General features: G+C 38.7%; 1 protein-coding gene across 2 annotated transcripts; it reads left to right on the top strand.

The window, feature by feature from the left end:
• The first annotated feature begins 421 nt into the window (after nucleotides 1–421).
• PTPRB (protein tyrosine phosphatase receptor type B) lies at nucleotides 422–96505 on the top strand. 2 transcript variants are annotated; one of them, XM_060777462.2, is made up of 34 exons: nucleotides 422–529; nucleotides 1951–2349; nucleotides 8678–8898; nucleotides 21743–22019; nucleotides 28527–28802; nucleotides 30213–30470; nucleotides 32861–33124; nucleotides 34672–34941; nucleotides 42439–42699; nucleotides 44523–44789; nucleotides 46816–47079; nucleotides 48148–48411; nucleotides 50272–50535; nucleotides 50819–51082; nucleotides 54807–55076; nucleotides 55945–56208; nucleotides 57528–57791; nucleotides 60288–60569; nucleotides 61818–62096; nucleotides 63447–63596; nucleotides 65683–65926; nucleotides 69136–69242; nucleotides 72894–72993; nucleotides 73501–73584; nucleotides 73682–73699; nucleotides 73811–73892; nucleotides 76149–76239; nucleotides 77910–77986; nucleotides 80250–80384; nucleotides 84343–84465; nucleotides 85762–85925; nucleotides 86690–86825; nucleotides 91928–92048; nucleotides 96175–96505. In XM_060777462.2, exons 1-34 carry the CDS (start codon nucleotides 475–477, stop codon nucleotides 96195–96197), a joined length of 6618 nt encoding a protein of 2205 aa, XP_060633445.2. In that variant the 5' UTR covers nucleotides 422–474; the 3' UTR covers nucleotides 96198–96505. The 2 variants fall into 2 exon arrangements, with proteins under 2 accessions (XP_060633445.2, XP_060633446.2); XM_060777463.2 differs by lacking the exons at nucleotides 422–529; nucleotides 1951–2349; nucleotides 8678–8898 and adding an exon at nucleotides 18454–18940.
• Nucleotides 96506–121896: the final 25391 nt, after the last annotated feature.

Raw genomic sequence — 121896 nt, 5'->3', positions numbered from 1 at the left:
TATCATGTGCGGCTCCTGGATTGATACATAACATAGTATTACAAAATGCTGGTGGTATTTACAGAACAGTGTGATCTGTATTTTCACTGGCCAATCAAGAGTACCTGCAGACATGTAATGGCTCACAAACAGACAATTAAACAAAATTACAGTTCCTTATTCTCAGATGAGTTTTCAAAGAAGTGCAAGCACTGTATTCCTTTTATAAAATGTGGTCTTTTTTTGCTTAGATTTTCCTAAACAGACCAGATAGCTAGCACTAACTGAAGAATCATATGCAAGAGCAGAGTGGTATAAAATTCCCCAAAAAGCAATTGAATAGGAGGAAGTGTTCGTCACTAACTTTTTCCTCCTGTGAAGGCACATTTCCTTCCTAGCCTTCGCTTCACTTATCTGGGGTATACTTTTTTTAAAAAAAAAAGGGAGAGAGAGAGAAATAGAGAGAAAGAGGCAATAGGAATTGTTAGCAAGAAAATGGAGACTTTACTTCACATTCTAATTTTTATCTGCTTGGCCTTTGGGATATCTGGTAAGTACAACTCTACATCGTTTTCATGCCTCTTCCTCTTTCTGGGAGTTTCCACTATGTTGTTGAAAGAGAATGATTTCCGAGGTTTGGTTTATACAAAAGAAATAGAGGGATGGGTCAAGGAAATCTAAGATTGTTTGGGTTTCCTTCAAAAAGAAAATAAACGTTGATTTTAATTGTTCTTTCATTAGATTTTCCATTTGGGCCAAATGAATTTGAGATGGCTTCATGTTTATTCTTGCCTTGTGAAGATTGTGAAAGCAGATGTACAATCCTAACTCCTGTAATAACTTGTTCCACAACCCATTCGAAATGGAAGTGTAGCAAGGGAAGGCTTACAGGGTGGTATTTTAATACTATTTAGCTATTCTTCTAAGAGGGAACTTTTTTTTTTACAGAAATTGATGCTGCAAATGTATTTCAACCATAGTAGATCATATTTGGGATTGGCTACGTCTTTAGAATTTAACCATTGAGAAGATGGAATTTTTAAAGTATTTATTAGAAATTTAATTAAGATTTAATTGATTTAATTTGAAGTATTTTGTACTTCAGATTTTTTCAAATTTTGGAATAAATGTATTTGTGTGTATGTACATAATGAGATAGCTTGAAGAGGGGACCCAAGTCTAAACATGAAATTAATTTTTTTCACATGCACCATATTATCCACACAGTTTGAAAGTAATTTTAAGCACAATACTATTAATAATTACACATAAGAAAGAAAGTTGGTATGCACTGAACTATCAGAAAGCAAAGGTATCACTATCTCAACCACCCGTGTGGACAATTTTGGATTTTGGAATATCTGGGTTTTCAGAATTCCAAATAAGGGATGCTAAATCTGTATTTGTAAAAGATGTCCCATGTTTATTTTAAGATGATCCCGACATACATACAGAGAGATGCAGAACTATTTTCAGGAAATATATCTCATAAAACCTTTTCAAAGAATGTATTAAGAATCTGCCTTATTGCTACGTTGTGAAATGAAAGTAAAGGTAAAACTAATATTTCAAGCCCTCTTCAGAGTAGGCCCACTTTAAGTCACTTCAATAATGAATGTCCATTATATTGTTTACAGTGAGTCTACTCTAAGAATTACTTTATTCAGAATCAGCTGTGAATCTGTAGTGTCTGTATGCTGTTTTATGCTTGTTTTGCATTGCTCTGGCAACAACTTTTTTTGTATAGAGAAAGTCAGAAAGTACTTCAGAAAGAATAATTGAAACATGCAGAATGTTAATACCTTATTCTCACAAGCGTCCATTTTAGTCCTTTATTTTAATGTGAATAAGCCTTGAGGACAATGAAATTAATAACTCAGGAGACTTTGATTTGTGAACTTACTCTTGCTGATCTATGAAATTTAATCTGTGTTCTTTTCCATTTATATGTGTTCTTCATTATTTTTCTAGATGGTTTTCTGATCATCCATGAGCAAAGACAGCAATGCATTTATGAGAGCAAGAAAACAGCATACGTGGGGACATGCAGTTTTACTAATATGAACCAGCAATGGAGATGGGTGAATGAGGAAAAACTCCTCCATGTCATATCTGGCCAATGTCTGTCCATCACCAGGTCCTATGCTGCTCATTCCCGCAAAGCTATCCTTGCTAACTGCTCCGAGGCACCCAACTGGACCTGTCACAGCAAGGAAGGGCTCCTTGAGGTGAAGAACAGCTCTCTCTTCCTCAAGAAACAAGGTTCAAAGGTCGTTGTAAAGATGGGTAGGAAATACCCTCACAGTTGGAAAAAAATGGAAGTCAACAAGATGGGAGAACCTGTTTATGAAAACCTTTGTTCAAGCAATGGTAAGATGCTCCTAAAAACATTAGCTGTCAATCATGTCTTGTACTACAGGATAATATTAGGGGATTCACTGGAGAATAATGTCATTTGCAAAAATTACAAGATATTCTGGTTAGGTTTTTTTAAAAGGCCTAAATCACGTTGTTAGTCTTGACTAGACTAAACCAATGGAATCAATGGTATTAACCTACATGGTGACACTCAGTTTCAACAATTGAGTGAATATGCCTGCTCTAGTAGGGGCCAACCAACAAGATACCAACTTAAAATGTTAAGTAGAGCACTATCTTTGAATTATATATTTCAGCCAATCATATGCTTCCAGAGTTGATATTTTCCCAGTATAACTCAAATATTTCGCCCCCCCCCCCCTCCAGCCTTTCTTGATACATTGAAAATGAGATGGGATATGAATGACTATATAAATGACTGTGTGTGTGTGTGTGTGTAAGTCCAGAAATGTTACTCAAATATTAACCCCAAATACCTGGGTTGACTTGTCCATGGATCATTGTAAATACTGTACCTTAACTCATGTGTGTGTGTATATAGATATCCATCCCCTTCTCTGAGTAGAGCAAGGGAAAGGCAAGAGTTTATTACATCACAGGAAATCCTCAAAGCTATACCAGTCTCCTTTATTCTCTCCACTAAGGTGACACTTCTGCCCTTTTTAATTGCCTGAATGGGAAAATGGCAGTGATGGCTCTTTGGCACATCCCCTCAAAGAAGTGTTGAGAGAGTAGAGAGTAGGCTTGTGCATTTTGGGTAAAGTGCTACCTGTTTCTACAGATGGAAGCCCCCCATATCTGTGACCCCTTGATTGTTTCGAACACCCAAACAAAACAGATAAACCAATGGGCAAAGCTAAAAATGGATCCATGCACATGTCTAATAGAGAAGATCAGCATTTTTAAGGTTCTTCTGAAAGAAGAAGATGGTTCCTTTTTATCAGAGTTAATATCTACTTAACTTTTATCAAAAAGTGTGTGGGGGGGGGAGCAATCTCTTCTCTAAGCAGAGTAATAAATGGCTTTTTGAAAGCCTGGGCAGGAAAATGGTATCAGTAGTGACCAAAGGCTGCTGGCCGTCTTGGGTGATGATGGAATGGCCCTTGACTTATCCACGGGTCATATCAACATCCATCATATTGGCTCCAGAACTTCTCCTTGATTTATAGATGAGGTCAACTTATGTCAGAGTATATATGGTAAGTACCTTTTCATCATAGGTTTCATCTCACAAACAAATAGACTAAAAGCAACAAATCTTTTAAACAGAGATCCGTAACTATAGGTAGTAATAGATATTAGATAAGTATTTCTTCAACATAACAAATGTAAAATTCTTCAGATCCACATATTTGTTTGTGATTTCACTAGATTATACTTAGCACTCTCTGTAAAATAACTCTCTGCATTTTTAAGTGAAAAAGTACACTATTAATATAGTTAATTAAAATTAAAATTAAAATCAGTCCATAAAAATCTCCATTCAGTTTTCTTGTGAATAAATGGTTAGACACAAAGTTTGATATGAGTCATATTACTCATAGGTTATATCCTCTTTTTGTTTTGTCTGCAGTCTTAAGTAGACAAAGCAGAGGATAAGCAAAAAGGATATCATATATGAGCTAGATGAGTGATGTGAGTTGGAAAGGCATGTTGATAAGAGGGCACACTAAATCTATCTGAAATATGCTCAGGCCAATGAGCTAAAACCTATTCTCCAAATCAACACAATGAGCATCATTGCATACATGCATAACAGGGAATCTGATATCTTTTATAATATTTATTGATGTTAGTATTAGCTGCTATTCCATCAACTATTGGCCATTCAAGCAGCTTGCTCTCAACAGTCAATAAAATAAAAAGTATATACAAAATATTTATCTAATATCCTTCTTTTAAATTAACTACTTAGCAGGTTGGCCCCACCAGTGTACATAGTGTCATATAGAACAGAACAGTAAACGTACAGCCTTTTCAGTGGCATTAAAACTTGTTTTAAAATGAGTATATGAGATGAGGGATACATGCTATAGCTATGCCACATTATAAAATAAAACCTAACTAAATTTACAAAAGCTTTCAAGATGAAAAGACATTTTAAGTGATATTTTAAAATAGTAATAAAAAAAGCAGTGTGCAAATATTGAGGAGTAGAATTTTAACATGATAGAGCAGCAAGTGGGAAAGCGTATCAGTGAGCTAAATAGCAGGAATCAGTTTGAACCTTATCACATTGGGATATAATATGTTTATATCAGTATGCATCCCATATTTTTTAGAACTGGATGCTGTATTGAAATGGGAGGCATACTCTCCCCATCACACCTGATTATTACGATTCTTATGATTTAAAAATACTGAGCTTTGACATATAACACCATGGAAGGCTGTTCAAAACACCCCCAATATCACTCTGTGACCTTTTAAAAAGTATCATTGCTAATGAGATGCATACAGATTTTCCTATCACACACAAAAACAATGCTTCAGCAATAGAAGAATCTGTAGCATTTCAAAAAACATGATGGGAATCCTTTCTGCAAATACTCTGTTTCTGGGACGCTTTGCAGTTGGATGTCAGAATACTGACAGGATTGGGCAAACATCATGTGATAGAACCCATTTGAAATCATTCTCAAACAGTCTCAGAAACAGAGTATTTTCTAATGTGATAAGGTCCTTAATCAGGTAAGAAACGTGGAATTCAAATAATGCAAACGCCAAGAGGGCCTATAATAGGAGATAAAGATTGAAAAATAGGAACTAGCACACTAACATTGTCTGTGCCATGACATGTACTTCTTTTCCTATGTATACAGCATACCTCCATGTCACCCAGAAGTCTGGGACATATCTAGGAGAGGCAGGATACATAATACTCAATAAGAAACTGCATAGAGTAGGTCCCCTATATCTGGAGAACTGGTACCTGATTTCACTTTCCCATGTCCAAAAAATATATTCTCTCTGCATTTTCTAGGTTCTTCAGCTTGTTACTATTGTATGTTTCCACTGAAAGTTGGCCATAGTTGCCTTAAAAAATGTAGAAATTTAGTGCAGTATTCTCTCTAGGCATTTTCTGGATTCTCCAGCATGACTCTATAGTCAGCCTCCACTAGAAGATATTCATTTCAGTTGGATTCACTAACATTTGCAGTGTCACGTTTCCAAGCTAGATCCAAGAACATATCCCCCATGGATACAGGGATAGTAAATGTATATGGCTCTTGGTTTTTTACAGCATGAGAATTTTATACAGAATTTAGACATTGGTCATGCAGAATTTGATTTAATGGGGCATTAGTTATTTTTATCACATCATTTACGCAATTTAGTTTCAAAAATTACCTGAAGACAGTTTTTGAAAGAATTGTATCACATAAATTACACCGCTTTATTTTTTAAGAAACAACAAGAATTCTTTCTGAATGACTGGCATCTACAAATGCACATAGCTTGGGAAAAGTTGTTAGGATTCTGGGAGCTGTAATAAAAAAGTAATTTCTTCATGTTCTGTACATGAATTATTTAACTTACAAATGAAGTGTCACTGCTGTCATAAAGCTAAATGCTGGCCTTCTCATCATGTAACATACATTCGCTTCAAGAGATTCATAACATCCAATATGTGTTCATTTCAACATATTCCTATAGTTTCCTAGTCAAAGAAAAGCAAAGGTTGTATATTATTTAAAAATGAAATAATTTATGTTTGTGGGGAAGTAATCTATCTTGATGTTGTAAAATACATATTTTGTTGACTCTAAGACACAATAGATTCTAAGGCACACACTAATTTCAGTACCACGTGGGAACTATATATATATATATAGTGGGTATTATATATATAATGATTACATACCATATATAGAGAGGGGGGCATAATCATTACATATATTAAGTTAGGCCTCGTTTTTTGAGATATTTATATGGATAAAAATATGTGTCTTAGAATTGCTGAAAGGCGGTATACTTTAGGGTATCATAACAGACATGAGGTTTAGAACAAGGAAAGTTTTTACTGAATAGAACCTTGCAGAGCCATGTGTCTTTTGCAAGTAAATAGACAATATAAATTTTGTTGTACTGGTAGCTTTACACATGCATGTCAATGTTTTTAAAAGACATTCATTTCAGGATAGCAGTTCCCAAACTACTCTTTTTGGAACAAGAAAAAATCATAGGTTGACATTCTGAGCCTTCATAATTACACACTGGGTGATCATATTTGGAAACATCTGCTGCTTCTAACCTAGTAATTACAACTTTTTAGAGGGTTTGTGAGTTAAAATGGTTATACGTGGCAACCAGCCCAGTGTTGCGGCAGCAAAACAAGATTTTGCCATGGATGAAACACTACTTCTTGAAGTGCCTCAAACAAAACACCTTCTGAATGGTACATAGTGGCAACATATTTCATGGGGAAAAGTCAGCTAAGATGCAAAACTAGACCCATAATATTCAGACTATAAACATGACACCAATGACTACAGAATGCCACAGGGCAAACATTGCCTTCCTCACCACATATACATGAGACTAAATTCTCTTAATCCAGGAAGAAAAACCAGGGAAGAAAATGTGGAGGGAATGTTACTTCCTGGACTCTTAATTGCTACATTGGCCTCCCCCAAAACATAGGTGATGAAAAAAGCTCATGTAATCATAGTGCATTATCAGGAGCTTATGGGCTGTGTCCACCATAAGGTTTATTTACTGAACAGAACCAGCATGAAAGTTTATAAGAGAACCTCTGAACAATCTGTTATTATAAAGCAGCCTTGGACAATCAGGCCAACCGTAGCCAATGAGCTGCACACAGCAGCCCACAAGAAGCTGGGCATGCTTGTTGTTTTTCCTGCCCAATTTAGACTTTAAAAAAAACACAAGGACATGTAACTCCTGTCATTGTGACGTAATTGGTGACAATTTGTACAGATCTGTAGTATTCTATATTGTGATCATAGAAGGCTGAATAGCCGCCAATATTTTACAGATGCAAACCAGGAAACTTGTAACCAAACAGCATAAGAATGGGAGACTACAGGCAGTTCCAGGCAGGACTTTAATGCAGGCCTAATCAGGTTTAAGAAACCCAATTGGGTCCACATTAGAACCCACATATCTTCCCCTAACATCCACGCTTTCCTGGGGGGGGGGGGGCAGGGTCTTCAGATGCCCTGCCAGGCCTTCCGTCAGGCCACCCAAACACAAAACGACCCTCCCTCCAGAAAAGCCTTTTAGAAAGAAACTAATTTACCCAGTTGCAATTTTCCCTTCTCTGGAGCAATTTTCCTCCTCCCCTCTCCTCTTCTCCTGGAACACCAGGAGAGCTCCAGAGAAGGGGGAATGGTGGCCAGGAAAGTTATTTTCTTTTTAAGGCTTTTCTGGGTGGCTTTGGGAGGGGGTGGGGAGCCCAAAAACCCCGAGACATCTATATAGATCAGGACCAGAAGTCATGCAACCTAATCCCTGGGCCCAATCCACACAGCCCCCACAGCTGGAAAGTCTTTCCAGGTGACAAATTACTTCAGGAAGATTTTCCTGCTTTGTCCCGAAGGAATATGTTTTTACCTAAGGTGTGATAACCTCTCTCAGAGCAGAAGAACAGGCTGTTGTTCTTGTGCTCCCTCAAAGGGGGTCCTTGTTTTAGAGTTATCCTAGCATGATTTTTTCCTTTTATCTACTAATTCTCTTCAATGTTATTTGACACTAGTAGCAGACTTTTTGTTGGTAGACCTGAATCACCAAGGAGTTTGATGCTGAAAATAAATTCCACAGAGTTAACACATACGGCAGCACATCAGCAACTGGATGTAAAACTTGCCTTGTATTGCCTTTCCTGTCTATGATGATGATGATGATGATGATGATGATGATGATGATGATGATGATGGCATGATCTGGTTATTCATTCCCAATTTCAATAGATCCTTGAATTACTGGGATCTTCCTATGTACTGAATCATCATTCAACAATGGATTGAATGTATCAATATGATACAGCTCTACAATATGATGGTTGTGTGTATATGGTATATGGTGTACATTCATGTGTGAGGGCTTAATTTGTGGCTTAATATGTCACAAATTATGTTTTTGTCCAGTTGTTTGCACAAAAAGAAGGCATGGGTTGTGTGCACTCACAATTGGGTTTTCCATTTAGTTTCTCTTAGAAATCAATCAAGGAGGAAAGATCTCATCAGAAATTGATAACCTAAAATTACTCAAAATGTAAAGTTTATACAAATATTTGAATGATTGCTTCTAAGCACATTTGACACTCATTTTATTTATTGTCATTTATTCATCTTAGATTTCCAAGATACTGAAACATTGCTTCGAAGCACTAGAAATACATCCCCTCCATTTAACCCGGTTACACATAATCCACATAATTTCCGTGGTGGTAGCAGTACTGTGGCTTTCATCAGAAATGTTACCAAAAGCAACAATAAAACCATGGATATATTGGAAGTGACAGAAAAACCCTGGATTCCCACAACTACTCATAATTTCTTCAGGACCACAGAACAGGTAAGATCATAATTAATTGGAACATATTGCTACTTATTTGCTGCTATTGAAATGATGACATCTTTCAATATAAAACTATACCAAATTGCAGCATAACAAATTGAAGAATGCTTCTGAAAGGCTTCTCATGCCAGCTATTACAAAGCACTGTATGATTTTCCTTTTTCTCCATAATGTATTTTCCACAGTAAGAAAGGCAGAGGAAATGGCAGGAATAACAAGAAAGAGCTAGAGATAAAGATTCCTCTATCTGTCCCAACATTTTCACAGGTACATTTGGTAATGAAATAGGCATGGTTGTCCAGACAGTTCATAATTCCTTATTATTTGTCAGCTAACTGGTATTTGTTTGGTGGTATTTCTTGTCATCTTCTGATAAGAGGCATGTTTAGCCCAAATATTCAACACAAGCACTCTTAAGTACTGGACTTTCAAGAGTTAATATGGTAGAATGTCCATGCAGCTTAGCCATCTGTAAGGCTATTTTATGGAAACACACACCCATACACTATGCCCCTGGGGGAAGAATATAGATTTCTCATTATCAGGTTACATAGCTTATCAATGACTTCACATCACACATCTTGAATTGTGTTATCATCTTAGCAAATATCGCTATCCGTCAGCCACATAGTCTAACAGTTGTAAGAAATTTCCTTCTATATGTTATCTGTATTATTGATAGGCATTGCTATCCATTGCAGAGACCATTTTGTGTTTTTATGACAGAACTTTATCTGTTCAGATAAGAAGTTTATGGATATATTCTAATTCTGCTGTATCTCTTTCTAATGATCTCTTGTAGGTTTTTTTTCGTTTTGCTTTGTTTTCTTTTGTTCAAAGACTTCTCTTCTGAGGTCTGAGGTGGAATATGGCAGTTTGAGGTGTTTTGAAACTGGTTTTTGTTTTTTTCCCATTCCTAATGGCTGATTTATTACTTTTTAACGCAAAAACTGGCCCAATGTAGAATGCTGAAAGTGATTGTTGACAGAGGGTGACTATTTTTTTACTACAGAATGAGCAAGTGAAAGTACCTCCAATATTGTGGTCAACGTGATTAGGTCCTGTGATAACATTTTCTAAGTGGACAAAGCTGCCATCTTGGCTTGTGGCAAGGTCATAAAAAGTAACACATTACCTTTCAGCCTCATAACAAGTACAGTAGAGTCTCACTTAGCCATCATAAACGGGCCAGCAGAATGTTGGAGAAGTGAAAATGTTGGATAATAAGAAGGGATTAAGGAAAATCCTATTAACCGTCAAATTACGTTATGATTACGTTATGATTCTACAAATTAAGCACCAAAACATCATGTTTTACAACAAATAAAAATAAAAAACAGTTCAATACACGGTAAAGTTATGTAATGATTACTGTATTTACGAATCTAGCACCAAAACAGACAAAGGTTCTTTCTTTCTCCCACCCTGGACTGCATTGGATAATACAGAACGTTGGATAAGCAAAGGTTGGATAAGCGAGACTCTACTGTAATGTCAGTTGGTTGCTTTGTAACTACTGTAGCAGCAAGTAAAATGAATGAACGAATTTTTAAAAGTTACCTCCAAGCACTATGCATGCAACTTTGCAAGTATTAAGGCATGGGAAATGAATTCATTTTCATATATCCTTTACATTTTTTAATCCCTTAGTTTTTGTTCATGTTGAATATTTCATTATAATTGCTGGAAGGAATATTTGCTGAATTTCAATACAGACAATGTGGCTTGCCATTCCAACTCTTAACTCAGAAAATGTGTGCACTCAAAAGATGCCAGAGTATCCTCTTGTCCAACCAACAATGAGAAAGAACTTCTGTTAGAAGGCTGGGCCATGTAAGACTAGGGAATTTAGATCACCTGGTTGGAAATCATATTGTCGTGGTGTAGCACATTTCTATTTTTCAGTTTCTACTGAGGCAGGTATAAGTTTTCTTTTTATGTGCCATATTGTGTGGTTGGAATAAAATAGGAAATATGAGACAAATTTCTGGCTTGGTTCATAAATGTGATACATATTAATGAATGTCACAACCTACCAGAGCATTTTTCTTACTAGAATTCAATTTTTATGTGGATTTATAGTGGATCAAGATGATAACTGCACTTTTTCTATCCGTGCTTTTGACCATCCTTCAAAGTTAGTCATTTGCCCATCTTCATAGACCAACAAAGGTAGAGAATTTAATCATTTTAAGGGATAGACAATATTGAGAGCTATATTTTGTGGACTATAATCCATTTATTTCAAATCTGTGATGAAAATGTGGATGCCATTGTGGCATTTTATGGGGCCCACAAGGTTACAGCACTCACATGTAGAAATATTATGCTCTTACCAAAACAAGCAGGTATCCATGACTGGTACTTACTATGTTAGTGGGGTAGTTAATGTTTTCTGGATTTCAGTCTGAACATTTAAAGAGTTGTCCAAAGTAATAAATAAAACTATTTGGAATATAATGGTCAGCATTCTGAATAGCTCATTCAAAGGCTCGAAACAAAGGGCCCTTCCAGGCAGGCCCTATATCCCAGGAATCTGATCCCAGGTTTTCTGCTTTAAACTGAATTATATAAGTCCTCACTGCCAGATAATCTGGGATAAACAGAAAACCTGGGATAAGATCCTGGGGTATAGGGCCTGTCTGAAAGTGTTCAAAGTCATCAGCCCAGGGGTATAAAAGTTCCATATATCACAAGTTTTGAAATATATTTATTTATTTATGGGATGGTTCAATTTAATATGCCACTAAAATTTAAGAAACTTGCAGCAGACAGTAGCAACATAACTGTAACATCACTTTCACAACAATACATTACATATATGAAAAAATTAAAATCAGATTGTCAACAAAACCAGTATATACAGGTGTGATAAAATTCAGTCTGAATAACAGGATGTCTCTTAAAGGTACCTAAAACTAAAAATGGTTGATGTATATTATGGGCCTTCAAGTTGTTTCTGGCTCATAGCAACCATAAGGGAAGCCTATCTAGAGATTTCTTTGCAAGATTTGTTCTTTCCCTTCTTCTGAGACAGAGAGAGTATGATTTGTCCAAGATCACCAAGAAGTTTCCATAGCTGAGCAGAGATTTGAACTGTGGTCTCTAGAGTCAGATTTCAAGGCTCAAACCATTACACACCTATCAATACCTGTTGAATAGTACACAGAGACAGTTTCATAAGCAAGGATTGCAACAGTGAAATACTGTTCTTAGCAGCCATGAGGCAGTGCCAAGAGTGGTCTACACTTCTTTTGACCAGGGACCACTTGATCAGGGACCACTCTCCAACATTAGTACCAAAAGGGTTACGAATCAGTTTTTTGTCAGTCAACTTAAGATTTGGGTTGGTTACTTGGGATGCTGATTCAGAAAATTGCATTTGTTAAACCACATCAGCTCTAATTTTTGATACAGAACATTTGTCATCCAGTAGTTGTCATCTGCTCACCCGCATAAAACCATATTTAATAATCTAGAGCTGAGGTGAAATTTTCTGAATCAGTACCTCAAATAACCCCAGCAACAGGCGTAAAAACAAAGACACCAGGCACACCTGCTTCCAGGTACCACATGGAACGGCTCCACTCAAAGAGAGGGAGGGAGGAGGAGAAGTAGCAGTCAGGAGGCTTATTGTCACACCTTTCATGGGTAGTCAGCCCCTCCCCTCCCAACAACCCTATTGCCTCGGGACTATAAGAAAGTTTTGCAAGACCAGATGCTCTCATTGCAATGGTGTAGTAACGGTGAGGTCGCAGACCATATTTTAGTTCTTGCAGACCACTAGTGGTCCACAGACCACAGGTTGGTAACCACTGGCCTAACTGAACCTGAGAGGAGGAGGCCAGATAGTCTTTTAGATAACTTAGACTAAATCTAATTTTTAATCCCAATGACAACAGGCCCCATTAAATAAATGGGATTTACACACCTTTAAACTTTACATTTAGCAAAATGGATTGACTAGCTCTACCCTATTTGACACCAGCAGTTGGATTTAGGCCCTGCTGCAAGTAATTTTAGCTCTTTACAGACCAATGACAAAACCCTAAACTTTGTATTGGCAGCCAATGCAGTTTTCCCAGCAACGGTATTAAACAGTATTGAAAAGAAATTCAATTGTGAACAGTTGAGCAGCCCCATATATGCAGCAAATGCAGCTTCCATTCCATTTCCAGAGAACTAAGCATTATGAAAAGTCATGGTCTATCAGAAGTCTATTATGTTGGTTATATGAAATCCTAATGCCGGCTGTTCCAGGAGGAGCAGCAGGAAAGGACAATCTGGCATAGGTCCTGTTGAGGGTTCCCATAGGCAAGGTGGTTAGTAACTGAAGAAGTCAAATGTTCAGTTAAATAGTGCTTTAAAATCCATTCTTATTTTCTCAGCATTTTTATAATAATCAGTGTTCTGTGCATGCTATTTGGATGGATGCTCACCATATGTTGACTACAACTAGGGGTTAGCTGCATTGGCAGGATAACATGTCACAACCAGTCATAAAAATGGGGCTTAAAGAACATGATTATAGAAACTGATGGAAGGAGGAAATGATATTGCAATTATTTTTTTCGAAAAAGATTTCATAGAATCATAGAATCATAGAATCAAAGAGTTGGAAGAGACCTCATGGGCCATCCAGTCCAACCCCCTGCCAAGAAGCAGGAATATTGCATTCAAATCACCCCTGACAGATGGCCATCCAGCCTCTGTTTAAAAGATTCCAAAGAAGGAGCCTCCACCACACTCCGGGGCAGAGAGTTCCACTGCTGAACGGCTCTCACAGTCAGGAAGTTCTTCCTCATGTTCAGATGGAATCTCCTCTCCTGTAGTTTGAAGCCATTGTTCCGCGTCCTAGTCTCCAAGGAAGCAGAAAACAAGCTTGCTTTGTCTAACTACTGATGTGAAAGTCTATTCCAATGTGGTCCACTCTAATGTTTCAGACTATATGGCCAAGCATAAACCTGTACTGCCTTAGACTGATAGATATTTTGAGATCAAAAACATTAGACGTCAACATATTCATCATCCTCAACCAGCATGATGTTGCTCCTTCCTCAACACTGTCAAAATTATTTTGCCAATTTTCCAATCTGTTTCCACCTTGTTTCAATATTGATAAATAATTCTAGGTAGAAGCATGTCATTTCTCTTTGTTTGGTTTTAATTTGTTTGTATTTTCTTCTCCCTGAATTCATTTTGCTTTTGCTCTTGAATTACTTGTATTTCTTAATGGTAATTTCTTTGATGAGTGAGTGGAGATAGTTTCAAATGTTGATGCTCATGTAGGAATAGTGGGGGAAAGGCATCAGATTGCCTATTTTTCATGTTACTGTTCCTTCTCCATCTATTAAATTGAAATCTCATCAAACATTAAGTTCTTCTTGGCATAATGCTCTGTATTTTCAGAATAGAGAGATTATGTTGGCTGAAATGTGTGAGATTAAAATAATAGCGCTTGAGTCTGCTGATTGCTGATTTACTCTTGCTAAGATAGCAAAGAGGAAATTTGCAGTTCCTGTAAGTGACTTAAAGGTTTGCCTAAGGAAAAAAAAGATTATATCTTTGCTCAGGAGGGGCACTTGAGGTCTTGTTTGTCAAGAGTTTGGGACAGTTGCTGAAGTTGCTGTTTTGGCGTTATCCAACTTTCCTGTCCCATGGAAGCAAATTGTAGAAACATGTGGCTTCTCTGTTAGCAGCTACTAACTAAAGCACTAGAAATTTTGGGGCTTATTATTGGGACAATAAGTCTTCACCTTCCCCTGAACTGCCTAGCTCCTCATTGAGTCAAAACGGTTGTTGTCCATCCCCGTCTCCTTGCCAGTTCCCCCGATGAAATAATTTTGGAGAAATTATGCCGAAACCTTGTGGGAAATGGAAATCTCCATAACCTTTTGGGGAAATGGCATTCATTACCATTTGGGAAAATCAGGAATCTCCCTCAGAAGAGTTAAACACTCGCTTGAATCAACCTTCTCCTTAGTGGTAAATATCCAATTTGGTCCAGTGAATGAAAATACATTCTGCATATCAGATGTTTATATGATGATTCATAACAGTAGCAAAATTACAGTATGAAGGAGGAATGAAAACAATTTTATGGTTGGGGGTCCCCACAACCTGAGGAATTGTATTAAGGAGTTACGGCACTAGGAAGATTGAGAAATACTGGATTAAAGGGTGAAAGGGGAAGGAAGGAGGGAGGGGGGGGGAGGAGAAGGATAGGATAGGATAGGACAGGACAGGACAGGACAGGATGATGTGAGAGAGGAGGGCTTGAGAAAAAAGGTAAAGGGGCCACATCTGGCCCCTGGGCCTGGATTTACCCGTACCTGATCTATACTGTAGAATTAATGCAATTTGATACTATGGTCAGTGCTGTCCTGGAATTGGTTTGTGCAATTCTTCCATGGTATGAGGAATAAAGGGGCTCACAGTTGTGCAGCTATTGGTCACCTTTTGTATATGACCCTCCCCCAGTTAGAATCATAGAATCAAAGAGTTGGAAGAGACCTCATGGGCCATCCAGTCCAACCCCCTGCCAAGAAGCAGGAATATTGCATTCAAATCACCCCCGACAGATGGCCATCCAGCCTCTGCTTAAAAGCTTCCAAAGAAGGAGCCTCCACTACACTCCGGGGCAGAGAGTTCCACTGCTGAATGGCTCTCACAGTCAGGAAGCTCTTCCTAATGTTCAGATGGAATCTCCTCTCTTGTAGTTTGAAGCCATTGTTCCGCGTCCTAGTCTCCAAGGAAGCAGAAAACAAGCTTGCTCCCTCCTCCCTCTCACATATTTATACATGGCTATCATATCTCCTCTCAGCCTTCTCTTCTTCAGGCTAAACATGCCCAGTTCCCTAAGCCGCTCCTCATAGGGCTTGTTCTCCAGACCCTTGATCATTTTAGTCGCCCTCCTCTGGACACATTCCAGCTTGTCAATATCTCTCTTGAATTGCGGTGCCCAGAATTGGACACAATATTCCAGATGTGGTCTAACCAAAGCAGAATAGAGGGGTAGCATTACTTCCTTAGATCTAGACACTGTTCTCCTATTGATGCAGGCCAAAATCCCATTGGCTTTTTTTGCCGCCACATCACATTGTTGGCTCATGTTTAACTTGTTGTCCACGAGGACTCCAAGATCTTTTTCACACGTACTGCTCTCGAGCCAGGCGTCCCCCATTCTGTATCTTTGCATTTCATTTTTTCTTCTTGAATGCAATTCAAGTTATCTTAAGCTTTTATAATTCTGCTCATTTCAAAGGTTTATATGACAAAAGGTCCTCAGGTGTCCTCAAACTGCAGTCCTCCAGCTGCCTCCAACTCCCAGAATTCCTCACGCTGAAGACGCTGGCTAGGGCTTCTGGGAGTTGGATGCCTGGTCTATACTGTAGAACAGCATTTCTCAACCTGGGGGTCAGGAACCTTACGGGGGGTTGTGAGGAGGTTTCATAGGGGTCGCCAAAGACCATCAGATACATATATTTCTGATGACCTTAGGAAGTTTGGCCCAATTCTATCTTTGGTGAGGATCAGAATGCTTTTTGATTGTAGATGAACTATAAATCCCACCAACTACAACTCCCAAATGTCAAGGTCTATTTTCTCCAAACTCCACCAAGTGTTCACATTTGGGCATATTGAGTATTCATGCCAAGTTTGGTCCAGATCTATCATTGTTTGTGTCCACGGTGCTCTCTTGATATAGGTGAACTACAACCCCAAAACTCAAAGTCAACCCTTCCAGTATTTTCTGTTGGTTGTGGGTGTTCTGTGTGCCAAGTTTGGTTCAATTCCATCATTGGTGGAGCTCAGAATGCTCTTTGGTTGTAGGTAAACTGTAACTCCCAAATGACAAAATCAATACCCCCCTGTAAAGAAGCGTTAATCCCACCGCTTGTCAACCCAAAAATGTAAAGAAGCAGCGCTAATCTCACTAGATGCCACCAAAATTATGTGAGGAAGCTTCTTTTAAATATCAATTAAGCTGCCACCAATATGTTTAGAGACGCTGGATTATGTCTCTGTTTATCCTTAGTTGTGTTGTGAGGTGATTTTGGTAGTGTGGAATGCACCAAGCATAAAAGCAATGGAGGAGGCAGGTTTGAAATACAAAGAGAACAAGTTTTATTGTTAACAGAACGTAATTGTTGCAGTTTTGAGAGTTTGAACTTGGCACAAGGCTTGATGTTACAAAATGGCTGGTTTGAGATACTTTCAGGCTTCTGAATGTTACAAATCTACAAACTCCTTCTTTAGTGAAGTGCTTATACTATGTCAGAGTTCCCTATTGTGAATGTCCACACTGTTTGCCCTATACTCGGAACAAACCACTGATCACCAGTCTTTCCTTACTGGCGATCCTTAAAACCCCCTCTGTTAGATTCTTTAACCTAAGTAATCTAACAAGGTAACACCTTCAGCTCTCTTGCTGAAGAAATATTCACAAATTCTAAGAACTGCTGAATTCTCACAGCTTCACAACCACAGAGCCCTAACTGACTCTCCTCTTCCCCGGGTCTCCTCCACCGGACTAAACTACTTTCCCCAGAGTCCTTTCTTGACTCTGCTATTTCCCAGAGCCCTTAACTGGCTCTGCTCTTCTCCGGGTCTCCTCCACCGGACTGGAGCTTAACTGCCACTTTCAAACCTTTTCCTCCTTAAGCTCCGCCCACCTCCTCTGAGGCTTTGTCTTGTCACCATGGCAACCTATCCCTCACAGCTAGGCCATGGCAATAAATGTAATACATAAATGCAGTTTAAACACAGTACATTAAACACTCTATAATAAACATTATAAATACAGTTTAAACACATTATAAATAACACTTTATAATGAACACATCTCTACACCCCCCCCAACTCCTCCAATATTCAAATTTGGGCTTATCGGGTATTTGTGCCAAACTGGGTCCAGGGAATGAAAACACATCCTGCATATCAGATATTTACATTACAATTCATAACAGTAGCAAAATTAGGAAGTAGCAACAAAAATAATGTTGTGGTTGGGGGTCACCACAACATGAGGAACTATATCAAGGGGTCATGGCATTAGGAAGGTTGTGAAGCACTGCTATAGAATGAATGCAGTTTGATACCACCTTAACTGTAATTGCTGGATGCTGTGGAATAACTGGAATTGTAGTTTGACAAGGTCTTGAACAGTGGTTCTCATCCTGTGGGTCCCAGAAATCCCAGCTGTTAGGATTTCTGGGAGTTGAAGGCCAAAACATCTGGGGACCCACATGTTGAGAACCACTGGTCTTGAGCCTTCTCTGCCAAGGAATGTTGGTTCCTCCATAGAGGGCAACCTCCAGGACTCCACAGCTCTGAGCCCCAAGTGGCGAAGCTGCATTCGGGTAATTCCACGCGTGGATGGAAAGAGTGGAGGGAGGAGAAAGACCTGAAGGAGGAAATCATCTCCTGGTCCTTCTCCTGTCGCAAAATAGCCCTGGGAACGAAATCCCAGACGAAGAGGGAGGGAGGGAAGGAAGGAAGGAGGAAGGAAGGAAGCGGGCTGGGTTGCGGGGACGGAGGGAAAGCCCCAAGGCCATTGTGCGAGAAAGGGAAAGCCTTGGTTCTGAGAAAGCTTCTCCTCCTCCTTCTCAGGCGCCGAGAGGAGGAGAAGCACTCCTGGAGAGTTGGCCCTTCCAGGGCGCCCAGGGAAAGGATCGGAAAGGGCAAGCCCTGTCCTGGGAGAGAGAGCTTCTCCCTCCTCGCTCGGATACAGCAGCAGCAACCCTCCCGGGGTTGGCAACCGCGGGCCGCTTGGCCAGAATGGCCCCTTGGGGAGAGCGGAGGGCACCTTGCGCCTCCCGCCGCCCCTCGCCGCGGCCTCCCTTGCCCCTAGCCCGACACGGGAGTCGCCCTGCGCGGAGAAAAGCTCTCCAAAGAGCCTCTTAAGCAGGAGGGGGGAGGGCATCAAGGGGGCCCTCGAGGCGCTTCCTCCTCGCCCCTGAGAAGCCCGCGGATGGCGAGGCGGAGAGGCGGAGCGGGGCTCTCCTCCTGGTGGATCCTGGCCCTGGCCCTGCTCAAGGTGGGTGAGAAGAAGAAGGCAAGACAGGGCTATGGGAGGGGGGGGGGTCTGCCAGGGCACTCTGCCTTCTGCTCCGCGCTTCTCTTTCGCCTTCCTCTGCGCTGCTTCTCCGCGCCCCCGGCTCCCACTTGACTCCTTTCTCGCCTGCCTTAGCTTTGCTCTCAGCATCACAGAATGTGGTCCAAGCAGGGAAGGGGAATACTAGGGACCAGGCGCGGTGGAGCCTAATTGGTTCTAACATAGACACATGGAAAAAGTGTACTGGACCAAACTTGGTGGGATTGATTTTGTCATTTGGGAGTTGTATTTGCTGGGATTTATAGTTCACCTACAATCAAAGAGCATCCTGAACTCCACCAACGATGGAATTGAACAAAACTTGGCTCACAGAGCTCCCACAACCAACAGAAAATACTGGAAGGGTTTGGTGCGCATTGACCTTGAGTTTTGGAGTTGTAGTTCACCTACATCCAGAGAGCACTGTGGATTCAAACAATGATGGATCTGGACTAAACTTGGCACAAATACTCAACATGCCCAAATGTGAACACTGGAGGAGTTTGGGGAAAATCGACCTTGACATTTGGGAGTTGTAGTTGCTGGGATTTATAGTTTAACTACAATCAAAGAGCATCCTGAACTCCGCCAAAGATGGAATTGAACCAAACTTGGCACGCAGAACTCTCACAACCAACAGAACATACTGGAAGGGTTTGGTGCGCATTGACCTTGAGTTCTGGATTGTAGTTCACCTGCATCCATAGAGCACTGTGGATTCAAACAATGATGGATCTGGACCAAACTTGGCACAAATACTCAATATGTCCAAATGTGAACACTGGGGGAGTTTGGGGAAAATAGACCTTGACATTTGAGAGTTGTAGTTGCTGGGATTTATAGTTCACCTACAATCAAAGAGCATCCTGAACTCCATCAACGATAGAATTGAACCAAACTTGGCACACTGAGCTCCCATGACTGACAGAAAATACTGGAAGGGTTTGGTGCGCATTGACCTTGAGTTTTGGATTTGTAGTTCACCTGTATCCATAGAGCACTGTGGATTCAAACAATGATGGATCTGGACCGAACTTGGCACAAATACTCAATATACACAAATGTGAACACTGGTAGAGTTTGGGGAAAGTAGACCTTGACCTTTGGGACTTTTAGTTGCTAGGATTTATAGTTCACATAAAATCAAAGAGCATTGTGAACTTCACCAATGATGGCATTGAACCAAACTTGGCATACAGAGCTCCCACAACCAACAGAAACTACTGGAAGGATTTGGTGGGCATTGACCTTGAGTTTTGGAGTTGTAGATCACCTACATCCAGAGAGCACTATAGACTCAAACAATTATTAATCCAGACCAAACTTGGTTCCTAAGACCATCAGAAATATGTGATCTGGCACCCTCCTTGTGATCTCCCAGGGGTCCCAATTTCCAGGTTGAAAAACGCTGCTGTGGAATGAATGCAGCTTGACACTACACTCACTGCCATGGTTCAATGCTATGAAATCCTCAGAGTTCTAGCTTAGTGAGGCACCAGCATTCTTTGTGGAACAATGATAACAACAATATTCATTTGCTATCTGCATTTCCTAATAGCTCAAAGTGGGGAACAAGCCAGAACACAATTCATCTACAGTGTAAATGCACCCTAGTGGGGAGGAATAGTTTTCCATCCTTGGAATCCTGGGAGTTGGAGTTGAGAGAGGCACCAGCACTCTTGGCAAAGGTCAGAGGAGGCTTGGCAAGACCTTGAAGAACCACAGCTCCCATGACTCCACAGCACTGAGCCATCACAAAGTTGTGTCAGACTAGAGTATTTCTGCATCGAAGATACACTCAGAGTCTAGTCCAAGGATGGAAGGTGAATAATCAGGATGCATGATTAATGCAGCTGAGCATCACTTTCACTATCGTGGTTCAATACTGTGAGATCCTGGGAGTCCTCTCAGCCTGGTCATAGCTAATTTCTACATGGAACACTTTGAAAAACAAGCCCTGGAAACAGCAACAACAAAGCTCACTACATGGTTCAGATATGTGGATGACACCTTCACAATTTGGAGCCATGGAAAAGAAGAACTAAATAAGTTCCTGGACCACCTCAACAGCATCCACCCAAACATCCAGTTCATTGTGGAAAAAGAAAAAGAAGGAAAACTGCAATTTCTAGACCAGCATACAATCCTGGGAGTTATCGTTCGACCAGGTCTTTAGCCTTCTCTACCAAAGAGTACTGGTATCTCACCAAGTTACAGATCAAAGAATTTCATAGCACCAAGCCATGGCAATTAAGTGAAGTCGAGCTGAATTAGTGCTACAATGTAAATGCAGTGAAGGTCACTTTATACACATGACTATCCCTTCATCTCTTGGTCTTCGAGAATATTAAAATCATGGTTCATATCTCCTCACCATTACTACTAAGTGGAAGCTGTTCTGTGGTTAGGATTGTATCTACAATTGTTGCAGTTTATTTAATGCAGAGTACAATACAGGTGGGTTTTAGAATACAGGTATATATTTTAATATGACATGGCTATAAGCAGGTGATTTCCACCCAGCCTCAGGGAACTATTCCATGTTATTGTGTTTTATGATCTAAATACAAATGTTGAAAGTAGACATGGGCAAACTTCAGTCCTCCTGGTGTTTGGACTTCAACTCCCATAATTCTTAACAGCTTACTGGCAGATGCCTGGTTTAAAGTATGTCATAATGTGATCTTAGTTTATGTGAAGATTGAAATCCTCAAACTTCATCTTCTGTTTCTGGTCCTTCCCCAGAGTGGTCTAGCAGTTCCTGTGAGATGCTCCATCAACCAGACAGAGTGGAAAGTCTCCAGCCGGTCTGTCAATCTCAGATGGAACAGTCTTGGAAGTCACTGTAACTTCAGTGTAACCTGCAGCTCCAAAAATGCCTTATACCGGATTTGCCAGCCCACCCAAAGAGCCAATAGTTCTTATGAGTGTGACTACAAAGGTTTGGAAGCTGGGACTTTGTACCATCTCAGGATTGTCTCTCTGTCTGATGGAGAAACCAGCAACATCACCTTGCAAACAGGTACAGTGGACAGGGACAGGTATGATGACCACCTAGAGACAAGTTTAAGTGTACAGGAAGGGCATGTTGTCATATTGTCCCTATGATGCTCACTCTGAATTTTTGATAATATAGAATGAAAAGAAATTCAGATTGATAAGGGCTTGAATTACCCTAAGTCAATTTTCTCACGGGATTTCTTTGGCAAGATTTATTCACAGGGGGGTTGCTTTTCCCTTCCTCTGAGGCTGAGACAATGAGACTTCACTAAGATCTCGCACTGGTTTTCTATGGCCAAGACTGAATTTAAATCCTGGTCTTCAGAGTAAATCCCACCAAACACGGTGGGACTTACTTCTGAATAAATATTCATAGGATTGTACAGTTAGTAATCCTTTTTTTGTGCGTATTTAGAGTACTCAAAGCAATTATTTTGTAAGATTAAAATATTTGTGTCATACTCTATTATAGATGACTTGTATCAACTCTTGTCTGTGCTGAAAATACATACATTTTTTAAATATAGGAACTTTAGTTTTCAGCAAAATTTGATCACTGGATAATCCTTCTGGTTCTGGACTATTATGTCAAAAGAGATTTTCTTATCTATACATAAAACAGAGACAACACAAACATATATTCAATGGAAATCACAATCACACTGGTTTGTAATATTTATTTAAAATGTATTTATTTAAAACGTTTATATCCCGATCTTCTCACCTCCATAGAGGGACTCAGAGTCTAATTGTTTCAAATGAAGATTTTAGATAGTGATATGTTGTTATTTTTATTTGCAATATCTTGGGGTTTGTTTTTTTAAAAAATAATAATAATAATAACACAACAATGGCCTGAATTCAATTCCTAGTCTCAGAGCAGACCTATTGGGGGAAAGGATTTAGAAAAATGTTGACTTACCATTCAATAATTGAACCAATGGGTCTAATCTAACAGACAGCAGCAGCTGGATAATTATTATTATTGTTGTTGTTGTTATTTATGTATAGACAGGGGTGGCTCAACCCATTACACAAAGTAAGCATTTGCAGTATAGTTGATTTTGCCCAGGGGCACTCTTGGGGAAAAATAGACCTTGACGTATACGAGTTGCTGTTACTGGGATGTATAGTTCACCTACAATCAAAGAGCATTCTAAACTCCACCAATGGTGGAATTGAACCAAATATGGCACACAGAACTCCCACGATGAACAGAAAATATATATCAGTGATTGGTTGGGGGGGGGGGGGGTGCCAAAATACTGTTTGCTTACAGTTGAAAATTATCTAGAGTCGTCTCTGTGTATAGACTGCCCTCTCACCCTGAGGGGACTTGGGATGGTTTACAACACAAAAAGGTGATTTACAACACAAAATGCAAACATTCAATGCCCAGACAAATGAAAAAAAAACAACCCCAATTACAATAATGCAATATAATAATAATGACAATAAACTTCTAGTATAAAAAATGATGTCAAAATTAAAAATAAGATACCAATAATCACATAGAAACAGGTTACACTAATCACATACTCACTAAACATCTCAAATGATCAAAACAATTAAAATAAATGGAAATTGGCTGATTATAGTTGGACAAATAGCCTGGACCCAAACCGTTTAGGGATTTGGACTAGTATTGCTTACCATAAATGGAATTTTATTTCAGAAATAGTTTGTTGAATGCAACACAACTCAAAATGTGCAAAAGAATTATATTTTAATTGGTCAACTGAAATACACAAAATACATCATGCAAGCTTTCAAAGATCCATTGGCTTCTTCATTAGATAAAAGATGTTGAAAAATCATATAGGAGCAGACAAATGATGATGGTAACAGACACAATCCTACCTTTAATGTCAGATGCCATCTCTGTTATAGTTCAGTTGGTTTGTAGCAGTGGTTCCCAACCTTTTTTGACCAGGAGCCACTTTGACAAGGGATCACTTTGATCAGAGACCACTTGACCAGGGACCACTTTGACCAGGAACTTCTTATACCAGGGACCACTCTCCAATATTAGTATCAAAAGGGTTACGAATCAGTTTTTGGTCAACTTTAGATTTGGTTTGGTTATTTGGGGTGCTGATTCAGAAACTTTCATTGGCTAGACCACATCAGCTCTAGTTTCTGATACAGAACATATGCCATCCCGTAGTCGCCATATTTAATAATCTAAAGCTGATATGGTCTATCCAATGCACTTTTCTGAATCAGCCCCTAAAATAACCCCAGGAACAGGTCTAAAATGAAGATACCAAGAAAAAGTTTTTGGTTGGGCTGTGTTTTTATATGTGGATTTTGTAATGCTCGGCACGATAAGATGGTTTTGCGAGACCAGTTGCTCTCATTGCAATGATGTAGTAATGGTGAAGCCATGGACCATATTTTAGTTCTTATGGACCACAGGTGGTTCATGGATCACAGGTTTGGCAGAATTTCAATGGAATACTAGTTCAATGAAAACACTGAGTTTTGTTAGTTTGTGTCATTTGCAACATCACTTCATGCATCTCGGGAACTATACTGTACAGTTAGACAGTTCCTTTCTTGCAGCCAGGTACATTAATACTCTCCATATAATCTGTCGGAAGGACTTGTATAAACACATGGCTTTAAATTGAAATATGCAAATCTTTAAAAGTTGTTAGATTTTAATATTTTAAAAAATTCCAAGTGAAACCCAGTCCCAAAACTGTTATATGTGGATGCCAAGTGTTTGCAACTATTAATTCATTTGACTAAAAGAAATTACAGATGGTGTAAAACATCCATACGTCTTTAACAGAATATGCTCCTCATAAGGATATTTCTTCCAACCTTCTCCAATCTGTTCCATCCAAATGTGTTTGACTATAGCAGTGGTTCTCAGCCTGTGGGTCCCCAGGTGTTTTGGTGTACAACTCCCAGAAATCCCTGCCAGTTTAGCTGTTGAGATTTCTGGGAGTTGAAGGTCAAAACATCTGGGAACCCACAGATTGAGAACCACTGGACTATAGCATCACCCCTAATGGCTGGGCTATTTGAGAATGATGCTGAGGTCCAAGACATTTGAAGGAAACCAGGTTATTTCTAAACCCACAAAAGACATCCGTATTTCTTGTCAGTAAGTCTTTCCCCTTTTGTCAACACATATAGAACAAACTGAAGTTAGAGCCATGAATTTATATGAGTGGTTCTTATTCTTTTTTTTTGGTCATTAGTTCCTTTGAGAATCGGGGGGGGGGGGGCCTCAAAACATGATTTTTAAAATAATGAGAATAATAATGGGAAAATTAAATTTGCATATAGTTCAAGGGATCATTTGATCTTCCATGAACTGAAAGATTATACATGTGTGATACATTTATGTATACATGTACAGGGTTTTCTTCCTCTTAGACTATATTTAGACATGACTACAGCCAAAATGAATGGATACTAGATGGGGTTTTAACTTATTGAAAGTTTAATTGTGTTTCTTTTGTTAGTTATTACTTATGTCTCAAACCCTGTGGGGCTGAGAAGGGTGGGGTACAAATGTTTGAAATAAATAAAAAAACCCTCTTATTTATTGTAGGAACGTTGTGTATCCAATACAGACTGAGTCCTGTACATCAACACTATTCAAATCTGTGTTTCATGGACCAATGCCAGATCACAAACTATCCACTGATGGCTCTTAAAGAGTTTCTAACCAATGGGCACAAATACAATATTTATTTATTTACTTTATTTTTATCCCACCTTTCTCTTCATTTAGGGACTCAAAATGACCTGATACAAATTTCTGGCACTTATGTCATAGGATTTACCAGTCCTCCATGTCAGATAGTTTGAAACTGCATTATATTATATAATGCAGTTTAACTGAATTGAACTTCATTATATGACTTTACGCTAACCATATAATGTAATTTGAAACTGCATTATGAGACAGTGTAGTTGGGAGACATAGTTTATAAAGCTTCAGAATGTTTCCTGGGAATGAAGCTTCAGTTTCAAATAGTCACATTGAAGTAAATCTGAACAGAGAGAATAGGACTTTTTAAAAAAGTAAATCTACATAGGATATATTCTGTGGCTCATTGAATTCAATGTCACTTTGTCTGAGTTACCGTATATACTCGAGTATAAGCCGACCCGAATATAAGCCGAGACACCTAATTTTACTACAAAAAACTGGGAAAGCGTATTGACTCGAGTATAAGCCGAGGGTAGGAAATGCAATAGCTACTGGTAAATTTCAAAATAAAAATAGATTCCAATAAAATTACATTAATTGAGGTATTAGTAGGCTGAATGTTTTTGAATATTTACATAAAACTGTAATTTAAGATAAGACTATCCATCAATCATTATTCGAACCTTCAATGTAAATGTGATTACGTATCCTTCCAATAATCACCATAGTTTATTTTAACATACATTTTGGGGGAAATGTTGTGTGTAAATGAATAAAGAAAAGTGGGAAAGACTGGCACCAAGAGAGGAGGAGAGGAAGGTGTGTGCTGTACTGAGAGAGTAGGAGAAGAAGGAGAGCTGGGTTGCTTTGCAGAGAGGTGAGGGTCCTGGCAGGAAGGTGTGGGGCTCAAAGAAGCCCTTCTTTCAGCCCCACGCCTTACCGCCAGGACCCTCACCCGAGTATAAGCCAAGGGGGGCTTTTTCAGCCTAGAAAAAGGGCTGAAAAACTAGGGTAAACTCAAGTAAATACAGTAATTGTGATAAAAGTTTTTTCTTTGAATATATGTAACTCTAGCAGTGTAGCTAACTATAGAAAGACATGGTAACAGACATCCCAACCCTAAAAAAAGCAATAGCTTTTGGCTACAGTCAGTTAATTATTTGGAAATTTGAAGATGAAAGAAAAACTTCTTATACAGAATCTACTTCAAATATGTTGCCAGGAGGCAGCATCAAGATTAAACAATAATTGATAATGAAAGTTTGCCTTTTTATTTGAAATCTTTGCAGAAGGTACACATTTCTGACCATAACATTACCCACCCAGTGTATACAATAAAAATACTTATGAAAATATCTTCATAGAAATATTGTATTTTTACGATATGTCAGTAGTTGGACAGTCGCCAGTAAGAACTTGGTAACAATGTAAATGGTTTTTTAAGTGTTTGTTTCCAGCCTGGGCTTTTCAGGCCAGGCACTTCCCAAACGCATTGTTCCTTTGTTCTAACGGATGTACAGAGGACTGGGTGTTTTGTATTCTGGGCTAGATAGATTAGATAAAGTCTGAATTTCTGAACTTCACCTTCTAGGCACGCAACTTTTTAATTTTCTCTAGAAGCAGTGCCTCCCTCTCTAGTTCTTTCTTCATTTGTTATAGGACTCTTTGCCATCTCCTCCTCCCCCCTCCCCCCAACATTGTTGAACTGCAGCTCCCATCAGGTTTAGTGAACATAGCCAATGTAGAGTGCTAAGAGCCAGTGGTGAAAATGTGTAGTCCAATAACATCTAGACAGACACATATTTCCCATCCTTGGTCCATTTGCTTATTTTAGAGTAGTGGTTCTTAATGTGTGGGCCATGGACCACCAGCGGGCCACGAGATGCAAATGTGGTCCGCGAGCCTCCTTCCTCTTTATTTATTTTTACTTTATTTTATTTATTTCCACTCCTTTTGTGCTGCCTGCCACTCCTTCCCTGTTGCTAACCAGCCCCAACCCCTTGGATAGACCATATGAGTTCTAAATGATTAAATATGGTTTTCTGTGGGTGAGCAGATGGTGACTACAGGATGGCATATGCTCTGTATCAGAAACTAAAGCTGATGTGGTTTTTCCAATGCAATTTTCTGAATCAGTACCCCAAATAACCAAATCAATTCTACAGTTGACCAAAAACTGATTTGTAACCTTTTGGTACTAAAGTTGGAGAGTGGTCCCTGGTCAAAGTGGTCCCTGGTCAAGTGGTCCCCGGTCAAAGTGGTCCCCGGTCAAAGTGGTCCCTGGTCAAGTGGTCCCTGATCAAAGTTGTCCCTGGTCAAGTGGTCCCTGGTCAAAAAAAGGTTGGCAATCATTTTTTAAAGGGTGACTGAGATAGTCTTAAGCAGAAAACAGTTGCATGTATCAATGAGAAGAGGGTTAATTCTACTTTCCAATGTGTAGTGGCTTCATTTTCAGAATATGCCAGAATTTGAAAAGAATCATGCAAGGTGCTGAACCCTTATCATCCAAATAGTTTTGTATTGATCTATTAAAATTCAAATTACATCCTGAAATTGATTCACCATTCAATTGACAACCCAACACCCCAAAGAGGAGAAGTATTCTCAATTGACTGGTTTACAGCCTTCTCTATCTAAAATGTTCAGGGCAAATGTCCCGTAGTAATCCAGCTCACTTATGTTCTTTACATAATATATGGTTGGCATCACCTTTACAGGATATACAGTAGACATCTTCCCAGTGGCTGCTGTTGAGAAAGCTTAAGCTCTTTATTGTCTTTTAGAAGAATATTATCTATTGAGACAAATGATTTTTTTCATTTCTCTCCTTCCTCCACCCAACCCTATGGAACACAGATCCCTTGCCACCTGCAAGAATTGAAATTAGGAGGGAACAAATTACACCCACAACCTTGAAAGTCTGGTGGAGCCCGTCCTTGGGGAAAGTAGACCGATATGAGTTACAGTTGCTTGAAAATGATAAGATGGAAGAGGAGATCCATGCTCCTGGAGTCAGCTCAAGACATGAACAGATATTTGCTAACCTCATCCCTGGCAGCAAATATACCGTGTTTATCAGGGCAGTTGCTGGAAATAAAAAAAGCCCTGCAGTTAATATCAGTGTTTCTACTGGTAAGTTTTCTTGGTTTTACTATTTCTACAAAGTATAAGATTTCACTTGTGTTCCTAAGTCTCCCTTAAAAAAAGGAATGATAAAACAAAACTAGAATTGTCTAATTATAAAAGAAATGTAATTCGTCTGATAAACCAATGATCCAAGATTTTGCATAAGAGTTGGTTTTATAAGAGGGCTACATAGCAGAATTTACCAGTGTGCGTCATCCAAGAAGTACATCATGGAAGGGATAAGGAATCAGCTAGAGAGGGCTTTCTCAGGCTGGATCTACACTATCACATAATCCAATTTCAGAATGCAGATAAACGACATTAAATTGGAGTATATGAGTCTACACTGCCACATAATCTATTCTGAATGCAGTTAATCTGCATTCTGAAACGAAATTATATGGCAGTGTAGATCCAGCCTCAGTAGTCTGTCCCATACTCTGGAACTCTCAACTGAGAAGAGTCTAGGCATGCATCTACACCAGCCATGAGCAAACTTTGGCCCGCCACGTGTTTTCAACTTCAGTAGCCAGTAGGCTGTTAGGAATTGTGGGAGTTGAAGTCCAAAACACCTGGGGGGGGGGGGGGGGCAAAGCTTGATCAACACTGTAAAATTAATGCAGATTGGCATCATTTTAACTGCCATGGCTCAATGCTCTGGAAACTTTGGAGTTGTAGTTTGGTGAGGCTGTAATTCCCATGATTCCACAGCTTTGAGCCATGACAGTTAAAATGATGTCAAATTGCATTAATTTTATAGTGTACATGAACCCTAGGTTGACTACCACTTTATTTTTGCAACATCTCTACTCAGACAGCCTCACTTGCTAAAATGGGGGCTTTTAACCGAACGGGTTCTTTGTTTTTCTTTTTCTTTTTTTAATTGTGCTGTACATTTTTTTAAAAAAACCTTCACGTTTTGTGCGTTAATGATATGAGTGAATGGCTTTTGGTCCCATTTATGGGAGAAAGATAGAATGCAAATAGCATTTTTAAAAAGTTAGAGGAATCCTGTTGCTTGGTCTTTATCTGCAATCACAAACTTGCCCAAATGTATATTGATAGCAAAGACAATAATGACACAAAATGAAAGCGACCTGAGTAGATCCTGCCGGATTGTCCAGAACGATCTGCATATTGTGTGTGTAATTTTAATTTCCCAAGTATAAAAATGCATGAAGGAGAGCTGAAGCCCTCTAACAAAGGTGGGGAAAGAAGGATCTTGGGAACCAACCATACAGTGTGTGTTGTCTGATAGGATTAGAAAGAGGTAATATGTGTGCAAAAATCATTTTATGCAGTTTTGAGAGAACCAGGTATGGGTTTTGCTTTCTTGTTGTTGTAATTTTTTATTTCCTTTTAACAACGTTGCAGTGGTCATACATAAGCCTTCTTCTCCCCTGTTTTCTTTAACAGCGCCTTCTCCAGTGGACAATATTGAGATCTTAGCCAAGATGGACTCAATCAATGTTTCTTGGTCACCTGGTCCTGGGAATGTAGATCAATACAGACTGGTTTTACTGGATAAAGGTGTTTCAGTTCAGGAAACAGATCTAGCAAAGCACTTTTTATCATACAGTTTTTCAGGACTCACACCGGGTTGTCTCTATAATCTCACTATCATTGCCAAGGCTGAAGGACTGGAAAACTACAATTTTAGAGTGATTAGGACTGGTAAGATTTACTAATCTTTCCTTAAATATAAAAAAAGTTGTAAGAAGCAAAAGTCTTGTGGCATTTAATGGGTTTTCATGAGCTACAGCAGATTTCATCTCAATCATAAAGTATTATCCAGGTAAGGAATGTGAGGTCAGAGTGAAATTAAATGTTATTGTTAATACTGCAGTCACAAAAATATTGCCAATAACACAAAGGCCATGATGATATTGAGCAGTTAAATTGGCTTACCTAATGTCATTGTGGTTGTGTTAATTTGTGAATGATCCTCCTATGAGAGGAAGAATTGACATTTCAACTTCAACTTTTAGATTTCGCCACATCACAGCCACATCTAGCCAAAGCTTAAACCATAGGTATTATTCTGATATTACATGCAAGTTTATATAACTTGGAGATTTTTTTGTCGTGTCAGGAGTGACTTGAGAAACTGCAAGTCGCTTCTTGTGTGAGAGAATTGGCCATCTGCAAGGACGTTGCCCAGGGGACGCCCGGATAATTTGATGTTTTTATCATCCTTGTGGGAGGCTTCTCTCATGTCCCCGCATGTGGAGCTGGAGTTGATAGAGGGGAGCTCATCCGCCTCTCCCCGGATTCAAACCTGCGACCTGTCGGTCTTCAGTCCTGCCGGCACAGGGGTTTAACTCACTGTGCCACCGAGAGCTCCCGGAGATAATATTTACAGAATTTACTTTGTGGAAGAGATCCAGTAGTGCATAATAATAATCATCAGCATCATCAGCATCATCAGCATCATCATCATTTCTAAACTGCCTTCTCTCTCTAGAAGGACTCAGGATGGTTTACATACATATAAAAAGGCAAACATTCAATGCCATAATTACATCACACAATATCCAAAAATGAAGAAGAATAATTAACAAACTTATTAAAATACAAAATTTCAGATTAAAATGATAAAAATAAATTTAAATTATAACAGTTAAACCAGTAATATATGATTGCACAAAGCATATGATCAACAGAAAGAAGTGTTCAAGGTAACAACAGGTAGAACATAAAAAAAAACCCATAAATCAGCATCCCCATAGATCAGCATCCCCCAGTGCTGGCTGCCAATAGATTCTTGGTAACACCTAGGCACTTCCACTCCTTCTCTTCATTGTACTTGCCATGGGCTCCCACAAACTTCTCCAACTGGACCTTGGGGCCATTGAGGGCCGGATCATTCACCTGACCATCCTCTTCGCCGTCCAAAGTTGACCCGTTGGTCAATGCCTCTTCATAGATGTTGTCACATGTTTCCATGGCACCTTCCTCTGCCTTCCTGGTTCTCTTGCCACAATTACTTTAACTAAAGGTGTCTCTCCAAAAGTGTGGGGGACTCGCGTCGCTTTTCTGGCTCCTCTGAGGATGGGCAGGGAAAAAGCTTCTGACATAGTAATAGAGATGGCAAAAATATTCAAAACATGGTGGAAAACCTGTTTTTCTTCACTTGTGGGAAACTCTGGTGAGCCAAGTCCTAGACTGATGAGAATATTAGGATTAGGATTTACTGCACATGGTATTTTCATGCTGAAACCAACAATGTACGCAGGGAACAGCACTTTCTGTATGGAAAATAATATTTCTACACAACACCCACAGGTTCATTGTGTTCAGCATAAGTCTCCTTCTCTGTACAGGAAACAGAACATTTCTATATAGAAAATGCTGTTTTCTGTTTTTAAAAACCACATTGAAATTTTGCACACAATCAGTCCCAAACTCTGAGTAGTTTTTGATAAACTTTCTCACAGTGGGGAGGCAATTTCTAAAATTATTTGTTGTTTTTTATGAATAAAATTTATGAATAACTGCATCCTGGTATAGCAATATGATGTAACTAGTCCTTACTGTTACAAAGAAAATTTGTTTTATTGCTTCAGTCTAGTAATGCAATGGAGTAAGTTAATACAGGCCAGTAGGTTTTATGCAACTTGTCCTTGGCACTTTTCCAGGTCATAACAACCTTTTTGCTTTTCAGCTTTGCTTCAGTAGCAGTTTTCCATCTCCCCCCCCCCCCCCCAAATGATCCTAGCCAGTGAAAAGAAAACACAGCAGATGTCCTGGTATTCCTTGGCCATCAGGTTTCATTATTTGCTAAAGGATAAATGGAACCCATATAAAGCAGTACTTTCTATACAGGCTACATTAGCCATCTTAGCCAGTCAGGGATTACAAAATGAACATTTTCTACAGGAATTTTAGGATTGTCTCTAACTGTTCAAAATGGGAGCGCTTTCAAATACTTTTATATTCTGCCCAACATTTATTATGGTTTTAAGTGCTGATAGAAAAAAAATGGCCACAGTTTAAAGAATATTAAATATGATTCTGATATATAACTGTTTAACTGAGATATTTCTGGCTCTCTCTTTCAATAGCCCCAGCCAAAGTCTTGGATTTGAAGGTAACTAATGATGGCAGCTTGGATACGTTGAAAGTGTCATGGAAGAGACCTCTGGGTAACCTTGATTTCTACAATGTCACCTTGTTTCATCTTGGGTCCATTAAGGAAAGAAAAACTGTTCAGCCACAAGTCACAGAGATATATTTTGACAAGCTCATTTCAGGATGCCTTTATCAGGTTGATGTCAGCACAGTCAGTGGTGACTTGTCAAATGAAATGACAGCATATGGAAGGACAGGTATGTTTCTAACTTTTATAGGCACTTTGCTCAAAACTACTTTGACTGTTTGGATTATTGGCTTTCTAAGCACAAAACACCATAAAAACAGTAGGTTCCATGTTTGGTTGTATCTAGTAAGATCAATAGTATTAGCAGATCTACCGAGTAGTGGTCCAAGGCTATGAGAAAAGGCAGCCTTTGATTGCAGCACCATATGTAAGAGTTGACAACTTCTATAACCTTTAGTGACCATGTAGATCAGTGCCTCTCAACCTTCCTAATACAGTTCCTCATGTTGTTGTGACCCCAAATCATAATATTATTTTTGTTGCTACTTCATAACTGTAATTTTGCTACTGTTATGAATTGTAATATAAATATCTGATATGCAGGATGTATTTTCATTCACTGGATGAAATTTGACAGAAATGCCCAATATGCCCAAATTTGAATGCTGGTGGGCTGGGAGGGTTAATTTTGTCATTTGGGAGTTGTAGTTGCTGGGATTTATAGTTCACCTACAATTAAAGGGCATTCTGAACTCCACCAATGATGGAATTGAACCAAACTTGACACACAGAACTCCCATGACTAACAGAAAATACTGGAAAGGTTTGGTGGGCATTGACCTTGAGTTTTGGAGTTGTAGTTTTCCTACATCCAGAGAGCACTGTGGATTCAAACAATGATAGTTCTGGAACAAACTTGGCACAAAAACTCAATATGCCCAAATGTGAACACTGGTGGAGTTTGGGGGAAGTTCATATTGCTGACTTCTATTTGCTACATAATTGAAATATGGTTGGGACATTCAGAGGAAAGCATTGTTTGTGGGTGGGACTTTAAGATTTTCTAAAACCATTGTTACAAATGTTCCTACCTACGGACATTCTTCTTCAAGCCAAGATCACTTGCAGTTTTAGTTCCAGTGAGAGGGAAAAAATTAAAAACTCTCGAAGAACATTTACACCTAACTAGCTATAGAGGAAATATTAACTAGTACAGTCTACCTGGTATCACTTCCCTAGAAGTGTCCTTCATCTTTTGCATTAGAAGGAAACAGTACAGCATGGCTCCCATATCTGTGAGCAATATGTTCCTGGAAGCAGGAAACTGTAGATAATCGCAAACCCTATTGGAAGTTACCACAAAGTCAACCAGAGGACCTAGAAAATTCTTAGCCAGGTATCATCTCTAGGAAATTGCTATATTCTCCAACACGACTCTGTGGTAATATCCAGGAGAAGTGTGCCATAGAATCTCCTGGAGGATCTAGAAAATTCCTAGCAAGGGCAGATGCTGATAGTTGAAACCATGGATACCTGCCCTATAGGTATGGGGGTTATGTTGTATCCAAATCCCCACATTGATCCCTCCTGAAGCATTTGAATGTTTTAATTACATCATGCGTGACACTGAGAGCAAAAATGTGGAAGTTGCTGCACAAATATTTATTCAAAACATTAGGTATTAATTAAACTTCTAATTTGCAAACCAATTGTTTCTTGCATAAATGTTTTGAAGTATTTCATTTGATCATAGAATGTCGCAATTCTGTGTTTCAGTCCCTCAGAAAGTTTCAGAGTTGAAAGTGGACAGTATGGGAGGATTGAAATCCCTGAAAGTAAGCTGGCTGCCCCCTACTGGAGACTGGGACAAATACTATCTTGTGCTGCTGGACCTTTCTACAGTACTGCTGAATACTACAGTGCAGAAGGACAAGAGGGAGTATGTTATTGAGGATCTGGGGCTGATTCCAGGAAGGCAATATGAGGTTACTGTTACTGTAGAAAGTGGAGGGTTACAGAATACAGCACACAGTAAAGGCAGAACAGGTAAGCAAATGTTTTTCTTATTCCTGATCAACAAGAAACTTGGGAAATCTACAAAGATAATATGAAAGACTTAATCAGATGGGTTGCTATGAGTTTTTTGGGCTGCATGGCCATGTTCCAGATGCATTATCTCCAGACATTTCACCTGCATCTGTGGCTAGCATCTTCAGACCTCTGAAAATGCCAGACACAGATGCAGGTGAAATGTCAGAAAAGAATGCAGCTGGAACATGGCCATGTAGCCCCAAAACTCACAACAACCTAGTGATTCCAGCCATGAAAGCCTTCAGCTTAATCAGATGTTTGTGTGTGAGATAGAAGCATCCTAACTGTGTTCATATGAACATGATACATTAGACCAGTGGTTCTCAACCGGGGGTCCCCAGATGTTTTTGGCCTACAACTCCCAGAAATCCCATCCAGTTTACCAGCTGTTAGGATTCCTGGGAGTTGAAGACCAAAAACATCTGGGAACCCCAGGTTGAGAACCACTGCATTAGGCATTTCTACAAGATCAGTCAGGAGTAAGAAGCTGCATTCTTTGCTGTCTGTAGGGTTCTTACTAAATTAAAGCAATATCTTTATCTATTAAGGGGCTACTGTGTTAGACCTAGTCATATTATTTGTTCATAGCACCCATTATTAGTTACTGAGATTGACAGTAGCTCTGCAGCATCAAAGGTGTCAACTTCCTTTCACTGAATATGCCTGCTATTGAACCTAAAATCTTTGCATGCAATACATACACTCTACAAAAGAATTGTGATTTCTGGCAATCTAGTTTGCTCCAGTAATTCGATATATTTAATTATGCATTGTGGCCAAAATCCCATGGTGGGTTTACTCTGACATTAAAGCCGTAGTGTAAGCCTTATACAGTGATCCCTTGTTATTGGCTGGGGTTTGACTTCCATTATATACAATAGCATTGGAAAATGGTATCCCATATAACAAATGGCAAAATCAATGTTAGTTTTTGCATCTATTTATTGACTTTGGCATACTTTCAAACTATGGTTATAGAGAACTGGCTGCATACATACGGTTAGGGCCTGTGTATCACACATGAATTCTTTGCAAACATTATATGAATTCTCTCACCCACAACTTAATACTGGAGAATCTGGGTTATCACAGATTTGCTTCAGGACTTATTATATTTATTTCAGCCTTTCTGCATTTACCCTGTACCAATGCACTATCAGAACAATAAATAATGTTAATGGATAGTCAAAAAACTGATTACCTTTTGTCACTTCATTATTTTATTCTCTGGGTCTGTTTGAACATTTCACAATGGAATCACTGGAAATTATGATTTTGTAATTCTACATAGATTGAAGCCGACAAAAATGGGAAACAATTTACTATGGCTGGATCTACACTGCCATATTATCCAGTTCTGGAATACAAACTATGGCACTGAACTGGATTATATGGCAGTGTAGATTCATATAATCTAGTTCAATATGGCAGTGTAGATTCAATATGGCAGTGTAGATTCATATAATCCGCATTCTGAAAGTGGGTTATATGGTAGTATAGATCAAGCACAAGATCAACATGAGGGAAGAGTACGGCAACAGATTCAAAATGAAACTAAGTGCTGTTGTTGTTATTGCTGTTGTTATATTTATTTATGTCCTGCTTTCCCCTCTTAAAAGAAACTCAAAGTAGCGATTTTTAAAAAAAAAATCTTAGTGGGTAGACAACATCTGCAAAATTACTGGTGACATCAACGATCCTTTGAGCTCTTAAAAATAATTCTTCCCGAGGCTTCTTTGTTCCTCAGCGTGTCTTTGAATTTTCCTTCCTAAACACATCTTAAAAAGAGAAGCATGTTGGACTTGGGACCTGATCACATGACACAGGGCTACTTCAGCATACCTGCTGTGTCCTGGAAGCCTCCTAGGACAGCACCCTGAAAACATGGGTGGTTACCCGTGTTCTTATTAGGAAAGCCAGGGAAAGCCGGGCAGCAACGTTTACCCCCATGGGATGGGAAAGGGGGCAATGAGGGCAATGCGGGGCATGAGATGATGGTTTCCCCAGCTGCTCACTGGATTTGCCCTGCTGCCCCACAGATTCTCCCACTGTCCCCGGGCTTGAGGTTCTCAATGTGATGACGTACTTGGTTGAGTTGTTTTGCACATTGTTACTATATGAATACCAAAATGAATAAATCATTGATTTCTTGTTGTTAATTGATGTCAAGTTTACTTCAATTCATGGTGAGCCAATGACTGAGAGATTTCCAAATACTTTATCACATTGTGGTATCTAACAAGGGGGACAATGAAGGAATGTCCCAGGCAGTGTGGCGAATCCAGAAGGCAGTGGAGGAAACTGTTTTCTCATGCCCCACATCGCCACCTTCCCCATTAACTGGGGGAAAGTGTTGCCACCTGGCTTCCCCTGTGCTTGCCCCATTATAGGCGATAAGAACATGGGTGGCCGCTCATGTTCTCAGGCTCCATCCTGGAAGTGTCCTAGGATGGAGCCAGAAGTCACAATGTGATGAGGTCCCAAGTTACCCTGTCATCAACAGCCTTGTTCAGCTGTTCCAGACTAAAGACCATGGCTTTCCTGATTGAGTCTATCAATCTGTAATGTGGTCTTCCTCTTTTCCTATTAAATTCTACCTTACCAAACATTACTGTCTTTTCTACAGAATCATGTCTTCCAATGGTAGACCCAAAAAAAAAAGTTTCTTTTTAGTAAATTGGCTTCTAGGGACAAGTCAGTCTCAATTTACTTTAGAACCCTTTATTTGTCTTTTCAGCAATCAATAGTATCCACAGAAGCAGTCACCAACACGTTTCAAATTAGTTGATTTTCTTCCTTTGAGTTTTCTTCAGTGTCCAGCATGCACAGCCATACATAGAAATTAGAAATACAATGGCATGGACAATCCCAGCTTTAGTAAAATGGGCCCTTGGTGTCCACTGGGATTTGGATTCAGGACCTCATGGGAATACCAGAAGCCATGAATACTCAAATCCCATTACATACAATGACATAGTAAAAGGGTACCCTATATATATAATGGCAAAACTTTTGGGATTTAAACATGGTTGAACCTAAAGATATTAAATCCGTTGACATGGAGGGCCAATTGTGTTCAATGATATATCTTGACACTTCCAGATCTTGTCTAGCTTCTTCATATTTGTCTTTCCAATTATCTTCTGATTTCTTGTCTTTGGTCTCCATTCTGATTAATGACTAAGCCAAAGTATGGAAAATCTTGAAGTATTTCCTTGTCTTGACTGTCTGCTTTAAAATTATGTATATATCTGTGTCATTACTTTTTTATTTCTTGATGTTCAACTGTACACCTACTATTACACTTTTTTCTTCGGCAGTATTCATTCTAACTCATTGCTATTTTCAGCATTTGGCATGCATATCTTAAATTGATGATTTTTCCTTCCTCCAGTTTTCACATCCCCTTTCTCAGAGTCTAAGCTAGCTTTGCATATGATACATTTAGCATACAAGTTAAACAGGGTAATAAAAAGCAGCCATGCATGACATCCTTGCCAAATAGAAATAATTTCTTCTCTGTATTTGCCCTATTGGTAGCCTAGTGTCAAAGTACAGGTTATGTACCAAGACAAATAAATATTGTGGCTCATTTTCTCAGAGTAATATATAGTTTTTCATGATCTACACATTCAAAGACTTTCTATAAAGCACAGACTATCTGCAATATGTGTAATCTCTAGTGCTTCTTCCCTCCATGAACCCAGCTTGGACATATGCCATTTCTCACTCCAAAGTTTACCTGTATGGGTGATTAATGCAATCCTCGGTGTCTCCTGTTTTGGAGACCATAATATACATTGAGCATTTCCATTCAATGAACTATTGTTTTATTTTCCATATTTGTTGACAGATTTTAACAAAAACTGTCAAATTCTTTCTCTGTAGCTTAAAGCAGCTGAATTGATTATTTCTCCCAGTACTTTAAGTACAGATTCCATTTTACATTCCAAAATTGTTGGTTCACCTATAGTAGAGTTCTCCCTTAAATCAATCTGTCACCCTTTCATTTCTTTTATATAGTTCTTAAGTGTATTGTTTCCATCAGATTTTTGCTGTAAGGATGGAGCTTTTCAATCTTCTGTTTCTGATAATTGTATTGCCATCAAGTGATGTCCATATATGTAGTTGCCTCTTTTGTTTTAGTGGGCACTCAGTTTCTAGCTTTAAATGCTTTTTCCCCTTCTGCCTCTGTAATTAGCACATAAATGGGTTATGTTTAATTGAGGGGTTTACCTTGAGGTCTTTTTAATATTATACAATATTAGACTTTGTTTTTGGTCATGTCAGGAGCGACTTGAAAAACTGCAAGTTGCTTCTGGTGTGAGAGAATTGGCCGTCTGTGAGGACGTTGCTCAGGGGACACCCGGATGTTTTGATGTTTTTACCATCCTTGTGGGAGGCTTCTATCATGTCCCCGCATGAGGAGCTGGAGCTGATAGAGGGAGCTCATCCGTGCTCTCCCTGGATTTGAACCTGTGACCTATCGGTCTTCAGTCCTGCCAGCACAGGGGTTTAACCTACTGCGCCACCAGGGGCTCCCATTAGACTTTGTAGTATATGCTTTTACTGGCTTTGTTACATCTCTCCTCACAATTACTGCCACAAGAACTAGAAATAAAGCTTTTGAAGATAGTTAACTGAAAACAGGATTTCTTGCCCTTTTGAGAAGAGAGTGTGAACTGTATAAAGTAACTCTGGAGGCCAGCTATATATGGTCCATAAATAGAAGTCTCCCTCCCCTGCCATAAGCTATTGCAGTGCGCGGCAAGCTGAGTATTTCAGATTTACAAAAAAAAGGAAGGGAGTGTCCTGAAAAACAATGGTCTGAAGGGTGTATTAGAAGATCAGGATAGGAAACCATATGTTATCTTACACCTCGTTTTGATTATTTTTCCTGCTACACCCTCTCTTTGATTCTTCAGACATTACACATGCTTTGACTCTTTGACACCATGTTTCTCATAACACAGAAATGTCAGGTTGCAGCAGTTACAGAAATGTGCTATTCATAGTAATTTTGTGACCTACCAAATTGCTGCCAGGCCAAAATGCTTTTCCTGTTTAGAGGCAATACTAATGTGCCTGTTTTATCTTTGCCACCTGAAAGAGAAATAAAATGTTTAGGCTATGAGGTCACTCTCTTGAGTTTCATGTCTCCACTGAAAAACTGTTCAGTGACTTTTTGAGAATAAGTATCTGATTTGATTCACGTACAAAATCCTAAATGTCTCACACATTTTGTGGAAAGCCATGGATATTTCTGTGATCACTTTGTCATATCTCTTTTTGAATGTTTGTAAACAAATAATCTCCTAAAAATATTGAATCTCATCTCAAGAGAAAGGAAGGATATAAATTCAATCTATCAATCAATACCTGTTATCGTTCTTCTGAGAAGTATGGTATATTAAATTCGAACTGAGAAACTTTACTTCAGACATGTTCAGTTTATATCCACAGATTCCACCTTCCACAGATTATACTTTAAAAAAACAAATTCCAAAAAGCCTCTGATTTTGCCATTTTTAAAAATGGGCACTCCATACACCATGATATATAATTGCATTTGAGCAAACACAGAATTTGGTATCCAACAGCATAGGAGTGTGTCTTGGAATCAAACCATGTGTAAAAAAAATTACTACATTAATTTAATACCGCCATCCGAGCAAAGGCTCTTCCCCATCTATTTTGCTTTACATTTGAGTCTCTCATTAATTGAGAGCCTATGGCAAAATCTTTGGTAGCCTCATTCAATCAATGCCAGATAGAGTATGATTGTCATCTTTGACACCTAAAATACACCACAAGTAGCAACTAAATTGCTTGATGTGCATTCATCAACAGAAAAAACACAACAGTTTATAGTTTAGGTAAAGTATGAGCCCAGTTAATAAACAGCTAATTAGTGTTATGGAAGGAAGCCCTGAAGGTGAGACAGAGCACACGTTTTACATCTATAAGGGTTTGTTTCTGGCTTCTGTGCATTCCAGTTAAGCCAATCCAGTAGATCTGATACAACGAAAATGTTTGAAATTATGGGGAACTGATGCTAATCCAGGGCAACCCTTCCATGAAGACTGGTGAGTTCTTTGGGTGAGACAGCAGAGAAGCATCACAAACTGCATATTACTCCTGCCTTTGGGAGATTCTCCTTCCTCTCACTCTGCAAAGCACCACTAGAACCCATGTTCTGTAGAACTCTATAGACTTGTGCACTCTTTTTGTCAAAAGTCATAAGAAGACACTTGCTAGGAAGATGCAGAGAGAGGGGATTTTTTAAGTATAAGTGTAGTAAATTACTTACCATACCCTGGTAATGTAATGTGATAAATGTATGATGCCTTATGTGCAATAATGTAATGTAATAAAATGAAAGTAATGTGCTCAGAACTAAACTAGCCTATGTTTCACCTGAAAGAATGTGTTTATCTATGATTACTTGTCATAAATAAATAACAGTTTGACAGAGTCTACTTGTTCCCCATATAAATATCCTGAGATTGCTGTACTTAAGAATGCATAAGTAGAGCATTGATATAAACACTGTCAATCTGAATTCTATTGCCATTACAATTTGAATAACTAGGCAGCTAAAATTGATAATGGGACACCAGATAAATACAGATCAGTTGAAAAATAGCAAAGGACCCTCAGTCCTTCAGCCTTGAATAAGGGTTGCTTGAATTTGCTTCTTCAAGTAAACTATTAAGTACAGTGAACTCCTTGGATGTATACTAAATGTCATGTGGAGGAAGCCCATTAATGCAGCTTTCCTTCAACTTTTACTAAATGTTTCCCATGGTGATTTGCTCTAGCACACATATAAAGTGGAACCTGAGCCCCATGGCAAGACTATATATATAAGCAATATACATCATCATCATCATCATCATTTAATAACTTATTAATCGCCCTCCATCCAAGAAAGCTCCAGGCGATTTACAGCTAAATTACAAAAGATAAATACATACATACAAAAATTAAAAAATCAACCCTGTACAGCTCCTGTTATATTGATTGTGTACATTGAGGTTATTAGAAAACCCGAGAACCCACAGAAAAAACACAGCAAACTGAATAGAATATAAATAGCATCAGATCTTCATTACTTCTGCACACTTAGTGCCAGGCAACCAGCATCACTTTGTTTGAACATTTATCAGTTTAATCCATTATATCTGTCTTCCAGTGTAATAAATTATGCCAGGGTAAAAAATAATAAGTCTTACCACCTGTGATTCAGGCCATTGTTTACAAACAGTTTCAGCCATCAAGATTAGAATGGCATCTTAAGTGTTAGCTGAAATTAATATTTCATCACATGCAGCCCTCCAATTTGGCAGAGGTGTCTTACTGATTTTTTAATTTCAAAATAGCCTTTTGATAGAATTCTTCATAATTTTTTAATAATGTTGAGGTGCTTTTCCCACCTTCTCTTTCACATAGCTCCACAGCCTGTCCTTCAACTCCGTATAAAGCATGCTAATGAATCATCTCTCACTATCATGTGGATGACTCCCTTGACTGAATGGGATGGTTATGTGGTTTCATTGGGAGACAGAGCACTCACAATCATAAACAAGGCACTTGCCAAAGAAGCCAAAGAATTCACTTACACTGGTCTCTTGCCTGGGCGGAAGTATACAGCTACTGTGACCACCATTAGTGGGGATTTGAGCAACTGGACTTCAGTCGTGGGACGCACAGGTATTTTATTTCCAATATATTATGAATCCCCAATTTTTCCAAATACCAACAGCTAATGTATTGCTTTATTGTAACTAAAAAGAGCTTTTAAATTTGTTCATATCTTTTACAAATACAAATTGTACTTGCTCAGAAGAGAGCAATTTAAGAAGAAACTTGATGAATCAAAACTAGCGCCTGCCTACCTACACCAATATTTTGTTCCACAATGCCCCAAATTTGCCAAACAAATGCTCTGAAACTATAGCTCTCTCCAGCCTGTGTTTCTTATCAACTGGCATACTGCAGCTAATACAGCAATACTGACTAGGAATCCCAGATAGTCTTATCCTCTGTGGGTTTGTTCAGTTACTTCTTAGGGTGCTTCCAGACATGACCTAAATGCACACCGAAGTGGGTTTAAAAAAACCCGCTTTGGCACAGATTTAAGTCCCTATACTCCCCAAAAAACCCAGGCGTTCCCAGGGAGTATCTACATGCCATCCTGATAGATGGCATGTAGCTATCCCAAAGCCCCCCAAAGAACTCCTAAAAGGTTTTTAAACTTATCCAGCTGCCATTATGGTCCTTTTCTACCCCTCCTTCCCCCAGTTTTCTGGCACTGTATTTCCTGGTGTGTGGAGAACGATAATGGCATCCAGGTAATTTTTAAACCTTTTAAGGGCTTCTTTTGGGGTTTGGTGGGGAAAGATGGGTCTCATCTCAGCTTTTTTGGGCTCATGGAGCCTTAAAAACCAAGATGGCTGTGTGGATTGGGCCCAGGGATGGCTCCTTGTTTTCTAGCAATGCTACCCTGTGTTTTCTGTTCTTTAATCAGTCATCCATATAAAAAAAAAAGACCTCCCATCTTACCTCATGGTTGTCAAATTCTCTTAAGATGAAGAGACTCAGCAAAACCTTTTGAAAGAACAAGTAGACAGTGTCCACTGAATTGCCCCATCCACATCCTTATCAAAAATTATTATAGATTGCTGTTTTAATTATCTTACAAATGTACTCCGGCCCCATCTACCCTGCCACATAGTGCAGTTTGAACTACATTATAATGGTCAGTGTAGACTCATATAATGCAGAATCAACCACATTGAACTACATTATATGTGTAGACACTGCCATATAATCCAGTTCAATGCAGTTAATCTGCATTCTGAAACTGCATTGTATGGCAATGTAGATGGGGCCTTCCCTGTATCGGTAATATGGAGGGGGTGTGAGAGAGAGTAATGCAATGAAAACAGCTGCAAACAGTGTTTTTGGCAATTTCAAACTCAATGTTATAAACTTTCAAAATTACTGGAATGTGAATAAAGCAGAATGTTGGACAAAGGCCACCTCTCCTCCGTCCTAAAAATATTGGCAAATTTTATAGGGAACTTCGGGTCTTCTATAACCAGATATGACTTATTCAGCAATCGGAAATGGACTCAGTTCTCCAATAGTAAGACTCTTTGAATTTTAGGAGCGACAGTTTTAGTATAGCAGCCTGTTGTTACTATCAATAAATATATCTCTACTTTTGTGTAGTCTTTTTTTTTTCTACAATAAATAGTTTTCCATCAGACAGGAAGCAAAGCTGGCCCAAGACACTCTGCTGCCTAAGGTGAAGCAGCAAATGGTGCCCTCCACTATTTAGTGAGCCCTGGCAGGAAGTAAACAGTTTTGACATATGAGTAGCTATTTTTAGTCCTCCGACACTCGTTTTTGTTTTAGTTCTTTGGTAGCAGTTTCTTATTTCTTACCCATGAATTTTGTAGTTGTTGCTGTAAGCTTTCTTCAAACATCTGTATCTGTTCCATCATTCTAATCTTGATCTGGAATTGCAGTTCCAGCACAAGTGACAGACTTGTATGTGACAAACCAAGGAACAACCAACAGCCTATTCACCAGCTGGACCAGAGCAAATGGAAATGTGGATACTTACCAAGTGTTGCTCATTCATGAAAATGTTGTCATAAAAAACGAGACTGTTTCCAGTGACATCAGTCAATATCATTTCTACTCCCTAAAACCCGGAGGACTCTATTCAGTGGTTGTCACCACTGTTAGTGGAGGGATATCTTCCAGGCAAGCAATTGCTGAAGGAAGAACAGGTATGTACTTATTCATTTATATTAATAGTTGATAAACCACATCAGCAAAGAACTCACATCCACCAACAAAATCATTGACTTCCAACTTTGGCAACTATCTTAAATTGAAACCACAGTAACAATTCATAAGAACAGCCATAAAGGCTTTAAACAAAACAGTATTATTTGTTGTTGTTTAAAATAAATGCTTACTTAAAGAATCAAATGTTCAATTACTGTCTAAAATAGTACAGACAAATCTTCGCTGACAAGCATTCTACAAAGTGATGAACCATGAAGAAGGCTCTCAGCCAGAGGCAGGGAACTTGAAAATGAAGAGGATTATCTCCTTCCTTCCACATTAGCATATGCTGGATAACATATATGCTGGATAACATAAGAGTGTGGCCCTGCTGCTTGGTATTGTTGGATTCCCATCCAATGTACCATATGGAACTTAGTGCTTGTCTCAAGAGCAGTCTTGGCTCCTCCTTCCTTTTCCCTATGCAAGGAAGAGGGATGAGAAGCAAAACAAATTGGCAATTGCTGCATACAAATGAGAGTGCAATCAACTTCAGTTCGCCTCCTCTTCCTCAATCACAGAAGGCAAGAATAGTAATAACAATAATAACAATAATGAATGTATTACCCACCTCTCCCTGTGGCTCAAGGTGGGATACAACATCATTAAAATGAGATAAAACACTATTAAATTACATACAAGAAGATGCACCAAGTTAAAATACAAGTGACACTGATAAAATGCAGTTTAAAAATCACAAGTTCAAATGGACCGGGTAGGCCTGCCAAAAGAGATGGGTCTAATAATAATAATGAAGAAGAAGAACAAATAATAAAAAGAAATAATGGTTATTCTATATGATTTTGTGTTGGTAATTGAATGCTTTACCTATGCTGGAAACCACCCTGAGTCCCCCCAGGGAGATAGAGCAATATACAAATAAAGTTTTTATTTATTTATTTATTTTTATAACACTGCATTAATTCTAACATTTCCCAGTTAGTGGAGAAGAAAGTGCCAAGAGTATTTTTGTATACACCTGGCCACCTAAGACCCAAAAAATAATTGGGTGAAATTGTCCCAAATGCACCCCAACCTTTTTGATGGGCACAATATTATCGCATTTTGGGGGGCTGTGTGTCTTTTTGGAGGCAGGAGTACCAGAGGCTGTGTCACATTAGTTTGTGACACAGTATGTGTGTGTGTTTCTCTGTGTGTATGTAGAACCAGACATACACACACTCTGAGAATGCGTTGAAGTGGAGTGGTCAATTGTAAGCATTAATTGTAAAACTGTAGATTTATTTATTTATTTATTTATTTATTTATTTATTTGCTGTGCTTCTATACTGCTGTTCTCAGCCCGGGGGCGACTCACTAGATAAACTTAGTGTTGTCTGAAAAGAAAGTAGTAATCAATTTTTCCACTAGAGGGCGGGAAACTCTCAGTATTTATATAAAATTCTTCCAATTCATTCTACTTTGATGATGTATGTGTACCAATTTTTAAATATACAACAGCATTTTGTGAAGATAGTGAGTCACCAGCTATTTCCAGATAGTACTTTTTTTTTTGGTTGGGCTTCTTTACTCATAGGGAGCCAAAGAGCTTCCAAATTGTGGATCAGATTTCTGGAACTGAGTTGCCTAATGCAGTATTCAGTGGAAAAAAATTCCATATAGATCTTCTGTCTTAACTTTAATTTGCTCTTTCAGTATGCTGCTCTTACTTTAACAATGCAAACATGAATGCAAACTAAGGAATTTATCACACGAAAATGGAAACTGGCACAATAGCAGGCAACAGTCAATATCACATGACATTGTGTAATATCTGTTGCCAGTATGCCACCTCCAGGTGATGAAACTGCAGGATAATGACTTGTAAGTGGTCTTGTCCAACATTTTGATCCCCCAGCCATCTATAGACAATATCTTTGACTTTTTATGAGGGAGCCCATTGTAAATATATTCTAATAAGATGAATCTCTTTATCAAAACACTTTGTTTGACTTTGTTGCACAGTCCCTTCTAGCGTACGTGGAATAACAGTGAACAACTCAGGGCGGAGTGATTACCTGAGTGTTTCCTGGCTGCCAGCTGTTGGAGATGTAGACAGTTATGCCATAACACTCTCTCATGAAGGACAAATGGTCCATACTCTCACCGTTGCAAAATCCGCCAGTGAATGTTCCTTCAACACCCTCATTCCTGGCCGACTCTATGACGTGACGGTGACCACGAAGAGTGGAAAGTATGAAAACCAATCTTTCAGTCAAGAAAGAACAGGTAATACAGTGGAGGGGAAAGCACAAATTTGGTCACAAAAATAGTGCAGTAATGGACTATTGTATGAATAAATGTATTGGGATACAATGCTATTGTCTCACCATAGATGTCAGGATTGTACACAACATAACTAGTTTGATCCTTAAATAGAGTATGACTGCTACCTGAGGATGCAGATGTGGATGACATGGAAAAGTGGCAACATGTTGATTATTTGTTTTGTATATCTATTTCTTGCGGGTGGAAGCACCTTCAGGACTTTGTGTCTGCAGTCCAAGAATTAACTTGGTTGATTTGGTTGACTCTAGTTATAGGCATTTTTACGAATGCTATTTGGAGGAGGAGGAGCATTTCCAGCTTTTTCTCAGGCTGCAAAATGCTTGTGCCAACTCTGGCACAAAAGGTTTTACAATTCTTATATAATTTATTATTGATACATGCATGATACAAGTTGTTCATATCTCCTTGATATAGATAGAATTCCTGAGGCTAAGAGTGAAATCTGCAACAGAGATGGTAAAATACATCCATCCTAATTTTATAAAATCCACTTGTAAAGCAGTTAACTGTCAGCATAAAATCACACATAAATTCAAATGCAAATACTGGACACTGTGCTATCAACAATGCAAAATGGACTTAGATGTGTTTGAATATTGATCCACATTTGGGCCTATCCAGCTTTGATCCAAAATATTTTTCAAATGAATGATGTTCCCTACTTTGTATAAATAACCAACTTATTTAGCACTTCAAAAAGAGTATTTTACATATTTTTCCAGGCCATATTGTATAATTATTCAAGTAACCTTAAATATGTGGTTTTCTGCTCCATTGTGATATCTTGAGGTAGCTGCCTCACTTTCTAAGGGTAGCGTGAGTACTGGGCCCAAGTTGTCAAATTTAGCAACTATAGCTAGCTAAATTAGAGCAACTCTATATTAAATTTCACTTTTTTGCCCTCCCCTTCCTGAAATTTCAATTTATTTTTCAAATTGAACTCAGCCTGTATTATACTTTTATTACTTCTGAAATCAGGACAAACTGCAGAATGTTCTATCTTTTCAGTGCCTTCAAATGTCCAGGGACTCACAGCGAGTAACTCTGCAAGAAGTGACTATTTAAAGGTGTCCTGGCTACATGCAGCAGGAGACTATGATAATTATGAAGTGACCATCAAGCACAACAATGACTTCATCCAAACAAAAACGGTTTCCAAAGATAAAAATGAATGCGTTTTCACTAACCTGGTTCCTGGGAGGTGTTATAGTGTCACTGTTAACACAAGGAGTGGAAAATATGAAACTAGTGAAAGGACCGATGGAAGAACGGGTAAGTAAACAGTCCATAACATTTTTAAAAAGAAATAATTGGGTTTTTTAAAAAAATCCAGGGGTTTAAAAAAGTCTGGACTTGATATGTAGGCACATGTAATCAGTGTGATTTATCAAGCTCCCATTCATTCAGAGACTGAATGTAGTCCATAATGTCCTAAAACCTTCTAATGAAATCCTGTGTTCCTTTTAATAAAGAGCTATGCAGAAAATGTCATTAGGGTTTTTTTTTTCCGCATCAGGAGCAACTTGAGAAACTGCAAGTCGCTTGTGGTGTGAGAAAATTGACTGTCTGCAAGGACGTTACCAAAGGGACACCCGGATGTTTTACCATCCTGTGGGAGGCTTCTCTCTTGTCCCTACATGAGAAGCTGGAGCTGACAGATGGGAGCTCAACTCTCTCCCCAGATTCGAACTGCCATCCTTTCGGTCACCAGTTCTGCCGGCACAAGGGTTTAACCCATTGTCCCACTGGGGGTTCCATGTCATTAGTCATTGCATTAGTACACTGGTTCAAGTACTGTACTTGTGCAGTGGTTTTTTCTGATGTGGAATTGGAGGCTGTGTGGTAGTGGTGGTGGGAGTGTGGAGGGATGGGTGTGTTGTTTTGTTGTGTGTGCAGGGGAAGGCATGCAATTTAATTGTGCAATAGCTAATAAAGCTATTCTAGTGCTGATGCTTCAACCAAGAGTTAGTAAATCAAATGGCAAGACTCTGGAATCCATGTGATGTCATCCTAGATATTAGCATTGTTCAATGAAATGATGTGAATAATCTGATCTTGTTTTATGCCCACCTATCTCACTGCTACAATGCGTTGTTGCAAAATAATACATAATTATGGTACTACCAATCAAATAGCAAGATTTTTCACATTCTACTTCATGGTTACATGCACAACATAATTTATTGCTCTTAGAAAGCATAGACTACGAGTGGTGGCATGCCAAAAGTGCTACCTGGGCCCCCTAGCAACCCAAAAATGTTCTGACAGAATTGTCCCAAGTGCACCTCAACATTTTAGAGACCCAGAAGCATTTAATTTTTTAAACGGAAGCAATCAGATTGACCAGCAGGAGAAAACTTTCATTGTTGGCAGCCAAAAAGCAAAGAAATTGGATGGTCAAGGGGAGAAAAGTGTATGGTTTTCTTTGTGGCTGGTAAGGACAGCCCACAATGGAAGTCACATCTCCTAAAATGAGTGGCTAAAGCAGATTTCTCTTACCACATTGTAAAATGTGTTTAATAAAGCTTATTAAAAGCACGGCAAGGAGCCAAAAAACAGGAAAATCCTGTTTTCAGTAAATACAATTTTGAAATGACTTGAGGCTTTGTTTGGGATAATATTAGGATGTCATGATGCAGCAGAAGGTGTTTTTATTTATGTTTAAGGAGCCTCCAATCTATTGCTTAGAGATTTGTGTGGTAATCTCCCCAATGATTACTAAGGGTGTTCTCAGTGTATGCTTAAATTATGATCAGTCTTATTATGTGTATACTACTGTAATGGCATTCCATGAAGTCATGCTGGCCACATGACCTTGGAGGTGTCTAAGGACAATGCCGGCTCTTTGGCTTAGAAATGGAGATGAGCACCCACCCAGAGTCGGACACGACTGGACTTAATGTCAGGGGAAAACCTTTATCTTTTTACTGTTATTATGTACTGTTAATATTATTATATTTTTATATTAACATGTTGATCACAGTTTACTTTCAAATTGTTAGGAAAGCATTGGGGAAGCATAAAATATATTCATAAAAACAGTTTATAGCAAGCTGGGTTTGTTTTTCTTAAGAAACTTTTCAGTAATGCATGTTATTGTTATCTGTCACTGTCCTGTCCTTCATTCCTCAGTCCCAGAATCTGTAAAGCAATTGACCCTTACTGGTAGAGGCACGGAAGAGCTGTATATTACTTGGTCTAAAGCTGATGGGGATGTTGATCAGTATGAGATTCAGCTTCTCTTCAATGACATGAAGGTTTTTCCACCAAACCATCTTGAAAACACTATTGAAAATTTTCGGTTCACATCTCTAACTCCAGGACGCCTTTATAAAATTCTTGTTGTGACAATAAGTGGAAAAGCACAACGTGCTACTTTCATAGAAGGACTCACAGGTTAGTAAAGTGTATATAACTCAGACATTTGGGCTTGGTTGAATTGGTAGACAGGCACCTTATGAATGTGCACTGTAATTTTTCACAGGTTTCAGAGATGGCTGCATAGTCCAGCAGGGAAGTTGGATTACATAATGTGGGTTATTTTTCTAGTCTTCTGCAGATATTGAAAAATTATTTTGTAGATCAAATCATTTCTGCTTTTTACAATTTTTTTACTGTAGCTTAAAATTATGTGTTGATTTCCTTGGCCATTCTTGTTTTGGCATTTTGTCTTCCTTAGTTCCAAGTGCTGTTAAAAACATTCATATTTCACCAAACGGAATGACCAATAGTTTGAAAGTTAATTGGACCCCTGGAGGAGGAGATGTTGATTCATACACTGTCACAATATTCCATCAGAACCATCCACTTGATACCCAGACAGTTTCCAAACATGTATATGAGCACACTTTTAGCAAACTGGAAGCCGGAGAGCAATACAAAGTTCTGGTACAGACAAACAGTGGCACCTTGCATAACAACTCAACTGCTGTTGGACGAACAAGTAAGTTTAATCTTGGAACAAAGGGGAAAAGGTGATTCAGAGGTCCTTGACAGTCTTCTATTAATGGACATTTAGAAATGAGGGAAGTTAACTGTATTGCAGTTTCTTAGAATCATTATCATTTATTTCTGTAAGTTCATGATCTCAGTAGACTGGTGGATGACCTCTTCCTGGACTGATTTACAGTAAGCTCAGAAGTGGGTTTTCTCAATGAGTACTTAGGTAAAAATTGGTTTGTTTTCTAAAAATTGTCTCAGCTTGCATTGTGGTGCCACAACTGGATGTGCCCTTTCTGTTGCCTTTTGAGAACATTAAAACTAGGAAAGAAAGGTCTTTAAAATGAACATACACCAAGAGCAGGGTGGTGGTTGTGATTATGTATCATCTTCTCAACTAAGTAACCACTCTATTTATTTAGATAGGTAGTGTCTCTCAGCTCAAACTCCCCCCATTCCCACTTAGCAGGCACAAGCTGCTATGAGTGGAGAGTCTGCTCTCCTATCGATCAGGAAGCAGCAGCTTATTTTATCACGGCCTCCTACCAGGCATTGCAACACACCCAAATACCTGGGAGTCAGTCTGGACCGTGCTCTGACATACAAGTAGCACTGCCTGAATATCAAGCAAAAAGTGGGTGCTAGAAACAATATCATACGAAAGCTGACTGGCACAACCTGGGGATCACAACCAGACACAGTGAAGACATCTGCCCTTGTGCTTTGCTACTCTGCTGCTGAGTACGCATGCCCAGTGTGGAACACATCTCTCCACGCTAAAACAGTAGATGTGGCTCTTAATGAGACATGCCGCATTATCACGGAGTGTCTGCGCCCTGCACCACTGGAGAAATTACACTGTTTAGCCGGTATTGCACCACCTGGCATCCGCCGGGAAGTAGCAACCAATAGTGAAAGGACCAAGGCAGTGACATCTCCAGCTCATCCCCTGTTTGAATATCAGCCAGCACGTCAACAACTTAAATCAAGAAATAGTTTTGTAAGATCTACAGAGACACTCGCTGGAACACCTCAGCAAACGAGAGTCCAAAAGTGGCAGGCTCAAACCCCAAACCTCAGTCAATACCAAATTAGAGACTCCCCCCTGGGCACACAGAAAATTGGGCGATGAACAGGCTGCACTGAACAGACTGCGCTCTGGTACCATGAGGTGCAGAGCCAACCTTAAGAAATGGAGCTACAAAGTGGAATCCACGTCATGCGAGTGTGGAGAAGAGCAAACTACAGAGCATCTGCTGTGATGCAACCTGAGCCCTGCTACATGCACAATGAAGGACCTTTCTATAGTAACACCAGAAGCACTCCAAGTGGCCAGCTACTGGTCAAAGGACATGTAATCAACTACCAAGCTTGCAAACTTTGTGTTTTGTTTGTTTGTTAAAAAATGCAGTACAACTGTTTGGTTTGCTCCTGACACAATAAATAAATAAATAACCAGGCATATCTGGTGCAGTAATCAGGAGTCACAATTCCCCCTCATACTAAAGATCATTCCTGGAAGCTGCCTGGAAACATCAGTCAGCTGCTACCTGAACAAACAGGAGAACAAACCCCTGTTCCACACAGCAGCTGCTGCCTAGTAAGTGAAGATCAGTAAACTTGTGCACCATCCCTACATTAGTGAATACATAGGGATCATGAATATAAGTAGTCACAAATACGTAACTCTGGATTATGCATTTAAAACTACGATTTGAATTCCAACCAATTACTTTTAAACTTGGACAGAATATGCCAACAACCACAATTCAACACATATTTCAGAAATAGATCCAAGCAGAAAGGTTAATAGTAACTACTTATTTGGGGGACTCTATTGCGAATTACATAACAAATTAATTATGTATTGAAGTTGTGCCCTTAACCATCAATTACTTTCAGTTTCATTAAATCAGTTTCAAAAAGGCAAAGAGATTTTAGGTACAACAACTTCTGTATATGCACCAAGAAGTAAGCAAGCATTGGGCATCCAGTCAGACAAATATTGGCACTCTGAGTGCAGAATCTCTCAACATCTCATTTTACAGTATGAGTCAGAACAGCATTGCTTTTCAGATAATGAGAAACATTTTCAAAATTAATGTTTTCTCAAACTAATAAAAAAGGAATCTCTGCTGTTTATCATAATGTACACTTATTTATACTGAATTACTTAAATGAATACAATCAGTACACTAAAGCCTGTAATTCTTCAGTAATTTACTTGTCAAAGAAAATATTGAATGATTTTAGCATTCTCTTCCCACTGTGAGACAATCTTCAAAAAAAATACAGAATTTTGAAGCCTTCTTGAATGTAGTTGTTTTGCATAGAACATCACTTTTTGTACACAAAATGGCATTTTCTGCACACACAAAAATATTTCTGTGCAGAAATATTATGTGTTCTCTGCGCAAATAATATTGTTTTCTGTATAAAACAACCAGATGTGAATTTTACATAGAATATGTCTTAAACTGTGAAGATTATCATTAAGTTATTCTCAACACTGTTTTTTAACATTCAAAAATATGTGTCTAATTCATGTGTGGAAAAGTTTTGAATATTATTTCCATTGCTAACTTCAGCTTCAATACTATTTCACCCATGGTTCTCCTGCCTATGGCTGGAGAGAATTGCAATGCAACAATATCTGAAGGACTACAGTGCTAGTTAAATAAAAATAAATGAGTTCCTGTAATGACAAAAACAGGAGTGTCACCAGAAGTGAGAGTAGAAAAATAGGTGAAAAGAAGGAAAGAGGTAAAGACATAATGTGAACTGGTCTGGGCAAGCAATCCTGAATTTGTATTGTCGAAGGCTTTCATGGCTGGAATCACTGGGTTGTTGTAGGTTTTTTCGGGCTATATGGCCATGTTCTAGAGGCATTCTTTCCTGACGTTTCGCCTGCATCTATGGCAAGCATCCTCAGAGGTAGTGAGGTCTGTTGGAAGTAGGAAAATGGGTTTATATATCTGTGGAATGACCAGGGTGGGACAAAAAACCCTTGTCTGCTGGAGCTAGGTATGAATGTTTCAGCTGACCATTTTGATTAGCATTTGATGGCCTGGCAGCTTTTTGGTGTGGCTTGTTAGTGCCTGGGGGAATCTTTTGTTGAGAGGTGATTAACTGTCTCTGATAGTTTCCTCTCTGTTGTTTTGCTGTTGTAATTGTAGAGTTTTTTAATACTGGTAGCCGGATTTTGTTCATTTCCATGGTTTCCTCCTTTCTGTTGAAATTGTCCACATGCTTATGGATTTCAATGGCTTCTCTGTGTAATCTGACATGGTGGTTGTTAGAGTGGTCCAGCATTTCTGTGTTCTCAAATAATATGCTGTGTCCAGGTTGGTTTATCAGGTGCTCTGCTATGGCTGACTTCTCTGGCTGAAGTAGTCTGCAGTGCCTTTCATGTTCCTTGATTCGTGTTTGGGCAATGCTGCGTTTGGTGGTCCCTATGTAGACTTGTCCACAGCTGCATGGTATACGGTAGACTCCTGCAGAAGTAAGAGGAACCCTCTTGGCCTTTGCTGAACATAGCATTTGTTGGATTTTCTTGGTGGTTATGTAGATAGTTTGTATGTTGTGTTTCCTCATCAGCTTCCTAATGCGGTCAAATCTTGAATATATTTATTATTTCCATACAGATATGCCTCTGTTTACATGTTCATGATAAATTAGCAATTCTCAGGGTACTTAAAGAGCATCTCTTGTTTAATGGTTTCTCCCAGTTCCTGCCCCTGTCCAGGGACTGCATGTAGACCATGCATACAGCAGCCATTCATTGATTGTATCCTGGCAAAGTGCTGCCGGTGTGGCTGAACGGTATGACATCCTACTCTGGACTGAGCAAGGCAACCTTCTGAGCAACAAATCAGAGCCAGCTACTGCTAAGCAGCACAAGTTTGAAGATTTAACACCAGGCAAGAAATATAAAGTACAAATGTTGACAGTCAGCGGTGGACTCTTCAGCAGCCAAGCAGAAACTGAAGGCCGAACAGGTAATTCTGGCAAGTTTATTAGGAGAGGACAAATAGTGGTGGCAGTAAATATAAAATATACCAGGAGACTTACTCAGTTTTTGCCCCTTTAGAAAATGTCCCCTGAATGTTTACATTCCGATTTTATGGAAGAATATTGTTTTTAACTGATTTTCAAGCTAAGATAACTGAATATATTTTAACATATCAGCCAGTAATTCTAAAAGGTTCTTTCTATGAGCATTTGTTAAACTTGGGAAACTGCCTTAGGGTACCACAGATATTTGTAAAATACGTCCTTAGTACAATTTTTGAGTGAAATTCATGATGACTTTGCTTAAGTGGAAGATGGAGGGATGTGATTGTGAGGATACTCCATAATAATTCATTGCCATAGGTGGTGTGTCAATCAGCATTTACTTTTCTACATATGCAAAATAAGATATATTCCTTTTTTTAAAAAAAAGGAAAAAAGTTGCTACACTAACCAGAATATTGTTAGTGCTTGTACATAAACATTTCTGATCTTTCATTGTGTAAGCAAATGTTAAAATTTCAGGAGCAAAGTGTAATATGGAAGTGACTGGAGAATGTATTGTAACCTTGATTCAAAAAATTGAATTTAAAAATCTATTCATATGGCTATACCCTTACAATAGAAAGGTGAGTCTTCATGTGTAATGATAGTAAAAATGAAACAATAATGGCAATTAATGAGTATGAAAGGGAAAGTGGGCATGTCATATATATATATATATATATATATATATATATGAATAAGCATACTTTCTGAATAAGTTCAAAAGGACAGCTCTGTTCTCATATCTTACTTCATTCCAGAAACTTGCTTTGCTTAATACAAAGTATTCAATCACTTCTTTGATTTCAGTTCCAGCAGCTGTCACAAATCTGAAAGTCACAGAACGTACCACTGGACGCCTATCATTTAGCTGGACTGCTTCTCAAGGAGAGCTGGACAAGTATGATATCTTCCTGTATAATCCAGACAGTTCTCTTCAGGACAGAATTTCAGGGAACCAGAATCTCCTACAATATTCCTTCCAGAATTTGGTGCAAGGGAGGTTGTACAAAATGGTGATTGTTACTCAGAGTGGCAAGCTTACTAATGAATCATCTATCTTTGGGAGAACAGGTAAGAGCACCTAATAGCCTAATCCATCAGTAATGAGATGTACTTTTAAAAAACCCAATGAGCTACTCTATATGTTGTGAGCAATTACTCATGGAATTCCTGCTAAATTGCAACTTAAATCTGGTTTTCCCTGACTGATCTGAGAGCTCTCAGATAGTCTGTAATGTTATGCCACCACAGTAAACTATGTCAATGAACAAGCTCCTTCCCTTCTCTTTCTCCTCTATGGCTGGGAAGAGGCGCTTGAAAACCAAGTTCATAACAGCTTGCTGTCCTATATAAAGCAAAAAATTGTAGTAATTCTTAACTATGATTAATTCAAATGAGTCAGCATCATAAACCATTTTTAAGTTGGTTGGTTTGGAACTAGCCATAATTTGAGATCAGTCAGTTTTCTCCATGACACATTGAGCTGTGGTTAGTGAAAATTCAACATGAAAACTTCCAAAAGTTCAGAAGTTACCTAATAGCTATATTTAAATATTTGAAATGCTGGTATCTTGAAGAATGGAGCAAGCTTATTTTCTGTTGCTCCAGAGACTATGACTTGGAGCAATGGATTGAAACTATAGAAAAAAAGTATTCCACCTAAGAATTTGGGGGGGGGGGCTCCCTGACAGTAAGAGCATACGTTGCCCTGCATTGTTGTGGATTCTCCTTCTTTGGGGTTTTTTAATAGAGGTTGGATAGCCATATCTTGGGAGAGCTTTGATTGTGTGTTCCTACATAGCAGAAGGTTGGAATGGATGGTTCTTCTAATCTCTTCCAACTCTTATGATTCTATGATTCATTATGGTCATGTCCAAGAAAAAGTAGTTAAGGAAAATCTTTGAGACTAGACTTATTCATATCTCCCTAAGCCATAGTTTAATAATAAAAGCAAACAAGTCACAAGAAATTCTTAATTTTTATTTTGAAAATGTAGGACTTGCTTATAGCAACCCTTCACCTACCTTTGTGAGGATTATGTAGACTAGACGTATGAAGTGCATGTTTAACATCTATGTATTGAATCTACTATCTAGTGCAAAATTTGGCATGCTGACAAGTCTAGAGAGAGATTGAAAAATATGGGTATTTCACATGAAATTACCAAATATAATCAGAAATACTGCAAATGTATGCTTCAGTGCACTGTGCGAGCAAATGTATGCTACAAAGTACCATATGGGCTTTGACCAATCTTCCATGGCCACTGTTATTTGATTATTTCATCCAATGGCATTTTAATAGCTGAAGTACTACCCTCTATAGAGCTGTTATTTACTCTTTACATCCTTTAGACAAGCTTGGGTAATTCTCCATTATGTCCTTTCTAGTTCCAGCTCCAGTTAGCAATCTCAAGGCATCCAACAGAAACATGACAGAGAGTCTGTGGTTCACCTGGACGCCAGCATTAGGAGATGCTGACTATTATGAACTGAATCTTTATAATCCAAATGGTACACAGAAAGAAGCACAACATGGACAGCATTTGACAGAATGGCATTTCAAGGGCTTAGTCCCAGGGAGAAAATACACTCTTGTTGTGATAACCTATAGTGGTGACATGAGCAATACAGCAAATACTGAAGGGAGAACAGGTAAATAATCCCCATTTCCTTTATCTATACTGTTCTTTCTTTATATTGTAATTACTTGCTTATATTGATGGTTTCTGTGTTAAACCATGATTAAATTTTCTAATGAGTGATTGAAATCATAAATCTAACCATGATTACATGTGATGTTAAATTAAATATGATCCCATTATATATGGGATTACATTACTGATCATAATGGTATGGATGAAGATGGTATGGGTGAGGTGATAATATTGTTATTGTTTGTCACTTCATTTATATCCCATCTTTTCCCCAAAAATGAAATTTTAAAACAGCTTGAATCTTGTTGTTTTGGAAATAAAGATGTGATGCTATTAAAAAGGCTAAGAAATGTAGACATCAAATACATAATTTATAAAGAAGATTTTGAATGTTAATATTAATTGAAAGCAACATTTTTACTCAGATTGATAGATGAATGGGAGGATATTACTATATTACATAGCTGTGACAACAAGATTAGTGTATGCACAGAAATGTAATAACATCAGAACTGACTGAGTGAGTTGAAATGGACAGAGTATCAATGTTGCTTAGAGAAATCAGATTGGCCATATTTTCAGAACACTTGGAACATTGTAACTGTAGATTTTAATCATTAATAGGTTTGGTTATGATGACAAAGTGTATGAATAGTATTTATAATTGGAAAAGCTAGTAAGATGCATAACTATTGTTAGGAAAGTCAGAAATCAAATATAATTCCTGTTCTTTCTTTTCCCTGCTGTTTTTCTTTCTTTTATTATTTTCTTCATATATACTTCCCACCACTTTATTGTATGGGAAACCATCTAATAAAATACATAAAAATAAAACATGCAGTACAACCCCTTATCTATGGAACTAGTTTCATTTACCTGCACCTAACATAGTGTATTGTCTCTAGCTATTGCTTAGGTCTGTCAGCATGACTGTTTTTTATGCCTCCTCCAGAGGTTAACTTTAAACTGTGGTGTGATTCCTCAGAAAGCCATTTGATAGTTTTAACCCAAAAAAACCCCACCAAAATGAAATTAAATTTCAGTCTCATTAGTTTGTTTCTGTTTCTTGTGTCTCCTCTAAAGAAATGGGAAGACCATTACAGGTGATGCAACAAATGCAAATCACCAGTTGTTGTAGCCTGGTCAGATTCTGAGTGTTTGGATGAGGAGGAAGGGGATGCTGGGAAAGATTCAGAAGGTCCAGAGGAGAATGGAAACTGGCCAGAAAGAGTTGTTTTGGAATCTCCTTCTGGCAGTTTCCAAGAGAATGGAAAAAGCAAGATCTGTTCCCATGGGAACCTGCCAGAAGTGCAAGCTGATAGAAATGTGGGAGACAAATGTTTGCCTAAGTCAAAGCGATTGGAGTTGCAGAAACAGGGCATGCAACAAAGACAGACTCACTTTTCCCAGAGAATTAAATACAACAAGCATGTGCATGAGAAATGATGCCATGGGAGGATTTGGGGCTTTTTGAAATAGTTCCTGCTGGTACAATCTTTATGAGAGCTTTATGAGAAGGCTGAGAGGAGATATGATAGCCATGTATAAATATGTGAGAGGAAGCCACAGGGAGGAGGGAGCAAGCTTGTTTTCTGCTTCCTTGGAGACTAGGACGCGGAACAATGGCTTCAAACTACAAGAGGGGAGATTCCATCTGAACATTAGGAACAACTTCCTGACTGTGAGAGCCGTTCAGCAGTGGAACTCTCTGCCCCGGAGTGTGGTGGAGGCTCCTTCTTTGGAAGCTTTTAAGCAGAGGCTGGATGGCCATTTGTCAGGGGTGATTTGAATGCAATATTCCTGCAGGGGGTTGGACTGGATGGCCCATGAAGTCTCTTCCAACTCTTTGATTCTATGATTCTATACTCTGCATTTAGGTAAAGAGCTCTCGTTTTTGGGGGGCTGTGTTATCGGAAGTTTCTAAGCTGTTCTTACTTCCCGTTCCAGTGTGGCATAGTTTGCCTGCCTTGGATTCATATTACCTTATCTTTGGATAGCTCTGTGGATTGACTTTGGAGACTCTCTTTGAATGGATTTTTGGACTATTGGCTTTTATGGAAATAACCTTTTGAACTTTGATTCTTTCTTTTGAATTTTCTAGCTTTTTATATACTCTGATTTTAATAAAGTTTTACTTATTGGATTACCTGGACAGTGTGTGGTTTGTGGTGAAAAGAGGCTTCAGGGCACTAGTGTAACACCAGCTATTTTTGATGTAATATTTGTTTTTGCTTTATGGTGTTAGTGGGGGTGGCAAAGGTAGCACAGATACATGCAGACTTCTTTTTCTTCCCATCTCAGAAGCTAGAAAACAGAATGAGTCTGTTAACAGTAGATAAATTTGAAAATGTGAAAGAAGTCTCCAATCAGAGGACAGAGTAGACAAAAATATGAGACCTGAACAAATTATCTTAGTGGGATTCCTTCATACATAGCTGTAGCATTATTACCTTAAATGTATTCACATGTTGTGTGCTTCTTTCCTTCTCTCCAGTGCCAATCCCACCAAATACTGTGTCGTTTGCTGATATCACAAACACCTCGTTGTCCATCACATGGTTGGGTCCTCCTGATTGGACAGATTATGATGACTTTGAACTGCAGTGGACCCCTCATGATACCCTCACTGTCTTCAATCCTTACAGTAGTAGCAAATCAAAAGGACGTATTGTCTATGGGCTCCACCCAGGGAGGCTGTATCAATTCAGTATAAGAAGTGTCAGTGGCATCATTCAACGGACTTACAGCAAACCACTTTCTGGAACTGTGAGGACAAGTAAGACCCCATAAAATCAGAAGGGCCTCAAACCAAGACAATAGCTATACAAATTTGATAGATATATTAATCCATTATATTTCAGCAAATGCTTCATTTATCTCTTTTAATAAGTAGTTTTGTAATCAGAACTGTTTTTAGTCAGAAGAGTGATAGTGCTGTACATTCATAGGCAGCTGTATTTGTTCATTTATTTGTCCATTTGTTCCCAATGTTATTAGGGTGACAATAGTTAAGGCATGTACATACTTAGCTGAAGCTTATTTCTGAGAAACAATGCATACAATTGTGCTACAAAGTTGTCTGACATTTTTAAAGATCATGTAGCAATTTATCACCTCTATAGCACATCATTTTTCTATGGAATTTGTATGATGTTTTCAGTATATCTTTCCTCCAGGCAGGCCCGTAGCCAGGATTTCGTTTCGGGGGGGGGGGGGGGCTGAATTTTTTCAGGGGTGTTTCGGGGGGGCTGAGTTTCGGGGGGTGCTGAGTCTGAGTGAAAGAGGGTCTAGCCTAGCAAACCTTTTGTATCATTACCCCAATACCCCCATGTATATGGGATATATTGAGTATGGTGATCAGATCATGATATGAATAAACATAACAGTTTAAATAATGCACCAGTAAGGCCTTTTCGCGAACCATCATGAGAATTTTGGGGGGGGGGGGGGCTGAAGCCCCTTAAGCCCCCCCCCCCCCCCGGCTACATGCCTGCCTCCAGGCATTGATAAGCTCCATGACTACTTAGTTTCAGCAAGTTTGCTGCATCCAACAACCATACCATGCCCTAACTTCGTAAAGTGATTTTGAAGATATAATGGAATAGGTCCATGTATCCCCTTGAAAGATGTGATCCAAATATTGCAAATGTATATCCTGAGGCAATTGCCTGTCTATTAACTTCATCATACTTTAAATTAATGTCCTACTTTCCTTAAGTGACTGTTTGGAAAGTGAATAAAACAAAAAATGTATAGCATTTTGTGAATGCTCAATGTTCTGTAGGTACTACAAGCAACATCAGATATAGGGTATGCAAAGTAATAGACATAATTAAAAAGAATTTAAATGATAGAGCCATCATGACTGACTATACAAAAACAAACCCAGTGGTAATGCATTTCCGTACTACATTGTAATTCCTTTCGGAATTTATTTGTGGTTTTAACACTGAGATCTATCTTTGTGCTATCTGAAGTAAACACCAAATATATAATGTATATTCCTTATTCTTTTTCTTCAAAGGGCCAGACAAGATACAGAGCTTGCACTGCCGGCCCCAAAATTCGACTGCCATTGCATGTTCCTGGATCCCTCCTGATTCTGACTTTGACAGATACAGCATTGAGTGCAAGAAAATGGACACGGAGGAGATTGAGTTCTCAAAAATAATAGAGAAAGAAAGATCCGTCTTTACCATCATGAAACTTGTGCCCCATACACGATACCTGGTGTCCATCAAAGTCCAGTCTGCAGATATGACCAGTGATGTGGTAAAAGAGAGCATCATCACAATGATAGATCGTAAGCCTCTTTTCTATGTACTGATACAACACAATGGAGAATAAAATATATAGACAGGCTGGATGCAGAAAACTTCCAGTGCATGATAATGGAGAATGATTGCCTGCTTTTCTGCACTGACTGCATGTTTTGATTGTTCATGCTAGATTCTGAAGTGTCAAGTGCATTTTTAATTGCTAAGCCTGCTTGCATGACCCATTTGATAGTTACCAATAGGTTTTACACCTTCATATACCAGTTAAACCTAGTTACCAAGCTGTTCTATATTTCCTTTAAAGCTACCCAAATTGACAGTCTGCAGTAGACTTTAGTGGGCTCATTAGCATCAGGGCCAAACACTTTCAGTTTCCCAATGGCATACAAAGAATTAATTACTTTTTGAGAGCCTTCTTCTGCAGGTTCCATTTAAAAGTGCATGTCAATTCAGAAAGTGTATGTTGTTATGTGCCTTCAAGACATTGTTGATTTATGGCAACCTTAATCTGTCATGGGATTATCTTGATAATATTTGTTCAATAAGGGTTTGCCCTTGCCTTCCTCTGAGGCTGGGAGAGAATGACTTACTCGAGGTCATACAGTGGTTTTCCATGGCCGAGGGAGGATTTAAACACATGTCCTCAAAGCTTTAGTTTGGCATCCAAACCACTACAACATCCTGGTTCATTGCGACTTGCTCCGAACTGAATACATACAGGATTACAGCTTAAATCTGAAGTTTAAAAATACCATTGTAATGCATATGTTTCCTTCTGAAAATCATTTTTTCAACTATATCTTTCTTAATTCCATCCCATTTATTTCCTTGAGCTAAAAATATTTTACATTTGCCCATTGTCATCCATCCTTACACACACACACACACATATATAACAACCACCTAATGAATTAGGTTATGCTGAGAAAGTATGATTGGCTTGCATGACTGTTATGGTGAAGCTCGGACTTAACCTGAAACATTTGACAGTGAATATAGAGCTCTGCGTCTGAAAGAAATCTGTAATTCTGAGCAAGCATCAACAAGATTTTATAGCAATGAAATATGTGATATATTTTTATTAATATTGCTGTATGCATATAAAAATGGTATTTTAGTTTTGTTTTAATATTAAAATTCTGAAATTTCTTTGCTAGTAGCAGCAGGTTTTTGTGCTCACTCCCATCAGTGTCTTTTGTCTTCTTGCTGCTAGTCACACACTTTTGTCCACACTCTGTTGTTGTTCAGCCATGTATGTCCCTATTTTTATTTGCAAAATATTGGAGAATATGAGATAAATTCATGGAATTTCGCTTTTCATTATGTTTTGATAAAATATACTTGATGATTCCTATTTTTCTTTTCTTTTCATGTAGGCCCTCCACCACCACCTGCGTACATTCGAGTAAACAAAAAGGACGCTGTCGTGACCAAGTCTTCCATCCACTTCACTTTCAATTGCAGTTGGTTTAGTGACACAAATGGAGCTGTGAAGTACTTTACTGTAGTTATCACAGAAGTTGATGGTAAGTTTTCTTAGCTATACAACAGTACCTGCTTGAACTTTCACCACTGTATAAAATTCCATTATGTGGCAATTGCAATATGATCTTGAATAAAGTACATCAAATCCAACATCAAATATTACATAGTAATAATAATAGTAATAATAATAGTCATAATAGTCATAATAATAGTCATAATAATAATAATAATAATAATAATACACTTTTATTTATATTCCATTTTATCTCCCCAGAGGGGCTCAGAACAGATTACAGTTTTACATTCAATGCTTTTTTACACAGTGAACAACAACAAACAATACAGACAGAGCTAAAGGGTATCTGGAGGTGATGCTCAACTCTCACCATGGGGAAGTGCTCTTGTTCCATTGTCCCATGCCAAGAAGCCTGTAGTCCATAGATTTTCTCCAATAGTTGCTGGCATGTCTGCATGGGGCCCCTTTTACCTCACAAGATGATACATGCATTTGAACTGCAAGGTAGGCAGAAGCTAGGGCTGACAGCTGGTAGCTCACCCCTAACTGCTGATCCTATGGTCAGTAGATTTCCTGCAGCTAGTCATTTCAACCACTACACTTTGTGTGTGTGCATGTGTAGGTCAAGAGTGACTTGAGAAACTGCAAGTCATTTCTGGTGTGAGAGAACTGGCCATCTGCAAGGATGTTGCCCAGGAGATGCTCGGTTGTTTGATGTTTTACCACCACCCTTGTGGGAGGCTTCTCTCATGTCCCCGCATGGGGAGCTGGAGCTGACAGAGGGAGCTCAACCCCGGATTCAAACCACTAACCTATCAGTCAACAATCCTGCCGGCACAAGGGTTTAACCCATTACACCACAGGGGGCTCCAACTGCTCAGTTACTGTGGCCCCATAGCTAATCCTAATGTGGAATGTATTCTTATTCTTATTACAAACAAGTTGCTTTGTCTAATAATGAAGATACAACATTTAGCACTATGATGCACAAGATTATAATATAATGAGGGATGGCTTCACGACTTTTGTAATGTAAACATAAACCTTTTGTTACTTTTATCAAATAACTCCAGTGACTTCAGTTGGACTAACACATCTGCTTAAATCTGTAAAGGATTGCAGCGGTAGGGTAAGAAAATGTTCTCTTTTGCTGTTGACTTTATTTTCAAAATGATCAAAGCTAACTAGAAACAAAAACGAAGAAACAAATAACAGTTTAAAAGCCTTTAGGATTTTCTTATAAAAAGAAAATTCTTGCTCTTTGAGCAGCTGTTTGCTCTGACGTAAAACAAAACTGTTTTAAAAGCTTCAAGATTTTTTAAAAGAAATCTGTGCAGTTGTAAGCATTTTTTTGGAAGTGATTGGGATCACATTGTTATGCCATTTTCTTTTATTTAGTTTAAAAGCTATCCTTTGTATGAACCTATTTCTAATGTTGTTTCAAACTATTTAAGTTTGCTGTAGATCAAGGATCAGCCATTCGTAGCATTTAGGTGTTTTAAAGACGTAAATGAACATGGGTATTTACTGATTAGAAGTAGGAAGTTCAATGACTTTAAAAAATATAACAGTAATAACAATTGTGTTTGGTTTGTTAGAACTGGAACTAGAACTGTTTACTTTTTAAAAATCATTTTCCAAACAGTTATTCTCATAATAGAATAACAACAATAATTTTATTGATTAGCTCTTAGGCCATATCACAATACCAAACCAAACAAGGTTTGATAAGATTTGATTGCACTCTATGTAGTAAGTTAAAATAAGACACTTATAACAATGCAATAAATAAGTTTAATAAAACTGAGTATATACATCATATTTCATTATCACCCCTACAATTTACCCCAATCAGCTCCACATATGTGGTTCTCAAACATATTGTTTTGCTTAAACAGAGAGCTATTTTATATGTTATTTTTGGCTCTTGGCCACATATAAAATATGTTGTTCTGATGTGAGATTCCTAATACTTTGTCTGTTTGATATATGAACCAAGGTAGAAGTCTCTCACCTCCTGATAGAATTTATAATAAAAAATATGTGCGCAATATTCTCATAATATAGTAATTTCACTTTTTAAAAACACCCTTTCTCTTCACCATTTTTAGGTAATGAAGGACTGAAGCCAGAACAACATCATCCTTTACCTTCTTACATGGAATATAAGCACAACAACTCTATCCACATCTATCAAACGGATTATTTTGCAAGTAAATGCACTGAAAGCCCTGACAGCATTTCAAAGAGCTTTGATATTAAGCTTGGAACAGAGATGGAAAATCTGGGAGGAAAGTGCAATCCAAAGCTTCAGAAATATTGTGATGGCCCACTAAAACCCAGAACAGATTATAGGTGAGATTTACTGTAATAATAATACCACAAAAATGTCATGTTACTTGAATCTACGTATGTTTTCTAGAAGCACTTGATTTATCAAATGTTACATCTGTGTTATCTGTGTTTTACTGTACCATGTATAATATGTTGTCTTTCTCTGCCTTGCTCTGTCAACAATTCCTTCACACATGTCTATGAATGCTGCAACTTCTAATGTGCAGAACTCTTGGAGTTAGAGGACCTCTGACACTTTCGCTCTGAAAAGTGAATTTTCAACTCCAAGAGTGGAAAATATTTGATCCATAATTCTTGTGAACAGTATAAGAAGGTCTGAGTAGTTAAAAACCAGATGCATCTGATATTAGGGACAATATACATTAAACTAATGATAGCAGCAATGAAATTACTTCACTGTCACCCACATAATTAATCTGCTGAAAGAAAGTGTAGGAAGAAGTAGAATTGAATTTGTATGGAAAAACACTGAGATTATATTCTCCACCTGAAAATATACACCTCCACTTAACACCACAGTGGTGCAGCAGGTTAAATTGCTAAGCTGCAAAACTTGCTGATCGGAAGGTTGGTGGTTTGAATCCGCAGATGGGGTGAGCTCCCGTTGTTAGCCCCAGCTTCTGCCAACCTAGTAGTTCAAAAACATGCAAATGTGAGTAGATCAATAGGCATTGCTTCGGTGGGAAGGTAACAGAGCTTCATGCAGTCATATCAGCCACATAACCTAGGAGTCGTTTATGGACAATGCCAGCTCTTTGGCTTAGAAATGGAGATGAGCACCACCCCCCAAAAGTCGGACATGACTAGACTTAATGTGAAGGGGAAACCTGTACCTTTACCTTAACACCTGCTGAAAAACACCTAGTTCCTTTAATGTAAATATATAGAAGGTATTTATGCCACTATTTTGCATTTGGCTCTTACTGGTATAACTTAAAGTTCTGGTGTGAACACAATTGTCAAACCCAAACAATCCAAAAATTCTGATGTGATTTTTCTCTCAACTTTATTTCATTATTTTCAGTCTCCAAATTATATCCTGATAAAGGGAAAAGGTAATGACCATACAGAGCTATGTTATATTTATGTAATCATCCTATTCCCATTCAGAGAATCACTTCTTATGCAAAGAAGTGCTGCATCTCAGTTTGCATGACTCAGTGCTGTCTCAGTTTGGTGACACTTGAAAATCAATCATAAATTACTGGAAAACAAGTGAAAACACTACTTTGTAAAGATTTATTTCAAGAGCTATTTCCGTGTTTAAAACTGTTGGATTAATTTTTCCTTACTTAAATCCTCAGGTTAGAAACCTAAAGACATCGCAAACTATATAGCTCTAGCCATATTGTAAGATATTCTGAAGTGTGTAACATTTTCCTTCCTTGACTTTCTGGTTGAATGTAAATATCAAACATGGGATGTACTAACCAGGGGCTACTGATCTGTTACTACCCTGCTGTGCTGATAAACCAGTACTTCAAATCAGTATACCAAAACCTTTGCTTGTACCTTTTTGATTATAACATCAGTAAGGTAAAACAAACCTATGTCACAACCATCTAGTCCTAGTTCACATTAGTGGGTGAGCAATGCTTGGTGATTTCTGCTTCTTAATGTTAGGAAGAGACAACACTGAAGGATCAAAAAGGTGGTGCTCACCCACCATAAAGCCAGTTATCCCTGTGGTAACTTTTGAATGCATCTCCATCCCTAATTTAAACCATATAAACACAGACCCTCAAGCCACTATTCATTATATACGAGGGTTGAATTAAAAGTAATGCCTCCACCTTCATAAGTCCTCAGCAGATGGCAGTACTGGTATGCAGCAGGTACTGGCTTGTTCAGTAGACTCTCCACTACAGTTCCATTTTGGCAAGAAGCATTAGCATTGAACAGTTGTGTTGTTAAAGTGCGAAGTATGGAACTCTGTGCAGATGGTCGGTCAATGCGACTTAAGCAACATGCAGTCATTGAACTCTTGACAGCAGAAGGTGTCACCCCAAAGGAGATTCATCAGAGAATGCAAGCTGTTTATGGTGATTGTGTTGATGTAAGTACTGTGCATCATTGGGCGAGTAAGTGTAAAGATGTTGAAGTGAGAACATCTGACTTGCATGATAAACAAAGAGTTGGACATCCTGTGACAGCAACCACCGAGTTTCACAAGCAAAAGGTTGACAGATTGATTCAGGATGATCATCGTATCACTCAGAGAGAAATTTCAAGCATAATCAGCATTTCATTGCTTGGTTGTCAGAAGATCTGTGTACGATCGGTACCCAGGATGCTGACGTCTGAAATGAAAGCGCACAGACTTGAAACTTCAGAGACTGGATCTCACCACCATATAACATCCGCCATACAGTCCAGATCTAGCTCCATCTGACTTCCATCTGTTCCCGATAATGGAAGAAGATCTGCAGGGACATCATTATACTTCTGATGAAGATGTTGAGAAAACTGTGAGACGCTGGTTGCAGAAACAGAGTGTCAACCTCTTCTGTGACGGCTTCAGAAAACTTGTTCATCATTGGCAGAAATGTATTCCATTGTCTGGTGATTATGTGGAAAAGCGAACAGTGGTAGTTAAAGAGCACATTCTAAGGATTATTTCTGTGTTTGATTTATTAAAATATTCCCATCCAAACACAAGTAATGAAGGGGGAGACATTACTTTTCATTCAACCCTCGTAGAATGAGCAACCATGCAGGTACAACAGAGATCCTTTATTCCACCTTTTCAACCTTATCTTCACAGTACAGCTAATTAAAATGTATAGCAGTATCAACTGGGTGGGGAATTGAAATCAAAATCTCTTATCCCAGTGAATCCAATTTGAACTTCCTACATCTGCTCTTAGGTAAAGAGAAAAGGCATGGGAATATTGACTCATGGATCTTCTATATCATATGTAGTTTGGTCCAAAGTAAAACATGAAATATTTATACAGTACCTTGGCTTTTAAATCACTCTTGACTCTGAAAGTGGGAGATGCAAATCACAATGTGAAAGGTTATAGAAAGAACAGAGTAGTGACAAGCCAGCAGCCAGAATTTACATACTTCATTATACTTTGCAGCCTTTTGTACTCCCCAAAGCAGTTGCTTCCATAATAACTTTGGCACTTCCATCCATTTAGAGCTATTATGATAAATTATGCCTCCCTGGGAGATCTAACAAAAAACCTTTATTTTTCTACCAGGATCAGCATCCGGGCATTCACACAACTCTTCAGAGAAGATCTGAAAGAGTTTCCTGAGCCCCTATTCTCTGACACCTACTTCTCTTTGCCAATCACTACAGAATCAGGTTGGTTACCCATTCTAGTTATAAGACATTTGGAATTATCTTAAACATGAGCCTTGGCTACAGACAAAGTGATGCAAAACAGGGCTTTGTACAGGAACTGTAATACCTTGGACAGAGGACAAAGTCATTTTCATTGAATTCATGTGGATGAAGTTTGCCAGGTCAGCACCATCCCTTTCCCTACAATTTCAGAGCCAAAAAACAAAGGTGGCCTCTTGGGGATGTCACAGAGACAAAAGCATGCAAGGGGTCAGAATTTCTAAACTAGCATTATGAAAATAGATGCAAAGAGAAACTTGGGCAAAGGAGCCCAGAATTTGGTAAAATCCACACAACCACATAATATAGCAACTAATTACTGGAAGAAGATGGGAGATATTTTTATTGATTGGATGAGTGGATTTCAAATGTATATAGCAGCTCATAGAATCATAAAGTTGGAAAAGACTACAAAGGTGATCCAGTCCAGCCCCCTGCTATGCAGGAACACATAGTCAAAACACTACGGACAGATGGCCATCCAGACTCTCCTTTAAAATCTTCAAAAAAAGAGACTCCACCACCTTCTGAGGCCCCTTCCACACAGCTGTATACATTTGCACATTATCTGCTTTGAACTGGGTTATATGGCAGTGTGGATTCAGATAATCCAGTTCAAAGCTAATATTGTGGATTATCTGCCTTGATATTCTGGGTTATATGGCTGTGTGTAGAAGGGCCCTGAGGCAGCATATTCCACTGCCAAACAGCTCTTACCACCAGGAAGTTTTTCCTAATGTTGAGGTGGAATCTCTTTTCCTGCAATTTTAATCCATTGCTCTGTGTCCTAGTCTCCAGAGCAGCAATGTGTCCTCAATGTGTCATCCTTTCAAATGTGTAAACATGGCTATAATGTCCCTTCTCAACATGGCTATCATGTCCCTTCTCACATCCCACACAACCTTACCTATAGCACAGGTATACATGGAAAAGTTTGATATCTCCCATATAGCTGCTGGGCCTTTTGGAAAGCTCAGCATCAGCTCATAGAGGATATTTTCCCAAACTTGAACCATTGCTTTGAAAGCTTGTGGAGCACAATGGCTCACAAGTACTGATGGTAGCCTTGAACTTTTTATGATGGCCTCTTCTTATTCCAGATGGAAGATTAGGTCCAAACACATGCACACTCTAGTTCTCTCCCAAGTTCCCTTCCTTCTCACAGATTATTTGGTACATCTATGTGTGCATAACACACCCTAATGAATGTACCAGCCTTTAAGATAATAGTACTCTATATACTCAAGTATAAGCCTACAGAATTATAAGTCAAAGCACCCAATTTTATCACAAAAACATGGAAAATGTATTGACTCAAGTATAAGCCAAGGATGGGAAATGCAGCAGCTACTGATAAAATTCAAAATAAAAATAGATACTGATAAAAGTACAGTAACTGGGGCACCAGTAGGTTAAATGTTTTTGAATATTTACATAAAACTGTAATTTAAGATAAGGCTGTCCAACTCTGATTAAACCATTATTCTAACCTTCCTCAATGTAAATGTGTTTATGTATCCTTCTGATAATAAAGAGAGTAAAATAATAAATGTAAAAATAATATTAATAATAGAGTAAAATAATGGAAATGTAATAATAACAGTAATAATAGAGTAAAATAATAAATGTAATAATAATAATAATAAATAGAGTAAAATAATAAGTGTAATAAAAGTAATAATAGAGTAAATACTAAATGTAATAAAAATATGTAATAAATATATGTAATAAAATATGTAATAAAATAAAGTAAAATATTAAATAATCTTGATTCAAGTATAAGCCAAGGGGGGCCTTTTCAGCCTTAAAAAATGTCTGAAAAACCTGGCTTATACTCGAGTATATACGGTAATTAACAACCAACATATTAACATTTTCTTCCAGTATCATTTTTCTGAGACCCAGAGGAACACTTCTAGCAAATACTTGATATCCAGGAAACTCCAGCAAGCACACAATATCCCATTGATTTCAATACGTTTACTAAACCTTGGATTTAGCCTGTGTGGCTGAGGTCCTGTTCAAACATACATGCATTTTGGAGGTAAATCTTACTTCCCATCTACATTACCATGTAATGCAGTTAAACAGCATTATGAAACTGCACAATATGGCAGTGTAGATGACAGCCTAGATAAAATCCAAAAAAATGTTGGATATGGTATTTTTTCAGATACAGAAATGCTTCTCTTGGTGTATATAAAAGAAATGATAGAATCAGTACATTTGGAATTATTTAATTTCCTTGCTGTATGAACCTGCCTTCATTAAAGCCCATTCTAAAACATCACACTTTTTGGCAGTTTAGAAGAATTTGAATGGGCATTGCTTAATGGGAAATTAAATTATTTTTAGAAGCTATTCAAGAAACCAAGTGAATACATTTATTCAAAGATGGTATTTTTATATAACAACAATTTTGTAGAAAAAGTATAATCATGGATGGGGTATTTGTTCTCAGTATGTTGATTTGCTTTTTTATTTTTTATTTTTTTGGGAATCATTCAAAATCAGTGGTCTTTTTAGATTACATATTCTTAATTTTGCCATAGCAGTGTTTCATCCTTTTATTGTTGTTAACATAAATTCAATCTATGCTCCATTTACCTGTCATGCACTTAATTTATTTTGCAGCTTTTTATGTTAAATTTATACATCTAATAAAAATACCTTTAAAATGCTACAAAATATACATAACAGTTCAAGTTACAATGAACATTTCACATTAATCAATTTAATTCCATACATTAAATCCAAAAGCAGAAAGATGTAGAAAGAATTTTAACTCAAGCTACAAATTCAGTGAAATCAAATGGCCTTAGCAGCTCTTATGAAGCTTAAAAGAGAGGGACTTAATGAGGGGACAGAACTGAACCACTTAGAAAATGTGCATAATGGTATTAACTTTTCCCGTTCATATGAAGATGTAAGAATATGCCCAAGTGAGCAATTTGCACATTGTCTAGGTAATTGCTGATTCCAGCTAGTAGCCTCATTGATTGAATGAAATTTATACAGAGGTTCACTTCCAGACTTTCAGGAGAAGACAGCCCCCTGGTAGTGCAGCAGGTTAAACTGCTGAACTTGCTGATCGAAAGGTCAGCAGTTCAAATCTGGAGATTGGGGTGAGCTCCCACTGTTAGGCCCAGCTTCTGCCAACCCAGCAGTTCGAAAACATGCAAGTGTGAGTAGATCAATAGGTACTGACCCTGCAGGAAGGTAACGGCGCTCCATGCAGTCAAGCTGGCCACATGACCTTGGCGGTGTCTACAGACAATGCTGGCTCTTCAGTGTAGAAATGGAGATGAGCATCACCCCCAGAGTTGGACACAACTAGGCTTGATGTCAAACCTTTACCTTTTTTCATTTACTTCCAGACTTTCAGGAGAAGACAGCAGGTTAAAGCTTTCTCTTTAGTGAGGCTCTGCAGAAGTGAAGGCAGCATTTTTACTGGCCTACATACAAAATATCTTTGATCAATTTGAAGTGTAGATTCTAATGTATGTCTATACCTATTTAGACCCTCACTATTAATTACATCAGAGAACATCAGGAAGTAGGAGTAGCCTTAAAACTCTGCATCTAAATCTGATGTAACTATAATTATTTCAGAACCTTCATTTGGAGTTATAGAAGGAGTGAGCGCTAGTTTATTCCTGATACTTATGCTGGTGGCTGTGACTGCATTTCTCGTCTGCAGACGAAAAGTAAAGTGAGTAGAAATTCTGATTTATCTGTTTCCAAAATCAAAGGGGAGTGTTTTTTTTTCATGTCAGGAGCAACTTGAGAAACTGCAAGTCGCTTCTGGTATGAGAGAATTGGCCATCTGCAAGGATGTTGCCCAGGGGATGCCCTGGTGTTTTTTTGATGGTTTACCATCCTTGTGGGAGGCTTCCCTCATGTTCCCGCATGGGGAGCTGAGTATATGTATATATAATGTTCCCGCAAAAGGGAACATTATGTGTGTGTGTGTGTGTGGTCATGTTATAGAGGAAGGATTGTAGGATGAAAGTCATTACTGTTTTTCCAAGATGAGATGCTTCATGCACTAAGCAGGAGTGCACGGCAACAAAATCAAAGAATATGTTGTGGCAGCATTCTAGAATTGTTCTTGCAATAAGCTTAATTTGTTTTTGATGGCAAAAGAGTATTCTGACAAAACAAAAAATCACTTTACTACTGCACAAGTTGTAATGCTCACCAATGTCTTGTATTGCAGCAGTGGGTTGGAAAGACCCACAGCAAGAGTGAGCATTCGCAGAGATAGACCTTTATCCGTTCATTTGAACATGGGACAGAAAGGGTAAGATCACAATATTTTCCTGACCTCAATTACAACCCATTCAGCTTCATCACCGACTGACCTGCTTTTTTCCTCTTTTCTCTCCAACAACTTAAAGGAGCAGGAAAACTTCCAGGTAAGCAAAAGTTAGCTAAGTCATTGCTGACAACATCTTTTTTGCTGACTCCTTGTTTCTTGCTGTGTTAACAGATGGTGTGTTGCTTTTTTTCTCCTCTGAATGTTTTAGCCCAATAAAAGTCAATCAGTTTGAAATGCACTTCACCAAACTTCAAGCAGACTCAAACTACCTCCTGTCCAAGGAATATGAGGTAAGGGCATATAAAGTGAAAAGCATTCCCCAATACCTGAATGAACTGGTTGACCTCTTCTTTTTACTATTCCCAATACATTTACTTAAGTCCAGTTCAATTCACCACCTCATCACATGGGCCAGTTTGCCTGTCATATGCTACTTCACCCCCATTTTAAGCACAGAACCCTTCACATGACTCACAGGCATTTCCAGCCAGGCTCTGTGCCAAAAAGGGAGTGCTGCTTTGTTCTATACTATTTCATGTATCATCTTGTCAGTGTCTTGCTACTTTTTATCATTTCCGTACACAATCATACTGTAAAGGGATGACAATGGGGAGAGATGGAAGGCTGGTTAAGTAAGAAATACACTTTGTTGAAAGTAACAGTACTATTTTTCTCCTCCCATCCTGTTTCAAAACCTTACTGCAGATTTGAAGGTTTTGAAAAATCTATATACATGTCTTTAAATAATGCCACTGGTGGCACAATGTGTTTGTGCCATCAGTGTCCCTTTCTCTCAGAACTACCAACAACTAAGCTAACAATCATGTGAGAAGAGATAAAAAGGATTTCGCCACTGTATTTTTTTTTCTTTTGAACTCAGGTGGAACTAAGCTTACAAAAATCTCCACCCTTTCCTTCCTTTCCCAATTTTGGATTCTCCTGTTTCCCAGGGGAACCATCATTGCAAATTCAACTAAAAGTGATTGTGATGGAGGCTGAACGTTCTGAGCAAAGCAATAGTATTTTTGGACCATGAGACAATAACATAAAGGACACAATTGTTTTAGTGTTAAAGTCTCACAGAGAGTTTAAAAAATAAAAAGAAGGGAGGAGAAGAAGGAAACTGGGTATTTTTTACTTTGCTTTTAGAAAACATTAAGATAGTAGCTGTACTCTCCTAACCTTGCTCCTTCACTAATGATGCATACTCCATAATATCCAGTACTGTGTATTTGGTGCTATTCCATCTCAATTGACCTTTAGTGGATAGCTGAGCAGCATGCAGCCTGTGCAGAACCCATTTTTAGCAGATCTGTCCTCTTTTACAGAAGACATAAGAGAAATTGACTACTCATTATTTCTTTGGCTTGTTGTAGTTTTAAAAATGGTGTAACTCCAATTTGCTAGTCCCAATTAGCAGACTCATTGAATCAGTGGAACTCTGGAAAATCACCACATATCAATGGAACCATGAATCAATGGAACCTTAGAAAAGCAACACATACATCCCATTGATTCGGTGGGACTGCTCTATCTAGGACTATTAGTTCGATTTAGGCCCACCGGTGCAAGGCCCATAGTATGATGTTCTATTTTTGTTTTAAGCAGGAGCAATCAGCCAGAATGGAACATTACATTGTCTTATCCCAACTAAGAATTCCATCATTCCATGCATTTCCAAAACTTTTACTAATCACAAGTGTTAAACAAATGCTCCTGTTTTTAAGCAAAAGTTTCATTTGACTTCTCAAGTGGTGGCTATCAGCTTTGTAGCTTTTATAGAGGTACTTTTTAATATGTATATTTGTGATGTTTTTGCACTGTTCATGTGTTTTAATTGTTCTGTAACCCTCCTCAAGCCATGAGGAGATGCGGGTAAGAAATCAAATTATTATCATTATTATTATCATTATTATTATTATTATTATTATTATATTAATATGTTTTAATGCCATGTTTTAATTGTCTAAATGATGTTATGGTTTTATGATTAATTCATAGTTATATATTATGGTTGCTCTATGTTAAGTTTTACATATATGTGAGGCATTAAATTTTACCATAAATATGTTGGAAACTACTTTGAGTCCCCCCCCCCCCCCGGGAGGGTGAAAAAATGGTATACAAGTGAAGTAAATACATTATTATTATTATTATTATTATTACTGGCATAGAAATTGTCATAAGAGAAGTAAGGGTTAAAGTCTGAATCTCTTAGCAGAATCTAGAACTGCTTAGTTTCAGATGTTTACTGAAACTTCACATGGAGTCAGCCTCTTCTTTTGGTCATTAACATATTATGTGTGCTTCAGTAGGAACACATTCCTACTGGGAATGCTGCGAGAGAGGAGCAGCGTCATGATAAGTTCCATCCAAAGACACTGCTGTTCTGCTGTAGTTGCGCTTTGCTTGCCTCATGTGATAAACTTATCAGTCACATCAGTTCCCATTCCCTAGTCCTAGGTCACTAATATTATATAGAGGTCATATATTAATATAATTTAACTGTCTTCGCCTCTTCTATTCTTTCTGATGGCCTTTCACAGGATCTGAAAGATGTGGGTCGAAACCAGTCATGTGACATTGCACTTCTTCCAGAGAACCGAGGGAAAAATCGATACAATAATATATTGCCCTGTAAGTAGCCGAGCCTGGAGTCTTTTTTGTCTCACTCACCCCATTCCATATTCTTTATATCTTCCTAGGGAGAAAAAAATAGGGGCATGAGATGTGATATTTTGTTCATTTTAATGCATCTCCTTGGTGACAAAGCACCATTCCCATCGAAGGGTCATACTTTTTAATTAATAGTCATAATATAAAACTTCTAATAAGAGAACCTTCTCATTTCATTCCATACGCCAAAAGTGCAGGGTTTGATAGTGTTCATCCTGGTTATGAAAGGCTTCAGCTGTTAAAGCAATTTTGCTGAAATGTCACTATTGATGGTAGGCAAATGTAACAATAAATAGCAACCTTCACACGCATGGTTGATTTTTATATGATCAGCCCTAGAAGATGAACAGCAGAGTTCCTTATTTAGCAGTTGCTCTAGAAATCAACAGCTCAGCTGATTCTAATATGTTCATATATCATTTGTCCAACATTACTGATTTGGAAGGCGATATTTTCTTCATCTGTCAGAATAAATTTAAAATATATTGCAAGACTAATTCTTTCATGAGTTTAGGACATGAGACAAGTGAAATATGATTTTATTTTCAATGAGTGTATAGATTTTTCATCTGCAGACCAGCCATGGAAATAACAGAACTAGACATAGAAAGTTGGGTTAACTAAGGACCACTTTATTTTATCTATATTCCATTTAAGTTAGGCTGAAACTGGAAAAGAACAAGAGATGGGAGCAACCTGATGTGGGTTTAGCTGAGCCAGGTGTCAAACTTTGACTACCTTCTTGCCCTTTCCTTTGGAAAAATACCTGTGTCCTGAGAGAAACTTTAATAATTGGATTTCTCCCTGGCTGGCCATTTACTTGAAAGGTAAACCCAAAATGCTTCTACCCCAGGCATGGGCAAACTTCAACCCTCCATAGGTTTGGGACTTAGGTTCCCACAATTCCTAACATATTCAGCCGTTTTCCTTTTCCCTTTCCCTTTCCACTTTTAAGCAACTGAGGCGCGGGGGGGGGGGGGAGAGAAAGGGCCTGAGGCTGTTAGGAATTGTGGGGGTTGAAGTCCAAAACACATGGAGGGGTGAAGTTGCTCAGTTCTGTTCTAACCTCAGTTCTAGGACCTTATAAATGAGAACAAAGCTTCAGAACAACGTCAAGCATATGCTACTTCCCCAACCCACCCCCAGGACTCAAGACTTAAAGAAGTCATTCCATTGCTAGAAATATAGCCGGTAAGATGCAATTGGACTAGTATACCATTGCTATCTTGTTTGGGTGTTACAAGAATAGGTGGAATATTGGGCTTTGGTCTGATCTAGCATCAGTCTTCCTGTGCTCTTAGCTCACTCCCAGCTTCATTCAGGAATCTGATAAGGGAGTCAACGTTGTTCAACTTTCAAGCAAAAGACTTTTCAAACATTATATTATACAAAATTCTGTCCACATTCTTTGTTAATTATTTTTGTTATAAAAAGTAATTGTATATGTGTTTCTCAACATTTTGAGTTATCAGTATGATTTTATCATGTCTACATGAAATGCACTACATAAATATATGCATAACAAAAATAATAAATTCCTATTCATATCTAGATAGATCATGCATTCAAATAAATGAAACCCAAGGTTGGGATGCATTGCTCATATTTTTCTAATAAATCTCTCTTGTCAGATGATACAACAAGAGTAAAACTTTCGAATGTAGATGATGACCCATGTTCTGACTATATTAATGCAAGCTATGTCCCGGTAAGTGAGACCATATTTCCTATTTAGGACCCTTTGAAAAAAGAAACATTTCATAATAATGTAAAGACATATTAGTTCAGCTCTGCCCTAAATTTCCACGACAATGAATGTGTACTTTTAAACCAAGTTCTGAAATTTTTCCCTGAGTGGTTTGAATAGAATTCAAATTCAATTACCATTTAAGGTCACTTACTGGACTTGCTTTAGTTTTATCCAAGCAGTACTAATACTATTCAAGGTCAGGACATCACTATCTTTGTGGAACGTGTACCAATATTTACTACAATTGGCACTCAATGTCTGAAAACATATTCAGCCTGAAAGCATAAAAGTGCCTTGCACTGGAGCCAAACTGCCAAAAATTCCATTGGGCTATTTCTCATAAAGAACAGTTGAATCACTCCAAATCTATGCATCATCATAAAAAATGTCATCCAAAATGTACTCCCTACTTAACCCCACAGCTCATCTGGGGTCCAAGATCGATACGAGAATTGTGGAACTTGTTTCCAAAAGGTACCAAATACATCTGAACAAATTTTACAAGGTTGCTGTGAGTTTTCTGGGCTGTTTGAACATGATCCAGAAGCATTCTCTCCTGACGCTTCTGCATCATGGCCATATAGCCCAGAAAACTCAAAGCAACCCAGTGATTCTGGCCATGAAAGCCTTCGACCACACAAATGTTACATGAATTGAAAAAAAAAGCATGCTGGGGATATGCATTCTTTTCCTATACAATGAAATTTTGCAATCCCTGTACCAGAGTGATTTGATATAATGTATTGTTGAAGGATTTCACGGCCGGAATCACTGGGGTGTTGTGTGCTTTTTGGGCTACATATCCATGTTCTAGCAGCATTTTCACAGCCATGCAGCTAAGAAACTACACAACACTCCAGAGATTTGATACATCTTGATAGTTTTGACCTGTACATTATATTCTACTTCCAACTAATCATATGCTGCCGCTTAAACTCTTTTTTCTTTTTTCTTTTGTTCTTTCTTTCTTTCTTCCTCCTCCTCCTCTTCTTCTTGAATTTGGTACCTTTGGGGGGAAGGGTCCACACTTGTACTCACCAACATTGTCTTTTATTTCTGCATCAGTGGACTGCTATGAACATTTAATTTTGAGAGGTGCGTAATGTTTGTGGCAATTTCAAAAGCATTTCAACTCAGGCTATATTGTATCCTATTCTTCATTCTACTCTTCCTATATTGTTGTGATTCGTAGAATCATAGAATCATAGAGTTGGAAGAGACCTCATGGGCCATCCAGTCCAAACCTCTGCCAAATAGCAGGAAAATCGCATGTTGTTCTTGTTGTTGATGATGATGTTGTTATGGTGCCATGCATGATTTTTTTTAATCCCCCATTCTGTGATAAAAGTGATGTGGTCCATGGTCACTCCATGAGTCTCATGATTTAGGAGAATTTGGACCTAGCATCTAGATAAGTGTTCTTCACTCTTAACTCCAGTCCACTTGAATGCCTTGCTTAGGCTAGGGATGATGTGTCCTCTTTCTCCCATCTTCTATTATTGGGTGTCCTGTGCACTGGATTTGGCAGGAAGACCTTTTGAGCCTCTTTTGCCTTAATGAGAGCTATTGTGAAAAGAAAGGAATTGAACAAATGTGTTAGAGCAATGGTTCTCAACCTGTGGTTCCCCAAGTGTTTTGGCCTACAACTCCCAGAAATCCCTGTCAGTTTACCAACTGTTAGGATTTCTGGGAGTTGAAGGTCAAAATATCTGGGGACCCACAGGTTGAGAACCACTGTGTTAGAGAGACACTCTTGGGTCCTACGAAACACAAGATAATTCACTTGCATGGAGAACTAATGAATGCATGTAAAAATGTATGTGAGCAATGTCCTGATAATAAAATATTCCTTGGGAAATTCAGTAAAGAAGCTTTGCTCATCTGGGCCACTAGCTTTTTCAATCCCAAAATCATGAGTCATTCCTTTGTCAGGCTGCCTTTGAAGACCCATTAGTCTTTGAGTCTTAAGGGTTGACTTCAAGGGTCAAGAAGACTGACTAATAAAAAGGCGAGCCTACTATGGGTCAAGTGATAGGAGCAAATCACCTTGTTGCCCTGTAATGGACTCCTCTAATATGACACACACCTTCTCCAGACACCATTCTACTCCTAAGCATTGCAGCCATCTTTGGTGTTGTATTTCATTAGATAGGTACCTAGGAAAAATGTCTCTGGTTACTATGGCACTCTCTAAACTAATCATAGTCTTCTGCATTTGCAGGGCAATAATTTTCGTAGGGAATATATCGCAACTCAGGGACCTCTGCCTGGCACAAAGGATGATTTCTGGAAAATGGCATGGGAACAAAATGTTCACAATGTTGTCATGGTAACCCAGTGTGTTGAGAAGGGCCGGGTGAGTAAATAGTTTTCTTGCTTGTCAGTTAATTACTTTTCTAAAAAGTATGTCACACTAGCATTAAAACAATGTAACCACGGTCAAGACCTGCTGCCTTCCATGTTGTAGGAAGAGTTTTGTAATATATACCACAAAAAAGGACTTGCACAAGAAATCTAATTAGCTTTCTGGCTTAGAGAGACTGTTGTAGCCCTCCATTGGAAAGTCAGACATGTCCTCAGAACAGCAAATGATATTCTGTACAGAAAACTTGAGATTGCCTAGTCCTCAGTTCTCATTGGGCTCTTTCACACTACACTGTTATAGTGCTATGATTCCACTTGAACTACTATGGCTGCATCCTCTGGAGCCTTGGGTTTTGCAGTTTTGTGAGTCACCAGAACTCTCCGGTTGAAATTCTCAATGCCTCTTTCCAAGTCCCACACTGTATAATTATAGCAACATTGCATCCTTATCACACTGGGGCTTTAACATGGGCAGCCCCATTCTTCTAGAAATTGCAGAATCCTGGGAAATGTAGTTTGAGAAGATGAGGACTTCTCTAGCCAAGAATTCAAAAGGTTCCACCCTAAACTACATTTCCCAGAATTCTGCAGGTGCCAGAAGAACAGGGGCTGCCTGTGTTAAGGCCCCAGTGTGATAACATGGTTACTCTACTTTGACTGTCATGGCTACATCCTGTGGAATGTTGGGAATTGTAGATTGATGAGGCACTAGAGGTCTCTGACTGAGACTTCTAAGTAGCCTTAGCTTAACTATTAATCCAAGGATTTCATAGGATGGAACCATAGTGATTAAAGTGGGATCGTGGTGCTCTGTTGTGCAATTAGGCCCTAAACTGCAAATACCAGAATTCTCTACAGAACTCTTTCCATGGTAATGGCCGATGAGAGGGAAGATGTGCAGGGTCCCTCGTGGAGCCCTGCATGCCCCCCACTCCTTCCCCCATCACATGGTGGAGAAGGGATAGGGTTCATTGACATCCTGTCCCCATCAGATGGGAGAAAGGTTGGCAACAAGCATTGCCCTGCCACCCTTTCCCCCATCAGAAAGGGTAGAAAAGTACTGGTAGCTTCATCAGAGCTACTCGAATGTCATAGCTCAGCCAGCTGAGAATGAGGATGAGGGGTTTGGCATACTTCAGCCAGCTGAGGATGATGATGAGGGGTTTGGAGGTGCAGGGCATGAGGGCCTGATGCTTCAGGATATACTCAAACAGATGGGATGTTAGAAGAGGATGGGGATTCCCCAGTTGGGAGAACGGGTGATTCTCTGTGTAAAAACAAAACTGTTTTACAAGCTGACAGGCAGAGAAGGGGGGAAGGTTAGATAGAGAATCAGGTGCAAACCAGGCTATGAGAAAGTGAGACCGAGAGAGACTACTCAAGGCCGAAGGAATGCTTTCATGCATTACTGTCCTTAATTAGGGAAATAATAGCTTTCGGTTTTCAGATCAAGCAACGTAGCAGGTAGAGCAAGAGCCGCCTACCTTGTTCCTTGCTTCAAGCCATGTCCTGGTCAAGTTTTGCTTTAAGTCTTGGGGATTTTACTATGGACTCAAGCTCATGTATTTTTCTTTGATTATTGGATTACTCAAGTTGATGTTTTAGTCCTTGTCTTATGGATTATGATTATACCCTGCAACTCGGATTAATGTTCATGTTTTAACCTTTGCATTGGAGATTTATCTCTGGCTTTTGGGACTCCTTTTATCTTACATATTTGGATTTTTTACTCTTTTACTGTGTGTGCTTTTAATAAACTGTTTATTTCTACGTTTGGCTTCCTGCTGAGTGCTTGAGCAAGGTGAACCCTCACTGAGGTGCAACACCAAAAATAATTGTGGAGAAGGAAGCGTATTTTGACACTTCCTGTCCACTTTGGGAGAAATGTGCCATGCATCATCTGATGGTGCTCGGCAGGCCCTGGCCAAGCCCCAGCTAAAATTGACAAAATGGGGCTATTTTGTCCCATGACAAAAGGTCATAAGATGAAACCTTAACAGCCAAAGCAACCTGGACATGATTCATCCCCTTTTCTGTGCTGATCAGTGCAAGCAAATAGTGATGGTGGTGGTGTCCCATCAGCACTGTGGATTGAACTGAATTACACACAACCCAGTTGTACGGTCCATCCGGTGTGAGTCTGGGTTTTGGCCCAGTGTACAGAAACTCTTGAATTGAGTCCAGATATTGCATATGTGAAGTTTTTTAAACAGAAACTTCCATTCATGGAAGCAGCTCTCATTTATTCTGCAAATTCCTTGCATTTCCTGGATGTCTGCTGTTCTGAGGTTTAAGACATTCCAGCGTGGGAAGTTACTATGGGAAGATGGTATAAATGATTATTACCACCAAAACTCCTTATGTGAATTTTCTCTACTGTGGTGCCCCCATTATTCTGTAGATAGCAACTTCTGCTGAATCATCAGCTTTGATTTCAAATAGGAAGAGTTTCTCTAGATCGAAGCTATAATATTTTTTGCTGAGTTGTGGCCTACAGGCAAATTTGACACAACAACACTACCTTTGATGAAGCTTCCTTTAGAAATATGTTTAAAACACCCTTGCAAATACCAAGGTGAGTAACAAAATAGAGTATATTGTTTTCTCATACAAATATGAAAAAAGAATAAAACTATATCCTGATCATGTAACCATAAAGGCAGAAAACAGACATATCAATTATTCAATGAATAAAAATGCCTGGGCAAACAAACAGAGTGATGCCAAAAAAAACCCTGCAGTGTCAGCATCAACCACACATCCTTAGGAAGGTGAATGTATACTGGGGGCACCACAGTAGAGAAAACTCACATAAGTTACTCAGAATTCTTGAAAAAATAGCATCCAGATACAGAGAAAGGCCTTTCTGTCTGTTATTAGTTCTTAAATGAACCAGATCCCCAAAGTGAGTTTAGCAATGAATAGGCAGCCAGTACAACACTTTCAGAATGAGTATGGTATGTTTGCCTGCCTAAGTTACAGCTCTGAACATCACATTCAGGTATAGCTATTAATGTTTCCAAACCATGTTATTTTGAAGGGCAGACTCACATTATAGTAAACCACTTTAAAGGTTCCAGTGAGTTGTCCAGGAAGAGTCAAGACTGGAAAACTAGGTAAAGCTAGTAAAAGTTACCAAGCCATCCTACTTAGCTTTAAATTTTTATTCATTCATTCATTTATGTTTACATATTTATTTATTGCATTTTTATGCTGCCTTTCTCCCACAGGTCATGAACAAAGCTGCTAAATAAGTTCCCTTGTACTTTACATGACTTTATACATACATTTTCAAACAGCCTTGACAGTCTTTTCAGGAAAAAACATGTCCTTTCCTGCCAATTTCCTAAGAATGCTATTAGAATTTCCTGTTATTTTATGCCAATGCTTTCTCAGTCATCAAAAAGACTAGAGACAGTAGTTATCAGTTCACACAACCCAATTAACATGTTGACAGGCAGGGTTGATAAAACCTGTACCGTGTTCAGCTAATTGTTGTGTGATTGATTGACAAGGTGCACAGGTCAGAAGTCTACTTACATTTAACATACTATATTTCATCTCACTTTTTCCAGGTTTGTAGTGGCATGGGAGTTATAATGTTTTGTTTTTTTAAAAGAATACATGCAATTCTGCTCGGTGTGGATTGCTCCATCCATTTCCTCAACGTACCATCTGGATCACTCCATAATTGTAATTTGCATTTTGATACGGTATTATACTTCTACCAGAGAAAACATCATCATAAATTTGACCATCCATGCTTGGAATTATTCAAAAAGTGCTGAGCTCTGCATTAAACTTTTAAAGTGATTTATGAAGAGTTTGGCGTTTTATGTCTTGTTGATATTACTTTTGCTTACTGCCAAGCAGTTACAATACAGGCCCAAAATCAAAGGCGTTTTTCAAATAAACAATTTCCGTTTCTTTTTTTTTTTCCCCTTCTGTAGGTAAAATGTGACCATTACTGGCCCTTTGACCAGGATTCCTTATATTATGGAGATTTAATAGTTCAGATGCTTTCTGAGTCAGTGCTGCCAGAATGGACAATACGAGAGTTTAAGATTTGCAGTGTAAGTAAATAAGATAAAATCACAATCATAAAATTGAAAGAGACAATTATCCGGATTCAAAAAGATCTTGCAGTACCTTTGAGATGGACTAGAGTTGAAGATATATTACAATTTTGCTGTTTCTCCCTCCAATCTTCCTTTGTAGGTTTTTTGTTGTTGTTGTTTAAAGATTGCTGTCCTGAGATCTGAGATGGAATGCACAGGAAGATTGCATTGTGTGTATGTGTGTGTGTGTGTGTGTGTATTCCCATTCCAAATGTCTGGTTTATATCTATTTATCCTCTGGCACAGAGGCCAGGCTGGAATATATCCACAAACTCCAGCACAATGACAGGGGATTAAACAGAAATAATGGTTTCCTGGCATACTACATGTATTATAACACCCCATTCTCATAAAGGCTCTCTTAGCCAGTTCATGACATCTCTTTCTGGTTCCCAGCCAGCATCACATTATATTCTAAGAACTACCTCTACTATTCATGTGGTTGTCTGTTCACCTTGGCTTTAGGCAACATATTTCCTCCTGCTTTTGTTCCCCAAGGACCAACTTGTCATGTCATCAGTACACCCACAAGTTTGCATTTATGTTGTCATTCACAGGTATAAAGGTCTTTCCCTAGGCACTTAACTCTAGGCATTCAATAAAGTAAACTGAAGTCTACAAAATAGTTTGCTGCCAACTTTCTCTAAGTTAATCTCAAACTTGCTACAAGATCCATTTGCATATTGGTAGAACTTGATTGCTAAATGATGATTGGCTTCTTCTGGTAGGAGGAGGCTGTGATCCTAGGCTTAGAAGTGAAGTGTTTTGAACAGAGCAGAATTTACTTCTGAGTAGACAAGACTTGATTTGCTATGTACTATGTAAAACTGTTTCTCACATTCTGTTCAATGACATAAGAGGATGTTCACAAGCATGAAAATGCATGTGGATACCTTGCTTGAAGTGAAAGCATAGAAGCATCTCACTTCCCAGTTTAGAATATCTCTGTGAACAGGGTAGACCTTGAAGAAAAATCCTTTTTTGCACTACAACTCATAAAATCTTCCAGTGTGTTCCTTTTATATACCCTGTATACAATGCAGTATGCCTGAACATTACTTTCCAGAGTAATGTTCAGAGTAATTTTTATGTTTACTGTTCTAAATATTATCTTCACATAACAATAAGAAAGAAGACAAAACAGTCCAGAACTATTAAGAAACTACACACCAATACTTGGGAAGGAAAGTGATGTGTTAATATCACCTTCCTGTGTCTAACTTTTTCTTTTCCCTTCCATGGACCTTGCAGGAGGAGCAACTTGATTCTTCCAGACTTATTCGACAGTTCCATTATACTGTATGGCCAGATCATGGTGTACCTGAAACCACCCAGTCCCTCATCCAGTTTGTAAGAACTGTACGAGATTATATCAACAGAACACCCCAAGCTGGACCAACCATAGTACACTGCAGGTAGGACACAACTGTCATTCAAGAATAAGGATAACTTGAAATATGTCAACCTTTCATTTGTTTTCATAAGGAGCCCCCAGTGGTGCAATGGGTTAAACCCTTGTGCCGGCAGGAATGAAAACTGACAGGTTGGAGGTTCGAATCTGGTGAGAGCACGGATGAGCTCCCTTTGTCAGCTCCTGCACCCATGCAGGGACATGAGAGAAGCCTCCCAAAAGGATGGTAAAACATCAAAACATCCGGGCATCCCTTGGGCAACGTCCTTGCAGACGGCCAATTCTCTCATACCAAAAGCGACTTGCAGTTGCTTAAGTCACCCCTGACATAAAAAAAAAGTTTTCATTCACCATTCAGCCAATGTGACTTTAGAAAATCAATAAGTTTTTTTCCATAATGAAACACAAGAGGCCGGTTCTTTGAGGAATGGTCAAATAAGGGGGTTGAGAGATATATTTGCTCCTCTCCCACATCTGAGTAAGGACCCTTCCAGACAGACCCTATATCCCAGGATCTGATCCCCAGGTTTTGTGCTTTAAACTGGATTATATGAGTCTGGACTGCCAGATAATCTGGGATAAACAGAAAACCTAGGATCAGATCCTGGGATATAGGGTCTGTCTGGGAGGGCTCTAATGTGGATTTCTATTCAGAAATGAAATGAAAAAGAAGAATCAATACAAAATGCAGCTTAACTTGAGCTACCTGCATATAATAATAGCAATGAGCAAAAAGTTAAGTAAGACAGTTTCTGTTTCATCTTTCAGTGCTGGAGTTGGTAGAACAGGGACATTCATTGCACTGGATCGAATTCTCCAGCAATTGGACTTGAAGGACTCTGTGGACATTTATGGAGCAGTGCACGATCTGAGGCTTCACAGAGTTCACATGGTTCAAACAGAGGTAAGCCGTAGATACAGAATATATTTGTTATATAAGAACAATTAGTGACCTTTAACTAAAGCTTAAATTGTGTTTATGCAATACAGTATATAAAAATCAATCTGTAGAACTGCTCATTTGGATCTTGTGCCATAACCTCTCGTGCTTCAAAGTTCCCTTCTCTCTCCATTCTTTTTCTGTAACTGTTTTTACCTCTTACCTCCCAGGTGGAGCCCGCGGTGGCACAGGGAGTGCGTAGATGAGCTCCCTCTGTCAGTTCCAGCTCCCATGCAGGGACACGAGAGAAGCCTCCCACAAGGATGATAAAACATCAAAACATCCGGGCATCCACAGGGCAATGTCCTTGCAGACAGCCAATTTTCTCACACCAGAAGCGACTTACAGTTTCTCAAGTCACTCCTGACACACACAAAAATTATGGAGACTTACCATAGTGAAAAGTCTCATTTGTTTGGGATAGTAACATCAGTAGGGGTCTAGAGGCCATTAAAAGAGACATGATGTCGCAATTAGCCACAAATTGCATAATTCCCACCCTTGCTCTAGACTCCAGGGGAAATTTTCCTTAGCATCATACTGTACCACAGACTAAACTGCACAATATCCTATGGAAGGAGGGAGGCAGGGAGGGAAAGAGAGAGAAGCCTGATATATTTAAATTTTCTATCTTATTATCAGCCACGAAGAGGATCACAACTAATCAACCAGTAGGTGAAGGGGAAATATCATGCATATAAAAGTGCACAATACATTTAATGCAGCATGTGGTTTGCCCGAGGGAATGCCCTCCTTCCTATCTATCTACCTATCTGTCTATCTATCTATCTATCTATCTATCTATCTGTTCATTAGTAAGCCTAGAATCTCTACTTTTCCCAGTTTCCTTCCTCCTCTTTCAGGCACCTTGCCTCTGGACTCCTTGGCTCATAGCCTCTGTTCCCCCTCCCCCAAGTTCCCAGCCTTAAAATCATTCCTCTTTGTCTTCATGCACCTCATACATCACATCTTAAAAGTGCTGAGCCATCGCATAGCATTTGTGAATTTCCAGATCTTCTTGGCCAAGGCAAAGGATTGCTTGTGCAGTAGTGGAATTACCTATACAACCTTTCATATTTCATGAAGCTAGAATCACTTACACTTCACACATCTGACAAAGTGCATTGTAGTCAGTAAGAACTCATGCTATAATAAAACTGTTCGTCTTAAAGGTATAACAAATCTCTTTGTTGTTTTGATGCAAAACAGCCTAACATGGCTTCTTTGAAAACCACTTAGCTCTGAAAGTTAGTCCTTTGCCTTAATTCTTTTCTTTCTGTGTATACCTTCAGCATTGCATAACTGAATGCTTAATCACCAAACTTCTCAAAAATAAAAAGAATGGTAAATAACTATTAGATAGCTCCTGCTCAAGAAAAGCAGTCTTCCTGGCAATTTTGAGCCAGTCAAGCAATTTTCACTAGCTATGGCCTGTTTCACTATCAGTCTATATGGACAGTAATTTAAAAGCACTCTGAAAATAATTGAGACAAATAACTTGGGATTTGCCCCCCTCCCCCCGGGGTGAAATAAGGTTGATATTTCAGAACATTAGGTTTAGTGAGTTAAGATAAGATGAGACAAGCATTCTGGGTAGAACTAGTTTAAAAACCTTCAGATAAAAAGGCAGAGATAAAGAAGGATGTAGACATTTATCTGTGAGCTTATTACCCAGAAGCTGCAAGGTCAGAGAAATACTCTGTTTATTTATCAAATAGATCATGCTATAATGCATTAATGATGGCATTGAGAAAAGAGATCGGTCTTCCCAACCTGTTGTTCAACACTGAATAACAAAATAAGATGGACATATTTTTATGTTTACATTTCAGATCGTAAACTCTCAGTGAAGTGAGGCTTATAATGGGATTTAACCAGTTAGACTACAGTAGAGGCCTATGTACAGAACCTTGTCCCTTTCTTTACAATCTTCTGTACAGGTTGCTGCCCGACATCTGCATCCATTGTTAGTTCTAACTAGAACAGAGTCATTGAATCAAGTGAAATTAATCTGTGTGTTGACTCACCACTGAGCAACCGATTCAACTATTCTAGTTGGGAATAACCAGTAGAATGTCCGTCTAGCAGAAAACTCTGTTGATAGTGATTTTAATGGTCACTGCCTTGATGTCTTAATAAGTATGTACCCCAGAACTGAAGAGGCAAGGGAGCTTAAATTTCCACAAGCCCCACCAGAGGGTTCTGATCCCACATCCCTGAAATTATCAGCTGCCATGGATAACACCACCAAGTCTTACATGTAGTTGAGACCCCTGAAGTATTACCAGTCAAAAGGGTCCCCATTTATTTCCATCTTTCCATTCATTCAATAAAGCACAGAAGACTTTATTGAATGAATGGAAAGATGGAAATAAATGGGACACTTTTGACTGGTAGTATTTCAGGGTTCTCAGCTACATGTAAGTCTTGGTGGTGTTATCCATGGCAGTTGATCATTTTCCCTTTCCTTGGTAAACTAAATGTATGCTTCATATACTATATTTCATTTATTATTTTATCATTGTCTTTGTTATATTAATTGCTTTAGTTGATGATATACTTATAATCTATTTATACTATTATTGGGTTGCTGTGAGTTTAATTGGCTGCCTGGCCATGTTCCAGAACATGGAACATGGCCAAACTCACAACAACCCAATGATTCCAACCATGATAGCTTTTGACAACATATTAAAAGATAAAGGTTTTCCCCTGACATTAATTCCAGTCATGTCCAACTCTGGGGGTTGGTGCTCATCTCAATTTCTAAGCCGAAGAGCCAGCGTAGTCCGTAGATACCTTTAAGGTCATGTGACCAGCATTATACTTTTATTATTGCAAATTTGGGGTTTTGCCATTTTGTAAAAACATATATGCAAGTATGCAAGATTTGCTATGACATATCTACTAGTTTTCAGCCCCTACCACCACCGCCTTAAAATAATTCTGAGGTTCCTTTTAATAGGAACACATCTACTTGGTTTTACATGTTACTTTTGCAATCAGTGTCACCATTCTGAATGTAGAAGACATTCAAAGGAAACTTACCATGCCTCCTTCTGTACAGTACTAACAAGTGTTTGCTATGGTGGCACTGAAATTGTCTCTGAGAGATCCTAGTGTTTTCCCCCACCATCACCCCACTACTATTGCTGCCCTGGAGCCATTGGGCACCTTTAGTCTAGTTCCTCAGCAAAAGCCTGTCTGACATAGGAGAACCTACCAGCAGCAGAGGTTCATGCACCCAATCCTACCACAGCAGAAAGGTAGTGATATGGTAAAGGAGTCAAAATGCTGCAATGTTTAACTTGCATTTCCTATCTATGCAATTAGCTAAACTCTAAGAAAAGCATTTCAACCTTTCAGCATAGCAGAAAGACTGGATAAACAATGGTGTCATAGAGACAGTGATGTAGCTATTTGAGAAAGTCTACCAAGCCAAAATAGGACCTCAGGGTTTAAGATTTCCTATTCCTGCTTCCTACATTGGGAAGGGAGATGACATATAAGAAACCTTATAAGAAACCTAGTGGAAAGAATTTTTTCAGTCTAGTTTTCCAGTAAATTTCTTCCATGAGGTCCTTTAGTCTTTGGTTCAACCAATTTGGTTCTGTCTGGCTGCTGTGAACTTCTGTTTTCCCCTCAAACTTGTAAACTAGACTTAATGAGAAAATTATTATTCTATAAACACGAGAGAATGTGGGTTTCTGTTGAATTTACCAGCCTATTGGCATGTAAAAAATAACAGATTCCTGTTGACACATTAAGGACTAATAAATGTAATATTATATAAGCTTTATGAACGATCTGTGATGTTGTGTTAAGCTTGAATGTATGAAAGTGCTGTAATGCTATTGCTTTGGACGTAATGAAAAATCATAATGCTTTATGGTGGGGATTATAGGTTCGAGTTTAAACAGATAAAGATGAAAAGCCTCTTTTCTAATTGGAGGACAATATTTTCCATTAAAGCAATAAATATTATATGATGACTTAGTCAATAGACGAGCACCACTTTTGAATTCAAATATTACCCATGCATTATTATTAACTGAATTAGCCAACAGGAATATATTCTCCCAACAAAAGAAAATTATATAGCTTTTTGAAATTGATGTGTTATTCATTTTTATGTGATTTTATATGGTATAAGGGAGATAATATGTTGTTTTTTGAGTTCTTTGATCACACTGAAAATCCAGCGTTATGTGTGCTTGAACTGGAACATGCATTTATCATGACTGAAGTTAAACAGGATGAAAAAAAAAAAAAAAAAAAAAAAAACCTTGCACAGCCTTACTGCCTGAATTGAGATGTGATGATTCATTCCTGTCATAGTGGTTCAAGTGACTTTTCAGATTCAACGTGTTCAGCCATGAGCACAGTTGTGCTATTCAGTCAAGTAAAGAATTAAGTTAAACCAATCCATGGGGCAGTTAGGGTCCTCCTACGCCTACAAGATGGAGGCCTGCAAGAGATTGTTGAGTGAAATAGGCAATCAATGTCGTAAGGTCTGCATTTTGCTGCTAGAATCAGAGGCAATATGTTGTTGCATATCATCTGGGCAACACAAGCAGTAGTGAATGGAAATCAATCTTCTCTGAATTTGGAACCTTAACAAGATTGGACCTGATTGATATTTGAATGGGAGCCCATCAAGAAATGGGATCTACTTCAGCTTGGGCTAGGAAAGAATCCTGCCACAAACCATGGGCATCTACTGCCATAATTGGCAATATGGAGCTAGATAGTCTGATTTAATTTATTTTAAGGCATTTTCTCCATATTTAGAGGAGAATTTGGTACTTTAGAGGAGGATTTGTCCCTGGGAAATTAATGCTCCTACTGTACATAAGTGAACTTTGGGAGAGGCATTTTAACTATTGAACATAGGAAAATATTGAAGAAACAGTGGTCATCTGGGAAATTTTTTCACAGCTCCCCATCAACCACTCCCACCAGACTGTTTAAGCCGTGAAGAAGCAGACTTGTGTGGGTGCCAGAGAGAAAATATATGTGACGAATAATCCTCCTTTATTTTGACACACGCTCTTCCTTCTTTCTAGTGCCAATATGTATACTTACATCAATGTGTGAGAGATGTCTTGAGAGCAAGAAAGCTACGCAGTGAACAGGAAAACCCATTGTTCCCAATATATGAAAATGTGAATCCAGAATATCACAGAGGTAAGGCTGAATTTAATTAGCACTGAGAAATGGACAGCAGCCCCATCAACAGTTGTTGAGTTCAGCATGGCATAATATTCATTCTTCTTGTAAGCAATTTTCCAAGTTTTGATTTATGCTGAACAATCTAGTGGTGTAAATACCAGTGATGCTAAGCTTTGGATAGTAATCCTCCACTGTTCTGCCCCCATGCTATCTTAACTACTTGGATGGTGAACTGGCTGTGAAGGGAACAGATCAGAGACTATATTGTTGAATCAAACAGGAATTTATTAACTGACAAGAATTTTAAACTTTCTCTCCAAACTGGGATTCCTGAACCTTTATTTCTTCTTATTGTCTCTTTCTTGTATGGTGTTCAACTGTCTCTTAAGATTGTCTCAATATTTAACTCTTACTGGACTTGAATACAGCTCTAACTGGATGACCCTCTGGCCCTCCTCTCTGTTCACCTTCCAATCAGGAAAAAGGCTGACTCTTCCAAGAACCAGAATTGCCTTGCCCGAGGCACCACCCTGAGGGGATTCTTAAAGGTGATAGAGGCTTCAAATGCCAAGAGGTTGTCTAGACTGACCTCCCAGAAACTGTACATAAAATAATTATCCCTCTAACTAAAAAGGACTTAACTAGGGGTAAAGACTAAGAGTTTTCATGGGGTATGATACCCACCATTTCATTTGTTTCTGTTTTTCCCCTTCCTGTCTTTTTCTTTGTGTACTGTACTATTCTCTTCATTTACTTCCACAGACTTCAGGTTCATGGATCAAAGTGAGGCTGGTTATTGCCATCTGCCTCACTTTGTTTTCAGACTGTAGGAGTTCCTTCTCCCTTTCTAAATGATGATCTGATTCCTTTGATGTAACAATAAATAGCAATTTTTGCACATATATGATCATGCTGGGCTTATTGGCAGTGTTGTAAGTGGAATGAGAGGCCCCTTGCCAGATTTGGAAAGCTGCCAAGATCTGACAGTGAAGGCAATGAGATTGTGTGTATTGGTCTTCACTCTTCTGCTTTGTTTCTTCTTCCTCTTTCCCATACTGCCTTTGAACCAACTCCTATCACTGTATGTCCATGTTTGTATTTATTTGTTTGTATGTTTGCTTATTAAAACATTTATAGCTGAAGATCTCAGAGCAACTCATAATTAAATTGATTTTAAAAAATAAATAGTAACAATCATTTATTAAGATTAAAAACCTGTTCAATAGATTATTGATTAAAAACTAGATAATTTAAAAGCTATTAGAGCAATTTTAAATACTGAAATAATTGAGTACAACTAAAACAACAGACACTCAGTACAGTAACCTCGCATTGCCTAGCCTTCCATTGTAGTTCTAGTGAAACAGGTGAAAGATTTCTATCACACTTCATTGTGATAGCTATATATGGCAACATTCTGTGAAATTCTGGAGTTTATATAGGTTAGTGAGGCCCAAGAGCTCTCTGGAAAAAAATTCTAAACATCCCTCCCTAAACTGCAAATCCCAGGTTCCCATATGAAGTTGCCACAGTCCTGAAAGTAGAATATAGCATTATAACAGTATAGTGTGATAGGGTCATAAGTCTCAGTATTTTGAATAAATTCCCATGGATGGTTCATTACTCTCCTCAGGTTTGTAGGAATGATCTCACTGTAATTTGAAAATTTTTCCAACATAAAGGGCACCCTAGCCATTATTCAGCATTATATATTTCACTGGAGCTCAATTACAGTCTTCTTGTTTTTCCTTTTTATGTTTTTCTTCCAATGCCTTGCTGCCTTCTGAGGTTGTAAGCTTTCTGGAGGAAGGAAATTATATTGTGCTAATAAAATATTTGACATATTTACTATACCCAGCTAATGATGCGGGTAGGCCTTGCCTTTCCATCTTTCTTTGCTGGACATCTTGCCCCAATGAGAGAAGGCAAAGTGAGATGCTTTACACAAAGTCCTACTGCTTATTTAACAAATTATATAAACTTTCAGGGGATGCGCATATCCTCCAGGATTTCACAGATGAAAACATGGGGCTGAGCAACATCAGAGTGTGGTCCAAAGGTTTGGCCAGGAAACATGAGGTCACAAATTATTAAGGAGGAAGAATACATAAAATTACTATTTTTAAAAGAAAATCCCCAGAATTCATGTACTGAGTTTAGAAAAGCATTAAAAACTTAAAAATCAATAAATAGAAAATATGCCAATGTGTGCACATCATGAGTAGCAATAAATATTATATCATATAATACATTATTCTAATACATTATTCTAAAATCATTACTCCTTTATTACAGGTTTCTCTCTAACCTACTCTATGAACTCTGCCCAAGGCACATTATAGGACAGATCAAATGCTAGTTTCCCTCTAACATGACATATAAAGTCACCTTGAGCCAGTCATAATCTTTCAGCCTAACCAACTTCACAAAGTTGTTCCTAGTAAATATGGGGTGGGAAAATCATATGCCATACTTTTAACTCTAAAAGGTAGAAATAGTTAAAGAAGATGTAGATGACAAAAATGATTGTCATAAAGAAATAGGTGTTTTCCAACGACCTTTTAAAACAGCCAGCCTACAACCATGTATAGATTTTCCAAGAAATAAGTCCCACAAAACCCACTGGACTTTACTGTGTATATTCGTATATAAGTCAAAAGATTGATCCCAAAAAACTGAGTGACTTCTCCACAGGTCAGTGTAAATCCTGTACTTTAACTCCTATTTTCTCTTAACAACCTTATCACATGGGGTAGCCCCCACCCATGCCAGCATGTGTGGTGAAATGGCAGATGTGAGGAGTGACCCCGTTGCCCTGCGCACTGCTCCAGTGCAGCAATGCTTTGCCCATTACACGGGGAAGCATCGCCCAAACCAGCAGAAGGTTCCCATGTTTGGAAGGAAGCATCCAAAGACACTTCCACTCCGGTTGGAGGTGGGGTCTCCGGCAGAAGTCATACAAAGTTGCGTGATGGCAGACATCGGGCTCCATCCCCTAATTATAAGCATCCTAGGACACTTGATTTGATCAATGTGATGAGGTTCTTAATAGAATAGGGAAAAGCAAGAGCTTAGTCTTTCTGCGGAGAACTAAAATAAGCACTGTTTCCATCACAGTAGTGTGTCTGGCCTTTTTGAATGCCAAGAGGAGAAAATAGTTCCCCTCAAAGGAATGCTGAGAAAGTAGAAGAGTTTGGTGCTTTCTTTAGGTTTTCCCAGGATGGATGAAGCTCTCTCCTTTCTCCACTCTACTCAGAAAGTGAGATGGTTCCTTTTTTTACTAGAGCTAATACTTTACCTTAACTTTTATCACAAAGTGGAACCATCCTCTTCTTTGAGTAGAACAGTGAAAGACCCATTTTAATGCTTAGGCCCTGAAGAAAGCTGGAGTTTTCCACTACCTGCAGAATGACCCTCAACTTATCCACAAAGTCATATGAAAATCCAAAGTTTTGATCTCCAAACTTGCCTTCAATTGAGGTACAAGGTGGATGACATTTCCAGCCCCTTCCCATCAGTGAGTAAAGTTGCAATGAGGAATTGGAACAGGAGTACAATACTAGTGAATGCAGAACATTCAAGGACCAATAACCAGATTTGGGGTCTATAACTACAAAACATAAAGCCACCCAATATTCCTATATACATCTTCCTGATGATATGTCCTACTGAACTCAGTGGTTCTTCCTTTTCAGTAGACATGCTTAGATTGCGCGATCTGTAAACATATAGCTCCGACCATGTCTACTGTTAATAGGGCTACTTTTTTCTCCCTGCAGAACTGCTGTGCATTAGTTGCTCTGTGATCAGCAGAAAAACAGCATGTAACGCTTTTCTGCTTCACAGTACAGGTATCTACATAACAGTAGGAACTTGCTTTGCTGTTTGTTTTTTGTTTTTGGTTTTGGTTTTGTTTTGTTTTTTGCTTTTCGTGTAGCTATTAAAGCCACTGCCATCTTGTCAGGGAAAAAGAATGAATGTTCTGTCTGTCATTCTAAGATACAGTTGACTTTTTTGTGTATGTACCAATCCTGTTTATATCATTATTATACTTTCGTAAAAATATAAGCACTGGAATTGGAAAGATAAAAATAAACCACTCTCTGTGTGTTTTCTAACTGCCGTTTCCTTTTTATTCCAGATGCTGTTTATTCAAGACACTAAAGCACTAATAGTTTCCTGCCTTTTTTGCAGTCATATCAGCTAGCTATGGTTTAGCTAATTTTTAAAAATATTGTATGCACTACGAAAGTGCCAGACTTGTTTGAAGCTGTGTATAATTTATTGGTCTGGTGACATTTTAAAGTATATAATTTAAATATAATAGATATTGTTGTATATAACTGTATTTTGATACTATGTAAATATTATTTTATCTATAATGTTTATAATTAAGCTTCAGATAGTAATATTTTTCCATGTTAAATTTATTTTAATGAATCCTTCTTTATAAACTATTTTATGTTGGAAAAGTAGTAAGATTTCTTCTTTTTTTAACCTATGCTCCAGAAGACATTTAATGACCTTTCACAGTCTGAGCTGACCTTACCTTGTATGTATGAGAAAGATGTGACCTAGACATTTGAAATCTGATGTGTCTGTGTAAGTGAGAAAACTTCTCTGAACCTGTTGTTTGTTAAAAAAAAATAGAACATGGGAAAGTCCATTTTCATTACAACTTCCAGAATCCATCAGCCAGCAAAGTTGGATAGCACAAGGATTCTGATAGTTGCATTCTAAAAATATTGACTTTTCCAGCCTATTATGTTTTAATAATCTCAATCCTCATTGATGAATAAATATAATGCTAGTATTTTTATACATTCAAAATTATCTTAACAAATTAGAGAGATGGGCCAAAAATAACAAAATGAACTTCGACAGTGATAAATGCAAGATACTCCACTTAGGCAGAAAAAAATGAAATGCAAAGATACAGAATGGGAGATGCATGTCTCAAGAGCAGTACGTGTAAAAAAGATCTTGGAGTCCTTGTGAACAACAAGTTAAACATGAGCCAACAATGTGATGTGGCAGCTAAAAGAGCCAATGGGATTTTGGCCTGCATAAATAGGAGTATATTGTCTAGATCCAGGGAAGTCATGCTACCCTGTATTCTGACTTGATCAGACTACATCTGGAACACTGCGTCCAATTCTGGCCACCGCAATTGAATGGAGATGTTGACAAGCTGGAATGTGTCATGCGAAAGGCAACTAAAATGATCATGGATCTAGAGAACAAGCCCTATGAGGAGTGACTTAAAGAGCTGGGCATGTTTAGCCTGCAGAAGAGAAGGCTGAGAGGAGATATGATGGCCATATATAAATATATGAGGGGAAAACATAGGGAGGAGGGAGCAGGCTTGTTTTCTGCTGCCCTGGAGACTAGGACACGGAACAATTGCTTCAAATGACAGGAAAGGAGATTCCACCTGAACTTTAGGAAGACATAAAGCCATGGAACGCTCTGCCCTGGAGTGTGGTGAAGGCTCCTTCTTTGGAGGCTTTTAAGCAGAGGCTGGTTGGATATCTGTCAGCGGTGCCAGGGGGTTGGACTGGATGATCCACAAGATCTCTTCCAACTCTAGGATTCTATGATTCTATGCACTTAACATGCAACCCATTTCCCCAATATTGCAAAAGCTCACAAATGTGGATAGTGGATGCTGCTATGCTGCTTAAACATAAGCAATGCTGGGAACACTGTAGCCCCCAACACTTTCTTCCCTTCCAAGCCCCATGTGTCCTACACATATTTTTAAATTGGGAGGGGGAAATCATCTAAAATAACTCAGATCTGCAAAACCACATCATAGTGGTCTCAAATATAATACCCTTTCTCAGACAGGACATAGTATTTCTGGCTAAAATGTTACTTGCCTCTAACGCTGTACCCATCACTCTGCACAAAATTCATTTCAAGAGTGGCACTGTGTGATGAGCCAGACTGCTGAGCTTTACAGCTAAGCAGGTTCTTTAATGAGCCACTTTTGTGAAGACGCTGCATTGTTTGCTTAAGAGGGACAGATGTGCCACAATAGAAAGTTTTGTTAAGTGAAAGATCTTGGCTTAAAAGAACACCACAGCGTGCGTGAACTGCATCCAGAAGTGACACTGACCTCACCTTTTGACTATAAAATACATCGGAAGCGTGGTTTTAAAAGGGCAGGCAGTGAATAAGCAATGGCTCTAAGCCTAGATGTATGTAATGCCTAAAATATACACAAGGCCTATTTAAAAGCTGCTGAAGACAAGCCAAAATTTTTGATGACAAGTCATCTCATTAAAAAGTCTAGGACTTCCTTGGCTCATTAAAGGCACAATAGTGATTCCCTATTCTATCTAAAGTAAAAGGAAGGGTTGCAAAGAAGGTAGATTGTAGCATATTTTCCTGGATTAATGACTTCTTAAAATATTTTCAGCATTGTTTTTCATTGAATATGGTGTTTATTTCCAAAGGGCAGGAATGGTAAAGGGTGTGTAAGTGTGTGTGTGGATAAATTGAGTTTATTAATATTTTCTGCATTATGTTTCTCTACATTGCTGACATTTTTGTTGTTATTTGTTTATTTTGGCTTATGGCAACCCTCTCCATAGTTTTCTACAGCTTTGCAAATCAGGGCTAGGGCTTCCTTGAGTAACTCCACACATGTAATATAGTATTCCTCATTTCCTACTGTCTTCTAATTCTTAGAGAACCAGAATTGCATTAGATTATGGTTCTAGAGAGCAGAGTACAACCCTGCCATGAAAACCTACTGCGTGCCCTTGGACAATGAGCAAGGCTCACTCTCTCAGACTCAGAGGAAGGCAAAGGTACATCTCCTTTGAATAAATCTTGCCAACCTGTAATGGATTGACCTTAGTGTCACATAAGTCAGAAAAAATGTGAAGGCACACAACTACAAGGAACAACAATCACTAATATCTAGTTTCCTTAAAACCTGAAAGGTATATGATGCAGAATGGTATTTGCACTATTCTCATTCCACACCCTGTCCACCTCTGAAAAAATCTATACAAGGAAGTCCTGTGATACTATCACTGTAGAGCAGAGGTTCTCAACCTGTGGGTCCCCAGGTGTTTTGGCCTACAATTCCCAGAAATCCCAGCCAGTTTACCAGCTATTAGGATTTCTAGGAGTGGAAGACCTACTTTTGCTCACTAGAATATGGAGAGGAGGAGGATTAGATGGTTGAGAGATCACTACCAGGCCTTTGGTTGAGAACTATTTGTATTTGGGTTTTCCTGGTCCACACCAGCCCAATGACCTCATTTGACTACATAACCAACCCACAACGTTTTGTGAACCCTTGTTGGCTGTTGTACACTAATGTGGATGTTTTGTTTAGATTTATGTTATTATAGAATTTTGTCTGATTACATGTAGTTTAGTTTATTAAGGTCGGGTTAAATTTACTGATGTTAGGTCTTAATTCAATGTTAGGTTTTAATGTTACTTTTATATGTGAGGTATTCTGGGATTTTATGTTAGTATCATGTGTTTTATGTAGACATTGAATGTTTGCCATTGTTATGCTTGAATCTGCCCTGTGTCCCCTCAGGGAGATAGAGCAGAATACAAATAAGGTTTTATTATTATTATTATTATTATTATTATTATTATTATTTGAAACACAACAAGATGAATCCACAGCAAACAAGATCACTCCGCTGGCTATTGTATTCGATCACACGTCGGACACTTCCCAAGTGCCTAGGACTTTGTAATGTATTGGTGAATAATGCGTGCAGATCCCACTAAGGTGGCCTTCTGCAGCTGGCAGATGGTAATTTTGTCAGCGTCGATTGTGTTTAGGTGCAGGCCAAGGTCTTTAAGCACTGCACCCAGTGTGGCGATCACCACAGGGACCACCTTTACTGACTTGTGCCAGAGTGTTTGCAGTTCGATACTCATATCGTATCAGCTTTTGCAGTTGTTTCTCTTCAATCCTGCTATCGCCTGTTGATCAGAGTGATTTTGCAGTAACAGATCTTTTCAGTGTGTGATAAGACTTTTTCAGTGAGTGATGAGAACCCTATTTTTCCTCCATACCTTTCCAGTCATATATGGAAAATGTGATCAGGTAGATGGTTAGGATCAATTAGATCCAAGGCCATGGCATACTTTTTCAGCAGCAACATGAGTTGCTGCTATCTTTTTCAAGCAGCAAGCCATGCTGCTATCTTAACGGACACTGAATAATAGCCTGAAATTGCACACCACTAGACTCAAATGAGTTTTTCAGAATTTGGAAACCCTGAATAGAAGCACAGAATATCCCTTTGAGAGCCCCAGTCTCCTATATCCCCCTTGTTGCACACAAAACCCTGCATCCTCAGACAAGTTCTTGAGATACTTAAAGTTTGCAGGATTTATTGTTCAACAGTTGCATTTTTTTCTCAAAGCTATAGTATATCCACCTCCCCAAAAACACTAAAGAAAACCTGGGCCAGAATCTCCATGTATCAAAAATTGATCTGCTACAAATCCTGTGCCCCTTGCCTTCATGGTCAGCAAGCATTTACCCACGTGGCTGTTAACACAACGTTAGCAAAACAGGTACATTCTGTATCTGTCTAACTCAGATGGAAACAGGCTTACGTGATCAGAAAATCAAGGTTTATATTTAGAAAAAAATGTCTATTCTTGGAGAAAGAAACTGGGAACCAGTATAAACCTTTTGTCACCAAGGAGACTGATGGAGCAGATGCTTCTTCTTTTTCAGGGTTTGGTGTGCCAGGTGTTTTGAAAGCTCAGATCATGCATACTTCCTTCCTAGACTTGAATTTTACCCCACAGAAATCTCAAATCACTTATACTTCCTAGGCTTCCATAGCTGAGTTAACTTTCTTGTTCAGTCACCTTTTTCCATTTGTACATAAATATTTCTGGCTGCTTCATCCCCTCATGTTTATTGAATTATGAACTGAACAATATTCTCTGCATCATGCCTATGGAACCTATTGTCAATACATTCTGTGGGTGATGCAGGTGCCTGGTTTTTAAGGTGGGAGGAAGGGTCAGATGATCAAAAATAGCCATGCTAATGGAACACCATTGTCATAGTTAAGTCCAAAAATGGAGGGTCCAACCCCCCCCCCCCCCATGATTACCTATGAGAAGAAAGTAATTTCAACAATGAAAGCCTTGAGGGCGATGGCTTTGCTGTTCATCAACAAACTTGTTTTCTGGCATCATAGCAAATGAGATTCATTACCAATAATACAATTACAATGTAGTGAGCAACTCTGAAGAACTATCAAACACACTATATAAATCATCCCTGGTATCTATTATAGTGTCATCTTTCTGCTGAGGAAATGTATCCTGTTCAGTAATATATGATGTGAGAGCAAGCATTGTGGACTGTACATCTTATCAATAAGATACTTCATCATTTCCCAAACAATACAAATGACGCTTGTTTTCTCATGCTGCTGCTTGCTTGCTCTTTCTTTTTATCCTTTATGTGTACAGATAGGACTGCATTGTTCCGTGGCTGCCAACAGTTATTTCAACAATTTCCGTATGATACATGCATTTGTAATTACTTTACAAATGCATTCCTTTTCATTGAAATCAAACAATAAACAAGCCCCTGCATAATATAGGGATATTGAATATCTAAGTTGCTAACACACACACCCTCGTGTCTGCTGAGCAGATGTGCAAGTCATAGAGATAGAAAATGTAAGGACAGGCTGCATTTGGAATCGTTTGGCACAAAGCAGATAGCATTATCATTAAGTATCTGATGTTCAGCAGAAGGCTTCTGGGAGTAATTGATACAGGTAAAAGGAGAGGAAGGTGATAGAAAAATACATCACAATCCACCAGCTCCAATGTTCACAAATGTAAACTCATGAAGGACAATAAAGGCATCGCTTCCCCAGCATGAACCAAGGATTTGCAAATGCTCCAGTAGAGTACTACCTTAAACAGAAAAAGAACAGGATTGAACCTGCACATGTGTTGCAAAGCAGAACATTGGATCATGTAACCAACTTTTTAATCAAAGTGCAGGTACAATTTGTTCTTAAGGGGAAACATTGGCTGCTGAATAAAGCATAGATTTCAGACATGAAATCAATTCCAACCAGCTTCATTGGTGAGGATATTTGAAAGCGTCAGGTAAGCAGAGAGTCATACCAAAAAGCTGGTTTCTATCAGCAAAATGGAATGCTCAGAGTGAAGGCACCAGAGCAAGGGCCTTTTCACACTATATAATTCTTGCAGGCTGTTCCATAGGATGCTGCCACTGGCATGGATTTGTGAATTGATGATACACTAGATCTCTCTAGTGCCCCAGTGGTGCAGTGGGTTAAAGCGCTGATCTGCTGATCTTGCTGACAGAAAGGTCACAGTGTTTAATCTGGGGAGCAGGATGAGCTCCCGCTGTTAGTCCCAGCTGCTGCCAACCTAGCAGTTCAAAAACATGTAAATGTGAGTAGACCAATAGGTACTGCTCCAGCGGGAAAGTAATGGTGCTCCATGCAGTCATGCCAGCCACATGACCTTGGTGGTGTCTATGGACAATGCCAGCTCTTCGGCTTAGAAATGGAAATGGGCCCCACCCACACACTTACCCCTCACCCCAGTTACACACGACTGGACTTACTGTCAGAGGAAAACCTAGATCTCTCTGGCTGATAATTCTAAACGCTATTCCTTAAAACTGTAGAGTCCATGCTTCTGTATACTGCATTGTGTGGCATGACAGTTAAGCTGTATATAGCACTACAATTGTGTAGTGTGAAGGGGTCCAAACATGCATTCTTCCTCTTCAGCACTAATGGCAGCATCAGCAGGAGAGAACTAATAGTTCCATTTGCAGGAGGCCAGAGAAATTCTCAAGGGGAAACTACTAGGTGGCAGCAATAATGGGAGGTGACACCATTGCGTATAGGTTATTGACAATGACAGTGACACTTGAGGTAACTCTTGTTAGTAGTGTCTGAAGGAAGGCACCAGTAAATTACTTCTTAATGCCTTGTTCTGCGAAAACGTTAGGAGGAGAAAATCCAAAATGAAGCAGGAAATAGTGCTAGAAGATAAGACACCCTCTCTCAGGTCAGAAGACATTCAGTTAGCTATTGAGGGAAAGTACATGGCAATTGCACACATTGCTATGTCTAATAATGCAGTTAGACTAAGGGTGAAAGGAGGTTCAGCTGCTAATATGCTCAAAATGTAAAAGAAAGGCCAGAAGCTTTGCCATGCATAATTCAATAAATGAAGACACAGCCTTGAGTTTGCAAGAGCAGAGTGAGGTTGTGTCATAGTCTTCATTATGTAATTTTATAGTTACAGTTCAATCCCCAAATTCACAGGACTAGTATCTGTAGTTTCATTTACCCCAGTCCAACAAAATATGTAATGTTTAGGCATCTTCTGTATCATCCAGTATGACTCTGTGGCATTCATTTCAATAAGGTTTGCTATTAACCACTGCTTTGCATATCCATGTGGAGTCCAGAATTGTGATAGTGGCCCTTTTTCTGATGTTCTCAGCCTCATTTGCTGGTGGGAGAGGGTTGGAAATGTTACCATCCTTGAACCATAGTGCCTACTGAATATACCTCTTTCGGGAGATGTGACAGCACTCTGTTAAGGTGGGCTTGAGTGGGCATTTCAATAGTCTTAGAATAAGAAGAGTCACGCTGTATAGAACAAAGTAGAATGTTAGCCTATCTCTTAAAGAATATTTTACATTGACAACAGCTAATCCAATATACCAGAACATGTGCCACACATTGTTATGAATAACTCATGAATAAAACAATCACTTATTTAAAACAGGCTTTTGCATTCAACCTACTTGCTTTTGGGTATGGATTTTGTTGTCAAGCTGTTCAGACAAAAGGTCATCAGGAAGTTTGACTGGAGAGACTCTCAATTTGACAGAATCTGGAATTAATCAAATGCCCTTGTTTTACCTCTTCTTCTACTCTATGGGCCATTCCAGACAAGATCAATAATGCAGACCCTGTCAGACTTTACCAAACTATGCTTCAGGTAACAGAGGATTACTGGGTTGTTGTAAGTTTTTTGGACTGTTTGGCCATGTTCCAGAAGCATTCTCTCCTGACGTTTTGCCTGCATCTATGGCAGGCATCCTCAGAGGTTGTGAGGACCTCACAACCTGAGGATGCCTGCCATAGATGTAGGCAAAACGTCAGGAGAGAATGCATCTGGAACATGGCCATACAGCCCAAAAAACTTACAGCAACCCAGTGATTCCGGCCATGAAAACCTTTGACAATAGAGGATTAATTTGGAAGAAAGCAGGTAAACCCTGCTTTGTCCCGAATTAAATAGATACTCCATTAGACACACCCCTATATTGCAGCACAGGAAAATGATTACTTACATGAGCAGCACCATTACATTTATCTGGAGTTTCATACTGCCCTTGTTTGCCTCTGAAGCAGACATTTCAGACATTATCCTCTTTTCTTGGGTCAATGTGAATTTATACAGGAGATAACTTTGAAGATTAAAAGCAAGCAAAACTAATTGATGAATTTCATCCAATTACTGAAGAACTCAAAATAAGAAATAAAAGTTGTTTCAATAATCATTAATCACTCAAACAAAATAAGGAACGGATAAATTAATTCTATTCATGAACAACACATGGTCTGTTTTCTGGATGTGGGTGTAAACTTCAAACCACTGGAGTCGCTGTAGGAAAGGATAATTTGAAATGTTGTCCCCTCTTATGTAGAAGGTCAGGCTTGGATAATTGCCTCCATCTGGCCTTTAAAATATATATGCTCAGCAATTGTGGCAACAACCGTGCCAATATATTTAATAATAATAGAGATGGTCACAGAAGTTCTGAAATGTTTCCAATTGATGTGCATTAAAAGCAAAGCTCTGCAGAAATAAATTTCGTTTTGAAAATCATTTTTTTCTGATTTCAGCTTATTAACTTGATTCTCCTAAATATCTTGCCAAATTGACTTTATCAATTCATGGGGCAAATACAGAGGTGAGTATGAACAATATGACTGCTTTTAAAGATGAAGAAAATTGAATGAGAAATGAGGAAAGAGGAACATATAGCTTTGTTACAAATTAAACATAATAAAAGCATAGTGATTAATCACAAAAAAATCTGTAATTTGTCTGCAAGCATGTACAAGTGTTCTTTCACAGAAATTATCAGTGTAATCCATTTGTCTGATTCAATGACCGATTCTTCAAAGAAAGCAGATAATATAGGGAAGTTTACATAAAACTGTAATTCAAGATAACACTATCCAACTCTGATTAAATCATTATTCTAATCTCCTTCCATGTAAATGTGCTTACCTATTCTTCCAATAATCACCATAGTTTATGTCAACTATACATTTTGGGCGGAAATGCTGTGTGTATGTGAATAAGGAAAAGTGGAAAAGAAGGGGTGAGGAAGAAGGACTGGAAACTGGGAAAATTTGGAATGGGAAGGGGGTGGTTGAAAAAGTGGGAAAATGAGGTGTAAAGGGGTAACTAGAAAAATAAGACCGACCGGGATGGGAAGGGAGCAACTAGGGAAGGGGGAACAACTAAGGTGTGAAAGGGGGCAAGACTGAAATGGGAAAGAGAGGTTGGAACCTGGGAAAGTCTGGAATGGAAAGGAGGCTGGGATAGAAAGTGGAGAGAAAGGGGCTGGGGATAGCAAACACTGGGGTAAGAAGGAGGAAACGAGAAAAAGGGAAGACTGGGATGGGAAAGGAGTGCTGGAAAAGTGGGGAACTGAGGTGAGAAGGGAGGAAGTGGGAAGGGCTGGTGAGAGAAATTGTGTGTGGGGGGGGGTCCTTCCCTCAGCTTTTTAGGAGGGGCTGCCTGAGAGAGCCGCCTGTCTTTGTGAGGTATCCAAGGGGCTCCTGCTGGGGGAGTGGAGTCGGGGCTGGTGTTGGCCCCCAGGGCTCCTGGTGTGGCTACTTGCCCACCTGCTCACCTTCCTCCTCCTCTTTCTCCTCCTCCAGAGTGGGTGCTTTCAATATCCCCAGCAGCCTGGTCTGCCATCTGGCTTGGTCAAGGAGAGACAAAGCTCCAGCAGCAGAGCAATCATCTGGAGTCAACTCCTCCCACCCTACCCCCCACTCCAGAAGGGAGACCCAGCCTCAGGTAAGGTCAAGGTAAAAGTTTCCCCTCTGACTCAGAGGTGGGGGGTGGGGTGGTGCTTATCTCCATTTCTAAGCTGCAGAGCCGGTGTTGTCAATAGACACCTCCAAGGTCATGTGGTCAGCATGACTGCATAGAATGCTGTTACCTTCCCACAGTAGCGGTACCTATTGATCTCCTCACATTTGTATGTTTCCAAACTGCTAGGTTGGCAGAATCTGAGCCTAACAGTGGGAGCTCACCCCGCTCCCCAGATTCAAATCACCAACCTTTCGGTCAGCAAGTTCCGCAGCTCAGCACTTTAACCCAATGCACCACCAGGGGGCCTGGCCTCGGACTCCCCCTAAAAAGGGGGGGGGAGAGAAAGAAGCCAGAAAAGGGAGCTGGCGTTCGAGTGGAAATTCAGCTTTCCCCCTCTCTCCCTTCAAAATCAATCAAGCCTAAAATGAGGACAAGAGCGAGTGGCTTTGGAGAAGAAAAGTGTATGTGTATATGTGTATATGTGTGTATGTGTTTTGGGAATGGGTCAAGAAACAAGCCTGGACCCAGCAACCTCTGTGAAGGGCCGACCCTCAAAGGGGTCATGACCTACAGGTTGAGAACTGCTGATCTAGAAAGAGATCTAGAATTTCTTCTGCAGTGGCCAAGAACTAAATATTGGGGGAAATATAAAGTTCTGATCAAACATACAAAAATAAACCTACTTTTGAAAAGATAGCTGTGTCTTTCTGTTTCAAGATTAAAACTAAAAAGGGAAAGAGGGGCAAGAAGTCAATTTTAAAAGCAGGAACCTTCGTTGATTCCAATCTGCTTGCACAGATGTAGTCAACATTCAGATCTTGGATAGAGGATGAGTTTACCTTATCCAAAAATCCTAAATACTCCAAAAATCAAAACATTTTGCCACCAGCTGCCCACTTCCATCTTTGGGGAAGGAGGGCTAGTCACATGTCCAGTACCTGCTGAGTTCTTCCTCAAGAAGTCATAGCAGGGGAAAGAGAAGAATGGGAAAGAGAGTGGGCACCACTTACACAAGGCCCCTGTAAAAAAGGAGATGGCCCAATTAACTCTGCATTTGCCTTCTATCTATCCATTGATGACTCATGGTGGTATAAGACCTTTGAAATGGATACCTGCACTAATAAGGGAGGAATGTGTATTTAAGAGACCCTGAAAAAGTTTACAAGAACTGCCTTTTCGGATAATCACCATGCATTCTTCTTGTGTGTCTTCTTTCAGAGATTTGTTTAAATGTCATCAAGTTACAAATCAAAATAAATTCACTCAAACCTTCTCCTCGTGACTCATTGCCATTACCGGAACAGATATCCAGGAAAAAGACTGTTGAAAGTGTGCATTAAGAAACCTTACTTGAAGGATGCTCAGGGAAACTCGGTGGAGTACATTATTTTTCAATTTTGATAAGTTGCCTTCGTCTAGCTCTAAGCATATTATGGAAAGTGCTTAGGCCACAGCTTTTACAAGCCCATCAAATATTTTTGGGCATCCACTTTAAGCAGGCATGCATAATTTCCCTTATATACACCTCATGCTTAATTTATTTCTCTTATTCTGTATCTCAGTAATTAAATTATGAGACTTACTCAAACGTGTCTCAGTAAACAGATGGTGTGGAAGATGGCAACCACAATAAAGAAATATTGTAAAATCGTTACAGATATGCCTTCACAGAGCAAATTTCTCATTCAGAACTTGCTGTCCTGGACTTTGCATCAAATTCATAAAAGCTTTATCGTCCGATCCTAGAATTTCTATCTTCCACTTTCTGTGTAGGCCAGAGATTAAAATAGAGGGATGTTGCAGGAAAAGCAGCTTTCTTTGGGTTCTATGATGCCTGAATTAAGACCATTTATTTTAATGGGACTGTGTCAGTTTTCCATTAATGAGACCATTTGCCACTACATGTTGCTGTTTGGCACAAAAAAGTATTTGCTTATGGAAGGTCTATGTGAAACCTTTAATGTTGTGGTTGCATTGAGAGGATACTTGAGTTTTATATGCAATAGCCTTGATTAATACTTTGATCCTTCTGTACACTTTCCATTGGTGTATGTTTCTACTTCCCTGTGTTGCTATGGTTTGCTAGGCTTGAAACTGGCACACCTAGATGAGTGGGCCAATCACAGGGCTACAGACTAGTTCAGACTAGTCATAATTAGTTGGAAATGGTCTTTCCATAATTGGTTTCTTTTTTAAAAAAAATGCATATAGCCCTGCATGATGGAATCATATCAGAAATAGAGGAAGAGTTCTCTTGCTAGTGTAGGTACATATAGGAGAAAGAGGATATTTTCCTATACATTTATATATATTTTCTATCCCACTATGATCAGTTAGCACAAGCAGTGGAGGACTAATAGCGAGATGGGAATATAGTAAAGGAAGGCAAAAAGTTGATTGAGTATTCCATATTTAAAATGCTTGAGACTGGAAGTGTTTTGGAGTTTGAAGTTTTCCAGATTTGAGAATACCTGTACTTGGAAATACATATATAATGACATATGTTAGAAAGTGAACACATGTCAAAACATGAAATTAATTTGTGTTTCATATGCACCTTATACACATAACCTGAAGGTCATTTTATACACAATATTTTTTTAATATTTTGGTGCATGAAACTAAGTTTTTGTAAACTGAACCATCAGAAAGCAAAAGTGTCTCTGTTGTAACCTGGGAAGTTTCTGAGTGCTTAGAAGATGAGGAAGGAGATGCTGATTCAATCCTTTGTGAAAGGAACATTGTATTCAGGTGACCAGTTCTTGGTTCCCCATCCTACATCTTTGGATTCATGTATTCAAGTTTCCGAGTTTGCTCTTGTTTCTAGTTTCATGTGTGGTTTCATTGGTTGCCTGCCTTGGATCCATGCTATCATGTTTATGGATATATCTGTGGATTGACTCTTGAGACTGCATTTAAAAGGATTTTGGAATCTTGGCTATCTTGGAATTAATTTTTGGAGCTTTGGTTTTCCTTTTTATATTTGCTTATTTTTATATATTCTTCTCTTAATAAACTTTTACTAACTGGATTACCTTGACAGAGTGTGGGTTGTGGTGAAAAGGTGTTTCAGGGCTCTAGTGTGACAGTCACTATCTAAGCCATCCATGTGGACAATTTCAAATTTCAGAGTTTTTGGATTTTGGAATTTCAGATAAGTGATCATTAACCTGTTCAGGCTTGACCTCGAAGGAGGTGGGGTTGGCCACGGTCGGAAGCGACTGAATGAATAAACAACAACAAAGCTGTATCTCCATCACACTATTGTTTAATTCATTTCATTTCTATTAGCTTTCCACAAAAGTTGCCAAAAAGTTGTGCAACAAATCAAAACAGCATAAAATAATGTTTAACAATTAAGCTATCTTGAGCAAATAGTTGAGCAAAAGGCTGGTTTGAAGAATTTACCAAGCACATGGTGAAAAGCGTTTACTTTACTTGAAGAACTAGCTTTGGGTAGTTTGCTTGAACTTTTTTCAATTGGTTCTGAAATAAATACGACTGTGATTAAGATGGAATCTGACATACAGTTCCCATGTCTGTGACAGCATCAGCCACCTGAATAAGTACATTAGTCAGTGCTGAAAAACATCTTACGAATCCATGAACACCTAATGGACAATTACCGATGAGCAAGTTAGAAGTCATGTAACTATCACAGACTCAACAAGAGAAGGTCTAAAATCTTTGATTTTTACTGACTGATATGACAGATGCATAGCTGAGTATCTGAGTCCCACTTACTTTTTAAAAAAACCACAGGAATCTGTCAGGTCATCAACTTCAGGTGTGAGAATTATGGTTTCAAAAGATGACTACATCTGAAATTTTGTTTGTATAGTCAATTCCCACCTACACCTAGCTTTATTACAACCGCCCGAATCAAGCATACCACTTGTTTAGAGAAATAAATGTCTGTCTCTCACCCTGAAGGACCATAATCTGAATAGTAGTCCCAATTCAAGTAGACCTATTATATCAATGGGATTTACGTAAGTACTGATCCACAATAAACAATGAATTCTGTGGGTCAACTTTACTTGGGACTACCAATAGAATTCATGCCAGAAAGATTGCCTGGATGATTGCTTACTCCTTATCCTACATTTAGGGTATAATGGAAATGTAGTGCATTTGTTATTGTTGTTGTTTACTTTCAAGTTGTTTCTTACTTATGGTTACACTAAGGTAAAACTGTTTCTTGGCAAAAGCAATTCAGAGGGGGTTTGTCCTTGCCTTCCTTTGAGGATGAGGGAGCGTGACTTGCTCAGTTAATTGATCCAGTCAGTTACCATTCTACAATTTTGTATCTGTATATCCAAATATCCCATGAAAACCCATGCTTGTACACTGGGCATGCAAAGTTCTGCACAAAGGTGTATAAGAAGAGAGACAGAATTTACTTCCTCCTGAAATCCTCATATGTTCTGCCTTAGGGCTAAGACTGACCACATTAATTTCAGTTTTCCCCCTTCTTGTCCACTTGTTCTGCTTCCTGAAAATCTTTTGAAAATCTCTTTAACAGTACAATAGTTCTGCTGTTTGCGCAATAAACATGCACTTAGGGTTAATGGAGGTTTCTTTCAAGCTATGATGCCATAATATCTTGATTCATATACATAAAACGACTCTCAGTCTGATTCAAGACAAACATACCAAAAAGATGCAAATGAATGTGAGAGTCCTCTTGCCTATGGGATAAAGGAGTGTAAAGCCCCACAACTGCAATAGCTTTTAGGCAAAAGAATGCTATGGGTTTTTTTTATTTCTTGCCTAAATAGCGAATCTTTCTCTTGTGCTCCATATACAGAATGCCTTCCATGTCCACATCCCACAGCAGGCTCACCTCTGGAGAAAGTGATTACTTCCATTGTCATTCTGCTAGTTAATCTCCTTTGAGTTTGAATCCAGATTCGGTATTGTTCCGTTATCCAGGCAGAGGCCACAAGGGGGCACTAGAGAGAAAAGTATAGTCTATTTTATTGGGGGAGGGAGTTGAAGGAGGAAATCCATTTCTCCCATTTTTGCTGGTCATTTCCCCTCCCCACTTCCAATATCGTAAATGAGGATTGTTCCATGTTGGGGACATGGGTGAGGGAAATAACCAGAAAACAGAAGGAAATGGTTTTACTCCTCCAACCTATCCTCCACCCCTATAAAATGAACTACTCTTCTCTCTCTGGCGCCCCTTTTTGGCCTCCGTCTGAATAAAGAAAGAGTACCCATATTCTAGCCAAGGTGCCGAGTCCTGTATTTAAAAATAGATTTGACACCATGGATATCTTCTTTAAAATTAAGGCTACAAACCAGAATAGATTCACTGCCCTACTGATCAGAGCTATCAGCTGCCACTTATCCAAGTGGCAGCTTGGATAGCTTTGGAAGTGACCAATCCATCTGTCCTTCCAGATTTCCTTTTGTGTTGCAGCTGTTTTCTGAACAAAACAGTTATGACAGAAATAGTAAGTAAGCACCCACATTGCTGTATTGTCAAATAAAATTCTGTTCTCATGGATAGCTCTTAAGGGTCCCATCTCCTAATGTTTATAATCATTTTCTTTTTAATTAACTCTACAAAAGTACTTGCCAATAGGGTGCTTCACATGAGCTCTATACTTCAGGCTAAGACACCCATTTTCTCAATAATCTTCATAAATCCATTAAATTTATACTCATGGAATGTATTATTGATTAGCAAATATCTGAATTTCAAGCTCATGGTTCTCAATAAAACATAACTTTATTTCCTGCTTTCCTGCTAATTGCTTTAGATGCTTTGACACTATTACCTTTGATGAGGCACAGAAAACTATTTTATTCTTGACTTCTTACAATATTAACACCATAAAACCGCATTTCCTCATATTTTCTGATCATCTTATGCCATGCTGTTGCTCATCATTGCCAATGTTATGCTTTGAAGGTGGGATGGGGGTTGGAGTCAATGCCTGCTTATTATTATGGGATTCTGTTGGGGTAAAACAAAGAAATCACATCTATATGAACATTATATGACCTGTACTGGCTACCATCCATACCTATGGAGAAAATGGGAGAAGAAGAAAAATCCCCACATTATATTATATTTCGCTTCTCAGAAAGTGGTATGAGAAGATAAAGCCTTCACTACAATCTAATGGCCTTTAAATGAAGCCCCCACTACTGCCTCAGTTTCTCCTGGGCCATAACATAACTGCCAAACCTTTCTTTCCTCCCATATAGTCCCATATGCCAGGAAATAAAATAATGCACGGCAGCTTCTAACATAGAGGATACCATGGGTTCTGCTTCTATAACTGTGAAGTATTTCATCCTATCTTCTATTGTTTCTTCAGTCTTAAATAGTTCATCTTTCAATTTTTTGCCTACTAAATTTTCTGATATTTGGAAGAATAATCTAACCCCTGTTGAAAAAAGAAATGTTTCTTGACACTCTTAAAATTCCTGCATAGCTCAAGAGGATATCTCAAGAACTGTCCAACTGTTTCTTTTTCTTCTTGGAAGTTGCCATGATAACAGTGTGACTATTATGTTTTGCTATTCTATTCTCTAGTCTATAAGAAATAAGCAGGCAGAATAGTTCCTTTGTTCTGCTCCTCTGAATTGTTTTTTTAAGCTTTGATATTGCTAACCATTTGGTTTTTAAAATGTAGGGCTGGGAAGACAACTAGACTAAAGACAAACTATACAATAAAATTAATGTGATGACTGAGGAAAAAATCCACAATTCTTGATATAGAGATAAACAAATGGTTTGTCATAGCTTCGGGCCACCCACTCCAGAAATACAAAACATTCAGAAAGAAATGGATGAATTTTTGTCCTTATACAATAAAATGTATTTCTCCCCCATTTTCCAGAGTTCAGTCTGTCATACTTGATTAAAATATTTGCTTGGGCTTGAGTGTGTGTAGATCAAGGACCCGTTCAGACTATATAATTATAACTCTATTCTTCCACTCCAGATACCATGACAACATCCTATAAAATCCTAGGATGTCATAGAGTCATAGAGCTGAAAGACACCACAAGTGCTATCCAGTCCAATCCACTGTCATGCAGAAATACACAAAGTGTTAAGGGAAACTACCCTAAATATAGCAGAGTATCCAAAAACAAACAGGATACAAAAGTTTAGCATCAGCTCATTAGCTAGCAGAGTGTGAAGTGCCGTGTGATGTGGCTGTAAAGAATGTAGAGTTTTGGAGGCAAACATGCAGAGTCCAATCTTTAAAAATCGCAAAATGTTTATTTACAACTAGCTGTACTCACCACACATTGCTGTGGCCAACCTTCCCTGCCTCTTTCTCTTCTTTCTTTCTCTCCTTCCTTCCCTTTTATTATTATTTATTATTTATTTATTTGGGGTTCTTTTACCCTGCCCTTCTCACCCCGAAGGGGACTCAGGGCGGCTTACAAAAGCAAAGGCACAATTTGATGCCTGCATCATCAAACAATCATACACAAAATTACATCAATTCACAACAATCCATGCATTATAACCATAAAATCAATAAAATCAATAAAAACCAAATACAAACCCAATTTCTCCTCTTACATGGTCAGCGTTCATTAACACATAGATCTAGTTTTACGTTCCGCTTCATCAATCCTGCTGGTCTTACTCGCCTGATTGTCTGATTTAATTGCCAGAGTGCCCAAAGGCCTGGTCCCTGGTCTCTTTCTTTCTCTCCTTTCTTCCTTCTTTTCTTCTTCCCTTCCATCCCCCCCCCCCCACTTTTTCTTTCCCTTCATCTTTCTTTCCTTTCTTCCTTCTCTACCTATTCTTGGACTGCAACCCCCAGCAGTCCTCCCGATCAATCAATCTATCTACCTACGTATCTATATCTATCTCTATGTAATCAATCTATCTGGAGGATTGTTGGGAGTTAGAGTCCAGGAATAGGAAATTGGAAATATGCAGGGATTAGGATGCTCTCAAAGAAATCCAAGGAGAAGAAAGCTTGCAGCTTGGAAGTAGTACATTTGGATCATCCTCGTCTCCTAAAGGGCCTGGTCTAGGGAATTGTGAGGGTTGTAGTCCAGAAGAGAGTGTATATATGCTATTGTCTGTTTTGTTTGCCAGGGGGGAGTTGTTTTTGCACATGCACTGTGGTGTCTTTTTACTTTTTTGGCCTTTCAAGTCCCTTCTGTTGTGTTTTTCAGTGTTTTTATGAGTGACGGTCACTCGTTGGCCTGATAGATGTATTGTGTCCAAATTTGATCTCAATTTGTCCAGTGGTTTTTGAGTTGTGTTAATCCCACAAATGAACATTGCATTTTTATTTATATAAATAATAAGAAGTAACTGCATTTCTTAATAATCAAGAACTGGGTCTGAGCTACTCTAATACCTATCACTGTGTGCAAAGCCACCTTGAGTCTCTTCGGGGATGAGAAATGTCATAAATAAATAAATAAATCTCTTCTAAGGTTTCAAGAGAAACCTTAGAAGAGAAACTCAATGACTATATCTCTCCTGACACACAAGCAGAGAGAGATTTCAAAGCACACAGCACAGTCTCCATACTAAAGTGTAAGAAGGAAGAAGGCAGATTTAAAAAGCTTGCAGTAGAAAAGTATCCATTTTAAATAACCAATCAGAATGAGAGCAGAAAGAGAGAAGAAAAAGATATATTCCCAACTGTCATTCTGAAGATGGAAGGGAAACCCTCAGACTATTCTAATGCTAATTAATTTCTCTCATTGAGGACTTGAGACTTAGGTAGTGTGGGGTTGAATTCCAACACAAAACACCCCTGACAGATGGTCATCCAGTCTTTGGTTTAAACACCTCCAGAGAAGGAGACTCCACCACATTCCGAGACAACATATTCCACTAACAGCTTTTACCTCCACGAATTTTCAGTTTAGGGAGGAATATCTAAAATTCATAAACAGAAAGCTTTAGTGCCTCCATATCTAACAAATCATGAAATGCCGTAGAACGTTGCCCTGACAATTGGTGAGATCATAGCATAAAAATAAGGAAGCTATTTGAAGATTATTTTAGCGGTTAAAGTTTTAACGTGCTCATTTTATTACCCATGGACTTTCTGCTTTTAATGTCGTGATTTTTTTTTGTCTTAATGTTAACACTTCTTTAAAAAAAACATTGTTTTTAATGTTTTAAAGTTTTGTACTCTTGGTCTGTGATCATAGCAATAAAATTCATTCCTTGGTGGAATCATAGCACAATTATTTTATAGTGTGACAGGGTCTCAAATGCTTAATTGCAGAGCCCATTATAAAATGATACTAACCACAAACAGTGCTTTCTCTACTTTAAACATAACAGTGAATTTTATTGAGTTTTTTTATACAGAGTTAATGCAACAAATATTGTACAGTACGTTCTTTTTTGCAAGTAAAATGATGACTTGTAACAATGTGGCTCTGTGAAGTTTAAAACTAGACCCACTCCTTCTGGCCTAGTGTCTGCCAAGCTTTCTGGGCCCTAACCCTGACTAGCATGGCTAATGGGAGAATAATGGAAGTTGTAATCCAATACAACTGGGGGCAGTCATGAATTGATTACATTTGCAACAAGAATTGATATTCATTGTGTTGCAAACAAGAGGTGCCCTTTAGGTTTGTTCTTAAATTGAATTTGTATGCAAGTTGAAACAGGTACATTTTAAAGTGTAATTCCAACCATATATAGTAGGTAGGTAGATAGGTTTTCCCCTGATACTAAGTCCTTTACCTACTGTATATATAGGCAAAGGTTTCCCCTTGACAATAAATCTAGTCATGTTCGACTCTGGGGGTGGTGTTCATCTCCATTTCTAAGCTGAAGAACTGAATTGAGGACTTGGTTTTGGGCGTTCAGAAGACTTGGATACTGCAACATTCCAGACTTGGAATTGGTTTTAACTGGTGTGACTATTCTATTGTTTTAATGAATTGTTTTAATGTTTTAATGTATTTATTGACTATTTATATGATAATAGCATTGCACGGTGCTTATGTGAACCCTCCCTTGGGGGGAGAAGGGCGGGGTAAAAGTGTATGAAATAAATAAATAGGTTGGCAGAAGCTTAGGTTAACATCAGGAGCTCATCCTGCTCCTCGGATTTGAACCACCAACTTTTTGGTCAGCAAGTTCAGCAGCTCGGCAGTTTAACCCGCTGTGCCACTCTCCTTCTCTCCCTCTCCCTCTCTATCTATCTATCTATCTATCTATCTATCTATCTATCTATATGCTTGCTTTGGATAGCATAGGGAAAGGTTCGCACCCTATCTGTACCTTTGTTCAGACGGGTTCACCTCACTTTGTGTCCCTGTGATAATTGGATTTTGAAAACTTTAGCTTGTTGTGGAAACAAGGATTGGTGAGGAAGCTTCAATGGAGACACCCTTTCCCCATGACAACTCCTTCAGGAGTGAATTTCCCTTTCCAGGGGTGGATTTCTCTCACTTCCTGTTATATCAGCCCCATTCTTAACTATGTCTCATTTCTAAATTGGATGTTTGTAACTCGGAGATTGCCTTTACTAAGGTAAACCAAGCCTATCTTTCTTCACACCCCATTTCTCTCATCTGCTGACCACATCATAACCAAACCTATTTGAGTTTAATGTTACTTAAAATACTCTGGAATACATAACCTGTAGATTTTTTAAAAAACTGATGTAGCATTTCCCATTCTTAAGAATTGACTTTCTATGCTTTTATTTCACTGACTCTTCTTTAAAATGATGTTTAATTCTTGAACAATTTGATATAAACAATTATTTTGTACAGTGTCTGTTTATCTCTTTTGGGGACATGTTACCATCCGAAATAATGGCTTGGCTTGCCCCCCTTTATAGCTAAACCCAAGATACAGACAACAGAGCATTAGGAAAGGTGTACCTTCAGGCATATATGTACCTGAAATCATTTAATACGTCAAGCTTACTAAATTCACTAATACAAAGCAAACAGGATTTGGATAGCTTAATAAAGAGAAATCTAATTGCAATACATGAAAGAGAATCCATATCCTTTAATAAAAGCTGCACATCTGAGAGTTTGCTGGAGGAGAACTCTTCAAAGTAATGGCAATATAAATATTGAATAAAACAGGAGTGGAAATCAGGAGAGATGGCTGTTCCTGAAATAAGGCAGACTCACAGCAGGATATGTTTGAAAAATATTGAACAAAAGGAACCCCTTCAAAATATGCTTGAGTAAATAAATGAGGCCACCGCATAGTAAGGAAATCCAAAGACTTGGCTTTGAAATAAAGTGTTTCCATGATCAAATCGCTCACCTAGAATAATGAAGTGCCTGGGCAATGGACAAACCTCCAACGGCAGCAGAATTGTTTAGGCACAGTGTGATGTTTCTCACTCATCAAGGCAAACTTTTCAGATTTCTTCTTCAAAGTGTTCCAAATGTAGGGCCAAGTAGCAAGCCAAACCTGATCAGAGTTCTTCATTTCACATCTTTTCCCTTTTGAGTTAGGTAGAGCAATCTGCAGGGATAGGAGCCATACGATAAAGAGGAAAATGGCTTATAAAGATTAAGATACACATTAAAGGACATATAGGTAAAAATATGAAATCACAGGACTAGTAATTTTACTAAATAATTAGTCTTCTCTGCCAGAGTGTTGGTGCCTCACCAAACTACCATAGCATTTGAGCCACAATAATTAAATTGCCATAACATTTGAGCCATAGCATTGAGCCATGACATACTGCCATAGCATTGAACCATGGCAATTAAAGTGGTGTCAAACTGCATTCATTCTTCAGTGTAGATGCACCCTAGTAGTTGTAGTCCAAAAATGTAATTTTTCCAGGTTGCTTGAAAGGCATATTGCGACACAGAAAAAATACCGAGAGATGCCCCCCAACAAATCACTTCATAACCAAATATTAACCCAAAAAGTTCTGATCAGACCATTTTGTACAGGAATTTAGACAGATCAAATGCCTTAAAGATGTCTCATCCCAATTTTCAGGCAACATATTATAATCAACCACTTTTTTCAGCAATGCCTGTCAATAGGAATCTAAATCTTAGGCCCCTTCCAAACAGCTGTATAAAATCCACATTGAATTGGATTATATGACACTGTGGATTCAGATAATCCAGTTCAAAGTAGATATTATGGATTATCTGCCTTGATATTCTGGGTTATATGGCTGTGTGGAAGGGCCCTTAGCTAGACTACCAGATGAACATGAGTTAACACGAGAAGTTTTTAAAGCAGTTGGCTGGCCAGTTGTCAGGGATGCTTTGATTGTATTTTCCTGCATGGCAGGGGGCTGGATTGGGTGGTCTTTGTGGTCTCTTCCAACTCTATGATTCTCTGAAATAGTCACTAGGCATGTGTGCTGGTACGGATGAACCAAAAGCTCCAACTTCCTTTTCTTTCTTTGAGTGTTTGCATGTATCCCAAAGTTCCATGCATTTTGCAATAAGGTGGCTTCCCTTGGTTTACAATTATAGGGCCAATGACCCATCAATCATTGTTAAGTTTTGGTTCCGCCCCTTTCCCCAGGGCTCTGGGAGGAGAGGGGGCCATTTTAGGTCAGTCTTGCATTGGAAAGCTTAGCCACAGGACGTGGATTAGCTCCACCTGTAGAGAAGCTTCGTTTCTCACAGCATCCAGGGGAAATTCCAGGGAGAAACAGTTCCAAAGGACTCCAGCTGGAGAATCTACAAAGCCTTGACTGGTAGGTCTGCTCGGGACCCAAGAAGCAGTTTGGAGCTGGGAGTAGAGCCCACACCAGCAAAGTTTAGAAACGAGATTGCCCAAGGAGGGGTTAAAAAGGGTTTTCCTCTTAAAGAAAAGAAACAGTTCACGAAGCCAGTTGCCTGTCCCTTGTGGACAAGATTAAGAAAGCCACCAGTTGATTCAAAGCCTTGAAGCATTTGTTTAATTTGTTGAAGATCTAAGAAGTATTTGATTGTTTGTTGAAGACTTAAGCAATAATAAAGGACTTTGTTAAACCTTTCAAGCTTCTAAAGACTCTGTATAGGAAAATCCATAGGGACTCTCACTCGAGGCACCCCAGCTTCCTGCTGGGCACAAAGAGCACGTCCTGTTCAAAAGCCAACTGCTTTAGGCCCAGCACGTGACAGCACAGCATGTGCAATCCATAAATATGGTTCATAAATATCCATAAATATACTCTTCGCATTTAGCTCAGCTCGCCCTTGTTTAACTCTCTTAGCATTTTATATATTTTTATTATGTTATTGTCATTAATTTTTTTGCATGACTGTGTTATTGTTAAGCATTTTTATTTGATGTTATCGTCTCTTTTGTATGTACTTTACTTTGCTTTATTGTAATTATTTGGGCTTGGCCCAAATAATTACAATAATAATAAAGACATAGCACTTTGGACATGGAATTGAATATGGAATTGACTGGAATGATGTTATAGCTATTAATACTGTTTTTTACTGTTTGGATGAATATTTTACTTATTGTTTTAATTGTTATTATATTGCTGTGTTATATGCAGTAGCATCGAATTCCTGCCAAATGTAAGCCATCCTGAGTCCCCCTTTGGGGGTTGAGAAGGAACGGGATAGAAATACCAGAAATAAATAAATAAATAAATAAATGTTAGCCCCTCCGAGTCCCTTCGGGGAGATGGTGGCAGAATATAAATAGCTTTATTATTGTTATTATGGATCAAAAGTACTTACAAAAGTTTTGATAAAAACTGACTTGTTTAGGAAAGGACAAATCTCTCCTGATTGGTGCTTTCTGATTCTGATGCATACTTGGAAATGTAGTGTAGGGCAGAGCCTTTTGAATTCTTTGGCATAGGGCTCCTCCCCTTCCCAAACTACATTTCCCAAGTTCTGTACTGTTCCAAAAATGCAATGCTCCCTGTTTTCACACCAAGAAGCGATTAATTCTTCATGCGGAAAAGCCATTAATTTACAGGGAGATGAATGCTGAAGGAGGCAGGTAGCTTTTCTTATGCTTTCTTTCACTAGCTTAGCTTGCTTTCTTGCCTTGCACTGGATGTAACTGACTTTGAGAGCCTTCCAAGCTTTACAAAACTAAAAAGTATGGAGTGAGTTTCAATTCTTAAGTTTTTGGGTGGGCCACGCAAACACTTCAGAATGGCTTCCAACTTACAAAACTGATTTTCTTATGAATTCTGACTCATCCAATTTTTTTGCACACCTCTAGTAGTCACTATTCATCCTCCAGTGCTGTTTGAGGCCTCTTCCACACAGCCTTATAAAATCCACATTGAACTAGATTACATTGCAATGTGGACTCAGCTAATCCAGTTCAAAGCAAATATTGTGGATTATCTGCCTTAATATTTTGAGTTATATGGCTGTGTAGAAGGGCCCTGAGAAGAAAGGAACTTCTTGATAACCCACATCCACCACTGTACATCTGAGAAAACTGGAACTAATCCAATATATTTTGATGCCTGAAAAAAAATCAAAGTATGGCCCAAGGTCATAAAAATACAATATAACCTAGAATTGGTCCTTTAATGCCCTTTAAATGATCTCTCATACCTATTACCTGATACACCAGGCATGAACAAACTTTGGTTCTCCATGTGTTTTGGACTTCAACTCCCACAATTCCTAACAGCTGGCTGTTAGGAATTGTGGAAGTTGGAGACCAAAACACCTGGAGAGCCAAAGTTTGCCCATGCCTGTGACAGACCATCTCATCTTAGCTGATATAGATATATATACACACACACAGCAACAGGTAATGTTTAAATAAACTGAAAAGGTGTTGTGATTCAGTGTGCCAGCATTGTATGGAAAAAAAGTACTTTCACTGCAGTGTGATGAGAAAAAACGCCATTTAGGATAGGAATGGAGAACATTATCTGGAGCCAATCCAGCCTCCTAGCTAGCTATGCTCCTTTCCCTGCCACATAATAATTTGGTGGTCATTCAGCCTTTACATAGACTTTTCCCCAATTCCAAAAATTAAAATGGTTCTCCTAAGGCTGTTTACTGGCAGTAGAGCTTTAAGATGAAATGAAACACAGCCCTAGAGAACTCTTCTGAAATTGAATTTGGCCCTCAGACTGAGAATGTCCCCTATCACCACTGCCTCTGAATTATGCTACACACTCCTCCAGGTCCAATACTGCAGGAGTGTGTAGGAGGAGAAATTAGAGGAAAGCCTGTTTTCTAGGATCTATAGTATAGCCCTGTTTACTGGCATTGGGCATTTTGTTTGCTTGTGCCCAGCAAAGTGCATTAGTCCCCCCCCCCCCCCACTTTTCCTTATATCAATCACTACTTCTAGTTGTAAAGCAGAAAGAAAATCGACTTTCTTAGACCTGAATTACACCCACTGCACTGCACAAGTGACAAATTCCAAGTTAAAGGGACAGTGAATGTTCTAAAAGTGCAGACTTGTTCAGCTAACTTTAAATGTCCAATTTCTCTCTTCTCCCATTTTCCTCTTCTGTCAGTTTACTCCTATTCATGCAAATTGGCTTCGAAGTGCAAGAGTAATTTTAACGCAACAGAGGAAGAGCCAGAGCCTTGTCCTTCCCACTATTTATTTATTTATTGTATCAGAAGTAAACTAAGGGTACAGTTATAATGTATTTGGAAATAAAAACACAAAGTTTAAAAAATTGGCATTATATTAAATGTCCTTTGACCAGTAGCTGGCCACTTGGAGTGCCTCTGGTGTTGCTATAAGGAGGTCCTCCAATGTGCATTTGGCAGGCAACATGAGAGAAGACTCCCTGCAGAACTGCAACACAAC

This window comes from Anolis sagrei, chromosome 5, assembly GCF_037176765.1.
Source record: "Anolis sagrei isolate rAnoSag1 chromosome 5, rAnoSag1.mat, whole genome shotgun sequence".
Lineage (NCBI taxonomy): Eukaryota > Metazoa > Chordata > Lepidosauria > Squamata > Dactyloidae > Anolis > Anolis sagrei.
Note: the sequence above shows the minus strand (reverse complement) of the source record. Positions and strands in the feature narration are given on the sequence as shown.

Excerpts from the sequence above, each read along its gene's own strand:
- PTPRB (XM_060777462.2), top strand. The coding sequence starts at position 475 with ATGGAGACTTTACTTCACATTCTAATTTTTATCTGCTTGGCCTTTGGG. Across the intron at positions 47,080-48,147 it reads TTTCAGTCAAGAAAGAACAG|TGCCTTCAAATGTCCAGGGA; the intron begins GTAATACAGTGG and ends CTATCTTTTCAG. Across the intron at positions 63,597-65,682 it reads AGTTATCACAGAAGTTGATG|GTAATGAAGGACTGAAGCCA; the intron begins GTAAGTTTTCTT and ends CACCATTTTTAG.